Source organism: Lygodium microphyllum, chromosome 17 (genome assembly GCF_053477565.2).
Source record: "Lygodium microphyllum isolate KBCC chromosome 17, Lygodium_microphyllum_v1.1.10, whole genome shotgun sequence".
Taxonomy (NCBI): Eukaryota; Viridiplantae; Streptophyta; class Polypodiopsida; order Schizaeales; family Lygodiaceae; genus Lygodium; species Lygodium microphyllum.
The window spans coordinates 25,424,420-25,568,598 of record NC_141151.1 but is presented as its reverse complement, the minus strand read 5'-3'; the positions used below and the strand labels follow the sequence as shown (position 1 = coordinate 25,568,598).

Sequence of the window (144,179 nt, the reverse complement as noted above, 5' to 3'; positions counted from 1 at the left end):
TACCTCCACCACCACTACCACTATCTTCACACACACACACACACACACACACTCTCTCTCTCTCTCTCTCTCTCTCTCTCTCAGTTTCTCTCTCTATGTGTATATTCCCTTTTCTCTTTTTAACACGCTCACTCAAATAGCACTTTATCTTATGTAAATGATTCTCTCTCTCTAGCGCATAACATGGGTACATTTATGTGATCACCCCAGAATGGTACACCATGGTCCACCCCTCCCCCCCTCTCTCTCTCTCTCAAATTGCTCCACCTCTTACTCTCTCTCGCTTTCTCTTTGTACATGCAATTTTTCCCTCGCTCTATATTCTCTCTCTCTTTGTGTTGCATAAACACACACACACACACACACACACGTGTGTGTGTGTGTGTGTGTGTGTGTGTGTGTGTGTGTGTGTGTGTGTGTGTGTGTGTGTGACTCACCCACTCTTCGTGTTTGTCTCCATCTCTGTCCCTCTCTCTCTCTAACTTTCTCTCTCTCATGCATGCAATCAGTCCACAGTGTATAATAATGTCTCACCTCAAATTACCGCATGTGTTGCAACAAACACTTTTCTTAAATCATACATACATACATACGTGTGTGTGTGTGTGTGTGTGTGTGTGTGTGTGTGATAATGTGAATGCTTGTGCAGCCACTCTATGTTTTTAGAACTTTAATTGCAATGGATTGATAGCTCCCTCGCCCTCCCCCCACTCCCCCCAATGAATTTGATATAAGATAATTTATAAAAGCAATCCAAATGTACATTTATATTAATTAACTTTGGCAATAGTTCTTTTACTTGACAAATTAAGGGAGACAAGGTCACCAAAGGCTTGTCAAAATTTTAACATAAGCTATCCAACTAAATTGTATAGCAGTACTTTCTTGACAAAATAAAATGTAGTTGTGCTAAGAGGTAGTGTTGGCATTGCATTGTTGGTCATAGTGTAGGTGGTGTTGGAAAAGTTCTTCTGCTTCCAAATACAATGTGCAAGTTTTCTTCAGTGAGTATGGGTTGGTGTATAAACATGTTGGCATTTGTATCCATTCCAAACACTCAGAAGTACACATAGTATAGGCTCTTGCATGCCAAATATGTTTTTCCTTGTGTGATATGGTCCATGAAATCCCGACAATTACATGTTAGATTCTTTGCAATGTGCAAATCATAATACTCTTGCAAGACGCTTGAGTTAGGTGTCTCTAGTTTGAAAAGCTCGTGCTTCAAGGACTTCACCATTGTGTGGCCCTTCACAATTGCATCTAAAGCCAATGCTAAGTCTATCATTTTCCCTATGCCACTGGCCATCCTTGTGGAACCTTGGGCTGTGTGTGATGAATGGAAGAATAAATATTCCATGTATGGTCCACACTATCATTACAAAACCACATGAACTGGCACCACATTCCATGTTAATTGCTAGCTTCTCCTCTTGAGTTGGAACACTCCATGATGCCCCAAAATGAAGGTGAAGGCACCCCATTGGTTTTTTGCATTTTCCCTCTCTAGCTCCCAACCATCCGTGACATTGCACACAACTACGAGTTGGAATCCTTCTTATAGCCCAAACGATATCATGAAGGACTATCTCCACCACCATTTCCTTCGAAGAATTTGGTGATACTTCCCTTGATTGGTCAGAAGGCAAAGGGTCCTCAAAGTTTAGTTTTTGTGTGCCCTTTCTTCTAGGTATGTTTTCGGTCATATACTCGGGCATCTGAGAGGCGTTGGCTTACTCTAAACCCACTTTCCCATCAACTTTACATTTTCTCACTACAGTCACATTGTCTCCCTTGAAAATTAGGATGGTGATGCAATTTAGTTCCTCCTACCACCTCCTCAAAAATCCTTGTTGTTGCTTGAGGTGTGGGACTAATTCCTTATTGTAGTCAACTCAAAAGCTTCTCTACACTGGGTCCTGCACCACATGGAGCTTTCCCCCGATGAATGCATGTTTTTTTGTGCTTTGTACTAGAGCATTGGCCAAATCACTGAAACATGCATTGTACAAGTTAATAGATCCCTTGAATCCCTCCTCTACCAAAACCAACTTGTATGCATTGGTTCTATTAGGTTCATGGTTGGCATATGAACAATATCCTCCACCATGTGTACAAAAATACAGCACAAGAGGGTATGGAGCATGAGAAAAAAAATGCACCACACATCACATCCTATTATTATGAATTAGTATTACCCTAGCAAGTGTCACCTCCAAAGTGGATATCTGATATGTCACCAACTAAGCCAACAATCCATTGCTAATATATTGTTATCCACAACTTTTCCTGAGGCCCACCAAGCCCGAATGAATCAATATTGCAGTGTTGAATAATCTTCCATGGCTGCACACCTCCACATGTGGCACAAGCACTTATGCTCATCTTGGAAACTCTTCTGTACATACAATGATGTGTGTATTTGGAAACTTTGTTCCCAATGAAATAAGCAAGATCTCTCCCTTCCTTACATTATGTTGTCTGGACCACCATTGAACACTATGTGGATGGCCCTCAAATTGGCAGTTACCTCATCTACGAATTGAATCCTCGAAAAGTAGTGCTAGGGTGGCCAAACTTCTCCATTACTTCATTCATCTTTGTCTAGAAAGAGCTCGTACATTTGTATCCTCTTCTTTCATCTTACATATTTCCAAAGTCATCAACTCTTGTACACTACAGAAACACAAGACAAGAATGGAAGAGTAAGAAGACCTATGTTCGTTAAGTTTGTGTTGTGATGGTAGAATCGTGTAAGAGCAACTACCTTGGGTCATACACATGTGCTACCATTGTGGTCCAATCATTTATGGGATACATGTGGTTGAAGCATATCTAGCTATTGCATAGGTCCCCAATGCTATTGCTTCACATACAATTCACTAAGTCAAACCATAAGGCTAGCCCAATCATTGGCATTTTAAATATAAAGCACTTGTTAACATTGTCAATGACTTCCCTAAGAAATAGGCTGCCATGGGAAAATCTATATACACAACATTCCTTTAACTTTAGAAGATAAGATTCCATTTCCTAATCGCTCTCAGCACGTGCTACATGGACCATGTGTTTAAACCTACATGCACGAAATATTGACCTTCATATGCACGCCTTTTTAATTATATTTTGGGATGTGTTGTGAATGGAATAATATGTTACCTATTCCTTTGAATGAGTGGTTGGAGTTCCTCAATCATCATCAAGAGTTCAATGTTAGACATGGAGACACCTTGCTCATGAGCTAGGGCACTCGTACACTCGCCTTCTAGCCACAATCATTTGTGGGTGCCAAGGTCCAACTGTACTAAAGTCTCTTACCATTTCCTCTATAGTCTTTCACACCTCTTTGACATTACCTCTACATGTGCCTCTTTGCATCTCATTGTTATGTGTGCCTTGAATGATGGATGAACAGTCTTGGCAGTGGGTTCGCCGACATCACATAATATTCTACAAACTCGGACTTGGAGAGCAGGATGGAGGGTTCTTACAATAGAAGCATTCGAGGCTTCCGAGACCATCAGTAACAACTGGCATTCCGACAGCTAGCACAATTTCTATTTTGACACCCTAGTTCTCCAACGCATTTGCTTCAGCAAAAGTACCATGGAATGCCATTGCTATTGACATGGGCTTTGTCCAACAATGGGCCATCGTACTTTTGTTCCATACCCTCCATTGGACATATATTGTCTACTACTGGTGGAAGCTCATATACAACATTACCATCATACAAAACTGGGATCTCCTCCACTCTCTTTATAGTACTCATATTCTGAAGTAAACGACATAACACGTGTTGACCCCCTGGAGACATTATGTACTCAACCACGCTTGTAGTATAAGAGGATTGCCATATCCCCTCCTCTTCCACATCAAGTGTGATAGGGATGGTTTTGTTTTTTGCAATGTCCAGGGGGTGGTGAGGCTTCCACAGTGATTGTTGTTTTCTCAATGCTACAAGGGCTTTGGGTGAGGCCTACGATGGGGGAAGGTTGTAACATAGGCCCATTTCCTTGTTCAACAAGATAGTCTTACGAGACCAAGGTGTCTAGAACATATACCTAACGAGCCACATGGTCATTGTTACAATAGATCAACATGCTTTGTATTCGGCCATTTACATGGGTGATAGCAAGAACACGATAGCCATTTCCATTGCAAATGTCTTTCTTCTGCACCATCTTTCCATTAGACATGCCATTTTGCTAAGTCTTGCCTTAGAAGATTGGCAAGGAGGGAGACTTTGAGGCTCCTACAAACCCTAAATATGAGATTATGGAAGTAAGAACTATTGACACAAAGACACTAAGGAGACCACCCCAAGCAAAAGTGTTGCTATCAACTTACCCAGCAATGAATTCAAAAATTTGCCTTGAATGACATCTTTAACAGCAAGAAGTGCCCAATCCAAGCAATATAACGTTGAGCGTTGAGTGTGGCATTCTTCTCCTTGTTTGAATCAAACTAGTGTTATATGGCAAAATAGACAAAGCACCTTTCAAGGAGAATCAAACTAGTGTTAAGTCATAAGAAGGGAAATCCAAAAATCTTAACACCAAGATCTCTATTAAGAAACTGCAAAGAGTGACACTAGATTCATTTCGAAAGCTATCTACACATGTACGAATATGCATGTTAAGATATGAGTGATATTGAAAGACTTAGTGTGGGGGCTTATGTCATATATGAGAGAGAGAGAGAGAGAGAGAGAGAGAGAGAGAGAGAGAGAGAGAGAGAGAGAGAGAGAGAGAGAGAGAGAGAGAGAGAGAGAGAGAGAGCATATATAAAGCGTGTGCATGAGAGAGAGAGATAGATAGAGAGCGTGCATGTGTGTGTGCAAGTGCCAAATATATAAAGTGTGTGTGCATGAGAGAGATAGAGAGATAGAAAGCATGTGTGTGTGTAGATGCGGGTGCCAAATATGAGAGAGAGAGAGAGAGAGAGAGAGAGAGAGAGAGAGAGAGAGAGAGAGAATATATAGATTTGTGTGGGAGGGAGAGAGAAAATAGGGAGAGATAGAGAGGGTGTGTGTGTGTGTGTGTGGATGTGGGTGCTAGAGAGAGAGAGAGAGAGGGGGGAATAGGACAAGAGAGTGGGAGAGAGGTGTACATACTTGCGAGATTAAGTAAATATTCCACAACTTGGGGGAGGGGAGGTGATGTGTCATATGAGGTGTGTGGCCTTATATAACCAGTTTGAGATAGTGGGGCATTAAATGCATATCAAATGGAGAGAGAGAGAGAGAGAGAGAGAGAGAGAGAGAGAGAGAGAGAGAGAGAGAGAGAGAGAGAGAGAGAGAGAGAGAGAAGGGGAGACTGAGAGACATGTGTCGTACAAAGAGAGAGCCACGAGAGGGGAGGAGAAAGAGTTGTTTGACATAATTTCTTCACCAAATATGGGGGCATTGGTGACCCCTTCTTTGTCGATAGAATGATCCCAGTCCACATGCACTCTCTTTCTTCAACCGTCCTGGCCCACATGCCCTCTCTCTTAACCCAAATAACTAACATAGATGCAAGCACCAATGACCCCTTTCTCGACAACAAAATAATCCTAATCCATATACACTAGCATTCTCTCTTCATCCCCTCCAAAAAAAATCCCATACAACTAACATATTAATGTATTATCATATTAACTAATTAATTAATATTACTATACTAATACATTGATTTATATGAAATGGTTAATACTAACATATCAATTAGTATTCAAATTAATTAATATTAATATACCAAGGAGTCATTTGTTAGAGAGAGAACTAGAGAGAGAGAAAGAGAAGAGAGAATACTATAGAAGAGAGAGAAAGATTGTAGGAAGAGAGAGAAGAAGAGTGACAAGGAGAGAGAAATACTAGATTTGGAGAGAGAAAGACAGGAAAGAGGGAGAAGCCATAGAAGTTGTGAGCAAGATGGGAGAGAAGGACTGTAATTGTATTAATGTGTCAAAAAGATATGAAAAATTACATATCCTCTCCTTTTATACCAATGTCAGTGTGACATGGCAATAACAATAAATTCCTATACTTGCCAACTTCTTACAATCCATCCCATCCCAAAGGTTTTTGCCCTCAAAAACAAATTATAAAGACTGTAAAAGGATGGATGAAACAGAGTACTACTCTGATACAAGGGGTACAAAAATAGAAAAAGCACTAATATGTACTAAGTAATGGATAGGATCAAAAGTGGAAAAGTGAATAGGCCATATGAACATCCATTTTGAAATGGTAAAACTGAAAACTAAACCATCATAACTCCAAGACAGGACACCTGCAAGCAATAGACAGCTTGTTGTCTACTACAGAACCTGCTGTAGTAAAGTGGAGATATCTTGTGATGGGCATATCCAAATCAAGTGTGCTATGAGTCAAAAGAAAACTCATTGGACATACTTACAACCCATATAGATATCCTTCTTTTGTAATCAGATCAGAATTGAAGCTGAGCTAAAATAGTAAGCTGTCCAAAAACTATCTGCAGTAGAATAAAAGATAAATGGACTAATTTTCAGCCAAATAAACCTCTCAAAGATGAAGATTTTGGAACCCCAATATGGACGTTGGCCTAATGAAGGTGCAAAATCGTGCTCAAAACCTCTTGGATCAAAATGTATACCATCATAATAATGATCAATAGGAGAAGATTTGTCATCAAACTCATAATCTTGACCACCCGGGTCAAATGGGTAGGAAGAAAGATCCCCATAATCATCACCATAAGCATATCCATCATCCGTCATGTTATAACCATCATGAATCTCATGTACATCCTCATTATCAGCATACCAATCATCAAAATCATTATCCAAGTTGTCATAACCATGGTCATATGCATCTAACTCTTCTTCTAGTTGAGGTAGTTCCTAATTGAGTGGAACTGATGCATATCCTCAACTAATCCATCATAAGCATGATCAAGAACTGTAAAGTCTTCATTTTCAGCAGGTGCATATTCCTCCTTAGATGCTCCAAAAGGCCGATTACTTACCAAGTGATCTTCAAATACATTGGCTTCAACTACAGCATCAACTTGCTCATCAGCTTGGTCTTCTTCATATGGTTGACCTTGAGGAGACAAAGAGTTCAACACTGCAATTAGTTGATTCCCATTGATTTGCTGTCCAAGATCTATGGAATAATGCTCTTCATGCTGGATTTGTACAAAGTGTACTTGTTGTCCATGATTTACTTTTGCATATATTGACATAAAAGCAACATCAAAGTATTCAAAAGAAAGAATTACATGTTGTAGAGTAGGCATAACCTGATCCTTGAGGTTAATGCACCAAGTAGCAATTGCTATAAGCATTTTCTTTTTCCATGAAGTATTTTTCAGCAAAAGGTTAATAGCCATCTTTACACAATCACAAATTCCTTCATGGTAAATAGAGATACGAATTAGGATGAAAGTAGCATATTCCGTTAACTTGGTAGAACATTTGCCAAGAAGTTGGACCAATGAATTTGTACCAGCATCTAATATTTCCCATGCTAGCTGTCCTTCTAATGAATTCCATGATCGCTTACTAACCAATGGAGGTATATGAACTGTCGTAGCCCACTCATTGTCATCAATCTCAGCAAAGAGAGTAGAAAGCAATACCAATGCATATTCTAACTGTTGGTGAGACGATTAATTAAGCAATGATATCAACCAATGTAATACATCCTTGCCTTGAAAAGACTGCAAAAGAGTAGTACCGCTGCTACAAAAGTATTTCATTGATGCCCACAAATCAGCTTGAGGCTTCACTTTCTCCATGGTTAGTAATCCCAACAATATGCATTTAGCTTCAGCATTGCATATACATTCTTGTAAGATACTGTTATCATGAGATTGATAAGAGTCTGCATTACACCTTGCTGAACCAATTGAGAGGTATGTGTTTGCAACTGATTGATATATAATAAAATATTAATTAATAAACTAATTGATATTCATGAGCTATCAAATTTGATATATAATAAAATATTAATTAATAAACTAATTGATACGCATTAACTAATAAACAAGCTAACTAGCATGAATTAACAAATCAATTAAGAGTCTTATTGATATAATTTGATTGATACACTAATTAGCTAATTAACAAACCAATTGATACCATCCAACTAAATATTAATTGACTTATACATGTGTTAATTAATTTTAATATTAATTAAAGTGTTCATTAATAATTTGATTAATGCATTAATATTAATCAATTGAGTAATTAATAAAACTAATTACTAATAAACCATTTAATATAGCAAATTACTAGCTAACTAATTAATTAATTACTAAAGATTTGATTAATTAACTAAATATGTAATTAACTAATTACTTGGTTGATTTGATAATCTAATTAACTAGCAATTGATTAACCAATTAAAATAACTAGTTAAATAATTATATTAATATTTGATACATTAATTAAATATGTAATTAATTAAGTAATTAACTAATTACTTGATTAATTTAATAAAGTAATTCGATAATCTAGTTAATTAGTAAATTGATTATTTTCCTAAATCAATTAACTAACTAATTAATTGCTAAACTTATTTACTAATTACTAATGGTTAACTTAATATTTATTTATTTTTAAATAAATTTATTAATTTTAATATTAGTTGGTGAACTAATTAAAATAATTAATTTTAATATTAATTAATAATTTAATTTAATTAACTAAGTTTATGTTTTGCTAAAATTCAATATTAATTAATATATTTAACTTTTATATATTGCTAATTAATTAATTAACTAATTGAAATAACCAAATACTAATGAATTAATATTGATTACTAATTGATTGCTTAAAATGATTAACTTTACTTAATCTCAATATTAAATAGTAAGGTTAATTTTAATTAATTAATTTAACATATTATTTAATATTGCTTAATGTATCTAATTAATTAATTTGATATTTTATTTAATATTACTTAATGTAGCTAATTAATTAATTAGGAAAAAAAGTAAATGCATACACACACACATATGTATGTATACATAGAGAGAGAGAGACAAACAGAGAGCTCTACAGGAAGTGTCGGCAGTGGTAATGGCGAGACGGTGGCAACGTCGACGTCGGTGGTGGCAGCGTCAATGACGACGGAGTTACATTACTGGTGGGCAAAGTGACCTACAAGGGCGTGGGCAACACGAGTGCGGGCACAGGCCGCACGACGACTAGATAAGGACGAGAGAGAGAGAGAGGGGGGAGGGGGGGGGGGGGGGCGCAAAGAGGAGGGGAAGGGTGGGGCTAGTTCAAAAAATTTTCCCCCCATAAGGGAATGCCGAGGCCCCCTTACGGGGGGAAATTTCCCCCCCCCCCCCCCCCCCCCCCCCCCCTCCCCCCCTTAATAATTAGTTACTAAAAAATTGATCGATATTTAATAATTAGTTAATAACTAATAATTAGTTTATTAGTTAAGTACTAGTTTATTTGTTATAATTAATAATTAAAAAGTTAATTAGTTAGTAATTAATAGTTACTAAATAATTAATAATTATTTAAGTAGCTAATTATTTAACTAATTACTAATTATTAGTTAATAATTAAAAGTTGCTCCTCGTAAAGTTAATTAAGTAATTATTAGTTAATTAGTTATTAACAAGTAGTCAATTAATCAATAATTAGTTTATTAGTTAATTAAATATTAATTAGACTAATGGATTAATTGATTAATTATTTATTTATTGATTAATATTGGAAAATAAATAGTATAAATAATTAAAATTAAAGAATTAATTAACTCTAGATAATTATTTACTATTGATTATTAATTATACAAGTGATCAATTGGTTAATTAGTCACTTATTTAGTTGTTAGTCAATTAGTTAGTTATCAATTAATTAATTATTTAGTCATTATTACTTAGTTATTTGACAATTAGATAATTATTAATTAATTTATTATTTAATTATTTAGTTATTAATTAATAAGTAATTAGTCAATTATTAATCTATAATTACTTAATAATTAGTTAGTTAATTAGTTGATTAATTTGATATTTATTATGAACACTATCAATTAATTAATTATTCATATATTAATAAGTAATACATAACACTAATATAAGTAAATTAGAGTAATAATGTTAATTATTACTAATTAATTTATTACTACTAATAAATCATTACTAATAATTAATATGAAAATATTAATATTAAATAATTAATTAATACCAATAATTATTAAGGTTAATTAATACAAATGTAATATAATTAATACTAATGTATATAAATTGCTCAAAAGGGGGTGAAGGGGATTTGTGGTTTTTTTTTGGCTCAAGAAGGGGCTACCACAACAACCCCTTTCTCGACGAAAAAAAAACCACAAGTGCAAGAATAGAAAACATGGGGGGAAGAGAGAGTAAAAGAGTGCTAAGAGAGATGAGGAGAGAGAGAAACGTGCAATATATACTATTTAATTCTCACTAAAAAGTTGTCACCGACAACCTCTTCTTGGGTGGAAAGAAGGTACAAATTTACCATGTACTATTTTTTCATCCAAGAAGGGACTACCGGTGTGACACCTTCTTGGCAAGAAAAAATAGTACATATTGCATACTCTCTCTCTCTCTCCTCCCCTCTCTCATCACTTTGTTACTCTCTCTTCCCCTCATATTCTCTATTCTCAACCCTATGGTTTTTTTTTCTCCAAGGGATCGCTGCCACCAGTAGCCCCTTCTTCTTAGGTGAAAAAAATCCACAAATCCACTTGTGACTTTTTTTTCGCTCGAGAAGAGGTTGTCAATGACCCCTTTTTGGGCAAAACACTATATTAGGGAATTTGGGAATTGCCATGAACTTTGGGAACCTATGATACCTTTATTATTTGATCACATGGTCAAATATTGTTGTCTTACTTAAAGGTGGAGTCTACCCTAATGATGCTATATAAGCTACCTTCCCAAATCTCACTTTCAAATATGGATCAAGATTTAGTCATGTGATCAAATATTTATCACTTATTTGAAACTAAAACTTGGAAAATTTCCAAATTCTCTAATATGGCATTAAAAGAAAAAAAACCCACAAGTGGACTTGTGACTTTTTTCTCTGCTTGACAACGGCAACCACTATCGAGCAAAAAATTTCCTCTCACGGCTAGGAAGGGGTCATCAAGAGCCCCTTATCGAGAGCGTAGGACTTGTGATGTTCATTTTTGTATAATAAGGAGCTACCAGCGACCTCTTCCTGGTGAGAAAAAATTACACATATTGCATGCTCTCTCTCTTTCCCCCCTCTCTCTTATTACTCTTTCTCTCTCTCCTTCCCATTTTATCTCTCCTTCATCTATAAAAGGAACCCATCCCCCCCATCTTTTCACATTGTGAATCGTTCCCACGACTATCAATATGTGGCTCTCTCTCTCTCTCTCTATCCCTCCCTCACTCTCTCCCCTTTCTCTCTCCTTTGTCTATAAAAGGACCTCCTCCCTCCTTTCTATGTAGTGGCCAAAGAAAGTGAAGATGCTAGGGAGTTTAAGAAATGTCCAAGGCGAGCATAGAGAAAATTGCAAACCAAACAGTCAAATGTTATGGGGGATTTTATAGATGTTGACATGCTATCATATGTTACAGAACTTTACATGCATAAAGGGTTACAGCCTATCAAATGTGATGTACATACGCAGCCATTTAGTGCTCTGTTCACTTTAGAAACATTGGAGGCATCCCTCAACAAGATGGCTAATGGAAAAGCATGTGATACTTTGCAGTTGAATGTGGAGACGTTGAAATGGACAACAAAGGAGACAAGACTATTTATGTTGCATGTGATACATCATGCTTTTGCATATGGTTTTTCCCAAGAATGGCAAGAGAATTGGATGCAACCGTTGTATAAGGGATGAGATCACAATTTGCTCACAAACTACCACACGATTAGTTCAGCCATGGCAAAGCTATTTAGCACTATCCTGGAAATGCAATTGAGTAAATGTGCACAAAGTAATAACAAACGAGCTTATGGACAAGCAGGTTTTCACCCTGGTCATAACACCATAGACCATTTGGTTACTTTACGTGTGCTTATGGAGGAGAGGCCGCTTGAGGGAGCAACCTTGTATTGTTGTTTTGTGGATATTAAGAAGGCTTTTGACACCGTACCAAGAGTTGGCTTATGGCAACGAAGGCAAGAACTAGGGATCCCAAATGATCTATGCACGGGAATTTACAGGATATATCAACAAGTGGTGTGCCACCTTCGAGGTCGCAACAAGCTGTCACAAGTATTTGAGAGTAATATGGGAGTCAAACAAGGTTGCCCGCTCTCCCCTGCATTATTTGGTTTATGCATTGATAAGCTAGAGGAAACACTTCTAACGCCTATGAATGAAGAGGAAGCCAAAAGGCCACATATTGATATGTTTACCATCTTGCTCCTACTTTATGCAGATGATGTGGTCTTCTTTACATATACTGGGGAATGTATGCACCAGTTCAAAGTATTATCAAGATAGCGGTTTGACTATGAATGTATAAAAACAAAGTTAATGGCTATGTGCACCAAGCAATCAAAGACCCCACCAAAAGTACATTATGCGGGATAGTCTATAGAGGTAGCATCTACTTTTAAATACTTGGGGATTGAGATACCTGTAGACCACAGATGGCATACATGTGTGGAGCGGCGATTAGCAGTAGGAGAAAGCAAGTATTGTCACTTTGAAAATGACTGCAACCGTACAGATACTAAATGCTAGAAAATACGATGTATGATTTTTGATACATATGTTCTACAAACGGTATTATATGGAGTGGAAGTGTGGGGAGGGAGCATCTCCTTATCTGCATGGAATGACATTGAGAAGTTGCAAAAAGCTTTTATTTGTAGACATTTGGGCACCAAAAGCACCACACTATATGTACTTATGCTTTTAGAAACTGGCTGTCAACCAATTGAGGTACATGCTATGATCCGAGTACTGAGATATGCCACCCGAGTACGTCAAATGGATGATAGTAGGCTCCCCAAACGGGCATGGGATGCTAGCAAATGCCTATAGAAAACGTGGAAAAGTAAAGTTCTTTCAACAGGAAGGGTGCTGGATATGCGAAAATGGTTTAAAGGGTGGGAAGTGGATAGATATCTAGATATGACATCCAAAGATATATGCATGGGCACATTTCAATTAGCAGACCTCTTACGAGCATATCAAGCAAAACATCAAAGCAAGGGAGCAAATGGCAGACTTGCTTATTATAGTATGCATATCTATCCTTCATGTTGGGAATCCTACATACAGGCAGAGGCGCACACACAGCCATGCATAGCCAACCTACTCTTTGTGGTATTTAAACTATGTATTGCACGACTTCGAGCTCGATCACACACTTTATTGATTGAGACATGTGCATGGAGTGGGCATGCAAGAGAGACAAGGTTATGCAAGCTGTGTGGACTATAGAGTGTAGAATCAGAGGAGCACATGATTATGACATGCCCGGCATATGCACACATATAGATTAACTTTGATATCTCTTTACAAGGGCCACTTCACCAATTTTTGACCACTACTTCTATATCGAAGTTAGGGGCTCTCATCACCCGTATGTTACGCTTTTAGGAGAACCACTCTGCATAGATTGTTCTTTCACCGTAGCTACCCCTTTCCTACTATGGGGGAGGAGAATCATTGTATAACTAGAAAGGTCCCATGGGTAGCTACCCCTTTCCTACCATGGGGGAGGAGAATCATTGTATAACTAGAAAGATCCCATGGGTCATAATTTGGCCTTCTGTGGATGATAATACCCTACCCTACTCTCTCTCTCTCTCTCTCTCTCTCTCTCTTTGTGTAGGAGAGTCTATACTTGGATTTGTTCCTACCTAGCTATTGTGTTTACGTATATCACAATTGGTATTTAATGGCCAAAAATCAAGTAAGCAATATATCTGCAAGAAGTAACACTAAAACCCTCCATCATGGCTAGATCGGATTTAAAAAGACAAGATCATGTCGCCCTTTTTTAGGGTGATGAAAGCATAGGAGAAGGTGTGAAGGCCCGTGGATAGGCAATACTAAGATCAACATCAAGAAAAATGCAATTATGCAATGGCCAATGGAACAGACGGTAAGCAACCCCTCTCTTGATTTTTGTTATGACCGCTTCATCTCCCTCTCTTACAATATTTTGGATCATTGTTTGCAAGAAAGAGAGCGACGACTAGACAAGTGTCCCAAGGACTCTAACTTGCCTCCACAACCTAGAGCAAGACATGCTGTTGTCACTAGCAGCATGCAATTGGAAGGGGGGAGGGAGTTGCCCTCTCCAAGAGAGAGGGGGAGAGCAACACAAACGTGATCACTGACATCCACTTAGCTGCATCCATTGCACTTGCATGTGGGGAAGAAGTGACATTAGGAGAAGGTGGGAATGCTTCAATAACACAGATGAGGAAGGCCAAGAGAAAGCTCGTAATATCAGAGAGTGATACTGACGAGGAAAGCAATGACCATCAAAGCATCGAGTCCTTTAATGCATAGCAAGGGCATGGCTATGCGTAAAGCAAGAAGAAGTAAATGCAAAGAATTGAAAAGGATCACATGACAAAGGCTAGGGATATGATTGGTGAGATTTCTCTCACAGTCACTTGCGATAAACATATTGTGCAAGATTGCATTGAAGACCAATTATGGAAATGTTGATGGTGAATCCTTATAAGAGATTGTGACATAATCTTGGTTATGGTTTTTATTTCTTTACATTGATATGGATATTACTTCATTATTTCATACAAATGCATACATCCATCCCTTTGCCACCCATCTCATTATGTCGTTTGGTTTCCATGCCTCCAATAAGACAATTCACATTAAGGTACAAGCAGCTCTAAGAGGCCTTTTTCAGCACAATGGGTATGTTAGAGGGATGGGTATATTCATAGTATCATTAAAGACTTCAAGGAACTAGTGCAAGGAGGTTGATGATACAATTAAAAATGAGTGGGACTCCCATTGGCTAAAGAAGTACAAGGACTTTGAGGCAAAAATCAGCAGCATTGATTAGGCTTTTTTGTCAAATTGCATGTTTTATGTTTGGGATAGTAACCATTAGCTCTCAGCATGGATGAATGAGATATGCACATGTGAGTGGACCTAAACCATAAAACCTTAACATTTTGTAATGTGTTTGTTGCTTACATCACCATTAACATGATTGATTGTTTGCAACAACCTTTCCAGTTAACACGAGACAACATATGCACATTGATTGTCACCTTGTGAAAGTGACAAGTTTGGCAAAGAAAGAGGCAACATATGCACGTTGATTGTCACCTTGTGAAAGTGACAAGTTTGGCAAAGAAATAGATTTTGTCAACTATATCTCGTATATACAAGTATGCAATGGACCATTTCCTCATTTGCTTGGACTACCTTTGTGCACTAAAGGTCTCATGGATGATGAAATATGCATGAGTCCCTTATATAGAATGTATACACACTATTTGTCCATGCCTCGTATCTAGACCTTATTTGCGAAGTAAGGATACTAGGGCAAGCTGACCATGCAACTATTTTTCACAAGTTAACTAATGAGGCAAAGGCATGGGTGCGAGTGCATAGAGAGCCAGCAGCCATCCTCGCATGATACACGGCACCATTGATTGCACTTTTCCAAGTCATGTGGAAGGTAGGTAGTTCTTCAAGCTAACTTAACCTGATGCATTTTTTCCCAATGCAATAACAATATCCTTAATTACCATGAGTATGATATAGCGGGCAACCATCAAATTGAAATGAGCACAAATCTTCGATTCTAAGTTTAGAACTAAGTGGGGTGAGGCATACTATAGTGTTGATGAAAATCTTATTAAAAAAACTCGATATTTGCTAAGAGTTGCATACCCCAACCTCGAAGAGAAGTGGTACCAGTAACAATGTTTTTGTCAATGTAGAATGGGGCTCCAAGATGAGGGTGTATTGAATGAGGAGAGAGTAAACACATTGGCAACCTCAAAGCTAAATGAGGCAGATCACATAAGGATATTGAAGGCCATGGAGAGTTGTGACAAGAACATTCAAACATTGATGGGCATGCCTAAGCGTAGGCTATTCTTGTTCGTCTATATTATGCACATCATAAGTCTAACAAATGGTATTAAATGGCATAACTTTGATTCAATTAGATGGAAATGCATTGTTTCGAAGTTAAGTAAGACAAGAGACCTTTTGGGCCACGTTGCAAGATGGCGGAAGGAGATTGTTCAAGTTGGGAGGACTATTGTAACATTCAAGTGGAACACAATTTGTTCTTCCAATACACACAAGAGATAAAGACAAAACATAGAGAGTAAATGTTTTGCATCATCTTCTATGATTTCAAGCCGGATGAAGATATAGAGTCATAGAAGTCATTGAAGTTAGTAGCATGGAGGCTTTTGTTACAGGTAGTTCACAATATCCTTCTTTTATAGCATATTTGCAGTGCTATCTTGCCAATCCATTCCAAAAATGTAATGGTGACTTTGCATGTCAGGCTCATGTATAGGGAGATGGAGAGGGGGGCTATATAAACTCTACAAGGAGAATGCGAGGACTGTGCGGACCTGCAGGATGGTCAATGCATGTAATAGGAGGATTACAAGATAGAGCAAGTGGGATGAGGAGGTATATTGAAGATGCTTTATTTTCCTCGACTACCCAAAAAGTGAATATCCCTCCAATGAGAAAGGTTTGTACAAAAAATACTCAAGGAAAAAACAAACGTAAGAGACACAAGGTTCTAGAGGCATGGTAAGTAAAATGAATTGCATTCTTAGGAGTATATTGCACTTTATTGTCTCCTAATAAAGCGACAATGATGGGTTTATTGAAAATTGATACTAGTAGCGTGGTTATCGAAAAAAGAAAGCAGAAGAGCAAGTGCACACCTAATATCATCTAAGGAAGGCCAAGTGGAGATTGGTCCTCATCACCAATTAATTTGGTTTCTCAATACCCAAAAGGTTTGATGTTTTGATGTACTATAGCCAAGATATCTCTTATATCCCTGTAGTGAAAATATTTCACTGAATATGAATCGTAACCACCAAACCATGAAGGCCCCTTGATTGATACCACAATGAAGAGCACATCACAATCCTACAATGATGCAATAAACAATACACTCAAGTAATAGATGTAAGACAATTTTAAGTTGCAAGTTTGCCATTTATAACATGTTCATCCATATTGTTCCAAAGGATCTATATTGTTCCATCCCTTGACATATTTCCAATGGACTTGATTTGTAGTGGAAGGCACCACCGAGGAGGTCCATGTCATTGGCATAGATAGAAGGATAGAGCAAGTTCTTCCAAACCTTCCAGTGGAGAGTCTTGCCTTACATATCACTATAGAGAGATGCAGGACAACGATGAGAAGCAATGAGACAATAATCGAGGACATGGCATCACATCAAATTGACACATGTATTATAGAGCACCGAGATTATAAGCTTGTTTATGCACAAAACTCATAATGTGAAGGCACATAAATCTTATTTATCACCAAAATAACAACAAGAATATTTTTTACTATTCAAAGGGTGGAAGAACTGAAGGTCTTGGATTTGAGGTGACAGGGGACATGGTCTATGCATAGAGAGGTAAAGAAAAGATCCTCATGAATTTCACACATGCCATGATTAGATGATGTTAGAGCTTAAAAATGTTCTATCATTATATGATGTTAATAGTGATGTGTCTTCCTGTGTAGGGAAGGAAAGAATGCAAGAACACGGACTAGTCATGCCAGGGGACATGGCGGCTATATTGATAAACAAGCGTGACTCATGGTTTTTTTTTATAATACAATGTCGATAAGAATGGTTTTTCTTTTTATAGGGGAGATACAATATTTGATTATGAACCTATAATGATGGAGGATGTGCTAAACATTGGTAAACTAACGTGCCTTAAGAATGCTACCTATAGTAACATTTTGAAGGAATAATATGTTGCTAATTGTGAGGTCATCGTACAGAGGGCCATACTGAAAGTCATGTGGAAGCCCCCTTTCAAGACATTGTCTCCCACAAACTAAAATGCACTACACACACAAGTAAACAAATGTGTATCAAGAATATTATCCATCATAACATTCAGTAAGAAGAATATGTTACTAATCAAGGAGTCAATGTGGAGAGGTCCACACTAAAATCCACATTGAAGACTCCTTGCAATTTGTTGTCTCCCATGCCACTACGATGGCAAAGGTGGACTGGCATACTATTTTGTGCAATCCATTTGAGATAAGAAATGCATCATGAAATGATTAGCCAAGTGAGGCATTCTCCCGATTGGTAGAGGCATTAGAGAAGGTCAACCAACACAAGATGGTCGAGGTTGATGAAGAAACCACAAATACAGCATGCGATATCATGGTGGTTCATCTCCCTGAAGATAGTGCCATGCATGTATTGGGGGATGGAATTCCGTCATGGAACTCCCATACTAAGATAGAGTTAGTTGATGCCATGCATTTAGTTAATCATATGCTCAACATGGATGTTACTTTTCATTGACACAACACACTCACACTCCATGGTAGAGCTTGTCGTGCAGGCTGTGGAGGAGAGACAACGATGGATGGAGTCAAGGTAGAAGTGTTGGGCCTTATTCATGGCACTGGTTGTTCATTACGAGATGCATGTCTATATCATTAGAGGTAGAGAGATGAGGGTTTTAAAGTCATGATATGGTGATGCTAGATATTGTTTACGTATCACACCACTTGCTCGATCCTTTCAGTGAGTGCAATTTCTAAAATTAGTATTTCATACTTTAAATACATGTAATGTGATATATATTCTAGCATACATGCATTTAAATGTCGCTTACAATGGAATCATCCCTTAGAAGTTCACAAAAGACGACATTACTGCGAATGAGGATGTGAGATACATCAAGATCCCCAACACTGAGAGGTCAGTATGAGATCCACTATTGTTAAACTACTACAGAGATGTTTTGTAGACATTTAGTAGATTCCTACTCCCTTATATGAATACCATATATTGTAGGTGGCATGAAACGTGGTAGGGATTTTTGGAGCTCTTTCTTACAAATGTACACAAAAGAAGGGGACATCATTTTAGATTGCAATGCAAGATGTTGTAACCTTGCATCAATAGCGATAAATTCCAATAGACAAATTGCATTTATGTATCACTTTATTGAAGATGGAAGATATCTAACAGCAAAGGTAACATGTTTACATAAACTTTTACAATATTTGACTTTAATGTAGTGCTCTTTTTTGTTATACCAATACATGGGTACTCACCCTTCCACGTGCGCATGTACAGCTACTTCCCACAACCTAAAAATTGATTGTGTTCAATATGAATAGGGTGCTTCTACATAGGCAGCCAAAGCAGAAGGGATTGTTACTAGTGAAGCCCCTGGAAGTGGACAAGTATTGGGTGATTAGGGCTCGTAAGGTTTTTGAAGAAAATATCTACATTGTTTGACATTGCCATTTGGAGCTCCATGAAGGAAGACAACTTAAGTGAGCTACTCCAATTGGTTAGAAGTGAATGTGTGAAGTCGTCAAAGCAAGCACTAAGCATTGGATTTTAATATGGACAAGGTAAGTGTAGAGCAACTCCCATAATCACTTCTTTGGGAAGGAGTCACACAAAGCCCCTTTTCCTGAAAATTTTTTATGACATTGGTTGGCCGCACTTCAACCCAACAATGACACTATGTGTGGATGATAGCATGGAGGAGATATAGAGGAACCCACCCAACACCTTTATATAACCACCCCTATTTGAAGAAAAACCCATGGACATAGTTCTCTTGGAGCAGATGCTTCCCTACTTAACTAAGTTAGCATACTTTCATGGTTCAATCCTACACTTTGTTAGGGATCACCAATTCCACCCTCCAATATTTGAGTGTGTTTATTTACAATGCAATGAAATGAGGATGAGAGAGAAGAGGAGAAAGAGAGGAATGTGCAAGTGAAGGAGATTGTGTATAGATATTTGCTTGATTGCAGTACTATAAGATGTGTAAATAAAGCATGTGTGAAATATCTAAGGAAGGACGGAGTGTAGATACATGCATGCATGTGAATATGTATGTACACAGTGAATTGAGTAACAATGAGGTACAATAGATATCGCACATGATTGCAGTAAGTGTAACAAACTGTTTGATATCATATCCTCTTGTAGTAAGTCCACACAATAATGCTCAATTGAAAGTAGCAAAAACATGTGCAATGTTTCACTTATGTGTGCATAATGAAAGTGATATATCAAGATGTAATAGCAAATCATGCACATAAAAATGAGAGGTATGTGAATGTATATATGCATGTGGGAGTAACAATGTGATATTCTTTTCATCCTGATATTAACAACTAAAAGTGTCTTAGACAGTGGACCTTATGCAAACCCTTGACCCTTGCAAAATTAAGAGTGGGAAAGAGAGAAAAGTTGCTAATTAAGAGAGAGAGAGAGAGAGAGAGAGAGAGAGAGAGAGAGAGAGAGAGAGAGAGAGAGAGAGAGAGAGAGAGAGAGAGAGAGAGAGAGAGAGTGTGTGTGTGTGTGTGTGTAAGAGGGGGAGAAAGCGAGAAGTTGCTATTTGAGAGAGAGAGAGAGAGAGAGAGAGAGAGAGAGTGTGTGTGTGTGTGTGTGTGTGTGTGTGTGTGTGTCTGTGTGTGTCTTTGTGAGCGACACAAGGAGAGAGAGAGAGAATGAGAGAGAGAGAGTGTGAGTGAGTGTAAGAGAGGGAGAAAGCTAGAAGTTGCTAATTGAGAGAGTGTGTGTAAGAGAGAGTGTGTATGTATGTAAGAGAGAGAGAAAGAGAGGAATTGCTATTTGAGAGAGAGAGAAAGAGAGAGAAGGAGAGGAGAGGAGAGGAGAGGAGAGAGAGAGAGAGAGAGAGAGAGAGAGAGTATGTGTGTGTGTGTGTCTTTGTGAGGGGCACAAGGACACAAAGAGAGAGAGAGAGAGACAGAGAGAGAGAAAGAGAGAGAGAGAGAATAAGAGAGAAGGTGAGTGTAAGATAGGGAGAAAGCAAGAATTTGTTAATTGAGAGAGTTTGTGTAAGAGAGAGAGAGAGAGAGAGAGAGAGAGAGAGAGAGAGAGAGTGTGTGTGTGTGTGTGTGTGTAAGAGAGGGAGAAAGAGAGGAGTTATTTGAGAGAGAGAGGGGGGGAATGAGAGAGGGAGAGAGAGTGTGTGTGTATGTATGTAAGAGAGAGAGAAAGAGAGGAGTTACTATTTGAGAGAAAGAGAGAGAAGGAAAGGAGAGAGAGTGTGTGTGTGTGTGTGTCTTTGTGAGGGGCACAAGGACACACACAGAGAGAGAGAGAGAGAGAGAGAGAGAATGAGAGAGAGGGTGAGTGTAAGATAGGGAGAAAGCAAGAAGTTGTTAATTGAGAGAGTTTGTGTATGTGTGTGTGTGTGTGTGTGTGTGTGTAGAGAGGGAGAAAGAGAGGAGTTGTTATTTTAGAGAGAGAGAGAGAGAGTGTGTGTGTGTGTGTGTATTGTGTCTTTGTGAACAACACAAGGAGAGAGAGAGAGAGAGAGAGAGAGAGAGAGAGAGAGAGAGAGAGAGAGAGAGAGAGAGAGAGAGAGAGAGAGAGAGAGAGAAAGAGCAAGTGAGAGAGAGAGGGTGAGTGCAAGAGAGGGAGAAAGTGAGAAGTTGCTAATTGAGAGAGAGAGGGGGGGTATTAAATGACAGTTTTGGAGCAACAGAGAGTGAGCAATCAACTCATCCCATTTCTTTCATTATTCCTTCAAGTAACTAGTAGAGCAAAATAGTTACAACTAGGTCATCTAGCCAATGTACTAAATGTGGTTAAGTCACAGAACACCAACTTATTAAATGTTCCACACTTGCTATGTACAGTTGGACATATAGTTAGACTATCGGTCACACACATAGATAGATAGATAGAGCTTGAAGTCTTAACACTCCCCCTCAAGCTCAAGATAACACCTGTATACCAAGTAGCTGTCGGAATTGACTGAACTTATCTTTACCTAAAGACTTGGTAAAGATATCTACTACCTTCTCATCCATCTTCACATGCATAAGATCCACTATGCCTATGCAAGAACCATCTCACGGATGAAATGGTAGTGTACCTCAATATACTTCATTGTTCTAGCATTCTAGCATGGCAAACTGGGTTTGTTGTTAGAAGTACACTACTAAGATTGTTACAAAATAAAGTCACTGGAGCATCCACCTACATATCCAAATCAGCAATTAGCTTAAGCAACTTTGCAATTTCATAGGCTGCCAAAGCAGCACCTCTGTACTTTGCCTAAGTATTAGACAATGCAAGAGTCGGTTGCTTCTTGCTACTCTAGATGATCATCCCACTTACAAAGCTGAAGGCTACTAATATAGTGGTGTCAGTGGATGATGAGCCAGAACTCTGTAATCTCCCTGTCCATGGAGATACAGGGGATGATACATTTGTAACATTGGGACCTATCAATGCAGTACTTTGCTACAAACCAACTGTAGAAGCATGTGTAGAAGGCATATCAAACGGTACAACTATAAGTAGCCATCTCATCAAATATAACATCCCTGCTCACAAGTGTCTCCTGAGTAGAGGGTTCAAAGCATTTATATGCTTTCTTTTCTTGTGCATAACCAATAAAGACACACTTATGTGCTTTTAGATCCAACTTCCTTCTCTTTTCATTAGGAATATGCACATAAGCAATACAATCAAATACTTTCATGTGACTAACATCAGGTTTGTAGCCATACAACTTCTAAAAGGGTGTCACATCATGAATGCCTACAGTGGGAGTCCTGTTCAAAATGTACATGGCTATCATAACAGCCTCATCCCAATAGTAAAGCAACATATTCTTCTCATTCATTATAGCACGGGCAGCTTCCATCAATACCCTATTCTTCCATTCAGCTACTCCATTCTGCTATGGAGTGTAGTTGCATGTAAACTGCCTACAAATACCATTTTTAGCCAAAAACTATCAAACTCATGTGATACATACTCCCCACCATTGTCAGATCTCAGATAAGAGATGTATAATCAAATTCTTTCTCATCATGCTTCTTGAACTGCTTAAAAATAGCAAACACCTCATCCTTTGCTTTCAGTATATAAATCCAAGTATAGCGACTAAAGTCATCTATGAAGGTCACATAGTATTTAGAGCCTCCCATAGATGCATTATGGGCTAGCCCCCACACATCAAAATGGACCAACTATAAAGATCTCGTGTTGTTTTGTACATGCCTGACAAAAGGCAATTGTGATTGTTTACCAAATTGATAGGCATCACATACATGACCAAGATCAATGTAGGTAAACTTTGGTAAGCCGGTAACAAGCTATCTCTTTTGCATCAATCGTAGCCATTGAATATTTACATGCCCCACTCTCTTATGCCATATTCCTAGGTCTTTGACTGTGCCACCTGAACCATGAGCAAACATTGCTAATTTTAGTTGTGGTAAACAGGCATCTAATGTGAACATCCTGCCATGTCTATGACCACAAGCAATCAATTTGTGGCCATTACCAAACTCTTCAATGAAGCAACCATGCTTATTAAGATAGACCTACAAATTCTGCTCAGTCATCTAACCCATAGACAACAAATTATTCGTAATGGATGGGACATGCAACACATCATGTAGGTTCTTTTTCTTGTCATCATGAATCACCAGAGATACTATGCCTTTGTTCTCAATGCTATGCTGTTGCGTATCGTTGCATGTGCATACATAGCCATTTTTATCAAACACCATATCTATAAACCAATCACCATGAGGTGTCATATGATTCGATGCTCCCAAATCAATATACCAAACATCATCTACATTCGACTTCTTAGCAGACCTATTTTACATGTAAGTCATGGCAAACAACCAATCTGTGGAATCATCCTCTTTTTGGCTGGATGATGCATAATGTCCCTATTGCTTGCCCTTTTGATTGCCTTGCTTCTTCTAGTAGTCCTTGGCAATGTCCCCATTGAGTTGCTTCCTCTCTCAAGCACTCCGATAGCTCCATGATTCATGATGCAAGATCAAGCATCCTCAAGCCTCTTCCTCTAAGCTCCATCCTCTATAGCCATGCACGAGAGAAGAGAAGAGAAGAGAAGAGAAGAAGAAGAAGAGAGGAGATGGTGGAGCACTTCACCTCCAAGATCCCTCACCCTCACACACTCACTCCCTCACTCACTCACACTCCCTCCCTCAAGCACTCACAAGCAAGCAAGCAAGAGAACAGAAGGAGAGAACAAGAAGAGTCTCCACTTTGCCACACACCAAAGAATGAGCTCTTCATTCACTTTTCAACTTTATATACAAAACCCTAAATTTCCTTTTGGGTAGTCATCCCCTTATCCCCCTTTTACATGATCGGGCCATTGTGGCAAGGTCATTTTTTCCTTTTCCTCCATGTGCCTTCTATTTGCCTTCTTTCTTACTAATGCCCGCCTACCTTTTACAATGTGCACATGAGGGAGCCTGGTGCTCTTTTATAATAGTTTTAGGGGCACCTTGCATTTAAAAATGTGATTTTATCTTTGACTTTATTTTTAGAGGCCGCCCTTTTTTTAGGTGATCCACTTGCGCTTTTCTACTTTTTCTGCTTTCTTCTTGTGTTGAGGTAATTATTACCCCCCTCCTAGTTTAGTGTCAGTCCCATGGCACTGATGTGGAGGGGTTGGAAGGAGGAATGGGTGTAGCCCGATGGCTTTTTTGAGTTTCCATGCAAGCCCTTGTGAGGGTTGGACTATCCCTTGAAATTGAAGATGTAGTTGGGGTGGGTCCCTCTTTGCTGATGCTGTTCTTAAGGGAACTTGTCCTTTGAAATTAAATATCGTGTTGGACGGATCCCTGCTTGGAGAGAGACCGATGGGCAGATCCATCTTCTTGCTCTTCGTGGCTGCTACGATGTGATGTGAACATGGCTTTCCTTACTCCCTTGAAGTTGCCATATCCCTTTACATTTGTCCGTGTAGAGTTCACCACTTGCACCGAAGGGAACATGCATGCCTTATAAAATGAATTACATTACGCCTTGCATTTTCCTTGCAAGAGCGTACAGAGGGTGTTTCTCATCCTTGAGAGAGCCTTGCTAGAATATTCCGCGCTTATCTCCCTCCTTGAGGGAGAATCCTTCATCGTTGATAGGGCCTTTCTCATCCTTGAGAGGACTTTGCCAACGTAGTTGGAGCTCCCTCTTTTTGAGCTTGCTTTCTCCTCCACTGTTCCAAATGAGCTTCTTCATTGAATTTTTTATTAGGGCTATCTCAATCTGTTGCCTTTTCCTTGTTTCGCATGTATTTGGTGGCATTGTCACATAAGATGACCCCCATCTTAAGCGGGTGCTAGTGCCATGACACTTGAGGTTTTGAGCTGATGAAGGTGCGATCAGAAAGGGTAGATGTATAAGTTGACGATGACGGGGTATTAGGGGAATTGGTCTTGGAAAGAAATGGATCATCCGATTAAGGTGGTGGAAGTCGGGTGAGCATAGTGCATGGAGGATGGGGCCTTCAAAGTTGGAGGTTTGGAGCCTTGTTTGTACCTGAAAAGAAAGGGAGGTGCACTACCTGGGGTTGTGCCCACTTTACCATGTGTGGTGCACTATGCTTGTGCTAGTGGGACTGGGAGTTGGGTTGGCCTAGGTGTTATCCCACACTTGAGGACCCAATTTGTGCATAAGGGAGGTGCGATGTGTGATGCTTAGGGTGACAGGTCTAACCACAGGGAGTGGGTGTTACCTTTCTAGGTATCTCCTGCCCTTGATGTGAACTAATCGTAAAGTGGGGGATCAAAGTGAGGCTAGGGGGTTAGCTGGCCGACCAAAGCCACCGAATGCACCCAACTTGAGAACCCCCAACTGCAGTGATTGTGGCTTATGTGGGGTAAACTACTATTCATTGTGATTTTTTTGCTTTTCATTTTTGCTTTCTTTTTCTTTCTTTCTCCTTCTTTTCCTTGGGTTTTTTTTAAATAAAATAAGTTACATAGGTAGGATGAGAGCTAAGCTTCGTCGTCCGAGTGGGGTGGAGAAGGGGGCCTAAGAGACTTATTTAGGAATTGTCGACTCTGCAAGTACCCTTTGAGGTTCGGGCAGACTTGCAGAGTGGTGGTAGAGAGGAATGGATGATTGCAACGCATAAAGTGGCTATCATTCATATCCTCTAGAAGGGATAAACAAAATGAGGAAAGAAAGGTAGCGGCATCATTAGTCGAGCCATGGAGCAGCTGTCTATGGCATTAGGATCAAAGAAAAGGGGTGGAAAGTTGCATTCTTGTGGGGTGGGATTTCGCCTAAGTAGTATCCTAAGTAGCCTAAGGTAATTATAGGTAGTAATAAATGTAGGGTCGGGGCACAAGGAGAATTCATCCACAAAACAAACGATAGAGTCGCCTAGATTTTCTGGGGTAAATATAAGGGCTTCCTTCAGTGTGGTACAATTTGCATTGTAGATCACGAGGAAGTCGTACTGGCCGTGGACATTGGGGTCAAAGTCTAGTCCTATTCTTCGGGGGTATGACATGAATATCGGGTTGTTGTGTTCGAATGGGAGGGTGTTGTAGAACACCACCCAATTGTCCATGTGTATAACATAGAGGCGCCTTCTCCATGTAGGCTGGCACTTGTAGCCTAGCACTGATCTTGGGACCTCAAAAACCTTATCCTGCCAAAATTATGCACCCTTTGTGCCCTAGAGGGTGCGGTTATGTTCTCTCTCCTTCAGCCATCTATCTCCTAGCCTGCTTCCAATGGCAATCACCTCTTCTATTATCGTAATGGGGAGGACCCAGCGCAAGTTGGTGGGGAAGTGGAAGTTAAGATCAAAAGGTTGCCCTGCACTTTCCTATTGCTCCCAGACGATGAGATTTGTGTAGAAACTGGCTGGGTGTTCATCTGAGGTTGGTGGAATGGGTGCAGTCAGCCTTAGTGATCTTCTCCATTTCAGCTTGCAAATCTTCATAAAGCCCCACAATCTCCTCGTTGTGTCTTCACAGGCGTTGTATGGCCTCGATCTCTTCATCCAGTCTTGCATGTCATTCAACTTCTATCTCCTCTTTAGCTTGTAACTACTCCTTCAGCTCATTAATTTTCCTTTGGACCATGGCTATTTGGCATGTTTTCTCCAACTGGGATGCAGCCATGGCCTCCTTTTCGACTTCGAGCTCTACTGCTGCTACTTTCTTTTCTTCCCTGGCTTTTTCCAAGTGTGACAGTAGTTGTTTTACATATTCATCATATACCTTAGCTGGCAGCTTTGTCGTGGGTATGGAGGTGGTAGAGGCTTCCATCCTCTGCCTCTTTGGATCTTGCCTAGACTTGGGATCAGCCGCAACGTCTCTTGGTCCCTATCACGGGGGTACCCTCTTCAGTCCCTTGGGTCATCTCCTTATTTACAAGGTACTGTACCCAAGCTAAGACATTGATGGGGTCTACTTTTGGCATGGAGCCGTGGGTGGTTATGACTGTGGGTGTGGTCGACACTAGGAGGGTAGGAAGGGGCATGATTGGTTCCTTGCCCTTTCCTTCTTTTGGAGGAGCGGGCATGATTTCTGGCACATGGGTGCTCGAGCTTTGCCCATTCTCTCTAGGTGACAAGCTCATGGCAATCAGCTCATCTCTCCTGCTCTATTGCTCTATTGATCGGTGTGTAGCTAGAGCCATATCCTCATCCTCCTTTCTTTTCAGTTCTGCCTCTTCTTTAGTTGCCTTCCTTTTTCTCTCCTCCTCGGACCTTCTAGATTCTTCTCTCAACTTTTTTGCCTCTTGTTTTGCTTTCTTTTTCCTCTCTTCTTCAATATTTTTGGACCCATGCGAGCCCTTTACAAATCTACTTTTTTTTTTCCTCTTTTCTTCTTCCGTCATTCCCTGTGAAGCCTTCCTCCTTTGCTCCCTGTGCCTCTATCGACTAGTCTGCAACCCTCCTTCCCCTTCATCATCAATCTCTCTCTCTTCGCTTGTTTGCGTATGCTACTCTTGTTGAGGGGGTGATCTCAATGGTGTCTCTCCAACTCCTTCTCCTTCTCCATGCCCTTGCCCCAAGGCTTCTCTGATGATGGTTGTAAGGACCCCATCCAATCTGATGGTTGAGGCCTTAGAAGATGAGCTTTTCTTTTGGCCTTGGTAGCTGGGGACTCTCCTCCTAACTGGCCCTCCTCTTGTTGCCAGGGCCTTAGTTGAGGTCTCGATGGTCTTTCTCCGAAACCATTGAGATTCACCTTGTCTAGTGATCATGCTGCGATGCTCTCTAGTAGAGGGACATTAATGCAGCTCATGATGGTGTTGTACCTTTGGCTAGAGAACAATGCGTGCACCATTTTTGCTTGGAGTTGAATTTCAGGATTGGTGATGTTTGCCAAGCTGATGCCATCATTGGTATGGACCTTCACCTTGTCCACTCCTAGCATGGCTTACACATCCCTCTTTCCGTTCCACCTTATTGGCCAATCCCAGAGCCCTTTCTACCAATCTGGGGTTAGCAAATGTGTTCTTGGCGAGTCTCTTCTCCCTCTCGCACGGTAATGGTGCTGCATTCCCTATAAAAATTTTGTGAGAACTCTGCACAATGGATGTAGTCTACCCCTTGGCCCACTGCGTCCATGTATTTCTGCAGACTACACTGCTCGATGATCTGCTTCACCGCCCCGGCCACGTCTTCTCGGTTAAAGACATGTCGGAACTTAAACTGGTTAAAGGCCCTTGTTTCCACTGAAAGGTCATATTTTGCCTACTCTTCTTTTGAAAAAGGCAAATTTTCCACTTTTTCTTGGCCTACCATGATGAGTGCATGTCATGAAGCCACATTTACCATTAGTGTTTTCAGAATAATTACAAGCAGAAGGAGACAACTGAATACTTGCTAAACTGAAATGTGAAAGTAGATTTTTCCTTCAAGTAGTCTATTGATTTCTCATTGTATTGACATTTTCCTTAATCACAAGTTGTTTCATTCTTCCATTTCTATTTTTAGGCACTGATTGAGGTTTCTAATCTGTGCTTTTCCTTTACTTTCTTCCTTATGCATTTGGTTTGATTTCCCTCTCCCCCCCCCCCCCCCCCCCCCCCCCTGAAATGAGAAGAATCCTTCCTAGGATTAAAGGGTTAGAGGATGAAGGGCTTTAGCACATAATCTTAGTGTTTTACTTTTGCATGAGCCAAGCATAGAAATTTAGATTATATTCTAATTTCGCATAGCTATCCATGTCTAGAGGACATATGCCTGCATGCGTAATGTAAGTGAGGACATCAAGCAAGAAGTCACTAGAGTCTATGCGGCTAGCGATATGCAGTTCCTCCTCGTTGAGGATGCAATCTAAGTAGGGGTATCCTTGAATGTGTTCTTCCATGGGTCGGCCACGAATGGTCATCAATACCTTATAAGAGGTTGGAGCGACATAATTTGGGTCATACTTCGGGGTTATTTGTAGGAGTATGAAATCCTCACCATTTCTTAGAAGAATTTGGTAAGATTGTTTGAGATAAACATGAAGGCTAGAAAGTTGTAGCTCAAGTCAAAGCCAAATCAAGTTAAAAGAGGAAATACGTCCATCAATGACTATGTATTAAATATTAAGATTATTCTGGAAGCTCGTGAATCTATTAGTGAAGTAGCTGATGATGATGACATTGTGCGTGTATGTTTTGGAGATATACAAGAGCTTCAAATCATTTATGAATACTAGGGATGATATCCTTGACTTTACAAATCCGAATTCTATGCAGACACTTGAGGAGAAGAAGCTTAGCTTGGATTCCTCTTCTTCTCAAAGTAAGAGTAAGTTTGAACATGTATTTTACTCTACTAGTAGAGGTAGAGGTCCCGACCAAGTGATCGTGGTCAAAGTTATAGTGGACAATGAAATAGGGGAGGACAGTCTCTTTGAAAAATTTCATTTCATGAAAAGAATCCGAACATGAACAAAATATTATAGTCCCATTTGTCATATTAGAATATTGGTTTCTATAGAGGTTGGGAATCCATGTTGATTTGGTTAAGATAGCTAGGGAGGAGGGCAAGATGGCCTTCTATGGAGAAGGAAGAGTGGTGATCATGGAGAGAGACACCAAATGACAACACAAAACCTATGGGACATCCCTCATAGTAATAGCTTGGAACTACAATGGAGCCTTACAATTGGATGTGTGAGCATTTGAGGAGACATTGAGAGAGAGAGAGAGAGAGAGAGAGAGAGAGAGAGAGAGAGAGAGAGAGAGAGAGAGAGAGAGAGAGAGAGAGAGAGAGAGAGAGAGAGAGAGAGAGAGAGAGAGAATTCTACTTGAAGACACATCAGAAGCCACATACTACACTCCCACAAGTGATAGACTACGCATGGGCGTCAACATACAAGAAAGAGACATGCACAGATCATAATAGTTGATGTTTGGGAGGAGTTGCAATACTATTTAGAGAGAAGCTATAGTAGATGATTCGTGCAGTTCATGGAGATTAGTAGGCCATATATATATGGGGAGAGTGTGGGGTGACAAGCGCACTCTTTACATCACCATATGCTATTTCCCTCTTATGACATCCCGACACACCCCACCCAAGGGGCAATCACCATACATAGCTTTGCATGAGAATGTTTGGGAGTTCTAGAGAGAGGAAGATGTCATCCTACTAAGGGACTTTAATGCCAAGGCAACCTCCTACCAAGTCTCTTTCTTTGACACATCTGAAGAGATATTACAAGAGCTACAATGGAGAGGACCTCTATTAATCGTAAAAGGGAAAGGTGAAAGAATGGCATAACCAATTGGCAAAAGCAAACAAAGATAGCAAAACAAAAGAGAAGTGAAAATCAAGAAAATAGTGCAAGCCATGTAATAGTTTTCAATCAATATATGCAATCATACAATTAATTGTAATTTTATCTTGAGAACTGGGCATAGTGCATGTGCAAGTTCTAATATTTTTTGTCAAGAAGAAAGACTTGCAACTCGGAAATGGTACAAGCACCAGCTTTCATTGACTTTCATGATAGTTGGTATAACCTAAATGCATACCATAAACTAGGAAAGATAGACCAAGTGCCAAATAGGAGAGTGCCCAACATGATGGAAGCTCAAGCTCAAAACCCCATGTATACAAGCTAAAAAGTGAATTGATAAACTCATTCTTGATGTCTATAAACTTGAGAAACCAAGAAAGATCACTCAAGAGCCAAATAGGAGAGATGGGTGCCCAACTTAAGAGGAAGCCCAAGCTTGAAGCCCCATGTATACAAGCTAGAAATTGAATGGATAACCTCATCCTTGCGGTGTATAATCTTGAGAATATGGTTCGCCTTCATGCTTCTACTCTATATTCTTGTGTACATGGACATCCCACTTCACATCATTACATGCACAATTGATGCATTCACTTGGACCACCATTTATACCCTAGGCACGTGTTCACATACACTAGATTGGGTATCATTAGCACTCCTTGAGACTTAACCACTCACTCTCCATAGCTTTAGTGTGATTACATATCATCAGCATAGGTGATTGTTTCATAACCAACAACTTATACACCCCTATCATGAGGCCACACATGATGCTTAATGCACAAGGATTGAATGAACTTGAGTGAAAATTCTAGGCATAAGACATTAGCCATCCTTGACCACTTGATAAACCAAACCAACCTTGGTTTTGTTTAGAGGTAATATAAATTTTTGACTTCAAGTGCTAAAAGGCTTTGCAAAGATGTCGCAAAAGGTTAAGATCATAATATGTTTTCTATCATCCCAACCAACTCCCTAGTTACAAAGTAGCATAATGGATGGATAGGATTAAAACCATCGGAGCCTAAGATCGAGGAAGTTCATGCAACAAAAAAGAGACTATAGAGTGAAACACTTATAATGGCACCATCACAAGGCACCAGGATTAAGGGCCAAGTAGAAAACAAAGTCCTTGGGAGTATAGTGATGACCTAATGGGAGTTATGTTGTAATGAGAGTATTTCCTTCATATGACCAACTCGTGAAATCCACAAGGAAGATTGGATTGGTGAGCTAGAAAGACTAGGAGATCCTATATAGGATTGAGCTATCAAGCATTCACTCAACCTCTAGGCACCTTGACTGAGCATGTATTACTCATACCTTGTAGGAAAACTTTCTCTCATCAAGATTGGCACTCATTGGAGAACTTGTGATTAGAGTGTGAGATTACAAGCTATCAATCTAGTAGGTATGGGAATTTCATAAATTTTTGAGCTTGAATAGACAAGGCAACGAGAACAAAATTGGCACTCTTAGTAACATTCCTAGTCATGGCAATCACTTGAGCTTGGTTCTTAGAGACTTCACAATTTGGCATCATAGTCACCAGATCAGAGATCAAAAGAGACTGATTGATTTCTCTAGGATCATTAAGAATAATAATGTAACTTGTTAAGGGATCCCTGTGAGAGTTGATACAAACAATGCCTTGAGAATGAGCATGCTTTGCATCGCCATATGATAGGGTGTGTGTTGCTTGGCCATGATTTGATTGTGAGGACTAGTAATATGGAAGCTATATAAGAGACAACAACCTCTCAACACCATCGAAACACTCAACACGGCATCACCACATTAATGATCTACATCCCATAATCACAATTCTTTTGGACCCAGTTGCTAGTGGAACTTCTTGTTGAATAGATTAAATAGAGCTAGGAAAACTTTTGAGTCTTGCAAAGATAAGGGATCCCAACACTCTAAGTAAAGTTGCTCAAAATCTTGCTAAGGGTACTTCAATGCTTATTAAACCTTATACTACATCCCCTATCCACTTGATCTTGCATAGGGGGACTTGTACAAGTAGTACTCTGTGGGACTAGAACCATTGCTTTAAGAGAGGCTAAATGTTGTAGAATTCATACACTTGAGGTATTGTAAGACTAGGACCTCTCACTATAGGAAAATGTTGTGTTGAACTCCTCTAAGCGCTTCAAGAGATTTCTTGAATTAAAGGCATTTACACTAGCTTGCGTTGTTGTCACGTTTGATCTAGTCTACAAACAAAAACTCTAGGATGCCTAAGTGATTGAGCCATTGATGCACGATTTTGGTTTTGACAAGTCACCAATATCTAATGTCAAGCAAGAATCCTTGGTGTAGAAATTGTGGTCATGTCAACATAACATCTCATTCACCTAGGGCACAAACTCTATGAATATTGTAAACCAAGCCACACTTGAAGCTAGACTTCTTGAAAAAACTCAATTGGGATTGCATGCCAACAAAAACATCATGGATCCTAGGTTATAATCACATTTTTTACAATACCCATGACTATGCCTCATTATCTTAGCTAACTATAGTTAAGCCTAGGGATGTTACACAACTATAAAGACTACGCAGTTGCAACCAAGGAACCAAACTGCACTCAAGGAATGATAATAAGGAGGTTAAATTAAGAATGATGATGACTAGAACATATAGTGTTGAAAATTTGTCTGTTCACACGATAGTGATTGGAGAAGTGGAAAGCCTAATAAATTGAGGCACAAGTTGCACTTAGGGCACTTGAACTATAACTCAATGTATTGGTTAAGAAAATGGAAAACCTAGTTATACACACATTTTCATTCTATCACAAGGAACGAAGAATATTGCATATCTTGCAAGAGAAGTCATTACAATGAGCACACAACAAACAATTTGTGATTGCATCAAAGGTAAAAATAAGAGCCCTGATCGCAAAATGATAACATGTGAATAATGAATGAACCAGATTGAAAATAACATAGATACAAGAGGGACTAGGAGACCACCAGGAACATCCAAGAAACACAAGTTGAATAGGAGTTCTAATGACCAGATTGAAAAGCAAACAGACCTAGAAATATGATTAATAGCTTAGACAAAAAGAAAGAAGACCAAATAATATTGTAACACAAAGGAAACCCACACATAATGACTAGAAACATAGAACATAGAACTTAAAAGGGCAATGCTAGCCATTGAAGCAAACTAGGCCACTCAGGAACACTTGCACACAGTGTTTAGACTACACTCAATCTAAACAAAATATAACACCATTAGAAAACAAACATGAAGATGGATAGACTCAACAACCCTAATCTTGATGTGCAAAGAGTAACATTGCACAAGTTAGCCGCGATTCCAATACACTAATAGTATTTGATAATGCAACTAAAAGTCCAAACATGTGCACTTGAAAGGTTGGGTCTGTGGATCTAGACCAAGAAAATGATGAGCTAGCACATCTTGTCTATCTCAGGGTTAAAATTATTTCAAAAAGAGATCATATTGTTGAAACTCTTATCGATAAAGGAGTGGAATTTAATCTTCTAACCTACAAAGCATGGATTGAAATAGGCCAACTAGAGCTTACAATGACTAATGCAATCTTTAATCCTTACAGGGGAAAACCATATTCTCTCCTAGGAAAATGTAGAATCCTCACAACTATCCACATCGAAAGTCTAGCCATCTTATTCCATGTACTCCCAAACCATGAGGATGTGGGAAATGATATACTACTTGGCAAAGGCTTCAAGCGAGCACCAAATGCAAGGTTGATTACATAGTACAATGGATACATCCACTAGTCTCAAATGTGGAGATGATCACAGTTTTTAGCAAGCTTAATCTCATCGACCCCCAAGTGAAAGGCAAGGAACAAATCACAGACTCAAATAAGATACTAGCTAGTGAGAGAAGCAAGGAGACGCTTGAGGAATTGCTTCAAGTGCACAACAAAGAAAGAGAACCTATCAGCACAACCATTCTTCAAACAAGAAACCTAGGGAGTGAGGCCAAGGTTATAAGATGGACTTAGAAAACTCAAAGAAAACTATGAAAAAGGCCCAAATCTCATAGGCAAAGACATCAAGAGAGAGCTAGTACATAGTGATGTTGTAGGTGGTTTGGACTTGTGGTGTGATGAAGGTGGTCTTATAGGTAGTCTGGACTATCCATACTTACTATGACTAATGAAGGAGAAACGGTTGAAAAGCTAAACCCTTCAAAGAAAAAAGCAATTGACTCATTGCTACCTCACAAAATTACTTAACGGGAACCTAGGAAGGCCCCATGAGGAGAAGAAAGAAAAGAAGATCACTAATGAGTAGCCCAATGACACAATTCCTAGACCAATTGAAGATACACAATCTCCTAATTCCACACCCTCGTTATCTTAGAGAGAGAAAGGGAACCAATAGTAATAGAATGCAATTGCTATAGCAAAAGTCGCAAAAATAGAGCCTAAATAGAAAAGTGAGAAGTTGGTAGTTTTGTCGTACAACCAATTTATAGATAATTCCATGCCCACTTCTCCCAAAAGTTAAAACTATGAAAGCTTCCAAAACTTCCAAGGATTCCAAGCAACTATTACCTCTAACTACTACGAACAAAATTGGGTCCATCAATAATGAAGTGCACGATGCCCAATCAAATGTGGTAACAAAATAATCACAACCATCGGTTGTGATTGTACTTGTCACATTCGAGACAGAACAAGGCATGGTAGCCATAGAGCCCCAAGATAAAGATAAAAACCTCAAAAGCACAAGTAATCTTATGCTCATTCAATCTTTCCCATCTCACCCCAAAGCTAGTAGTCGGAACCCTAGAGGAAATGGCAACAGAGCAAGCTTGCTTAAAAAATAGGAATGCCACAAAGTATCTCACGGAATCAAATGCTAGATTGAAGTTACTCGCATGCATCTATATCCACGCTGACTGGGCATGTTGCCTAAATAATATGGAAAATTCTTAGTATATCTACTAATATGGGAGGAGCAAGAATATCTTGGTGAGCAGTGTGATCAACTTTTAGACAATTGTCTATGGTACATCTCAAACAATAAATCCAAAGAGCACACTTAGTAGTTTTACATTTAATTAAGTGCTTTATTAGCATGGCTTATTCAAGATAGAGGAGTTGAAACAACAAGTTGAGAGATGAAACCAATTCAACGAATGTTGGTTTAACAATTAAACTTCAATGGCGGAAATTGAAAGCAATTAACAACTATCTTAATAGAGTGATAGCAATATGGCGATCTCAAAGAGACCCAATATACATAGCCTCCACTTCCTTTCACATACTAGCTATTTTTTGAGGTATGAATTTAACATGACCCATTCTAGAATATCCCTTTCTTGACAAAATTCTCATAGAAGAGGAGTTGCATGTCACTAATAGACTAGGATAAGGAACAATACTACTAGATGTTGCATAATATTTATCATTGTTTTACTGAAGTTCCCACAGCTCCTCAATACTCGTGCTACAATTGGATTTTATAATCTCAGAGTGACCCACAATCATGGATTGAAATTGTGCACATAAATCAAATATTTTTTCAATAATTACATATAGATTAAACTAAACAAGATAAAACCCCACACATCCTACAACCCATAATGGTTAAGCAAAGATAACCAAAACCAAATTCAACTAAACGCAAGTAAGTGGTACTTCTAACAAATCCCTATTAATGGAGTTTGAAGTAGGTCAATTGCATGTAATCTCACATTTTAATCAAGTGAATGCAAAACAACATGTGTGATTTAAGTTGGCAGATCAAATGTTCAAAACAGCACATGTGATTTAAGTTGGCAGATCAAATGTTCAAAACAACACATGTGATTAAGTTGGCAGATCAAATTTTCGAAGCCACCAAGAACTCCCTTGAAGAATTACCAAAAGCAACACCAAGCAATGAATGCCTACGTGAAAAACCTCACTAAAAGAGACTTTAAAGACCACATTTGCAAAGTTCTTACTCCACTTACAAGGGCATCAATGAGAAGACAAGATTCTATCAAAGGCAAAAGATCCTTCATCAACCAAGCTTATACTAATATTGGCGAAAGTTCCTTCATCAACTAAGTTTGAATCTTTGAGACACCTTGTCTCAAGCCCCATGAACCACTCTATTATGACTTATTTGATATCTATCAGGTTATCCCTCTACTAAAGAGCCTTCTCAAGCCTCTTAATGTTAACATTGCATCCCCCTCACTGAAGTTGGAAAGTCATTTTGTATGCCATTGTATTCCAAAAGAAAGAAAAGAATAGTTAAAAAAGGAAACTATGCACACACAAACACGGCATTGCACCTAGGGATCCTTCAGCTATGTATGCTAGTGGCCTCAATCAGCTGGCTTTGTCCCTAAATGGTTAGCATGCTTTCTACTCCTCTACATGACTCAAGGTACATCAAGGCCATGACACACCTAGGGAGTCTTGGCTTGCCTATGGTCAAACGTGTCTCCTTGAGTCACTTACACAATTCTTCCAATCATATACTATACCTCAATATTTCAGTAACAATACAAGAAGTACAAGAATCAATAAGTTAATTGGGCATCATTCAACGTTGTAGTCCTATTCATCATTGTAGTCTTTATTCATTATTAAATTGTGTAATACATGGACCTCGTTCAAGGTTCTCCTCACGATTTCCAATTGATTCAACTATCCCTCAACTTCGACAATGTTTCCCATCATCTATCCATCAAATGGTGTTTTATCTCATTGATGATCGACAAATGCAAGCCATCACGTTGTCTTCTAGCTATCTAATAGTTTATGTAAACATGTACACTCACATACTAATTGCACCATAATCTATATACGAATTGAGTCCTCAAGTATGGGACAATAGTCTAGCTTTTGCCTAGAGTTTGACCCATATTCCAATCCATCCATACATCCTATGCACACAAACAAACTAGCACTCTCCGAGGGAGAGAGTACAAGAGGTTTTCCCTTGCAAGTACAAGTGTTTCTAGTAGCTTGAAATTGCTACCTCTCGAGCCAACACCCTCAATGGTGACCAGATTCAACAAAACTTTTTGATTCCAAATGGCCTCCCACCAAAAGATTCTAAGCTCATGAACCCCATCTAATTCCCATTATCACTTTTAGCTTGGCATCTCAAGCACAAAACAACTCCAATTCCCACATTGAGCTCCCAACAACATCAACATCCAAATTGAGCTCCAACGAAAGCCACTACTCTTCATAATGTCTCCACAATTCTCCCTAACATTCCTCGCATTCAGTGTAAGCTACGCATGCTAGGATAGTGTTAATCATACAAAGGAAAGGTGTAGAATAGTAGAGCCAATTAGCAAAGGTGAACATGTAGAAAAAGCAAAGAGAAGTAATTTTCAAAAGGTGCAAGGCATGCAATAATTTTTTATCAATATCCTCAATCACGCAATTAATTGTAGTATTATTTTGATAGTCGAGAATCGCACCCATGTAATTTGTAATAATTTATACTAGGAAGAAAGATCTACAACTTGGCAAGGGCATGTGCACCAGCTTTCAGTGACTTTTGTGACGGTTGATGTAGCCTAAATGCATAGGCACAAATGAGGAAAGACCAACCACAATAGCCAAATAGAACAGATGGGCGCCGAATTTGAGTGGAAGCCCAAACTCAAAATCCCATGTATAAAAGCTAAAAAGTGAATGGATAAGTTCATTCTTATGGTGTGCAAACTTGAGAGCATGCTTCTCCTTATTTCTACTATATCTTCTTGTGCTTCACCTTGAGAGTGGGGGGAGACTGTGAGTGTGAGTGAGAGACTTGAGAGGTGAAGATTATTCCTTGCACATCCTCTTCTCTTCTTCCCCTTCTTGGGTGAAAATGGGATTAAGTACTTGCACATCAGATTGGGAGCTATGGAGTAGAGGAGGTGGATCAAGTATTACTACATGGATTGCGGAGCTACCTTCGAGCGTTTGCTTCACATCATCAAGGGAAAAGTAAGATAGTGGGTTCACTACATGCTCTTCAAATCATTTGTTCTTGCATTTGTGTGTTTTGGGAGAAGAATAGATAGATCAATGAGTGTATGAGATGTATTGGCTATATGAGAGATAGGCGTAGTCGAATTAGATGAAGTTCTTCAAAACAATAAGCATTTTGTCAAGCCTGGAAGTCAAGCTTGTAAATTCTCTAAAAACCTTCCAAGACACGAGGGAAGTTAGCATGGCCTAGTTAGATACCCCCTATCAGGTGTCTTCACATGTTACCTCCATGGCATGGTGCCAGCATGGTGGATTATGTGCTTGCTTCATTAATGGTTACACCTCATATCTAGGATCTCACTATGACTCCTCAAAGTTGCAATGGATCATGCTTATTTATTATTCACTATATGCCTCCAATTTACTAATGCATAGACTCATCATGTGGCCCACTTATATCCAAGATACTTCTTCTTTTTAGAGAAAGTGAATATCTACAAGGGGGACATCTTCAAGATGTTATATGATGTAAAGAGACTCTAAATTTCACTTCACGAGCTCACCTAGTAATTACGAAGGCTATATACACAACACCAATATAGCTTTTCCATACTCGGCTTACATAGAGAGCATCCACTAGGGTGATACCTCCAAATCATTGGTATGATTATGAGTGTCGCAAGACCAAAGCTCACCTAGAGAGACGTAGCATTGGGATCCACTACGCACAAATAGGGACAACACCTCATAAGATGCCTCAAACAACGAAAAAAGAGAGCATTCTACAATCTAGAGTAGTATGTAGCTAGTCTCTATGGTGGTCAGACTCCTCTCCCCATCCACCAAAGCCTCGCCTAGAGGGATACTAGCGACAAACTCGATAGAGGCAATTCATTTTATCATGATGGATTAGTAGTTGAGCGCTTGATTCATGCTAGGGACATTGTGGCAGGACTACTAGTTCACTTGTTTAACAGAGCATTGTGTGAAGGCCTCCTAGAGAGTTGAAGCATGAGCACTATTGTTCCTATCCTCAAGTTTCTTACTTATTACTCTCCCAAACTCTTGGGATACCTTCCACACTACCATAAGTACTAATGCTCTTGACGATGGGTTTAGGCTCAAGGATGTAGAGGGTGCCTTGTTTATTGAGGAAGTAAACATGAAGAATATTACTAAAACCCATGCCTCTCATGCACTCACTATTAGAGGCCGTAATGATGGCAAGTATGGTAATGACCTCCATGGCAGCGATGCACAGTAGGGCAGGTCAATTGTAGCTATTATATCCCCAATCCAAATTAGTATGTGGCTAGCCTTTATAGTTAGCCTCTTCTCGCCATCCACTAAACCCTTGCCTAGAGTCTTTAGAGATGCTAGTGATAAACTCGGTAGAGGCAAGGCACAAGGTCATGATGGATTAGTAGCCGAGCACTTGATTCATGTAGTGGACTTCATGGCTGGACTACTAGTTAACATGTTTAACATAGCAATGTGCAAAGGCCTCCCAAAGCGTTGAAGCACGAGCACTATTGTTCCTATCCTCGAGTGTCTTGCTTATTACTCTCCCTGAGTCTTGGGATACATGTCACACTACCATAAGTACTAATGCTTTTTAAGATGGGTTTAAGCTCAAGGATGTAGTGTGCCTTGTTTACTAAGGAAGTAAACATAAAGAATATTATTGCAACCCATGACTCTCATGCACTCACTGTTAGATTCTGTAATGATGGGGAGTATGGTAATGATCACCATGGCAGAGATGCACAACACGGCAAGTCAAAGTCTAGACCTCATAGGTAGAGTCACAATTATTGTGGGCATTAGGGTCACATAAGACCAGAGGGCCATTAAATGTACAATGATTAGCATGAAAAAGGCAAAGGGAAAGTGCATGATAATGCCAAGTCTTCTAGTGATTGCATTGTTCCTAAGTTTAGTGTTAAGATTGAGGAGATAAATGCCATAGAGTATAGTTCATACAATAACATACTTGTTGAACCTTCACTTGAGATGCTACTATGATTGACTAAGTTTTATTCCTCTTACACTCAATGTTGGTTTCTTGATTTGGGGGACTTCCTTTCATGTGACCTTGCATTGTCATTGATTTTATACCTATGATGCTATTACATGTTCAGTTAGACTGGGTGATGATCATGCATATGATATTGTTGGCATAGGTAATGTGAGACTGCAGTTTGTTATTGGTACTTCATTTGTTATGTATGATGTATGCTATGTTCTGGCTTTGACGAAACACCTTATCTCGACAAGACAGTTGGCTGATGATAGGTACTATGTAACTTTTGGTAGTTCTGTATAGAAGATTACACATAGTCGTTTTAACTAGAGGTGCCAAGGTTGGCAATATATACATCCCATATGTATATCTGGATCTATTGATTATGTTTGGCCATGATCAATCTTCCACATGTATCTCTTTGGCATTAGTGTATTGGGCATATGTCCCAAAAATGAATGAAAGCCTTGACTCATTTGCACTTGCCCTTGGATTTTTCATGTTTTGATTCATGTGATTATTATTTATATGGGAGGCAGACTCGTCACATGCACAAAAAGTCTTAGCACTATACACACAAGTGAGCCTTTGGCTCTAGTTCATTTTGGTCCCATGCCCTATCAATCCTTGGAGGGTGCAAACTATTTTGTTACCTTCATTGATGATTATTTGCATAAGGTTTGGGCCTATCCTATATAACACAAAAGTTAGAATTTCTGTCTACATTTCAACATTTTCTTCCTACAGTTGAGAATCAGTCTGAGTATAGGTTGAAATGCCTAAGGTTTGATCATGGGGATAAATGTCTCTAAGCCTAATGTGGACGTTTAGAGTCTTTATGGACTTAAATAAGCCTAATGTGGACGTTTTTTATGGACTTAAACAAGTACCTAGAGAATGGTATCATAAATTTAATACCTTTATGTAATCATAACGTTATTCCCCACAACAATATAGATTTGTGTCTTTATAGAAAGAAGGCTCGTGATGATAGTCCTATCATTCTGGTACCATATGTTGATGATATGTTGATTGTTGGGAATGCTCATGTTGAGCTAGATGCTTTGAAGACGCAACTCAAGAAGAGCTTTGAGATGAGGGACATGGAGCATACCTCTCACATACTTGGTATGCATATTACACAAAATCGCTCTAAGGGACTCTTCTATTTGTCACAGGAGTACATTCACAAAGTACTTGAGCAATTCCATATGCAAGGTGGTAAGCCAATTGGCACCCCTTTATTTTCTCATGTGAAGGCTAGTCAAGTTAGTCGTACCCAATCAAATGATGAGAGGACCAAGATGAGTAAGATCCCATATGCATCCGCAATGGATAGCTTGATGTATGCCATGATAGCCACTAGACTTAACACAACATTTGCAACGAGTGTTGTGGCTCCTTATATGGCAATACTTGATAGTCGACATTAGGACGTCGTAAAGGATATCATGAGATACATTAAGGACACTATAGACTTGTGTCTTTGCTATGGTGGTGGCCAAGACATTAGTCATGGATTACACATACTCAGATTATGTAGGACATGCAAATAATAGAAAGTCCACCTCTGGCTATGACTTCACTTTGCTAGAGGCGTTGTTTCTTAGATGTCTAGGGTGTAGAAATGCATTGCCTTGTCTAATACCATTGAGTAGACTGCAACCACTGAGGATTCTAAGGCCTTATGGTTAGGCAACTTGGTTGCAAACCTTGGTATCACAAATATGGTCTTTCATACAAAAACGAAGCATATTGAGGTCTGTAACCACTTTATTAGAGAGTTGGTTAAGAAAAAACAAGCAGAGCTTATCAAGATCTCTACATATGACAACCCTTTAAATTTTCTCACTAAGTCTCTCCTAGTGGAACCCTATGCCTTCCATAGGGAGATGATGGATGTAAGATGAGATAATGCCTATTCATCATCCCATTGTACTTATATGTACACTTTATATGGTCACTTTTTTTCTTATTTTCTCCACACTCGAAACACATTAAGGTTGTTGGGGCTTAAAGGCCACCTATGCCTAGCCACCCACATTTACTACACACTTTATCATGTAGGTGGTGGCCACCCATCACTGCCACTATATACTTTATACTTTCCATGACAATAGAATAAGGGAAAGCATAACACACATTGTGACTATTGGAGTTCTCTCTCTCTCTCTCTCTCTCTCTCTCTCTCTCCAACCCCCATAGCTGTTGATTGCTTCCACTTGTGCTCTTCCTCTTGCTCAACCCTTCGACTTTTCGCCTAGGCCCATCATTTAAATTTCATGTAAGGATCATAATTTTCATTCACGTTAATATTTTCCTAAATCAAAGACCATCAAACAATCATCCACTTAGACACTTTAAAAAACAAAAGCAAAGATCCTCATCATGGTCTTGCTTGGAGCGTGTTATAGATGCATTAGTTAGCTCCCTTGATTAAGTTGCCTCAACTTTCTTCCAAATTGTTGCATTGTGTTCTCGACTTGGAGAGGTGGAATTTAATAAATCTATTTGCACTCATCTTCAATAGCTATAATTTGTACCATTGGCACCTTGTGTTGGTTAATCTCCTCTCTTTAAATGATAATAAGTTATTTATGAGCCTACAAGCATATTGAGCATAACACCACCAAGAACTATCTTCTGGAACTTAAATTTCTTTATACTTTTTTTCTTGCTACTATGGAAGAGATTGAAAAGCAATAGCATTCATAAATATAAAAATTTTCTTTTGAGTTATAAGAGGAGAATCGTACCTTATTGATTTTATTTTTATTGCCACATGAACATTTATTCACCATCTTCCCAACTCAAATGGAATATTAGTATTATTAACCTCAAGTGTAACATATTGTTGATATGTCTTGTAGGAAACTATACTAGATTGGCTAAATCTTAAACTAGCCTTCAAGTTTTAATTGGAATTGGTAAAGGTCTAATAGTCAAACATGTTTGTGAATTTATTGAGCTTAAACCATCAAGTAAAGACCATGACCTAAAGTTTCTTATTCCTCTTCATTTATCGTTTCTTCAAGGAATATAAATAACCTCATAAGGAAATATTTTTCATCAACCGTACCACAACCTAACCGTCTCTCCCTTGGTAGCCATTGCCTAACCTCTTCTTGTCCCCTTGTAGCCTCATCTATAGCCTTATTTATTCAATGTCTTCCCTTCCTCTTCAGTTCTTTTCTTGCCTAAACTTTGCACATTTAAAAGACACAATCAAGGCCATCCAACCATACGCATTACTCTTAAGAGCCTCCAAGGCAACATTCTTTAAGTAGCTTGATAAAATATGTTCTAGCAACTTGCCATCAGATGTGACTCGAGACCAAATTAGACATAATGGATGGGGTACCTTGAAAGTAAAGGCCACATACAAACATGGCTTACCCCTAGATTGGTCTCTCCAAAAGGAGACATCTAGTTTACAATGATTAGGAATATTAAAGAGTCTCTACTTTCACAATGAGATGCTAAAAACTCACGAGAGGATTTGGATCACTCAACCTTCATAGATTGCTCTATTGTTCTTCAAAGGATAACAATGACCCAAAACAAAAGATAACACATAAACCCTACCTTGGTTACCAACATCATGAATGGACAAGAATACTTTTGTAAACAAATATGATTATATAATTTCTTTTGGACATACCACTAAACTAGGAAGAAAGATTCCCTTAAGCAAAATAAACAAGGCATCATTCCACAATTCTTAATCAACTTCTAAAGACAACTAGATCACAATTCAAAGGCTAGAAACCCCCCCCCCCCCCCCCACTTCCTATGGTTAGTACTAATGAGCTTAGTGATTTACACATTGCTTAACAAGATAAATGTGAAAAGCTACAAGGAACAAAAGGGCATTGCTTTGGATTATCCTAAAACTCAAGATGGTTTTCCATGATACAACTAAAGTTGGGAAACTTGAGTCATGATTAGATTCCAACGCCAAGCTTCCACCAATAGAGTGGACATAATATTTTGATAATACAAGCTAATTACTAGTATTATAATGTGATTTGTCCAAATAGTGACATCTTGTCGTATGCCAACCCACAACACAAACACACGCATCTATCATTGTTCCAAAACTTAAATGGCCATACAATATAATGTTGATAAGGCACTTCATTTAATTAAGCCAAACCTACACATGTTTACATGGTTGATCAATACCTACATTCAACAATCTAGTTGAGCATCTTTTACACGGCCAAAATAATTCAAGGTGAATAGTTATTTATCTAAAGTCATGCACGTTTCATTTCACTATGCTATTGATAAGGCATCACACTTTATTAACACCTACACATTGTTCCAAAATTCAAATATGTTGTAACCTATCCAAGCATCTTTTACAAGGCCAAACTTATTTAAAACTAGTAACTCTTTATTGAAAATCGTGCACTTTTCATCCCAACATGATGTCGATAAGGCATGTCATTTTATTGAGCAAAACCTTCACGAGTGTATATTGTTGTTCCAAAACTTACATATGTTGAACAATCTACCTAGGCATCTTTAGCAAGGCCAAAGTTAGAGAGTAGTTCTTTATCGAAAATCATGCACTTTTAATTCCAATATGATATTGATAAGCCTCATTTTATTGAACAAAACCTCCGTCTCAAGGCAGCAATCAATCTCATTTAAGATTTGAATAATAGAATATTTGGGGATTGTAAAATTGAAAAAAAAAAACACTTAAATAACCATGCTCCACACAATCAATCCTTCAATGAGAATCATAAAACATGGAATAAAAGACAACATCCAAAAGCATATGAAACACTACTTTAACATTTGTCCAATGCCCTTACCTAAGATATAGTTTTTATTTGAGATTTCCCATATGCATATGCATATTTTTCAAAATCCTAAAATCACATCACGTATATATGAAAACTCCCGTTAACTTTCCACATGTCTATTTCCAAAGATAAAGCCTCTCCCTCTCTCTCCCTCTCTCTCTCTCTCTCTCTCTCTCTCTCTCTATACATACCATTATGTATTACCAGCAGTTCCTGAAAAGAGATTCCGGACACTGATTGCTGAATGGGAAAAATGAGAATATAAAGTTATACAGATCAGAGAACATAGTTCAGATTCAGATTCACAGTGACAAAGCTATAGTTTATTAAGCTTTGTGACAATGACAACCCGAACACATTGGTCAAAAGATCCCATCACTGCAAGCCCTTCCTTATCCGGGCTCCTGACACAACAAAATACAAACTTGAATGAGTTCAAACCCAGCAAACTTAGTGTCACGAGTGAGAATCAGTGTCTCCAAAAAACATTACAATTAACTTTAGTCTATTGCCAATGCAATGGTTTTGTAGCTTTAATTCAGTCACCCTGGAAGTACAAACTTAATTGATAAGCAGCATTAGACGTCTGGAATCATATGAGAGACATGATTACCAGTCAAAACAGTTTATGGGCTGTGTTGACATCATGGATGATGATACAAGACTGACTTTGCCCACAATCTGAAGATACCAGAGAGAGAATTGGTCATCATAGCATTGCTATTATTCAATTGAATTATAAGCCCTTCATCCAGTTAAACAATAAATTAGACTACATGAAAACGTACCCCATAAGATTTCCCCTCCATGTCTTTTAAAGAGCGTTGCTCAGGATAGTGATATTTGTGAAGTGATAGAGAACCATCCCCGCCAAGCACTGCAAAGACTTCCCGATTCTGAGGAAGATGCCGTACACCCCATATGGTTGAACCATGTGACATCTAAAACATGAACCCATCCATACTAACACAACACTTAGCATTCCATAAATCACAAGCTGAGAGAACTTTTCAAAGACAAGGATAGACTTTTAAAAAGCCGTAACAATACTCGCCTTCTCTGTCAGGCAAGCAAACCCTTTTTCTGGATGTTGCGTTCGGAGGTCAAACACCTGTTCACCACCCAAAAACATAAAAAGGCTTGTCTCAGGAAATGTGATTCATGGGTTGCCGTTCAAGTTTTCGTAGTCTTCGTGCAAACTGACTTACATGAAATTTTGATTCCAACGTGGTTGCAACACATTTGTTCATTTTTATGTCTTTACGATCAAACTGGACACTGCATACCTGCAAAATGAAGTTTCTTCTATCTCTATGTGAACTGATCCATAGCAATGCCTTTATCTAGATCTACTTACTGATAGTGTTCGGGCATGGAAAATCAGACTTCCAGAAACTAAAGAAAAGAGTATGGTTCCTTCTAAGGTGGTCTAGCTAATTTCACAAAGCTTGAAAGGCCTATAAGGACCCCAAGCATAAGAAAGATGCCAGTAAAATCCACTCGTGATGAACTCATAGATTGTATGACAATGTACCAAAGATGTGCAATACTTTAAAGATAAAACAATGCAATGGCTTTTCTTTGCTGAATCAGAACAGGAAATGCAGATGACAAAAGAACAGGAAAGTAATAAACAGACTTATAAAGTGATCACACTGTACAAATCAGCCAATCAGAACCCAATGAAAGGATAAATCATGCAGAACTTTGAAAATGTCTCACCTCTCCTCTCTTTTCTTCATTGTTTTAGAGAAAGCTAAGGACGTTCCCAGAAACAAAAATAAGTCATAGGCCATTCAAATGATTTACCCCATTATCTGTGCTGGTTTCCCATCTAACTTTGCACATCTTCAAATCAAACAGTTTTATATCACCATTATCATAACCTGTCAGAAAAGACACATGCTTATCATCCTAGGTGGGTCTGAAACCTTCGGAATAGACAATATAATTTCAGCTCAAAAATCCAAAGGACTAACCTGCCAAAATACACCGCTCTTCATCATTGTAAGAGTTCCCTGAAAGTTCAGAGTCATTAGATTAATGATGCGGTACCAGAAGAGCACATGATCAGCCCTAAGGTCATCATACTTCATAAAGAACAGAAAGGCAGCTACTGAAAGATTCAAAATTATGATTGATTGGACTTACAAAGGTCCATTGCATTAGTCACTTCCATACTGTTGCAAGGTTAAGAATCAACATTGCACGAAGTCTTCTGCTTGCTATATATTTAAAAATTGGCAAACTGGAGATCTCATCTTAGGACAGATTATAAAACATGCAGGCCCAAAGTTAACAAAATAGATCATGAGAAAGGAGCCTGACAGAGATACAAGTGTTTAAAATTTACAGAAACAACCTACAAGCTGAATCCAAACCCAAAGAGCGCCAAGATGTAAAATAAATTAAAAGAGAAGGATAGTTGGAGTTGACGAAACATGAACAATATAACAGCATCAGCAAATAGCAGCATGTAGTCCAGTCCCAATCATGCAGGCCCACTTCATGATACATGCAGTATATTGCAACATCAACCCCTTTTCCACCATCTATGCTTACTCCATGCCTACTTCATTAGACAGCCCTTGCATTATAGAAGCCCTGCATGTGGCCTTACACTTGTAGGATATTGTGAATGCTCCAGCTCACAATCCAAGATCTGCTCATGAACATGTTGATATTGGACCTCTACATGCTTGTTGAAAGCAAGAACATGGGGTTTGCACCCATGATCAAACAACTCTGATCTTTGAAAGGAGCAACACTCACCTTCACTATGAATTGGCAACCATGCAACTTGTTGGGAAGCCACATGTGCAGCCATATACTCTACAGCTACAGACGACACAGCTGATGGATTATTAGGCTAGATATATGATATTACCTTAGCCATATAACCAAATGCTTTGACCTTGATTAAGCCTACAGGATCTTGAACACACATCATGGAAGTCATTGAAATAATCGGAGAAAGTGACAAAGCCTGCATCAACATGCATAAAATTATGACAGCTTTAATTCTTGTAAATAAGATGGCATTTGAGCTGATTTCCAACTGATCACAAGCTTTTGCATTGGATGGTGGTGTTACCAGTTGCCTGTATATGTATAATAAGGTGCAACAAAAGGTGACCGCTTAGATGATACAAGCCTGGTATAGAAAACGAGCAAATGCTTGCCTGTAATTTCTATAAGAGCAAAACTTAAAGTCAAAGCAAGAGAAATGATAGAATAAGCATCATAAAATCTTTAAGAAGTCAAGGAATGATGTACGGCTCCCAACTAAAAAGGATATACAATTGATATCAAATTATGAGTGTTGGTTTGATAGCAATTGTAAGACTACTTGGTCTCCTAAATGCATAACTCAAACATGATAAGACAATCCAAAGGCAAAAATGATCCTCAGATCAATATACTAGAGCAGTAATATGAATGTGTGACGAAATGCTAAGGCATAGAATGAGAAACAAAAAAAGCATGACAACAATGGAACACGATCTATAGAATCCTCGGATGAACGATGAATGAATATGAGAATATGACACAATAGGCACCTCAAACCTCCACGTCTCTAGGACCCAGTATGAGGTGAGCTGAGAGTGGCATCAGAGATGCGAGAGCAGCTTTGAGAGAGTCGTAATCGTGACAAATCCCCATGGATGCACTTGTGGCATGGATGGATTCATGAAACTAGCCTGCCTTCTCAGACAGGATGGTAGATAGCCTGATTTAACACTAATTATAGCAAGCAAATCAATTCACAAATCTGAAATAAACTTTTATCACAAAAATCTTGGACAGGCCACATTCGATTGGCCCAAAAACTGGCACCCCTTGCAGTGTTTCTTTAACTTGTATTGCCTTGAGTTTGTGGTACACTAAGATGTAGAGTGATATCTCTACAAATTCCAATACATTGGGCTTTCACCAATGACCAACAGAATCACAATCCAACCTGCCCCTTGATTCTGACACAATACGGGCACAAATTATATCTAGAATACTTTCATGCGGATCAATACAAAATCTTCCCTCAGTGCAGAGCCCCCAGATTGCACCTCCAGAGGCTTAGCCAGTCCCCCAAACAGAGTCTCCAAGTCTTGCATGGCAGGTGCTCTCTCCATCTAACAAGTGGCACAGCTTCTGATGCAAGACTTGGTGTCTAGACTTGATTTCTAGTAATTAATTAATAGATGGAAATTAATCATTCTTGTCCCTGCCCATTAACTGGCCTCTAACCACCCACATTTAATGTGCTGAGCCCTTTGAGCTTTTAAGTTATTCTAACTTTAATTCACCTTAGTCTAGCATTAAATGTTTTAATTTTGGCTAGCCCAAATAACACCACAAGTCATTTTCCAAGGCCCATTTAATGCACTCTAGAACCAAACTATTACCAAGCACCCACAAGTACATGTCTAGCATAGCTTTTCACAAGTTTTGTCACTATTGCCCATTACCCATGGACTGTCACCATAGAAAAATTAACTGGCACTTCACATATGCACAACTTAATTATGCCAAAGCAAAGCAATAAAAATTTAGGTCCCCATGACAAATCTCCCCCTTAAAACCTTGCAATCGTCCCTGATTACACTACGTGTGACAAAAGCAAAATATTCAGCTGGAAATGCATAAGGTATCACAGTCAAACAATATCAGCTGCTCATAGTTAAGCAAGGCATCATAATCAAACAATATCGGCAGTAAAACTAAGTCATGCTTCACTTAAATGGGTCATAACCACTATCAAAATCACATGGGATGCATCCATTAACCATAAAGCAACACTATTTTCATCATTAAGCATAGAAAAGCATAAGTTGAGCATAAACCATGCATGTAAAGCCAATAAAATAAATGCTCCATTGTCTTGATTGTAGCATCAATGCATATATGTCTTGCATATGGAGGAGCATGACTTTCAATCATCACTTTAGGCCTCAATTGCTTTGTGACACATAACTGCCCATGCATCAGAAAAAATCCCTCTCGAAGCACATAATGCTCATGCCTCTGGCCACCCTTTATATGGATTCTTGAGGTAATTTTAATACCCCTAATTTTGAAAATCCACTTATTATTGTAGGGCCTCTGTCTGTCTATATGGTTTTCTAGCACGGAATTTAACCACCCCCAAGGAGAGGAATGTTTATATATACATCACTTTTATATCTAAAGGTAACGCATTGCTAGTTAACCTACATGATAGGATACAATGAAAACCATTGAAAAGTAGCCACCCTTCGCCTTAGTTTGCATTGAAAATTCAAGGTTTGATGTCACAAGAATTGCAAGTCTTTTCAATGTTATAGTACCTATTCTTGGGTGATCACCAAGATAATATCTATCAACACACACACACACACTCTCTCTCTCTTTTTTTCGTAAAAGGTAATTATATTAATTACGAAAAAAATACACGATTACTGGATTACAAGATACATGATGACACAAAGCCATCATGTGAAGAGGTTTTCTCTTTCTCTCTCTCTCTCTTTTTTCTGATTACAAGATACACGAGGGCCCTCGGCCAACATGTGGGGAAGCCCCGGAGTAATGCACTGAAAAAGTTACACCAATCATGGCAACGACCCAGAGGCAATTGCCATATGCCACGGATGCAAATCCTCTCGAGGGAGCAAGTCGGAGTGTCGGATGATATCCAACTGCCAATGCAAGAGCCCTTTAAGCCTGGCAATATGTCGGGGTACATTAGAGGCCGAATCAAAGAGAAAAGCATTGCGCGTGGTCCAAATGTGCCAGCATCCCCAATATCTGAAAAAGTGAAATAAGATCTTCTCATGCAACTGTGGCGGTGCGGAATACTTCGGGCGCACAAAAACCCAATCGAAAGGAGTTAGCGAGGATCCCACCACCGCGCACCAAATGAGCGACAAGAGTGACCAGATATTCTTGGCGAGCGGGCAAGAGAGAAAACGATGTCGGGCCGATTCCGCCGGTGTGGTACAGAAGAAACAATTGCCATTCGAGATGCGACGCTTGGCAAGGGCCGAGGCCAGAGGAAGACCACCAATCATTACCCGCCAAAGAAAAACCTTGCATTTGAAAGGTGTTTTATTTTGCCAGCCCTCCATCAGCGTTTTGTGCCACCATGACAGCGATTTCCGCAGTCCCCAAACAGTGTTAGCTTTCTCTCCCAGCCATTGGTGATCTTGAACAAGAAGATGATACACCTGATTAGTGGAGGCCTTTTCCAGACTCAGGCGGCCTGCAAGATCCCAGTCCTGCCAAGGGCGATCCACCGTCAAGGCAGAAAAGGGTTGCCGACCCTGAAGCTTCGACGAAAGCTGCTCCCACAAATCACGGTATCCACGCGGGATCTTAAAGAGTCGCCGAGCAGTCCGAAATGAGACGAGGACATTGCGAGTAGCAAGGGTAGCATCCGCAACCGACATCACACCTAAACGGGCCATGCGATTAAATCTTGGTCTGAGTTGATGTTTATCTTCCCATGAAAGGAGTCTCGATACTGCCAACAATTCCAGCTGAAAGGAGTTAGTCTGCAAGCGGTCCCCCACTGGGTGCCAGCGGGCCTTTTGGAGCACCACTTTCCAAGAGCCGACCAAGTGCAGTAACAAAGAGGACGAGGGACTGGAAACACGAGAGTCAGCATTAAGGACATGCCACCAGGAGGCCCGAAGCCGTGTGTTGCCATGGCGGAGCCCGCTGTCCTCAAGAAAATAACGGGCTATGATGGACCAAGGGTGGTGATCCACACACATGGCACGAAAAAGGGACCAACGGAGAGCTAACATATGAGAGTGTGCATCCAAAATCGCTCCGCCACCCATGCGCTTAGGGATACATGCGTGTGACCAAGAAATCCAGGAAATGCCGGCCTGCAGTGAGTCCTTCTTCCATAGCATGAAACGGATGGGATGAGTGAGGGCCTTCAAAGTAGTAGGAGTCCATGGCAACAATGGCAGGAAATACGTTAGCATTGGAAGCATGATTGTCTGGGCCACTTTGAGGCGGACATGGAATGGCCACGCTTGCGACTTCCAATACATAAACTTTGCTGCCAATTTTTGTGAAATCCACTCCAGCAGGGCTTTTGGCCGTACATCCACCCCCAATGGGTATCCAAGATGCCTGACAATGGAGCCACGGGAAACCACCTGGCCTTGCCAGCCTAAGGACTGCAAATCAGGCTCCGTACAACTGAGAAGGGCTGACTTAAGGGCATTGATGCGAAGCCCAGAGGCCTGACCAAAGAGTATCCAAACATCTAATGCCCTTCGAATGTTGTCCCTGTCCGCCTGCAAAATCATAAAGGTGTCATCCGCCAAGGATTGGCTAACAAAGTGCTGACCCAACGGAAGAGACAGACCGGCCAGCTGGGCAGAGGCTGCCATGGAGGATAACATTGAAAGGACCGGGTGAGTCGCCAGGGCAAAGAAGAGGGGGCTCAAAGGACAACCCTGTCGGACCGAGCGTGCAAGGACAAATGGCTCTGTAACTCCACCATTAAGCATAACTCTGGAGGAAGCCTCAGCACTGATGGTGTAGATCAATCGGGACATTCGGGTACCAAAGCCCATGGCCGACATGAGGTCTGCAATGAAAGACCAGTCCACATAATCAAATGCCTTTTCCAAGTCCAATTGGATCAATACCACTTCCTGACCGGAGTGCCGCGCATAGTCAATGGCCATTTGCACATTTAAGATATTATGCAGAATGTTGCGGCCCTTAATGAAACCATATTGGAGAGGATGCACAATAGCTGGAAGGTGCTTGTGGAGCCGATTCGCCAGCACTTTGGAGTAGATTTTATACATGGAGCCCATCAAAGAGATTGGTCGCCAGTGTTGCAACTTTGACGGCGAAGGGACCTTTGGAATTAGTTTGATAAGGCCTTCTTTCCATGAGGAGGGCATGACCCCCGTTTCCCACACCTGCTGAAACATGGCCACCAATGGCTTCGCCAACTGCATGGCCGAGGTCTGAAAGAATTCATTAGTGAGACCATCCCAACCAGGGCTTTTATCATTCGGCAGGTGCAACAAAACGTCCATAACCTCGTCCTCGCAAATATCCGTCTCCAAAGCGGCTTGCATATCAACTGGAACCTGCTGGCGGACCAGATGATAGAAGACCGCACGGGCATGCGTAACCTGGCTAGAAGGCGAGGAAGAGGAACCAAGAAGATCCATAAAATAGTTTCTGCACATAGTGACAATGGTCTGCGGATCCGTGACCATGCGACCTTCCGAATCCTGGAGTCTGGTCATATTTTCGCGGGGCGGAGATGCATGCAAGGCGCGAAAGAACTTATGAGACTGGCAGGTGCTATCTTGCATTGTGTCCATCAAGTTGTGCAGCTTGGCCTGTTGATAAGATTTCAACTGAAACACTTGAATAAGATGGGCCAACCGCCTCTCCAGAGACAGCAGAAAATCATCATCAGGGGAATCCAGGAGCAAGGAACGGACCAAGGCCAGTAAGTCTTCTGCTGCATGTCGACGCCGGCGGCAAAGCGAGGCATGATGGATCCCATACTGGCGAGCAACCCGCTGCACATTAGAGAGCAGCCTTGCAAAAGAAGGCCAGCCCTCAGAGGCGAAGTCCAATAAGAACCTCTCAATCAACTGCTGCATATAGCCCTGGAAAACTGAATGCTTCAGATAAGAGGAGTTGAAGCGTAAAGGGAGCCTATCCAGGAATTGCACAAAAGGTGCAATAGAGTGTGCCCGCATCTCAAGCTGGAGGGGGAAATGGTCCGACAACGCATATTGCCGCAAGACCTTCATTTCCAGCATGTCGGGAAGAAAGTCATCGCCCTGCATGATATACATTCTGTCCAGCCGCGACCAGGTAGTTGCATATTGTGCGGAATGAAAAGTAAATCCTGAAAAAGAAGGGTGAAGCCACGACCAAAGATCTTGCTTGAGCACGTGCAAAGCAAAAGAACTCCACACCCGGCTTTCCGGCGTATCCATTACCGAATGCCCTGAAGTGGACTGAGAAGAGTCGACACACATATTGAAATCTCCCATCAAGAATCCCCTTCGGCCGAGTGACATGGAGCCCTGCAAAGTGGACCAAAGATCCCGCCGGGATGCGGGATCATTCGGAGCATAGAGGCCCAACAGCCATAAAATCTCGCCTTCAAATAAGACTTCGATCACCAGAAAGCGGCCCTGCACATCATTTTTAACAAGGACAGGCTGATATTTCTCATGGACAATCATCAGTACGCCCGAATAGTGCGTAGCATGGGTCCCTGCATAAAACAAGCGGAATCCATGACAATCCATCACTTTTCCTGCTTCACCGTGACTTTTGTGCTCAACTGCACACAATACATCCCACTGGTTCTCGTGCAAGACGGTCCACATGGCATGTTGCTTATGGCGAGAGCAAATGCCTCGCACATTCCACGTGGCTATCTTCATGTATCCTCAAAGACGGAAATCAGGAACGAGGCACCTGCTGCCTCGATTTCACCTTTTCCGCGAGAGCATCCAGGACACCCTCATCCAGAAAATCAGCCAATACTGCAAAAGAATTCTGGCGACCTGCGTTGGAGGTAGAAGGGCAATCCACTGCCTTGGGAGAGGGGCGGGGATAACGCCGATCCCAGGGTGTAATAACATTTCCTTTGGCGTCGAACGCCAGCTTGGCAGGTGGGCCTCTGGGGCCGTCGGTATAGGCTCTCCTTGGAGACTGATTGCGGGGGCCCGACGGGGCCCTAGGACGCGGAGCCTGCTGTGAAGTGGCCATTTCTTTCCGGCGCGTATACGTGCGCACGGAATCCTGGGAAGCGGGAGGCCCAGGATCCGCCAAGCCTGTATCCAACTTTTTACCTTTTTGAGGACGTGCCTCAATCCAGTCAGTACGACGGGAATCCACACTTCGGACCTGTTGTTTGCCTTTGTCCATGACATGAGGAGACTGCAGGGCTTCCTGGGGCGTGGCATCAAGCACCATGTCGTCCTTGGGCAGCACAACCTGCGCATCATCCGAAGACGAGTGCTTTTCAGGGCATTCAGCCATGAAATGCCCCAATTTTCCACATGAAAAGCAGTGGCCCGCAAAGTTGCCCCATTTTAAGCGAAAATACAAAGGATGCATGCCCGAACAATTGAGGCGAAGCCACGCGGGCCTTTTCCTGGTCGTGTCCCATAGCATGCATAAACGGTTGCGGTTCATCGCCCTGAGGCTTGGGGGAACCAGCACTGTTCCCACAACTGCCATCGCATCCTTCAACGTAGGCCAATAGACCGCCGGGCAGTTTTCCACCTCTACCCACACCGGGCATTCGCGTTGAAGCAGACGCTGGAAGTCGGCCATGGGGCACCATGGCACAACATGAACCAGGCGGCGATCAAAGAATAGCGGCAACTTGGACAGGAGCTCAGCGCGATGCGTTTCCGATTTCAGCAGGACCTCATAAAACCCGCGAGGTCCAAGGAAAATCTCCTCAACCGACTCCCCTTGCAATAGATGGTGCAGCCACTGGCGAATATGCACACACACACTCTCTCTCTCTCTCTCTCTCTCTCTCTCTCTCTCTCTCTCTCTCTCTCTCTCTCTCTCTCTCTCTCTCTCTCTCTCTCTCTCTCTCTCTCTCTCTCTCTCTCTCTCTCTCTCTCTCTCTCTCTCTCTCTCTCTCTCTCTCTCTCTCTCTCTCTCTCTCTCTCTCTCTCTCTCTCTCTCTCTCTCTCTCTCTCTCTCTCTCTCTCTCTCTCTCTCTCGTAATAGGTATTTGTATTAATTACAAAAATATACAAGATTACAAGATGCAAGATGGCTCTAGGCCATCATGCAGAAAAAGATACAAAGTCACCGCAACAATTGAATAGGGAAGATTGTTGTATGCCAAGGTACTAAATCCTCCCGAGGGAGAAGATCAGCATACTGGATAATGTCTAACTGCCAATGCAGGAACCCTTGATTCCATCAATATGTCCTTGAACATAGTGAGATAACAGCAGGCACGCAGGGACAACATGGAGTCAGTTAGCGCACAAGACAGAAGGTGAAGGGTTAGCAGCAGGTGCACAGAAAAAGGGCTAGGTCAAGCAGCATGCAGGGCAGGAGCCATTGCTCTCTCTCTCTCTCTCTCTCTCTCTCTCTCTCTCTCTCTCTCTCTCTCTCTCTCAAACCCCCCCCCCCCCCAAATACACACACACACAAAGAAAGTAGAATGGCAAGCACTAGGTGAAGAGAAAGCCTGACCATTGAAAAACTCCTTGTAGTCTAGTCCTTCCATTGGATTTAACAATAGCTGATCTTACAATATAATAGCATACAGCTACCCTTTTAGAAATAGTCCTCACCCTCTTACTTAGGATTACCAAATAGTCTACACCCTATTACCTAAAAAGATGACCATACACATTTCCAAAGGCTAAAATAACGTAATTGTTCTTTCATGACATTCAACTCATTGTGATAAGCCATGGTAACTAATGAAATCTAAGGCTTTCTAGATAATGCATCAACCACTGCATTTTTCTTACCATCTATATGCACAATTTGAAAATGAAAAACAGAGGGGACATTTGCCCATTCCATATGTTTCTCATATAACATAACTTAGTTTGCATAAGAAAATAGCGTTAAGGCCCAATGATCAATCTACACTGTGAAATCCACCCCAAGAAGATAGTGTTTCCATGTTGACAATACATGAAGTATAGCAAGTCTACACCTGTCACAAGACTATGACAACTATTACCTTTTTGTTGATTTCTTTATTATATATTTTATTTGGTTTTTTCTTTTTGGAAGGATCCCTCTTGAAATCTAAACGTCTAAGTTGCATGGCCAGTATGTGAAACAGACAGGAATGTCTAGTGAGTCAAAACTAGACAGTTAAGGTCCAGTATAAGTCTGGAAGAGACTGATGGCATTGTAGATTGACAAGTCTGGAAGAGACTTGTGAAAGTGTATATGGACAAGCATGTTGAAGAACTAGCCTGGAAGAGACTAGTTCAAAGTGAAGATGGGCAAATCTCCAAAAGATTAGTCCATGTGGGGTCATCAGTGGAAATTCACTTTCAGTTGAGCTACATTGTAAATTTGGATGTAGCCATAGTCTGCAAAGATGGTCAGAAGACTAGTGGGATGCAATGGAAGCACCTCCTAAAATTTAGGGAGTTACTATTTTTGGACCCCAGAATCTGTTCGCGTCATTATCTTCGTTTTTGCACGAGGATTAATTCTCTGGTCTGTGCCAAGGTCAAATTTTACACCGATTATGGAGAATTTTAGACCGAAAGATTTAAACAAGAAAATTGTTACATGTATGCCATGTGTCACAAATCGGGCATAAATTCCCAAAAGAGAGAGAGAGAGAGAGAGGGCAGCACAAAAAACGAGTTTCAATGCATGAGGGGCTGAAAGGGGCTCATTTGAGAGGGATTGCTACAGATGGAGAGCTCTTGAGAGCTGGTCTACCTGGTCTATGATGCACAGAGGGCTGAGCCTCCTCCCTACTTTCTCTTTCTCTCCCTGACAGTATGGTTATGCTGCAGAATCAAGGACCTTTCTTCTGATTCGGTACAACTGTGTGGAATATGTTGTTTTTGCATGAGGCAAGAGCCTCTTTTCTCCAGGAACAGGAGCAGTTGTTTGTTGCCCACAAGCAGGAACAGGTAGGGGTGGTAACCTCACCAAGCAAGTGTCTGAAACAGCATTAAATCAGTTCTGATTCTGGACTGTTCAGAGGTCATTTCAGAGCCTAATTGATGTCAGAATCAAGGGGCACTTGGCCCAGATGATGCAGGACAGTGCAGGGAACAATATGAGCTGTAAACAGGTCTCAAAACAGGTCTGAACCAGTAATTGCAGCAGACTGAAATGGTCAATTCTGCACTCCAACCAGAAGATTCAGACTTGGGCAGAGTTTCCCCTCTTGGTTGACTTGCTTTGGGTCAGTAATTGTACTGATATGCTGCCAAATTTCACTCTGAACACGAGAAAGACAGCTCATTGTAATTTTCCTCTTTTTAAAAATAAAGAAATACCGCAAGGGGGGCCTAACTTAGGGGCCAACAGGGTGTCTTTTGGTTGTACACTACCGCCCTTCCCAGTGAAGGGGCCGGTTTCAACACCCTATTACCTAAAAAGATGACCATACACATTTCCAAAGTCTAAAATAACATAATTGTTATTTCATTAAATTCCACTCATTGTGATAAGCCATGGTAACTACTGAAATCTAAGGCTTTCTAGATAATGCATCAACCACTGCATGTTTCTTACCATCTATATGCACAATTTGAAAATGAAAAACAGAGGGGAAATTTCCCCATCACATATGTTTCTCATATAACATAACTTAGTTTGTGTAAGAAAATAGCGTTAAGGCCCAATGATCAATCTACACTGTGAAATCCACCCCAAGAAGATAGTGTTTCCATGTTGACAATACATGAAGTATAGCAAGTCTACACCCTATTACCTAAAAAGATGACCATACACATTCCCAAAGTCTAAAATAACATAATTGTTATTTCATGACATTCAACTTGTTGTGATAAGCCATGGTAACTACTGAAATCTAAGGCTTTCTAGATTATGCATCAACCACTGCATTTTTCTTACCATCTATATGCACAATTTGAAAATGAAAAACAGAGGGGAAATTTCCCCATCACATATGTTTCTCATATAACATAACTTAGTTTGTGTAAGAAAATAGCGTTAAGGCCCAATGATCAATCTACACTGTGAAATCCACCCCAAAAAGATAGTGTTTCCATGTTGACAATACATGAAGTATAGCAAGTCTACACCCTATTACCTTAAAAAATGACCATACACATTTCCAAAGTCTAAAATAACATAATTGTTATTTCATGGCATTCAACTCATTGTGATAAGCCATGGTAACTACTGAAATCTAAGGCTTTCTAGATGATGCATCAACCACTGCATTTTTCTTACCATCTATATGCACAATTTGAAAATGAAAAACAGAGGGGAAATTTTCCCATCGCATATGTTTCTCATATAACATAACTTAGTTTGCGTAAGAAAATAGCGTTAAGGCCCAATGATCAATCTACACTGTGAAATCAACCCCAAGAAGATAGTGTTTCCATGTTGACAATACATGAAGTATAGCAAGCAATTCTTTCTCGCAAACATACAATTTCTTCTTTGAGCCATGGAGAACATGAGTTCCATGGGCAGTTACACACCCATCTTGCATTAAAAAAGCCCCTACCACATGCATCACACAGCACAATGAATGAAGACCCATGACTTTGTATGCCTTGGGTGCCATCATGTACATGCAATAATTATCACCCATGACAAAGTAGTTGCTCTCCAACAGAGGGGCAAAGTACATACTTTAATGTAGAGCTTAAAGGGAAATATGTTCCCATTGTATTCACTTCTGCTATTTCCAAAGTAATGAAAAATCACCTTTCAACTAGCTTAGTGTTTGAGAAAGTCAAAGAAGATAATGAAAATGGGGATAATCTATTAGACAAAGATTGCATCGCATTTCTAAAAGAGTATGTTGATTGCTTCTGACAATCATTACCAGAGCAATTACCTGCTTGACACTCCCAAGGATCATGCAATAGATTTTTTTCCTAGTAGCAACCCTCCAAATAAGCCACCATATAGTGTGAGTGTGACCCAGCCAAAGGAGATTATAAAGCAAGTTAATGAGCTGTTAGAAAAGGGATTGATGCAGCCCAGCTCAACTCCATACTATTCTCCACTATTGGTAGTGCAAAGAAACGATGACTCATGGCGTTCAACCAAATAATGTTGTCTATGCAACCAAAGCTTTCCTATGATGGGTGTCATACATTATTCCACACCTGGAATAGTGGTATTAGAGTGACTTACCTTCATCGCCATTGCCATCGCTCACAACCATTTGCCACCAGCCAATGCCATTGAGCTCCTCCCCCTTGACTGGCTGCCTACAAGCCATTGCTTGCGTGCCAGCTCTATTTTCATCATTGGTGATTGTGCGCCTAGACCTGCTACCTCCGCCCACCCACTGCTAGAGCTGCCACCAATATCTTCACCCTGTGCACCTATATTCTGCAACCTGCCTTGACTAGTGCACCAAGTTCCTCAACTAGCATGCCACTTGCAATTCGTTTTCCACCACTCTCCTATTTTAGTGTTTCAAATCACAGCCTTCTCTCTACTAAGTCACAAACCAACATTGCATGCCCCCTCTTGGAGGTCGCTGACCTGCACCTATCTGGGACTTGGTGATTGCTTCACGTAGCATGTGTAGACCTTTGGCCAGCCCTGGAGCTGCCCTCGTCACGTCTACTAATCTAATCATTGGGCTTTCGAGCAACGGACACGTTGCCATGCATGAATGTCTTCAAGCCAGTCCACATAACCAACAAATGCACCAATTGCTGCCTTAAGCACTGCTCACCTGCTAGTCGCCAAGTTGTTCAACTTCCTCTCGCCACAAACCTACTGGCTGACATGCTTGATGTGCCCACAGCCTATCATACTGATCGCCTATACCTGCTGTTGCCTTAGGCCCGACACACAAAAGGTTCAAATTTCATTTGAACAATCATTTTTATTCTATTATCCCTCAAACACTAGCAATCCCCATGTTCACATCCAACCCTTCTCTCAAGCACAATTTTGGGGCCTTTCTCGAATCTCAACCAATTTGTGTGCAAATTTCAAAGAAACTTTGATGTTTCCATCAAATTCACAAATGTTGATACTAAAATTGAAGGAATTTGATGCTCGATCTTCATCAAATTTGGGGCTTTTCATTGAATTGGCCAAATTTCACTCCAATTTCTCTGCCTATTTGGGACTTTTCTAAAATTTGGTGTTCTTCATAGAAATCAAGACTCAATTCATCAATAACTGTGACATTCAGTATAATTTACATAAAAATTTCACAAAAGCTCTTGGAATTCCTCTTCAATTTCTCAATGAAATCGAGGCTTTCCACCATTCAAGCTCAATTTCACCCAGATTTGTTTTGAAACTTTGGGAATTTTCTGAAATTCACAAAATTTCATCAAAACTGAAGCTTATTTCAGCCAAGGCACGGCATTTGACACTAATTAGGTAATAGTTTTATCCAATTTATTCACTCTCTTCAATTTTCATGTAAAATTTATGACTTTTTCCCAATTTCACCTCCAAGAGCTCCAAACTTAGAGCTTTTGTCTTAATTCACTTTCTTTGGCCTTGACATGCTCAAAAATCATATCTCAAATTCTGTTGCTGTCTACATTATTGGAGCATCTCAGCCATTAATCTCTGATTCCAGCATATTGCTGATTGCCACCTTGTTCAGGTGATATTTTATTTCTGAAAATTATTGTTTTCAGCATGTTTTCTCTCTCGGCAACAGGAAGACAACAATAGAAAATTGCCCCACACCCGATTGCCCAAAACCAATGCCTCTTGTGATATTTTTAAAAACTTGTATTGCCTTGAATCCATAGTACATTAAGACGTAGACTGATCTCAATATAAATTCCAATTCATTGGGCTTTCCCCAATGACCAAAAGCATCATCCAATTTAACCCCTTGATTCTAACACAATTCATGCACAATTGAAACTAGTATACTTCCATGCGGGTCAATGCAAATGTGGATGTGCAATCCTCTTCAGATCAGCTGTATTTTCTTCAATTTCAGCTACTGCTCTCATCACTAGCCTCCACATAATGGACACATTTCCCAAGTTGACTAATAAACCCAAATTTCTGCAGAAATTAGGGCTTTAACAGCAAATGCATTGCTGTCCACCTTCAATCTGCTGAGAATGGCTGAGAATTTATCAAATAGAGAGCCATTATGCTGAGGGGAGAGAAATTGAACTGCTTTATTACTGGAAAAATCCCCAATCTACTGCTGCCCATTGCCAAACAGCCCAAAAAGCTGTCACCTATAGCTCCAAAACTCATAAATGTCGTCTGTCGCCTAAACCGAGAAAACAACAAAATGCTGTTGCCTGAGGCCCTAGGCCCTCTTCCTGGCTGTCGCCTGGTTTTACAAGCTTTTCCTTGGCTGGAATCTGCTCCTCCCTCAGTCCAGAGCCCCCAGAATGAACCTCCACGAGCTCAGCCAGTCCCCCAAACAGATTCTCCAAGTCTTGCGTGGCACATTCTCTCTCCATCCAACAAGTGGCACAGCTTCTAATGCAAGACTCAGCCTCTAGACTTGATTTTTAGCAATTAAATAATGGATGGGAATTAATGGTTCCCGCCCTACCCATAGCCAGCCTCTACCTGTCCACATTTAATGTGTTGAGCCCTTCGAACTTGAAAGTTATTCGAGCTTTAATTATAAAAATGTCCTCAAGTGGTGTGATCATTGATATTGTATCTAGCTCCACTGTCCACTATCCATATAGCTTGATGGCACATGGACCCATGGGGTAGGGCTGTACAAAACTCACATCAGGAGGCAACGCACAGATGTGGCTGGTCAAATCTAATGCCAAATTCAATTGGGATGGACCAATCTCTAGAAATCTCTACAAAGTCCCATCCGCAGGCAACTTGTAGATGTAGCTAGTCAAATCTGACCCCAAATTCAATTGGGATACACTGGCCTCTTGAAATCTCTAAAAATCTCCAAATTTCGGCTGCTGATTTCAAATGCCAGCCTTTCAATTTTTTGGCACAAGACACAAGGTGCCTGGTAAACGCTAATTTCTGATGCTTCTATTGCCCTCTTCCAATGGCTGCATTCGGCTGTCAATGAGACCTCTTGAGACAAGTTGAAATTTAACCAAAGTAAAGAAGAGAATGTTGAGGAGAGAATTCTGATATCTGATGCCAAAATCAGATCAAATCAGTTCTATGGATCAGTAACAGCCATGAATGTTGTCGCTTGCTGCGTTGGACACAAGATGCCGTTGCTTGCTCAAAATGCTATTGCTGAGCTGTTGGCAGCCTCTCTAGGCTGTCGCATGCAACAACTAGGGCTCTTGATCAAGTCACCTGCTGTCCAATGGTGTTCAGCTAGCTGCAAATGCTCCAGATTGGCTGGGTACAGCAGCTGACCTACTCTCCCACACAGCCCACAATGGTCTCTCCAGCCTCCCATCAACGTTTTCTCATTTGCGTAGCAAGGTTTTGCCAAGTGGCAACCTTCCAATTGGATTTTTCATTCATCTAAATTAATTTTCAGAATTTTAATAGTTCTGAAAATTAATTCAGCCCTTTGTCCTGCTCAAAAAGTTCTGAGTGGCCATCCACAATTAAATTGGCTGGGCCATTTTGACTCCCAAGTCATCCTATGCATTAATCGGTTCCTAAACTAGTATCATGTTAAGCAAGTCAGGCAGCAGTTTATGCAATCACCAGGAGATTGGGCATGATTCCATGCAGGACATGCAGGCTGGACTGGGCGAACAGGCTGTGCCAAGTGGCAGGCAGCTGATCGCTGCATTCTTTATTATTTTATTTTTTAGTGTGCAATGGGTCAATACAGCAGCTGTCGACCAGTTTTTGATTGGTCAACTTGACTTATTTTATTTATTTCTTCAGCCTATTTATGGCTGACCTTCCTAGGGGTCACATTCACTTCAGTCTTTCTGCAGATGAGGGAGCTCTGGCTGGTGATTTTCTGACAGCCTGTTGTGCATATCTCCCTTCAGTATTCAGCATTCATACTTTGCGGTCTTCAGCATTCCTCTCTCTCTCTCTCTCTCTCTCTCTCTCTCTCTCTCTCTCTCTCTCTCTCTCTCGTTCGTAATGGGTTATTTTATACAAATTACGAAAAAAAGTACAGTATTTCAAGATCACAAAGGGCAAGCTGGCTGTAGGCCATCATATATGAACCAAATACAATGGATTCAGTAAGCACAACAAGATGAGAGTGCAAAAGGCTTCTCGAGACTAGACAGACAAAGGATCACAAATTTTAGTGGGATTAAGCCACACGGCCTTGGGCCGTAGCTGCCAATATCTCTAGTTCACCATCTTCAAAGAAGTCCCCCAACACCGCAAAGGGATTGGGTGATTGATATTCAACGTGTGAGGAAGAAGGCACATCGGCTGGGTGGGAGGAAGAACCTGGATACCTTCAATCCCATGGAGTGATGACTCTACCAGCAGCATCAAAAGCCAATTGAAGCAAAGGGGTGCAAGGGTGCAGTGATGATCGGGATCGTTGTTGATGTGACTGTTGCTCTTTAGAGGGTGGCAGTTACTTGGTAACATAAGGTTCCTTGGTAATAGTAGGGACTCGAGTGGTAGGCGCATCCAAAGATTTCTCTCTGGAACAGGAATAAGTGCGGAGGAGGGTCATATGAAGAAGGGGCAACAAGGATGGGTAAGACAAAAGTCTCATTAGCTTTTCCTTTATTGCGTCTGGCCACCCCCGAGTTTCCAAGTCTGAAGGAGTGGATTCCTTGCCTTTAGACTGACTAGGCTGAGCAATATGTTGCCCAACATATTGAGGAGGCATGTTTTGGTCCTTCTCCATGGGCTGATCCAAAGATTTCTCTCTGGAACAGGAATAAGTGCAGAGGGGGGTCATATGAAGAAGGGGCAACAAGTATGGGTAAGACAAAAGTCTCATTAGCTTTTCTTTTATTGAGTCTGGCCACCCCCGAGTTTCCAAGTTTGAAGGAGGAGTGGGTTCCTTGCCTTTAGACTGATTAGGCTGAGCAATATGTTGCCAAACATATTAAGGAGGTATATTTTGGTCCTTCTCCATGGGCTGATCCACCAAAGCACTCTTGCGATCCAAACATTCACCAACGAAATGACCCAGTTGACCACAAAAGAAACAGTGGCCAGCAAAAGTACCCCACTTGAGCTAGAACCAAAGAGGCCACATGCCCGTACAATTAAGGCACAACTGGCAGTATCCTACAGCATGCATATTTTGTTTCTATTGGCTGCCTTCAGGCTGGGAGGTACCAACACATGGCCTTTGGCAACCATTGCATCCTTGAGAAGGACCCAGTAAACAGTCGGGAAATTCTCCACTTCCACCCACACTGAACACTATTGCTTCAATAAAGATTGGAATTCTAGCAGTGGACGTCACAAGACGATATGCACCAACTGCTCTTCAAAGAAGAGGGGCTGCTTTGTGAGGAGAAGATTGCAAGCCGAAGCTGAAAGAAGGATGACCTCGTAAAATCCACGCAGACCAATGAAGATTTCCTCCACATTGTCAATCTGAAGGATAGAGGTCAGTGAATGGCGGATCCTAGCAAGCATAGGAATCCGACCCATGAGTCAGCACTTCTATATCCAAAACCTCGTTCTCCACACAAGCAGGGATAGCTTGATGACTATGCTCAACATATTCTTCCAAGAGGGAGTTCGCAAACTCGAGCAATTGATCCAAGTTCAGTTCCGGCAAATCCTATAAAGTAGAGGCCACCTAAGCATAGGAGAAAGGCAGAGAATCACCGATGCCAGGGGCTTCAGAAGTAGTAGTCAGCTCATTATGAAGAAGCTTGCTGCGTTTCATAGATGGCTAAACATCAAGAGGGGGCAATGCCATCTCATCTGTGTAGGTGACCATGTCTTCTTCTTCCCATGCCTCTTCTTCCACTTCCATTTTTTAGGCCCAAGGCTTCAAGCAACAGGTCCATAGCAACCTGATCTAGGCCCTTCATGAAAGGACAAGCCCAATTTGCCTTGCCCCAACACAGAGTAGGCAAAGCAAGGTCAAAGTCCAAGATAACAAACAATGGAGAGGCTTCGCAAGAATGTCAACACCCACCCATAGGCAAGGCGGCCTGCACAGAGGGTAGGATAGCAGGGCGACCAGCAATGAGGCAAGATTGCTCCCTGCACAAGCGGGTTGACAAAGTAGCAAATAGAAGAGCAGGGTCTCCCTAGACAGGCATGGCAGTCAACAATAGCACCTAGCGGATAACCCAAACAGCTCCCAACACACGAACTAGGATAGTTGCAAACGCAGAATGGGAGAGGAGTAAGGATGAAGGCATAGGACGAAAGATGAGTAGGGCAGTAGCATCAGCTGACGCTAGACAGCTCCACAAAGGCGAAACTCTAAACAACGCACAAGTTGAAACCCTAAACGACAAGGTCACAAACTTGGCCCCATGAATCAATCACCATAACACCTTGCTCATCCAACAAACGCACAATATTTTCCCGAGCATATTTCAAGCGTAAACAAGCAAAAAACAAATGAGATTGACAATTATTGTCATGCAAAGCTTCCGCTCGGGCCAACAACTTGTATTTAGCATATTCCTCCTCCTGAAGAGATTGAACTCTACATTTCAACCATTCAATGCATGTGAGCAAGTCATTAGTAGTATCCCCTAACTAATACAAAGACAACGAGTGAGCCAACAAAGATTGTGAATATTGCAATTCAGCTCGAAAAGAAAAAGCATGCTGAATACCAAACTGTCGGGACAACGCATGTGCATCATCCCTAAAAACAGCCCATACTTCCATCCCTCCAAATAGGACCCTCGAGCTAAAAGAAGCAATCAATTGCTAGATGCATTCCAAAAATTGATTTTGCAACACAAAAGATTGGTTGAAACATAGAGGCAAACGAGCAAGCAGAGCCTTAAAGGCATGAACAAGCTTGTGGGTCTAAATCCAAAACCAAACAATAGTGATCTAACAAGACATGTTGTCGCTCCACCCACATATCAATGACTACAGGAAGAAAAGAATCGCTCTGACAAATGTAGATTCTCTCAAGTCTACCCAGGTGTTTGGATGCTGAAGAGAACAATAAGTATATCCACACTGTGAAGGATGCATCCGGGACCACATGTCCTATTTCAAAGACACAGTTGCCAGTGCATCCCAACCCTGCCGCTCAATACCATCCATGACCGAGTGCGGTGAAGTCGCCTGATCTGTAGATACACATGCATTAAAATCACCCATGACAAAACCTTGACGAGCCATGGAAAGGCAGTGCAGGTCATCCCAAAGCTGATGGTATTCCCGAGCGGTAGAAGCGGCATACACGTCCACCAACCACAAGATCTAACGGCAAATATAACTCCAAATTTATGTGGAACCCAACCACTAAAAAACACTATATAATCCTTGTATACATAAGATCCTGCCAAAACATGCTGTTTGTGCTCCACAGCACAAAAAGCATCCCAATTACCAGCTAACACAATTTTCGACAACCGATATTGCTTACAACGCCCTCTACAAACTACCAATCGAAGCACCAGAAGAGAACTGCTATTACTGAGAATGGAAAATATCTCGAGGAGGCACAAGCCTCCCTCTCTCTCTCTCTCTCTCTCTCTCTCTCTCTCTCTCTCTCTCTCTCTCCATGTCCACTTCTTTCCCTTAGTCCGGTCATACACTTTCACATTCACTGTACTCTCATAATCACATGTGCACCTCACATGTGCATGTCACATGCACAAATTTGATTAATGCCTAAGCCAAATGCTAAGCAAAGCATTAAAAATAAGCATCCCATAACGATCCATACCTGTGTTCACTTTCCTCTCGAAAAGGTTGGTACGGGACACTACTAGCGAGAGAGGTGGACATAAAGAACACATGGGTAGATAGTGGGTCTTGTGAGAGACGTTATTGCGTGATACTCATGTTCAAAATGGTGGCCATGGCAAACCTTTGCACAAACATACAAGTAAAGTTTGTGAAGATATACTAGGGTTTGCACAAAGAAAATACAAAATGTACAAACATGGCTAAAACACAATAACTCAAACAATAACAATGGAGCACAAACATACATGTAAATTATGTGAAGATATGCTAGGGCTTGCACAGAGAAAATATAGAATGTACGAACATAGCTAAAACACAATAACTCAGACAATAATAGAATAAACGCCAAACACAAAGATGCAAAAACAAACAGAGAAGCAAGAGAACTTTAAAGTGAATCAATCAATGTTGTAAATGAATGAGAGAATGTAAATAATGCTCAAGGGCAAAGCTGTCCAAAACTTGATGGCTCTCATGGCAGCAGGCTGAGGGAGGTGTCAATGTGTGTCCTCCACCGAAGACCAATCCCGAGTGCAAAAACCATCAAGTGGTGCCAAAGCTGATGAAGAAAGTGGTGAAAACATGAAAATGACCCGCTATAGGATGGGCGACAGCTGTAGACCATGTACCAACAATCACTTGAGGATAGACAGCTAGTGTAAGAGGGCTGATGGCTGAAACTCTCTAGAATTGCACATCGTTTAGTAAAACTTTTTGTAATTTACATGTTTTAGGAATGTTTTTAAGAGCCAATCTACTTGTAATGCATTTCTAGCTCAACAAATAAAAGATCATCTTTACAAATCACATGTTACATTGTTTCTTTCTCACTCTCAAAAAGTGAAATCTCTAATAGCATGATTTCATGTGTGTTCAATGAGATGTAATCACTAGCTTGTCGCTACTACCTGTGGCCACAGAGACACTCAAACAGTACCATTTATGACCATCAATTGAACTCCATATCTAGATTTGAACATATCACAAATCTTGGACAAGAGTATGATGGTTGGATTGTGGTTTAAGACCAAAATCCAAAGCATAATTTAGGTAACATTATGTGCTTGTGGCATCAAAATTCTTGCCTTGGGAAATCTTTGAGGATGCAAAAAACACCTTGGATTGAGATCCAACTATCCTCTTGTTGGGGGTAAAGGCGCCTCCGCCTAGCCGCCCGTATATTACTACACTGACAGTACCCGCCATTGCAGACTGCAGGTGGCGGGCGCCCATCACAATCACTTATTCTTTACTCTTTTAGTGACAGTTAGAATAAAGAAAGGCCCGGCCACACATTGTGGTTGTTGGAGTCTCTCTCTCTCTCTTGGCCCTTGCTCTCCATCCGCCATAGCTCTCACCGCCAAGCTTCTTCCTCCCTCCACTTCCCTTTCAACTAGTATCACAGCAAAGGCATTGGAGCTTGCCCGGCATTCACTTCAGCCTGGTTTTGAAGAGCTTCAACACGAGCTTCAATGGCAGCCATGGCACCTTCATTTGCAGGTATGTTTTGATCTCCCGCCTCCTCCCCGAGCTTTCGGACCTTCATTGGCTTCTTCCCAGGCTACATTCGAGCCCCCCTCGACATTGCCAAGTGCCCCTGAGGCCTATTGAAGACCCCCCAGCCCCCAAGAACAGCCATCACGAATTTTGGCGCATTTTTAAGGGGCTAGGCTCACCTGCTCTTGGCATTTCCTTGCTCTTCCTCGGCTTGCCAGCACTCTTGGCAACCTTCCCGAGTATTGTTGGACTCCCTGGCATTAGTGTTTGGCTTCTGGTGATCGATTCGAGTGCTTCCCCCTCGAGCCCTTTGCTATATACAGAGTCCCAGGACTGTCAAAACAGGGCAGCACTTGACATTTACTGTTTGATGCTTCTTGGCATTGCCCATTTGATGCCTATTGATGTCCGGTGATGCTCGGATGTTATGGGATTCTATGTCTATGCTTTGAGACTGATTTGGAGCAGATTTGAGCACCGTTTGAGCTTCATTTAACAATAAATTGCTTGCTGTAATACAATGGGCTGAAGCTCATTTACTTGGTGTATGCATTGGTTCTTGGATACGGGATGCTTACTGGAGGTTTGAATGATCATACCGATGTATTTGGAAGTTGTCAAATGCTTCTTCTTGGTTCCGGAATGCTTTTGAGCTTGAAATAGGCTCCGCCTTGGTCATCATCACTCGCATTTGGCTTCAGTTGACATGCTTAGGACCGGTTTATGCCTATTGTCACTCCTTGACATTTAGGCTTCTTGTATTCATGCTTTGGTCAGATATGGATGCCACTTGGTTTCACCATGCTTGACAGTTACTTGAAGCTTCGTCTTCAAATGTATTTGAGCATTTTGGATCTACTGGGCATTACATTTGGTTGTCAATCACATGCTCTTTGAATGCTTTCAGGCCTATGCTTTACGGGTCTGAGATAGCTTGGGATTTATGCTCCGGATGTACCCTATTGGAATTTAGCATGTCTGATGCTATGTATTTGATATATTAGAGCGTTGCTTGCTCTCTTTGCATCTGACCTTACTTCCAGTGGGAGCCTTTTGGCATATTCGGATGTACACACAGTTTTACTTATACTTGAGCTTGAGCTTGTGGGACAGTTACATGCATTTTCCCTCTTCAGAGCTTTATGTCTGTAGTTCGTCTGTAGTGGGCTGATTTGATATGCCTATTGGGACAGGCACCTATCTCTGTCACAGGTTTGTCAGTTTTGTATGTATCTTGGATGGTTATATATTGAGCTTCTTGCTCTATCAGTTGTGCTTGTGCTTGGTCTCTTCTCTTACCGTGAGACCCATTACATGCATGGCTTCTACACCTATGAGATGTCTCTTGCCTGACAGGTGATTGGTTTGACAGTTCTTGGTACCTTCTTGCCCCTAGACACTCACTGTTGGATGTATCTTGCTACCTGGCAGTTGCAGTGACGTATGTATCAGTGATTGCTTCACTTTGGGACAGTTTTACATACTGCTATCATTTATTACAGCAAGCTGAAATCTGCAGATTTTGAGCACTTCTATGAGGGTAATGCTTACTATTTGATGTTATCTTGGTCATATTTGGTGGACAGGTGCTTCTCTTGGTGAAATCCACTCTTTCAGCTAGTTTTAGCAGTGGTTTTAGTGCATTTTCTGCTAATTACAGCAACCTGCAATTTTTCCTTTTTGCTTTGATTTGGGACAGTATCACTGGTCATCTAAAAGATACAGCTCTCTTTAACATTGCCAAGTTGGATGGTACCAACTATGGGTATTGGAAGTCCCAAATATGACAGGTTTTGGTGCAGAAGTTGCAGATTAAACCCTTACGTTTCAAGGGTGTTAAACCTGAGGATATGGATGATGATGTTTGGATGAAAGTTGATGAGCTATGCAAGTCTACCAATATTTTGTCACTCTCAGAAGAGGTCCATCATAATGTTGTTGAAGATGTTTATGGGAAAAGATTCAGGAGCTCTGTACGCAACAGAGTCCTGCGTCACAGATGTATTGGCTGAAACAACTAATGGACCTTCGCATGAAGGAGGAGACCTCCCTTTCATCTCATTTCAGTCAGTTTCATGCTATTATGAAGAGTCTGTTGTCACAGGGTATTGAGTTCAAAGACAACTTGCACCCGTTGTTTCTACTTAGCACCTTGCCTGAATCATGGGATGTCTTCCGTACTGCCATATGCTCGAACAAGTTTGATGGGCTGAAAATCAAAGATGTTGAGAGTGCTTTATTGATTGAGGAAATCAACAGGAGAAACAATGATGCTTCTCGCTCTTTACATGCATTGACCATTAGAGGTGGCAGACATGGCAGGCATGATAATGATCATAAGAGTACGGACTCTCAGAAGTCCAGGTCCAAGTCATGTGGTCGCAATAAGTCTCGTGGACTGAAGTCTGATCTTACCTGTCATTATTGTTGGAAAGCAAGACATATTAGGCCGCAGTACCATAAAATGCGTGATGATAAGCACAAGGAAAAGGGAAAAGAAAAAGTGCAGGAAAAGTCTTCTGAGCGCAGCATTATACCTGCAAAGTCCAGTGTGAAGATAGAAGAGGTTAATGTCATGCAGGCCACTGATTCAGATGATGATTACATACTTGCAGCTTCTTCATGAGATGCCTTATAGGCTTCTCAAATACACTCTATATATGCACAATGTTGGCTCTTGGATTCGGGTGCGTTCTTTTATGTGACACCCTGTCGAGATTGGTTTCATACCTATTGTACCATGTCTGGTTCTGTGCGTCTTGGTAATGACAGGTCTCTTGATATTGTGGGCATTGGAGATGTTAGACTGCAGTTTCCTTCTGGCAGTTCTTTTGTTTTGCATAATGTACGCCATGTACCTGCATTGATTCACGGCCTTATGTCAGCTGGATAGCTTGATGATGCAAGGTATTTTGTGTCTTTTGGAGACTCTGCATGGAAGATTACTCGTGGCAGGCTTGTGCTTGCAAGAGGTGCCAAGTCTGGCAGCCTCTATCCCTTACTTATATCTGGAGCTACATTGGATCATGTTTTGTCTGTGGATTCTATTCCCCATGTATCCCTTTGGCATGCTCATTTGGGGTATATGTCTCTTAACGGAATGAAAATGCTCTGTGCTTTGCAGTATCTTCCACCTTTTGACTCTTCACATTTTGATTCTTGTAATCATTGTTTTGGTAGGCACACTAGAAATACGCATAAAAAGTTTGGTAAGAAACACATGGGTGAGCCCTTGGCTCTTGTGCACTTAGATATATGTGGGCCCATGCCCTGTCAGTCACTTGGTGGGGCAATGTACTTTGTTACTTTCATAGATGATGATTACTCACGTAAGGTTTGCGCTTATCCCATAAAGAGAAAATCCGATGTCTTAGACACATTTCAACGTTGGCTTACATTGGTAGAGAACCAGTCTGAAAAAAGGCTAAAATGCCTAAGGTCAGATAACGGGGGTGAGTATGTATCACATGCTTTTGAGCAGTTTTGTGACGAGTGGGGTATTAAGCGTCAGTTGACCGCCCCTTCCACCCCTCCCCAGAATGGTATGGCTGAACGCATGAATAGAACCGTTCAGGAAAGGATCCATACAATACTTGGCCATGCTAGCTTACCGCAGCACTTTTGGACTGAGGCAGTTACTACTGCAGTGCATCTTATTAAGAAAGTCGCCTAGCAGTGACATTGACTTTCAGGTTACAGAGGAGGTATGGGCAGGCAAGCCCTCCTCCTATAATCATTTGTGTGTCTTTGGATGTGAGGCATTCTGCCATGTGCCCAAGGACAAACGCAATAAGCAGGATCCTAAAAGTGTCAAATGCATTTTCATTGGCTATGGAGATGCAGGAGAGATGGGTTACCGTCTATGGGATCCGCAGGCACGGAAAGTGATCCGCAGCCATGATGTCATCTTTCATGAGGACAAAATGCATATACAACTTGAGAAAGTGGTTGAGGTACGCAGAGTTATCTTTCAGGAGAAGCCACCTGCTCCCGTTCAGCCCGCTCCACGGCCAGCTAGATAACATGCAACATCACCTGATGCTCATGGCCCAGATGTTAGACATACTGATGTTAGAGAGAATGCCGATCAAGCAACAAAGCCTGGGTCGAGGCGTTCTACTAGAGATAGACAACCTCCTGACCGTTTTGCGCCCTCTATGGATTATGTACTGGTTACTGATGCAGGAGAGCCTCTTACTTATGATGAGACTATGCACAAGGGTGATTGTCACTCTTGGGAGAGGACTATGCGGTCTGAGCTTGACTCATTGCATAAGAATCACACTTGGGATTTGGTTTTCTTGCCTCAGGGTAAGAAGACTTTGCCATGCAAGTGGGTGTACAAGCTGAAAAGTACCCCTGGACACCCCAAGCCGACATACAAGGCTCGATTGGTTGCTAAGGGTTTTAAGCAGGAGCATGGTGTTGACTTCGATGAAGTTTTTTCCCTTGTGGTCAAGATGACCACCCTACGCTTAGTCTTGGCCTTGGTTGCACAACTTGACCTGGACTTGTATCAGATGGATGTCAAGACGGCTTTTTTACATGGGGACTCGCATGATGAGATTTACATGGAGCAGCCTAAGGGCTTTGCAAACCCTGGCAGGGAACACCTAGTGTGCAAGCTAAAGAAGAGTCTATATGACTTGAAGCAAGCACCTAGGGAATGGTACCATAAGTTTTATGCATTCATGTAGTCACAAGGCTACAGCCGCAGTGCTATGGATCCGTGCTTGTACACGAAGAAAGCCTATGACGGTTCTTCACTGATTTTGGTACTCTATGTGGATAACATGCTTTTAGCAGGGACAATTCATGAGGAGCTAGATGCTCTTAAGGCTCAGCTCAAAAAGAGCTTTGAGATGAAAGATCTCGGACAGACCTCTCATATACTTAGTATACACATTACGCGCGATAGATCTCAGGGACTCCTCTATCTATCACAGAGGAAATACATTCATAAAGTCCTTGAGCACTTCCACATGCAGGATGCTAAGCCTATTGGCTGTCCATTACCTTCTCAAGTGAAGGTTTCACAGGCCGATTGTCTGCAGACAGATGAGCAGAGGACCAAGATGGCCAAGATTCCCTATGCATCAACCGTGGATAGTCTTATGTATGCCATGATAGCCACCCGTCCAGATATAGCTTTTGTAGTTGGGGTCGTGGCACATTATAAAGCTACACCTGGCAAGAAACATTGGGATGCAGTGAAGGGTATCATGAGGTACCTGAAGAGCACAACAGATATGTGTCTTTGTTATGGCAACCAGGATACAGGAGTTGTGGGGTACACTGACTCTGATTATGTAAGACATGCAGATAGTGGAAAGTCCACTTCTGCTTATATGTTCACTCATGCTGGAGAGATTATCTCTTAGATGTCCAGGGCGCAGAAGTGTACGGCCCTTTCTACTACAAAGACCGAGTATATTGCAGCCATAGAGGCTTGCAAGGAGGCTCTCTGGTTAGGCCGTTTAATTGCAGACCTTGGTACGATAGATACTATGCCTACACTGCATTCGGATTCTATGAGTGCCGTTCAGTTGGCCAAGAATCCGGTCTTCCATGCGAAGACGAAATATATTGAGGTGAGGTATCACTTCATTCGCGAAGTCGTTGAGGACAGGTTTGTTGACCTTGTCAAGATTCCGACTAAGCAGAATCCTGCAGACTTGCTCATGGAGAGCCTCACTACTGAGTGCTTTGCCTTCCTCAAGAGATTGATGGGCATTGGATGAGATGATGTCTTTTTCATCATCCTGTTGTACATGTGTACATGTTGTACTGTCTTTTCTTTTTTTCTCTCTCACTCGGGCAGATTCACTTTTAAGTGGGAGGTTGTTGGGAGTAAAGGCACCCCCGCCTAGCCACCCGTGTATTACTACACTGACAGTACCCACCACTGCACACTACAGGTGGCGGGCGTCCGCCACAGTCACTTATTATTTATTCTTTGAGTGAAAGTTTGAATAAAGGAAGGCCCCGCCACACATTGTGGTTGTTGGAGTCCCTCTCTCTCTTGGCTCTTGCTCTCCATCCACCATAGCTCTCACCGCCAAGCTTCTTCCTCCTAGGTTCCACTTCCCTTTCACCTCTATAACCATCAGCGACCATACGCAATGTATGTCTAGTTGCATGTCTTGGACTTATCCTTGATCCCATCACCTTCTGACAAATGATGAATCATTTATCTCATCCATATCTATGGGAGGAGGATTGTTGTCATTCCGCAATACATACTTGTTTCTAGTATATCATCAAAAGTACACTTTCTACCATTTCTTTTGATCTTACGAGCAAAGCGCAACATGATATCAATTGATTACACTAGATTCAACCCGAAAAAGTGAGCTCCATGCCTAAAAGGCTTCCTTGTTTTGTAAGATCCTAAAGTCACTTTCGATTTAACAAGCCTTCTAGAAGGCTGGTTATCCACATCCGATGGACTCATCTGATCCGTCCTGTCCAATATGACACATCTGATGGTATGCAATCCAAATTGCCTAATTGTTTTAAAGCACATGTCTGTAACCGTTTGCGGTTACTTTTGGGGTAGTTCTAGGTATTGTTTAGGCTTCCTCTCCCACATATATGTGCACATATCCCCAACCTCTCTCCCTCCCTCCCCCCCCCCCCCTCTCTCTCTCTCTCTCTCTCTCTCTCTCTCCAATAGGGTTAGATGTACTCATTTCTTTGTCTCATAGGCCGTTTTGGCCTTTTGGAGACATAAATACATCTCCCTCTCTTTTTTCATTCTTGCAATAGGTATTTGTATTAAACATGAAAATTTTACAAGATTACATGACTGGAAGATGCAAGATGTTGACTCTAGGCCATCATGCATAAAGTCAGCTCTTATTTACAAGCAATATGTGAAAGGAACACCAAGGAGTACAAAAGTCAGGGCAGGTTCACTGAAGAGACCACCCGATGCCAAGGTGCCATTGAAGAAGTCCTTTAAGCTTGGCCACATTATTATGTATGCCCGAGCAGCATAAAAAAGAAACGCACTGCACATGACCCAAATATGCCAAAAGCCCAAGAATCTGAGAAACTAAAATAGAATCTTCATGTGATATTGTAAGGGACCATGATGCTTAGGCTTACCAAAAACCCAATCGAAAGGACGCATCTTGGTGCCCACCGTAGCATGTCAAATGTCAAAAAGGAGAAGCCAAATTTTACAACCAAACAAACAAGAGAGAAATTGGTGATGGGAAGACTCCATTGTAATAGTACAAAAGAATCTCTCTCTCTTTTTTTTTCCTAAAAGGTAATTGTATTAATTATGAAAAAAAGGTACAAGTGTACATGATTACAAGATACACAATGGCTCTAAGCCATCATGTGTAAAAACTCTCTCTCTTTCTAAAGTAGTAAACGACAAAAGGGTTACAATAAGTCATGGCAAAGACACAGAGGAAATTGCCATATGCCAAGGAAGTAACTCCTCCCGAGGGAGTAAGTCAGACTGCCGAATGAGATCTATCTACCAATGCAAAAGGCCTTTAAGCCTAGCAATATGTCCCTGAACATTATAGACTGAATCAAAAAGAAAAGCATTCTGAATGGTCCAATTGTGCCAACAGCCCCAGTATCTACGAAAGTGAAACAATATCTTCATATGCAACTGAGCCGGTGTGGGGTATTTGGGTCGCGTAAAAACCCAATTAAAAGGGCTTAACGAGAAGTCAACCACTGCTCACCAAACTGCCGACAAGAGTGACCAGATTTTCTTAGCAAGAGGGCAAAAAATAAATCGATGACGGACCGATTCCACACTGGTGGTGCAAAAGAAACAATTGTTGTTGGAGATTCGACGCTTGGAAAGGGCTGAAGCAAGAGGAAGACCACCAATCATCACCCTCCAAAGAAAGACCTTGCATTTGAAAGGTGTCTTGTTCAACCAGCCCTCCATCACAGTTACCTTCCACCATGACTGATGTTTACGCAAACCCCATACAGTATTAGCTTTAGTAACCAGCCATTGATGATCTTTAATCAAGAGATGATACACCTGGTTAGCTAAGGCATTTTCCAAATTCAGCCGGCCTACAAGGTCCCAGTCCTGCCAAGGACGATCCAAAGCAAGGGTAGGAAAGGGTTGTCTGCTTTGGAGCACCATTAAAAGCTGACCCCATAAATCACGGTATCCACGATGAAAAGCCTCCTGGCTGTACGAAACGATATCAACACATTGCGGCTGGCAAGGGTGGCATCTGCAACTGAAGTCAAGCCCAAACATGCCATGCAATTAAATTTTGGTCTTACCTTCCTAAGAAAGTAATCGCGAGGCTGCCAACAATTCCAATTGGAAAGAGTTAGTAGCCGAGCGGTCCTCCGCTGGATGCCACTGAGCCTTCTGGAGAACCAATTTCCAGAAATATACCAAATGAGCTAGCAGGGATGATAAAGAACTAGAAAACCGCAAGTCTGCATTAAGAACATGCCACCAGGAGCCCCGAATTTGGGTATTACCATGCAGAAGTCCGTGATCCTCAAGAAAATAACGAGCTATAAAGATCCACGGGTGATGATCCAAGCACATAGCACGAAAAAGAGACCAACGGAGTGCCAGCATATGGGTTTCGGCATTCAAAATAGCCCCACCACTCATGCGTTTGGGGGTACATGCATGCAACCAAGAAATCCATGAAATGCCTGCATGCAAGGAGTCCTTCCATAACATGAAACGAATGTACTGAGTCAGAGCATTTAATGTAGTAGTAGTCCAAGGCAACAGTGGCAAGAAATATGTGAGTATTGGCAACATAATTATCTGAGCCACTTTGAGGCGAACATGGAAGGGCCAAGCCTGCGACTTCCAATACAGAAACTTAGCTGCGAGTTTCTGTGAAATCCACTGAAGTAGTTGCTTCGGCCGAACATCAACACACAACGGGTACCCAAGGTGCCTGACAATGAAACCATGGAGAACAACCATTCCCTACCAGTCCAATGACTGTAAATCAGACTCCGTGCAATTGAGAATGGCTGATTTCAAAGCATTGATACAAAGGCCAGAAGCATGACCAAAAAGAGTCCAAACATCCAATGCTTTGCGAAGATTATCTTTGTCCGCACGTAAAATCATAAAGCTATCATCAGCCAAGGATTGACTAATGAAGAAACCATATTGAAGAGGATGCACAATGGCAGGAAGATGCTTATGAAGCCGATTCGCCATTACTTTGGAAAATATTTTATACATAGAACCCATCAAAGAAATCGGTCACCAATGTTTCAGCATAGACGGCGACAGAACTTCTGGAAGCAGTTTGATAAGTCCTTTCCATGAGGAAGGCATGAACCCCGTTTCCCAAACATGCTGAAACGTAGCCGTCAATGGTTTCACCAGTTGGGTAGCAAAAGTCTCAAAGAATTCATTAGTGAGACCATCCCAACCAGGACTTTTATCCTTGGGCATGCGTAACAAAACATCCGTAAACTCCACCTCACGAATATCTGTCTCCAATGTAGTTTGCATGTCATGTGGAACCTGATTGCAGACCAAATCATAGAAAACTGAGCGGGCATGAGTAATTTGGTCCGAAGCTGAAGGAGCAGAACCAAGAAGGTCTAGAAAATAATTCATGCACATATTCACAATAGTCTGAGGATCAATGACCATTTGACCTTCTGCATCCTGGAGTCTAGTTATATTCTCTCAAGCAGGAGATGCATGGAGAGCTCGAAAGAACTTATGAGTCTGACAGGCATTGTCTTTCAAATTCTCAGTCAAATTTTGTAATTTGGCCTGCTGATAAGATTTCAACTGAAACTCTTTAATAAGATCAGCCAAACACATAGCCAATGGCAGCAAAAATACATCATCTGGAGTCTCCACCAATAGAGAGAGAACCAAAGCCAGTAATTCCTCCGCTGCTTGTCGACGCCGCCGACAAAGGAAGGCATGATGGATCCCATACTGCCGAGCAACCCGCTGCACATTAGAGAGCAATCATTCAAAAGAAGCATTGTACTCAGAGGAAAAGTCCAATAAAAATCTATCAATCAATTACCGCATGTAGCCCCGAAAGATTGAATGCTTTAAATAAGACGAGTTGAAACGCAAAGGGAGTCTATCTAGAAATTGCTTAAAAGGTGCAATGGGTTGTGCAAGCATCTCAAGCTGTAGAGGAAAATGGTCCGACAAGGCATATTGCTACAACACTTTCATTTCTAGCATCTCAGGAAGAAAAGCATCATCCTGCATGATGTACATGCGGTCCAACTACGACCATGTAGTTGTATACTACGCAGAATGGAAAGTAAAACCTGTAGAAGAAGGGTATAACCATGACCAGAGATCTTGCTTAAGTACGGCAAGAGCAAATGCCTTCCACACACGGCTTTTCGGAGCGTCCATCACAGAATGCTCTAATGTGGACTGTGAAGAATCAGCACACATATTAAAATCCCCCATCAAAAAACCCCATGTGCCAAGTGACAAAGAGGTCTGCAAGGTATTCCAAAGATCCCGGCGGGATAAAGGGTCGTTTGGAGCATAGAGGCCAAGTAACCATAAGATCTCTCCTTCAAATAAAACTTCAATCACCACAAAACGACCATGCACATCATTTTTTATAAGAATAGGCTGATATTTCTCATGTACAATCATAAGCACACCAGAATAGGTGCCTGGCATGTGTCCCTACATAAAACAAGTGAAATCCATGGCAATCCACAACTTTTCCTGCTTCACCGTGACTCTTGTGCTCAACAGCACACAAAACATCCCACTGATTCTCATGCAATACAATCCACATGGCATGTTGCTTATTGTGAGAACAAATGCCTCGCACATTCCATGTGCCTATCTTCATGTGTATTCCAAAAGAAAATCAAGAACGAGGCAAAGCTTGCCTCGATTTAACCTTTTCTGCTAGAATGTCAAGGACTCCCTCATCCAAAAAATCAGCTAACACAGCAAAAGAGTTCTCACGGCCACATTTAGAGGTAGACGGTATATCCACAAACTTGGGGATGGAACAAGGATAACAACGATCCCATGCGGTAATCACGTTACCTCTAGCATCAAAAGCCAACTTAGCAAGTGGGCCCTTTGGACCGTCCGTATGTACTTTCCTAGTAGGCTGATTCCGAGGAGCAGAAGAAACCATAGCATGAGTAGTGTGCTCCGAAGACAACATTTCTTTCCTGCGCATATAAATACGCAAGGAATCTTGTGAAGCAGTAGGCACAGTATCCGCCATGCCTGCATCAAACCTTTTAAATTTTTTTGCACGTACATCTACCCAATCATTGCTACGGGAATCCAAACCCGAAACATGTTGTTTACCTCTGTGTGTGTGTGTGTGTGTGTGTGTGTGTGTGTGTGTGTGTGCGCGCGCGCACGCGCAATATGTTATCTCCCCCTCTAATTTTAATTTCAAATTTTAAGCTCAACTTTCAAGCTCTCTACTCTAAAACCCTCTCATCGAGCTCTCTAGCCCCTACTCCCACAAGCTTTCCTTCACCCTATCTCTACCCTACCTCTACTCTCAACCTCTCCATTGTTTCTATCCTCAAGCTCTCAATATGTGAACTCCTAGTATAAAGACTCAAAATTACACAATTTCCTGCATGTTCCAAGTGGTAGGCCTTCGATCTTCAAGGACAAGACCCCAGGTGGCTAGTAAACCCTAATTAGTGCTATAAATTAGGGTTTATAGCAGTAAACGTTCTACTGCCCACCTCCTTTGACTGATTTCTAGTGCAAATGGTTGAGATATGCTGAGATACTTTGAAAAGACCGAAGAATGTGAGGGAATCCTCACAAAGAAATAAAGTTTCATCATCAAAAATTGATCTATTCAGTTACTGCCCTGATCCCAGGATGGCATCAATGCTGTTGCCTGCTGCCTTGGGATCCAAAAAATGGCTGTCGGTTGCTCAAACTATGGCCTAGCAGCCCCTACAAGCTGTCACATGCTGCCAAACACCCTCCTGGACAGAGTGCTCGCAGTCCCAAGGTCCTATGTTGGCTGCAATGGCTTCTAATTTGCTGTGTACAACAGTAGATCCTTGAGGTGACCTAAGTTTGTGAAGTGGAAAAGGGCTAGGGGTTACAGCCCCCCTAAGTGCCATGATTGTGTGTGGCCCTCGGCCTTTTTTTCTTTTTCTTTTTCTCTCTCTCTTTTTTTTTACCCTTTTATTTTGGGAAAGCAAGGTGTACAAGTAAATGAGGGAGACTTCGTTGGGGCTCTCTCTGATTCCTATGTGGTGGTGGTTAAGATAGTGGCCACAATGATCTTTGTAAGCATGTTTTGCTCATCATATAGGTCTTCAATGCAGACCTTGCTGCCAGAGGTGTTGTTGGAAGAAAAGAGTGGCTACAATTGGTGAATTGGCTGATGTTCATGTCTTCTAGCAGCTCAAACCAATATGCTAGTAGCAATGTACCACGAATGATCAATCTCACCATGGCATACTTGTCTATTCCTGCATTCACATTGAAGAACAATGGGTGGAGACCCTCCCCTTCCGCCACCTTCTTCTAGTTGAGAAGTTGGAGCAATCTTAAATATTTGTACATTGTAATGAAAACACGGTCTAGATAGGAAGAGAAATCCTCCACGAATCATTTGAAAGAAGGAATCAAGTCCTCTCGCAACTTGAGGCCGTCTTTTGGCCTTTCTACATTGACATTGTATATCAAAGGGAAATCATGCCTACCATGCCTTGTAGGGTCGAAGTCAACTCCATGTCGCCAAGGATAAGGCATGTAAGTGGGGTTCCCTCGTTTAGACAATAGTGAGCTGTAGAAAACCACCCATGTTTCCATATTGTCATCCAAGATATTCTTTCATAGGCATGCTGAAGAAGATTCATGAAGAGGAGAGGATTGATAAAGCCCTTGATCCTATTCGGGTCACATGCACAAAATACAGTTGCTCCATTCTCACCGACGGATGGAGAGACCGTCGGAAACGAGGCATCATCAACATACTCATTTCATGTCCACTCGGCACATGTTTTTTACAGGTTGTAGACACTGGCAAGAGGGAACGCAAAATGACCGGCACATTCATCTACGGCCACATTTGGCAAAGCTATCATTGAGGTATTGTCTTTTTAAATTTTAAAGTTGTTGCTTTCATTATTATAATTTTTAATTCATGTCCCCCCAAAGCTTTCCATATCATAATTTTGAATTTGTGCCACGTATGATGTGGTTGTAGGTAGACCCATCAAATGTGGTGCAAGTTGTTACTGGCAAAGCATCCAATTGTCGGCGCACAGGCCGTTTGCTTGAGGCTGAGTTTCCTTCAATAGTGTGGACTCCCATGTGCAAGTCATTGTTTGGACTTGCTCATGGAGGGTGGTGCATAAGGCTACATCAATTGTCACCTTCTTCACGATGAAGGTGAAGGTACTTGCGATGTATCGTGAGCATAGTATGCTTAAGTTAAAGAAGCCTTCTTCAATTCGCTTTGCTTATATGTGGTTGCTATTGGAGAGCTTTTATAAGGTGTGGTTGGTCCTACACCAAACGGTGGTGCCCACTCTATGGAACAAGTGAGATGAGCATGAGACAAAGGAGGTGAAAGCCATGCAGCGCTTGTGCCTCAATGAGCAATTCTGACGGAGAGTCTATGGAATCATGTTTGCTGTGACTCCCTTTTATAGGGTGTTACGTATAAGTGATTGCGACGGGAATGAAAATGTCATTTCCTTGCAATTAGCTAAAGAGCTTGGATTAAAAAATGAAGAGATGGACACTCCGACAGAAGTTCACCAAGCTTTAAATGCCGATGAAGGTGACACAATGAAGACTGTGACACCCTACATTGGCAAGCTCAAGTTTCAAATTCAAGGCTACAGTGACGAAGATACCTTCTGTATCGGAGACCTTGATGGTTGCGATGCGATTCTTGGCATGCCCTGGAGTCATAGAGTAGATTCAACCATCTTCTCTCAGAAAAAGAAGGTAGAACTCACCAACAAAGCTCATGGAGGGTGGTGCATAAGGCTACATCAATTGTCACCTTCTTCACGATGAAGGTGAAGGTACTTGCGATGTATCGTGAGCATAGTATGCTTAAGTTAAAGAAGCCTTCTTCAATTCGCTTTGCTTATATGTGGTTGCTATTGGAGAGCTTTTATAAGGTGTGGTTGGTCCTACACCAAACGGTGGTGCCCACTCTATGGAACAAGTGAGATGAGCATGAGACAAAGGAGGTGAAAGCCATGCAGCGCTTGTGCCTCAATGAGCAATTCTGACGGAGAGTCTATGGAATCGTGTTTGCTGTGACTCCCTTTTATAGGGTGTTACGTATAAGTGATTGCGACGGGAATGAAAATGTCATTTCCTTGCAATTAGCTAAAGAGCTTGGATTAAAAAATGAAGAGATGGACACTCCGACAGAAGTTCGCCAAGCTTTAAATGCCGATGAAGGTGACACAATGAAGACTGTGACACCCTACATTGGCAAGCTCAAGTTTCAAATTCAAGGCTACAGTGACGAAGATACCTTCTGTATCGGAGACCTTGATGGTTGCGATGCGATTCTTGGCATGCCCTGGAGTCATAGAGTAGATTCAACCATCTTCTCTCAGAAAAAGAAGGTAGAACTCACCAACAAAGGCAAGAAGTACGAGATCCAAGCTGGAGTTTCTGGAGACACCATACCTATGGTAAGCCATATGCAAGTCTCTAGAGCAATTAAGGATTATGTTCAATGTTGTTTGCTTTATGTCACTGATGTAAAAGATAATATGAATGCTGAAAACCAAGAGCGACTTCAGCTCTTGGAAAAGTATAAAAATTGTTTTTCGGAAGATCTTCATTATCAGCTTCCCCCAAAAAGGCCAGAAGACCATCATATTGATATTATTTCGGCCAGTTCTCCTCTTAATATAGCACCATACCGTGTGAGCCGGCCTCAACAAGAAGAAATCAAAAAGCAAGTCGAAGACCTACTCAACCGTGGGCTAATTAGGTCAAGTAGCTCACAATTTTGTTCACCGCTTCTTCTTGTTCAAAAGAAAGATGGCACATTCAGGATGTACATTGATTATCGAGCCCTCAACAAAATCACTGTGAAGAATCGGCTTCCTATTCCCAGAATTGACAACATTTTGGATCGTCTAGAAGGCTCAAAGGTTTTCAGCCGCATTGATCTAAAGAGTGGTTATCATCAAATTAGGATAATACCACAAGATGTACACAAAACAACTTTCCGCACTTCATATGGTCTTTATGAATTCTTGGTGGTTCCTTTCAGATTGACCAATGCACCATCCACCTTTAATCGAATGATGGAGCGCATCTTTAGAGAGCATCGACAATATGTCGATACTTTCTTTGATGATATTCTTGTCTTTAGCAAGAATGAAGAGAAGCATCATCAGCACTTGGAGATTGTTCTATAATTGCTTCAACAAAATCAACTCTTTGTAAATGGTAAACAGAGTGAATTTTTCATGCATAAAATAAATTACCTTGGGCATATCATCTCTTCTGAAGGGATTCAGATGGATCCTGAAAAGATCAAGATAATCCAAGAATGGCCTCATCTTCATGATGTACATGAGGTGCGATCATTTCTTGGCTTATGCTCTTATTACCTTACAAAGAAGAAGACCTCTTTCCAATGGAAGAAAAAAGAGAAGGCAGCCTTCACAAGGCTGAAAACAGCTCTTACTTCTGGACCTGTTCTTATCATTCCAGATTTGGTAAAACCATTTGTGGTGGAAACAAATGCTTGCGGTGATTGTATTGGGGCAGTGCTAAACCAAGAAGGCCATGCCGTAGCCTTTGAAAGCCGCCGTCTAAATGATGTGGAGAAAAGGTATGACATTTATGAAAAGGAGCTCTTAGCAGTGGTTCATGCTTTGAAGATATGGAAACATTATCTTTTAGGCAATGAATTCCTTATTAAAACTGATCATCAGAGCTTGAAGTATTTCAAGACTCAAAAGCATTTGCAAGAGAAACATGCAAGATGGAAAATTTTCTTGTCTATGTTTCATTTTCAAATTATGTACACTCCAAGGAAACAAAATATAGTTGCCGATGCACTTTCTAGAGTGTCTCGCATTGCAACTATCACAGTGGCTCATCATGAAGATTTTCAAACGATGAAGAATACTTATGACGAAGATACTCATTTTGCAGCAATTTGGTCAAATTTACAGCAAGGAGGTTCTCATCCAGATTATTCCATCAAAGACGGTTACCTTCTCATGAACAATCGCCTTTGTGTCACTCTTCCTGTTCGACAAAAGGTGCTTAAAGAAAGTCATGAACCCCCTTATGCAGGGCATAGAGGGAGGACAGCCACTCTAAGTGCAATTGAGCGCTACTTTTATTGGCTAACATTACGAAGAGATACACATAACTTCATTGAGGCTTGTCTAGTATGCCAAAAATCCAAGTATGATAAACAGAAGACTCCAGGATTGTTGCAACCTCTTCTAGTGCCCAAAGATCCATGGAAATCTATCACAATGGATTTCATCTCAAGTATTCCAAGAACACCTCAAGGTCATGATATGATTTGAGTCATAATTGATCGATTCAGCAAGCAATCACATTTTATTCCATGTCATAAAACATTGAAATCCGCACAAGCTGCAAGACTTATCATTCAACATATCTTCAGATTACATGGTATGCCTTCTGAGATCATTTCAGAAAGAGACTCCAAATTCACATGTAACTTTTGGCGTGCTTTATTTGAGAATTTGGGAACCACTTTAAAGTTCTCCTCAGCTTTTCATCCTCAAACTGACGGCCAAACAGAGGTGATGAATCTCACTCTTTTGGATATATTGAAAGCTTATGTTAGTGAACATAAGTCACAATGGGAGAAATATCTTCCATTATTGGAGTTTGCTTACAACAATACAGTGCACTCATCCACAGAGAAAGCTCCAAATGAAATAGTACAGGGTAAAGTGATTCCTCCTCCAATTATTCGCACTAAAGATAAGATTTTTGCTGCTGATGAGTTTGCTTCAGATTTAAAAACAGCAAGGGATCAAGTTCGAGCCACTATCAAAGTTGCCCAAGAGCGACAAAAGAAGCAAGCAGATAAACGAAGAAGACCTTTGGCTTTTGAAAAATGTCAATATATCTTGCTAAAGTTTGATAAAAGCAGGCTCAAACAAGGTTCCGATCAAAATTCATCTTTTCCAAAGCTCTCCAGTAGATACTTTTGACCCTTGAAAGTGATTGAGAAAATAAATAAAGTTTCTTATCGACTTGAGTTTCCTGCTTATTGGAAAATACACAATGCTTTTCATATAAGTTTGCTAAAACCTTACATAGGACCAGAACCAAAGGAACCCATTACTAAAGATCCCCCAAAAGTTGAAGAAACAGAGCAACTCTTGGAACCTGAACAGATTTTATATCACAAGGATCGAAACACAAGAAGTGGCCTTGTGACACCAAAATTCTTACTAAAATTCAAGAATCTACCCAAAACAGATGCACAGTGGGTAGATGAAAATTTCATGAAGGATTACCCAAACATTCTTCAACCATATCAAGAAGCTTTTCAGCTGAGGACAGCTGAATAAAAGTCAGAGGGCTGTCACAACTCTATAGAAACAGAATTTGTATCCTTTTTCATTAATTTGTCTATATAATGATTTATTAAACTTGTTTCCTTTGCACTAATTAGATATAAAGAAAAGTACATTGGAGCTGGCCACTGATGAGTGGTCACAGGTTATGGTGGACCCATGCGGTGGGTTAGAGAAAAGATAGTTCACACTTCCACCTATATGGCTCGATTGGACGCCTGTGACTAGAACTCACGCATATCAGGATTATTCTCGCACATAGAAAGGATTGATGCCTTGAAGTGTGGGCTAGATCTGCCAGAACAAACAGTTACAATCAACAAGATGGCATGATCATGAAATGCTTGTACAATGTGCATGTGTGGGCTGAAAGCTTGAAATGCACATTTCTTTGCATAGGAAAGTCACATGAAGATTCTGATACCGTTTTTGCGATGTACATGGAAAAAGCTTTCATATGACACCCATATTTGGGGGGCCCCTAAATTTTAGAAGCCTCGAATTAGCCTAAAAATGCTAGTTCTAAAAAATAGGGATGTCATTCTAAAAATAGTAAATTCTGTACTCTGACTGTGCTCACTAAATTTGGTTGTTTCTATTCTTGACAGTATTCAGCCCAAAAAGGAAGGCCATAGAGAAGAGACAAGTGTCAAGACACTTGTCACACAAGTTTCCAAGTGTCCCACCACTTAACACATCTCATGACATGTGACTGGACACTTGTCTTGTGCTACTCCACTTTCTCCTTTTGTACTAGCTCTTTCCTCTCCTATAAATAAGAGCTCGTTTTTCTTCATTCAGAATCATTTTTCTTTGCTGTAAACTCATGTACAGCACCCACAGATAGCCAGAAACTGGCCCCATCCATCCCCATCATCATCCTTCACTTCTCCATTATCAAATTCCTCCATATTTCCTCTCCTATCACTGCTGTTTTACAGGACAGCAAGCCTATAAATTCATTACAGCACCTCCTTCTCGAGCTCTTTCTTCCATTTTAGCAACAAGAAGCAAGCCCTATCCATGTACTGCTGATCAACGATGAAGAAAGGCTGATTTCCCCTCTTTCTTCTCTCATACTATAAAGAAATCAGTTCTTATCATTGCATAATAGATAATGCATGTGTGTTTGTACATCTTTGCATGATCTTGTGAGAGTGAGAATTACTTCTTCTCACTCTCAGGTTGATTGTAACTGAGCTCTTCCCTAAGGGACTTCGGTTGGGTTTCCCATCTTCAACCCTCAATCTTGTCTCCATTACTTTTACATTTTCATGGCTATAATTTCATAATTGTTAAGCATACTACGTTGTTCGGGGCGTTTACACATTGTATGAAGGCATTCCTATTATAATGCTAAGCTGATATGCTTCTAACTTCCAATCAAGAGCATGGGCCCACCAATTAAAGGCACTTTATGGTATCCGAGGAATGGAACCATGAAACCAAGCTTCCTTTTGGGAAAATGATAGTAATGACCTGCATAAGGACTGGTTACAGCAAGCCTAAAATTCACATAAACTAAAATATAAATGTTACCACTTGATTCTTGTACACTAGACACCCAATTTGCCCCAAAACCAGTGCCCTTTGAGGTATTTCTTTAGCTTCTACTGCAACTGGATATACACTAAGATTGCTCCAATCTCCTTCACTTTCCAATGCCCCTTGCTGTCATAAATGACCAGTAAGCCTTCTTATCAGTTTGTCCCTTGATTCCCCTAGGGATTGGCCTTTAGTTGACCCTTGCTTGGTCAAACTTAGCCCCAAATCAAATTGGAATGGGCTGACATCTTAGAAACACTAAATCACACAATTTCCAGTAACTTTCCAGGTGGTAGGTCTTCAATCTTGAGGCACAAGACCCAAGGTGGCTGGTAAACCCTAGTTACTACTGTAAATTAGGGAGTAACTATGGTTTACAGCAGTAAAGGCTCTGCTGCCCACCTTATTTGACTGCTTTATGCTGCAAATGGCTGAGATTTCCTGAGATACTTTGGGGAAACACTAGAGAATGAGAGAGAATGCTAAGGAGAGAGAAAATTCAGAGTTTCATTGCTGAAAACTGACCAAGTCAGCCACTTCCCTAATTAGAGAATGCCATCAAAGCTATCATCTGCTTCCTGGGGACCAAAAAATGGCTGTCATTTGCTCAAACTACTATTGCCTGCTGTCTAGGGACGCAAAAATGGCTGTCATCTGCTCAAACTACTATTGCCTGCTGCCTAGCAGCCCCTACATGCTGTCGCTTGCTGCCAAACACCGTCCTGGACACGTCGCCTATAGTGTCAAGGTCCTCTGCTGGCTGCAATGGCTTCTAATTGGTTGTGTCCAGTAGTGGACCAGCTCTCCCCTCTACCTCAACCTCCACTAAGCTGGAATAAGCTTCCCCCAGCCTCCAATAGCCTTCCCTTCACTTGCATAGGAACATTTTTCCCAGCAGCCCCCTTCCTTATGCATTTTTCCTCCATTTAATTAATTTTCAGAATTAATAGCTCTCCCTCTTTCTCAGCCTTCACGAAGCTCGAATGAGCTTGCCCCAACCTCTATCAACCTTCCCTTCACTTGCATGGAAATGTTTTGCCAAGTGGTAGCCTTCCTAATACATTTTTCTACGATTTAATTAAGTTTCAAAGTTAATAATTCTAAAAATGAATTTATGTCCTTGTCCTTGCCTAAAAAATTAAATGTACCCATCCACAATTAAAATGGCTATGCCATTTTGACTCCCAAGTAATCTTGTGCATTAATTGACTCTTGAACTGGCTTATCTGTTTCAAAAAATGACTGACTCAAAGGAAGTATGATGTGTAGATATACAAGATAGAGATTACAAATAAAATGCATGACTAATTCCACACTCATATAAGAAACAATAAGCAGTCATTGTGTAACCTTAAATTGATCTTGAAATTTTGGCTTCAGAGAAAGCCTCAAAGTCCACCAAACATTAGCCCATGAACCAAGCAAATATATTCTCTTCAGAGTTAGATTCAATCATCCATGACATAGGTAGGCCTCATGGCGCTTTTAATGAGAAGAGGAAATGTGAATTACAGTTATGAAGATGTTGGGAGCCGGGGCAGGATTCTTATGATATCGCTTGGTTTTTTTAAAGTAAGGTTCAATCATGGCTGTTTTGCTTTTAATAACCAACTAAACAGAAAGGAAATTGATTATTGAACATTTGCTTAAGTTGGTCTGTCTCTTGTAAACAACGAGATCTGTATAAAATTCGATGTATTTGATGTATTTTAGTTTCCTTCAGCCTCACATGTGCCATGTGGCAAGTAGCAAGGGTAAATTTACAAGGCTGTTACAAACCCACCGGAATCCCTGTTCTAGTGATTAACTACCCAAAGATGAAGCTTAAAGAGTTGTGCACAAAATTACCTTGTGAAGTAGCAACTCATATTGCTATGTAGTATCTAAGTCGGTCATACTATAGAGAATTCTAGCTACTCAATACAATAATGCAAGGATTGGGCATAATAAATCGTCAAATCATTTAAAGGAAAGCTTGTGATTATTAAGGTCAATTTAGAGACAAAGGTCAATCCTAGAAGTTGTGCATTTTGAACCCTAATGCTTAGAAAGAACCAACCTAGTCCTTAGCTTAACTAATATTGGAACTTGGATTACGAGTAGCTTCTACCCATGCACTCTTCTTTCTACGATGGGGTGTTGCCACTTAGATCCTCATTTTGGCTGGACTTGCAACTAGCCCAAGGTGGAGCTCATAGCCCATAGAGCTCAAGCCATCCAAACGGCCATAAGCCAGCTAGTGATAGAGTGATAATACAACAGCTCTCCACCTAGTGGGGGACTTTTAATCGAGGCAAAGTGTGTGCACCCACTTATAGGGATACTCTCAAGTAACTTTTATACGCATGTTCCAGTGCTCTCTAGTGCTAAACAACTATGCATACACCAAAATTCAGGCCTCAACAGCTCATACTTTCCTTTAAGGACGAATATGTTCACAAGTGCCATAGAGTCAGCTTAACAAAGCCAAACAATAGAAATATGCTAGCCTTTTCAACCTTTACAAACTCCTGCTCAGTAATGGACTAGTAGATCCACGGATTTTGTAGTGGGTGTACCCTGTACCACCATGCCACTGATGCAATCTAGGTCCTGATAGGCCAATTACCATAAATGGCCCACTTCATTGTTGCAAAGACAAATTATGCAACGCTTTAAGCCACAGATTGTCATATATATTCGTGATTCTTTCCACTAATACTTTGCCCCACTCAAATCAACTGTACCTATCAATCTATTGTTTCTAGCAACCATTCTTCCAAACAATTGGAGAGCCACTTGTTACATAATTTGCAAAATGAAATAGTAAGTGAAAATCAACAGTCACCACCAATCTGTTGTTTCTAGCAACCATTCTCCCAACAGTTGGAGACCCGCTTGTTACATAACTTGCCACATGAAACAGTCAATAAACATCATCCTAGATCAAATTGCCAATGAGAGTGGTTAAGTATCTTCTTGTTTGGACTTACCTCCAGATATCCACACTCATCGAGTGTCCCATGTGAGCTTTTTGACAAGACACTTAGAATAATGTGAACTAATTGCCCTGAATGCGATAGTCATGTACTTGAGGAATACAACTTGAATTGGTTCTTGAGCACAGGATTATGCCATCCCGTCGAATCCATTATCCCAAATATTTAGTCAAGTAGGAGAATTGTCAAAAGGCAAAAGTTAGGTTAAAGAGTCACTTTCTTTACTATCTCCCTAAGGATACTACTAAGGGTCGCAATCATTTGATGATATATTAACTCTAGACACACACATGCACACGCACTAATCCAGAAATACTGCTCTGAATATTGTTACGGTGTGCTAAGTGCCTCTTGCAAATATGAATCTTTCCAAAACATCACTTTAGGTCACAAACTATTAATCAAGAAATGGTGCATAATCCCAGAGGGAAAGTCCACATTGCTGCATGGCAAGTCACTGAGATGAATAAAGTTTAAAAATTACAACCTTACCAAAAGCGACCGTCCAACAATCTCTTGCACTTTCTTGTCTTTCAGGCTCAAATGCAACAACCTGTAATTTTCCAACTACCAAAATGAAAATCTATGAGACCACCAACCATTTCAAAGTAAAGAAAAGAGACAAATATTCCAAATTACACCAGTGGCTGATGTATCATGTTTAAAAACTGTTTTTTCACCTTAATTCTGCATAGAAATTTATGAATAGTAGCCGTGTAGACTTTTAGTGGCATATTTCTCATGTGTCACAGACATGTGCTGACAACTTCATAGACTATGAAGAAGAAGTTAGAGATTTCAGATTATTTACCAAAACCAGTGGTGCACATAACAATCTATCAAATTTCACTAACAAATGTCCATGTAGACACCCCACACATACAACCAAAGAGGAAATTGTTTAACACCACAACCATTCACCTCCTCTTTCCTAATTCTAAGAGAGTTTATAGAATATGGTTTGCTTTGTTAGTTATTACTCATCCCTGTGTGTGAACACACATTTGCGTGTAGTGCGCATGTAGTTGTAAACACCTTTACAATCAATCATCTCACATATCAATCAATCTATCTATTCAGTTTGTGTACCTGCAAGTTGTGTGTGTGTGTGTGTGTGGAGACAGAGAGAAAAAAAAGGCCTTCCTCTCCAAAAGGAGAGCCCTCAAGGGTGAGAAGATTTATTTGGATGATGACCTTACCCCAACACAAATAGCGCATTGCAAAGAACACATGCCCAAGGTATTGGAAGATTTCATGACGGTACGAGGCCTATGAGACACTTCGGATGTCAATATGGAATTGTAATGGAGCCCTACGCTTAGATCCTGGTTACTTTGAAGATAGCTTCCGAAACATAGATATAGCAATGTACACAGAAACACACCGATGTAAAGGTAGCCGACTACTAGACGTGCAGGGATTCAAGTGGGAAAGTGCATTTTGTCTAGCAGCTAGAAAACCAGGAAGCACTAGGGGTTCTGGAGGTGTGGCCATACTATACCAGGAAGACCTCAAAGGGATAGTGTAAGTAATGAAAAGAGATGATGATGCACGATATTTCTGGATTAGGATACATGCAGGAAGACCACAGGATATATTCATCACAATATGCTACTTTCCTCCTGCAAATTCTACCTATGCCACACGAGATGGATCTCCCTTTGATGTACTTTATGAGGATATCATGAGATATGCTAGCATTCGGGACATATTATAAGTAGGAGATTTCAATGCACGTACTAGAGATAGACAGAGTGACTTTTATATGCATAATAATGCCATGTTCAAAGAGATCGACATAGATGAGATAGGCATACGCAGGAGAGCCCAGGATAAAGAAGTGAGTACCTATGGGACACACCTATTGACTTTGGGAAGTGCACATAGACTAACCATCTTTAATGGTCTACCACAATGGCGAGGATCTGACAATTTGACATGTTAGAATCACAAAGGAGGGGCAAGTACTATGGACGACTTGATAGGCTCACCAACATTGATACTAGACATCCAAAACTTCAAGATATCTAAGAGGCCAATTGGCATAGCAGCAGATCATGCTATTTTGACACTCATGCTCTCTTATGTACATATGAAACATGAAACACCATGCCTCCCTAAACATCCCAAATACTACTTTACAGAAGACACCTCACACATCTACAGTGGTTCTCTACAGACCAGTTTACATACATTGGACTTGAGTAGATCGTTGGAAGAATGTACAAGGGATTTAATAGAGGCCATACATGGATCAGCCATGTATGCATTCCCACACACCTTGCCCCGATGTAGACCCACAGATGTAGACCCACACAATCTACTGCTCCCCAAAAAAGCTGGTATGATGATGAGTGCAGAGTCACCCAAGCTCGCTTACAGAAAGAAGTGGAGCTAGGCACTCAAACACATCACCAAGCAAAGGCATTCTTCAAACGCCGTGTGCGGAAGAAGAAACAAGACTACTTAGCGAAAGCACAAGCAAAGATATATCAACTATTTTTGGGGCGGGATAGCAAGAGTGCATGGAAGATGTTTCATGAAAGACAGCCCCCTATACAGATTACATCACCAGATGCTTGGCTAGACTATGGGAGACAATTGTATGGCCTGCCAGGACAGCCACCTATGCAACCCCAACAAAAGCATAGGCCAACACAATGGTCTTTCTTCACATGGAAAATGTTTAGGGATGCAATTTATAGATTACAAAATGGGAGGGCATAGGATGAAGATGGACTAGTAGCAGAACATTTCTCAAATGCTTGTGACATATTAGCACCCATAATAGCACATATATTCAATAGAGCAGTATGTGAAGGTTTCCTTATGAGTTGATCAGACAATACTATAATTCCACTATTTAAAAGTGGTGATCCCTTGATTCCTAGCAACTACAGGAATATCATGATCGGTCATAGAGGATCTATTGTTGCTTTGTAGACTTTCGCAAAGCTTTTGATAGTGCCTCGTACACGCATCATGCAGAGATTGCAGGAAATTGGAGTACCAAAGGGTATACGATGGGATGTCTATGCATTATATGAGGAGTGAAAGGTCATGTACGAGCACATGGGAGGGCTATCAGAGAGGATTGACAGTATCATAGGAGTGAAATGAGGATGTCCACTTTCACCCACACTGTTTGGTCTATACATAGATGAAGTGTCTAATTACATAAACTAAGGAGGGGAGTTGGAGCCAACCTGGCAAGGGTGCTGATACCAATATTACTGTATGCACATGATATTGTTCTCATTTCAGATTCAGCGGAGTTATTGCAGTGCCATCTAGATGCTTTGCACATCTTCTGTAGAGATAAAGACCTCACACTAAACCTTGGGGAGACCAAAACCATGGTTTTCAATACTTCAACAGAATGGGTGACTAGATGTATGTACCAATATACATTTGGGGGAGACATACTGGAGCATGTGAGGAAATATGTCTATTTGGGAGTCACCTTCTCTGGCCCACGTTTTTCGTTGAGAGGGGCATCAGAGGCACGTCTGGCATATGAATACGTAGCACTAGGGGCACTCAAGAGTCAATGTGCTCACATACAATTCCAAGAGCCCCACACCAAACTCTAGTTGTTTGACACCCTAGTCACATCTACATTACTATATGGAGCAGAGGTATGGGTTTGCAGCTTGTACCACACGCATCTTAGCCCACTCACTAATCAGATTGGAGTAGAGAGGGATTATTATGATCGTTGGGATAGCATGGAAAGGCCATTGATCATGATGATAGCACGCATGATTAAGAGTAAGCCCTCCACCCCACATCCCATTGTCAAAATAGAGCTAGGGGCAACACCTATAGTTACAGAGGCGCTCTTCAGGGCAATGACCTTTTGGCACAGACTATGGGAACTTCCCACGCCATAGATACTCTAGATTGACACTAACCTCATCTAGACAACTCGCAATAGGAGGCGAGAAGAACTGTTGGTTTTCACATATGGCTATTTGGATGAGCCTACATGGTTTGGATATTAACCGTATTCCACCTTTGGATTATAGCCTTGACTGCCCTACACTTTCTCTCAGCCGATGAAAATTGAACCAGGTGATCAAAGCTGATATTTTGAGGATTGAGACAACAAGAACATGGATCCATCCACCACTCCCTCTACGATCGAGGATGGAGTTCTACAAAAGTCATTTCTTGTGTCTCTCTGATGATGGTTTCGCTATTCGGCCAACATATATGGACACCCATCTCTCCCATAGCGTACGGACAGATTTGCACCTCCTCGCATAGGCTTCAAATGGAGACAAGCAAATGGACAAATACCCTAGTAGAGGATAGGATTTGCCAGCTTTGTGGTCAAGAGCCTGAGACAGAGGTGCGCTACATATGCAGATGCACAGTATACTATGACATACAAGGACGGTACCACTGCCTCATCCGTGATGGATTTGGACCCCTTCATCACGTCATGGAGTACAAGGATCAGAGATGCCTAGGTCTTTTCCTCCTAGAGCTCGAGAGGTGCCGAACTACACTACTGCGAGACAGGAGGCCAGCTCACCCAGAGGGACACACACAGAGAGCAGTGACAGACTTCTTCTAGAGCCGACCCTACTGACACTACCAGCATAGCAGAGACACAGCCACCCCGCCAGACAACTTGCAGGCCACGCCGTGGAGTCACATTGGATAGAGCCATTTCCCTTCGTCGAGCACGATGACCCCATCTACTAAGACCACGTCCAAGGAGGCCACACCACAGTCGGATTAGAGCCATATCACGAGACACCGCAGACTCACTACCAAGAATATCAATGAAGCAACTAGGAACCGCATCATAGATGAGATCGTGTGAAAATCTTGAGATCAGCTAGATCCCATAGTCTTCACCGCACTTTTGTACATGGTTCTATCAGATCTGGTTCTCCTTTCCTTTCCTTTTCTTTTCTATCGATGGAACAACACTACACATGGTTCCACCCTAGTATAGTCCCATCGTATAGTTATTTTCAGTATTGTTTCATAGACCACCCGCTTATTTGTAATGTTATCTTTACCTTACTAATGAGGTGACATTAGACATGGATGTACTCTGGATTTGTCTCATAGGCCACATTGTCCTTATGTAGACGTTAATATATCTTTCTTTCTTTCTTTCTTTCTTTCTAGCGGAGCCAATCCCCGTCCAAGGAAGTGGTCTTCTCTAGACATTCAACCATCAACTGCCCCAATTCTCCACAAGGAAAACAATGCCCTGAAATGCATCCCATTTCAAGTGGAAGTGCAATAAAGACATTCCAAGACAATTTAAGCACAACCACTTGAGCCTTTTGCACAAGGTATCCCATAGCATGCACATACAGTTGCGCTCGATAGTCTACAAGCTGGGGAGGAACCAAAATAGTGCCAATCTCCCCCATAAAATCTTTAAGTAAAGACGTATACAAGACTCCTGCCGGAGCAAATGTTTGAAATCCGCCAATGGTCTCCAAGCCACAACATGGACCAAGTGTCTATCAAAAAAAAGGAACTCTGGCCAAAAGATCATCCCGATAGCTTGTCAATTTGAACATTACCACCTTGTGGACCAACAAAGATTTCTTCGACACAATCATCCTCCAAGATAGATTGCAAACATTGACAGATTCAAGAAAGCATCGGAATCCTGGTAGTGAAGAAGAGGATGACCCTCTTTCATAAAAGGCTGAAGAAAAACACAACAGAATATTGGTACTGCAGTGGCATCCAAAACATTTTCCTTGTCCTGATTCGAAAAGGATTCCCAATTGTAACAAGGTATTAGCAAACTCCAACAAATGTTCCCAATCCAACTCCTAGGAATCATAAATGGCCGAGGTAACCTACACATAAGAACCTTCTCGATGCTCAAACTATATAGGATCTTTGGAATCCGCCATCATGTTATCAAGGGTGCACTTGCTGGGTTCGATAGATGGCTGAGAAACAGCTAGCTATGGAGGAGAGAGAAACAAGAAACAATGGATAGGAGACAGTGTGAGCTCCAAAGAGTGTATTAGCTCTCGAGTGAATGAAGAATGAAAGTACAAAGTACAGCTAAGGTCTAAGGTTGACCTAACCAAGCTTCCACACCCTAACTAGAGTTGGATTAACTTAACTCTAGAGCCTAGTGTCACCACATTTAAAGTCCTAGACACACCACACTTTGACAATTTAATGTGTGTCCACACCACACAAATAATGTTGGGCATTACCCAAAATTAGAAAATTCTAACATGGGAAACATATGCTATCCAATGTCAACCATTTCACCAAATATGGTGCGACATATATATAAAACTTTGACAAGAAGTTATTTCATTCAGCCTTTTGAAACATAGGCAATGCATGAAAGTTATTGTGAGATCCAAACCCATAAGCACAAGAACAGGTGACCATAAAAGCCAAAATTTCATGTAATACCTTTGTGTCACAAGAAGTTCTTTCATTCAGCCTTAGCAATGCATGAAAATTGGTCCCCATATGAGGCAATCTGCTCTTGGAAAAGCAAAATTGCGATAGCCATCGTCAAGTTCATGCAAGATCTCACACCTCAATTTCACTCACAACTTCAACATTTCAATCTTTACATCCGAATACTGGGCACATAATATCAACCACTATGTGGCTCACAATTGTGCTAGATGTATCAATCTCAATCACAAACTCCAAGAATTCAAAATCACTAAACATTTCAATCTTTACATCCGAATACTGGGCACATAATATCAACCACTATGTGGCTCACAATTGTGCTAGATGTATCAATCTCAATCACAAACTCCAAGAATTCAAAATCACTAAAGAGGAATGACTTGACTATCAAGTTTACATCTACTCACTGAATCCACCACAAATAATCCACCAAAGTCAGATGATGATCAAGCCACTTTGTTTATGAACAAGTTGCCACTTAAATAGGTTAATTTTGTGCAGCAAATTATCCAACAGCCCTAGTTTCCACCTTCTATGAATTTGAATGTCAGCTTTTGCATTTCACAAGGTTGTTCGATCAAGTTCACCAGAAACTCCAACTTCCATATTTAGAGGCGGCCTTGACTTCTACCTCTCAAAAGGAGAAGCAAGTGGATGAAAACGACAACAGCAAGACCTGGTAGTAGGGAGGAGAAAATGAACGCCCCCTCCAACATTGAAACTAGGTTGGCAAAATGTCCCTAAGAAAAATAGGTATTGTCAGCTTTGCCAAAAGTTCTTGCCAAAAGTCTAGCCATTTTGCCAATGAGTGTCACTTAAAGGCCAAGGGCAATCTGCCAAAACATTCACCCTCTTTCCCACCTAAGAACTTAAGCACATTAGGAGAGGACAATTCTGTCCCTCCTTCCCAACCGAGAAGGGGTCATCCTCCAACACCTATGGCTTATCCACGCCAACAAGGTGCCAACACTGATCAGTGGTGACACATTGCTCACATGGCTTCAAGACTACCCCCTCAACCAAACCCCACTATACCCAAGGGCTTGTCTAATTGATCTACCAATCCTACAATGGACTTTGTTCCTCAAGTGCCCCTTGTCCCCCTTACGGATAGACTTGATGTGACCTTGTCTTCTATTTTTGAGTTGCCATCTACATCTAGTGTGCTCTAGAAGTAGCTGAAACCACTTTCCCAAGAGACCCTCCAGCAAAGAGGATCATGGGGCATCACATCTCACTCAATCCAATTGCCTATGACATTGATCAAGAAGCACCCTCTAGCTTGCATTCACTCCTCTATAGCACATTCCCATTCTTTCTATAATACACCTTTAGCAATCCCTACCTTTTGGTAGTGCAAATCCTTAAATAAACAAACAACTAAAAGCCCCTAAAGCACCTTTATTAAAGTAGAGATATGTGTGTTCTTTGGCCTTATGTGGTACTTAATCTTATTGCTTGTGTTTCAGTGTGAAACTAACCCTTACAAGACCTACCTTAGTGTTTCTTTCCTTCAATAAGTAATCAATATGTATTATTTCTTCAAAAACCTTGACCAATGTGTCCCTTTACCATTCTAATCAAAGTGGAGAGTGGAAGAGTTTGGTACTCCTACATCTCTTGCTCCTCTTTAGTTGGGCTTCATGCTTCCCGCTCAACATGGAGGCTTCTCTCAAGGAGGAGTTATAGCCTTCCTTGAGGCTACCATGGAGGCCAATCATTTCACAAGTTTCAACTAGATACGTGCTTCATTTCTCTTTTAAGTTTTTTGGATAATCCCTCCCCCTCCCCCCCCCCCCCAAAAAAACATTAGCATCTTGGGGTAAGAGGGGTTGCTTATTTCTTTCACCGTTTAATGGTGAAGGGGATGGTATCATTGTCTTGGCGCTTACAAGATCTTGGTCTTTGTACAAATCTATTCATACATTTGTATCATCATTCATTTGCATCTTTGTGATCATGCTTGTAAAAAGGTGCTTGGGCAAGTCAATAGTTTCCCTATGAGGGCACTACTCAAGTGGTACCACTGTATAGGGCATAACATTTTGTTTGAGCCTAACACTTTGCACTCCCCTTACATCACTCATGCATTAGCATTGTGTTAATGTGAAATGAAGCGCTTTGGATGGGGAAAAACCTATGTATGCAAGTGCACATCCAAGGATGAGAACTCCTTGCACTTTGTAAGCATGTCTACCTTTTACCTCATCAAAAGAGTGGATAATTTGGATCCACCATATTCATATTGAGAAATCACTTATTCAGTACAATCGCTTCATTCAAGGTTTCACACTAACATCCCCAAAATGGGCTAGGAGCCCATATTATGGGCGCTTCTTTAGTGGACTACCCACACAGTGGGGAGCCACCCTACATTAGCTAAGGCCTATTTATAGGCCACCTCTCCACACATTCTTACATCTCCATTGTTGCTTACACCCCTTTTGCAGGACATTGTGGTTCGCGGTTCGTGGCTAGATCTCCATCTTCACCCTCTGCTTCAAGCACCATGTTCCTCTGCATTAAGCCTTGCATTTGGAGCTCTCATCCTACTAGCATCAATCACCACACTTTGATATCTACCGTCAGCTTTCAGCCTTCAGGCATTAGTCAGCACATTGTGTTTGGCAATCTGGAGATCTTCCTCAATTTGGCATCACCTTCCCTAGCTTGGTGTCAACTTACTACACCTCAATGTCAACCTCCACACACCTAGCATCATTCTATGCAAACCCAAGCATTTGCATTTAACAAGCAAGTGGCCTCATCATTGGTGTTTGCTCATCCAGCAACTACTTCCACATCTGACAACCTCTTTCTATCTCAAGCATCAACTTGCCACACTCTTGCTACTTGTGTTTGCACCTTGGCATCACTCCTACTGCCTAACCTCATCATTCACCTCTAGGTGTCAATATCTGGGCTATCTTCATTCGCGTTTGGCAGCTCACACACCCCAAGCATCTATGTTTTGTAGTGTGGCCCACTTCCTGGCATCTGAGGACTTCGACAAGACAATGTAGTCACCTTCTACACTTCAGCTCCACTGTATTAGCTTTTCTTCACATAGCATGATTCAATGCTTCACCATCTTCCTCTTTTGTGTTTTCTGAGTTTCTATTCTCTCTAAGTGTTTACCCTAGATAAGAGATGGGTAGAAGTACCAAAGAGAGAACATATTCTCTAATGCTTTCTTTTTCACCTCCTAGGAGGAGGTTAAAGGACCCTCTACAAATGGCCTTTTGGGAGGTCTAAAGTAACATGACTAGATAAATCATTTTCTCATCCTAGGGTTTAATACTCTTACTATCATTTCAACTATGCTACAAATCATTAAACCTTAAGAAGACCCATGACTCTATGATATTGCATGTTTTTTTATCGTATCTAATATAACTAAGGTAAAGTTGGAACTTGAGTAAACTTAGAATATCGCTTGAATAACAAGCTAAAATAAAATACTTCTTCAACACTTACGACTTCCCTACTTGATGGGTTACAGTTTGGTCGAGATCCTAAGTGACTTTGCTTGGACCATGTTATCTATGAGAGGCATTTTTTTAATTTAATAGAGAGCTTGAGGAGAGAGAGTTTGAGAATAGAGAGCTTAAAAGTTGAGCTTGAAATTTGAATTTGAAATTAGAGAGGGAAAGAGTATATTACTAGAAGGGGCTTGAAATTTGAAATTGAAATTAGAGAGGGAAAGAGAGGAGGAGAGTATATTGCTAGAAGCGGGGGGGGGGGGGAGAGATTTGGGGTATGTACAAGTGTGTTGTGGAGAGGAAACCTAAACAACATCTACAATTTACCCCAAAAGTGACCCCAAATGATCACAAACAAGCACTTGAAACAGTCGGACAGTTTTTGTCGGACGTGTCGTACTAGACAAGATGGATCGGACAAGTTGACCCATCCATCGGATGTAGACAACTAGGCCGTCTATAGAGCCGCTCCAAGTACCCAACTTGACATCCATTGTGAACAAGAATATCCAAAATTTCTGTTTCTTACGCATTCAAAGATATTCCCCTCAACCATGATAACACATGCATTAAAATGCTTGTCTAATCTTGTAAAAACAACCTTTAGATTTCTCTGATATTGAAAAAGTAACTTCTGACATTGAAAAAAACCTGAATCACCTACAGGGTCATCCTTCTGGCGCTGGTCCCAAACACAAACCCTTCCTGCAGGATGCCCAAAAGGAATATAGATTAGAACTTGGCTAACATCACATAGTTGGAAGTTGCCTACATGCAAAAAAAATCTGCAGTAGCCAGGTCAAATCTCAAATGCTAGAAGTAACTCATGCAATTGATTCTGTAGAATTGTAAGCTATTGCATAGAAATTTATCCACTACATTTGAATCATTTGGTTAAGCTATCTTTCCAACATTCAGTTTTCTAAAAATTATGATGGATCTGAAGGATCGCAAAGCCAAAATAGAATATCTGCAAGATTTAATTTGTTTCAGAACAATTGTGCAACTTTACATTAGGGACAGTGAAATGACTGACAGAGTATAAAAAGGAAGGAGTATATACACATATTTTTTCCTCTTGATGCACTTCAAACCATTATTTTTGTTTCATTCAGCTAACACCTATAAAACTCAGCATGGTAAGGCCAGATCCTGCAACAAGAACACATACTGAAGTTAGAACCTACCATCACGCCCAGCTGTTACAATTTCTGGAGCACCATAACCAATTCCCAATCCACCACATCCATCAATGGCATTTATGATACTTTCATGACCTGCGCAAAACATTTTAATGTGTGTTCATTCTCTTCAATCAACATTAATCATTAGCACTAGCACAACAAAATATTGAACAAGAACAACAACCTTTAACATGGAACACAGGCATGTTCAGCTTCTCTAAATCCCTGCAACAGAAGTTTTGATCAACCACATCTGTAGTGAATCAAGAGAGCGCAGATTTCATTTCATGCATATCAGCATGCACCTTTAATGTAACTGAAGTGAAATCTACCAGATGTGAAGATTGCCTTTGAAGTCCCCAGTGGCAAGTTGCCTGTCAATCTGAAGAGTAGATCCAATCAATCAAAGCCCCATCAAAATGATTGCAACTTAAGTAAGCGCTTTGCCTTCCTACATAAGTTGCTGCCTGAATTAAACCTTATGTTAAGCTGCCTTCTACAATGCCTGCTAGTTCAATAACTCAGCACTCTTCAGTAACAAACAAAACCTAAAACCTTAGAAGGGTTTGCAAGTTTACCAGACTTGAAGCACCGAAAGTACCACACTTGATGCTTGCTGACTTTTCAGACTGTCGAGACACAAATTAGAACAACAAACACACTGAGATTCTTAGCCTCGTAGTAGACCAATCAGTGGCATAAAATATTGAAACTTTAAGCTAAACGCTAAAAACAACTGACACTAGGAGACAAATTTAAGCACATACCTCAGCCACCTTGTTCAAATCAGCACCATTGAGCTCATATACCTGTCAATTATCAGAATCTTTGTTTTAGACGCACAGCATGATTCAATTTAAGGCCTCTCTAGGCAAACAATTAAGCATAACTTTACTTATTGAAGATCACCTTTTAAAAACAACAGAAAGGATAATGATGGGTTTGACATCATAACTTAAACCTCTTACACACATACAAAAACACATTTTGATTATAGAATATCATGACACACAAGATTCATGGATATAGATGGGTTTCATGTGATAGTTAAATCACGCAGTTTCAAGTTCGTCCTCAAGGAGCAGAAAGGATAGCCAATCAAAGTATGTATTAACAACCAACTGTAAACTGCACAGTTACCTGGGACAGGGATTGGGACCCTCCAAAATAGGGTGGACGTCCAGGGTCAAGGAACAGGAATGGGGGAATGGCATCTGTCCTTTTTTTCAGAGAAGAGAAATTTATATTAAAACTCATCGGGCTAAAGTATCCCAAGGAAAAGTGCAAAATACAAAGCAGTCCTGTGAGGGACTTCTGTATCAAAAAATGTATAACAAGAGGGAAGTCTACTACAAAGCTTAAATGAATAACCAATCAGGTCTATAATACCAAACCATGTGTGTCTGGAAAAGAAAGAAAGTGCCAGAATCCCATGTCCTAAGGAAAGCATCTCTCCTCCTCCTTGTAGTCTCCGAACTGCCATGTATTCTCTCCCATATGTTGGAGATTTGTTCACCTCCAGGACAAGCACAAGCATGGTCAGTGCAGATTAGGGCAATTTGTTCAGTATCACCTTGTACAAGAGCATTTCGGGCAGCAGTTTTGGGTAGTCACCAGCAGTTTCGGCACTGGCCAACCTGATCATTTGTTTTATTTCCTCCTGCCTATGTAGGGCAGGCCTGACCCTGGTCACAATCACTGTGTTTTGTGCAGATTTACAGAGAGATCTCTGGCTGGATATTCCTCACAGCCAAGCTTTATGGATTGATACTAGAGCATGATCTAAGCAAATGGGCAGAGAAGCACCAACATCGGGCACGTGGACAGGCAGGGTTCAGGAGAGGATACTTCACTATTGATCATATCCTCACACTCCAAGCCATCATGGAGGAGAGCATCGCACAAGGGAGGCGGATATACTGCTGCTTTGTGGATTTCCATAAGGCCTTTGACATAGTACCATGTGCCAAGCTCATGCAAAGACTACAGGATCTGGAGGTCCCAACAAGATGAGATGGGGGGTACTAGCACTGTATAAGTATGTCACAAGAAGGGTCAGAGTACCAAGAGAGCTGCCGAAGGAGATCACCAGCAACATTGGAGTGAAACAAAGATGCCCACTCTCACCTACTCTATTCAGCCTTTATATTGATGAGATATCAAATTACATTGATAGACTTCGGGGGGAGGGAGCTGGCTTGGGGGGCACATTGATACCCATTTTTTTCTGTCAAGACAAAGATCTCACAATGAACCTTGGGAACCCACTGGATTCGGCGACCAATACCCCCTTTCATTTATGGAGAGGAGACACAAAAAGTGGTCCAGAGATACGTTTATTTGGGGATTCGATTTTAAGGGCCAAGATTCACTCGCCTATATTTGGCCTTTATATTGATGGGATATCAAATTACATTGACAGACTTTGGAGGGAGAACGTCAGGACAAAGATTTCACAATGAACCTAGGGAAAACCAAGGTTATGGTGTTTAATACTTCCAATGGACAAGAGGTGGTCCAAAGATATGTTTATTTGGGGATTCGATTTTCAGGGCCAAGATTCACTTTGAGGAGGGCAGTAAAGGGTAGATTGACATGAGACTATGCAGCTCTAGGGTTGATGGAGAGCCAGTGTGCACACATATCATTTCAAGAGCCTCGAATGAAGCTTTGGCTCTTCGACACTTTGGCCACACTAGCACTTCTACATGGGGTCCCCATATGGGATCGAGCCTCTACCACATGAGGAGAGCCACACAGAATCAGCCATTACCCAAGGGAGAGGAGATATATGAGGGATGGGAGCATTGAGCAAATGGAGAGACCCCTAATGCTGATGATTTCATGGATGATCTGAAGTAAGCCCTCTGTACCACATGGGATTATCAAAGAAGAGAGAGCAGCACCAACCATGGTGGGAAAGGCCCTTTTCCAAACTATGACCTTCTTGCATCGGCTCTAGGACTTGCCAAGATAGAGATACTCCCAATTCACATGAGAGTTGTCTAGACAACTAGCATTACAAGGGGATATTAAGTGCTAGTATGTTCAAGCACATGCATGGTTACAACTAGATGGATATTGAGTGCTAGTATATTCAAACACATGCATACTAGCCTGGATTACACAAGCCGATATGATGAGTACAAAGTTACTCAGGCTAGCTTACAGAGAGAAGTGGACCTAGGCACTCGGACACATCGTCAAGCAAGGACATTCTTCAAACACCTTGTGCAGAAGAAGCGAGACTCCTTGGCGAAAACAAAAGCAGAGATATGTTAGTTAATTTTGGGAAGAAATAGCAAGAGTCCATGGAAGATGTTTCATAAAAGATAGCCCTCCATACAAATTACATTTACTAGATGCTTGGCTCGACTATGGTGTAAAGAAATACTCTAACACAGAAACACAAATAACAATCCTACGACAAAGCATAGACTGATAAAAGAACTTAGTTAGGGTTAGGGCAACTCAAAGACAACGAACACAGAAAATAACTGAAGTGATATAATTGCTGAATATACAATGCTTATGTAGCAAACACACTATGCAGTGAATGAATAGTGAACCTCGAACTCCTATATCTCAAGGATCAAGACAGGGCTAATGAGCTGGAGAGTGTGTCGTCCTCTGAACGAATCCCGAATTGCAGCAAGGCAGCCTCCAAATGTCGAACACCAGCAAACGCAACAGTGAGAAGCTGGATCTGATGCAGACAGCAATGAGGAGAGAGAAAGCCTAAAAACCAAGACTACAGGAAAGAGAAATACTAAAAACGCAAGCAGGACAGCCTGCAAGAGAGACTAAAAATGCAGACAGGACAACCTGCAAGAGAGAGAAAACTGCCAAACACAAGCTGCAGATGACGTGACAGGCAGTATGGCAGCAGGTCTATGCAAGAACAACAGTCGCCTGGCTGGGATCAGCTCCAAACTGCGAGAAGAGGGCTAGAAATCAGGCACCAACTAATGTAGACAGCAATGGATAGCTTCGGTTGAGATGTCCTCCATGAACGAGGTGTGGGTAGCAAGCTAAAACGCTTGAAATCTGCAAAAACGAGATTTTGATGCAACGGAAGAAGAAGAGAAGTGGATGCCGAACCTACCACCGGTCTTTGCCATCACTGGAGTGGAGGATCTTTGCCACTATTTGAGCAGATCCACCTCTGATACCATGTCAAAAGATGATGTACCAACAAGACAGTAGGGCTTGCGGGGAGGAACACGAAGTGAACTCGGCAAACATGGAGAAGAAAAGAGAAGAGAGAAGAAACTCTGATGAATGGAATGATGAAGTTCTGAAGCATGGAGTGAATGTGATACAAGGGACAAGGGTGCCATAGCACAAAGAAGATGATGAAGACAACCACGAACCACGAATCACAATGTCCTCCTGAAGGGGTGTGAGCGTAGTGGAGAGGCTGGAGAGAAGAGGTGACGAACTGAATGAATCAACCGTAAGGAATGAATGAGAGAGTGGCCTATAAATAGGCACAGTCAGTCTAGGATGGCCCCCCTTTTTGGGGCTGAAAACCTTAAACGCAAAAACGCAAACAATGGGTGAAGGGTGAAGGATTTCTCAACAATTTCATCGTGAGACCAAGACTATGTTTTCAATATTCAAGTGTGAACTGGGGAGCTGCACATCAACACAAGGCTAGAGCAAGCGGAGACACATGGGAAAGCAGATTAATTTGTTATTTTTGTGCAAGAATTGTTGTCAAGGAAGGAGGAGAGGCTGCATTTTCAATCTTTTACAGCAAATTTCCAATTTTAACCACCTCCGAAATTAAGACACATTCAAGATGAGTGAAGAAAGCCTTAGCAAGTTGCCTTTTCAAACTCAAAGGGGCTACCCTTTTTTTTTTCCGGCAGGCTATTCAAGTGACCATGCCTTCCAAAGCTCATACGGAGTTTCAAGCTATCATGGACCATAAGGTCCCTATGCTATCAGCTCTTCCATAGGATCAAAAGCTAGATGGAGAGAACTACCGCATTTCGCAGGTGATGATGCTTGCTATCTTGGGAGTCTTATAATTTGGCGAAGCTTGTGGTCGAGTCTATTGATCGTTTGATGATCAAAAATTCTTCCATACTTTCTCATACGGAGAAAATAGAGTTAGCAAAGATACAAGCACATTGGGATAAGTTGAATGCCCACATTTACTCATGTCTCTTTCTCTCTTGCACACCAACCATGATTTCTCGTATCAAGCATCTAACCAATGCTCGTGAGATTTGGTATGAGTTAGACCACCTATACAATAGGATGACTTAAGACTATCATGAAGAGGGTATCTTTGCACGTGCAAATGCAGATGTTGAACCCAAAAAATCTGCTTCCATATGTATAAGCATGTAAACAAGCTTTGGCAATTACAAATGCATGTTCAAAATGCAAGCAAGGCCATTACCTCTAAGGACATGGTGATTACTTTGTTATCACAATTGCCCCCTAGATTCAGTGCATTCTATTCTACCTTGATTGCTGCAAGGCAGACAAAGACCCTTAAGTGGGAGGACGTGGGGCCTATGGTCTTGGACCAAGAGGAGTAACTGAAGCGTGCCAATCCTCAAAATTCTAAGGCTCTTACAGGTTAGGCTTCCCAAAAGAAGGGAAAGGAGAAGAAGAAGAATGATGATAACGACAAGAAGGACAAGGAGTCCACTTGCTATGTGTGTGGTAAGACAGCTCATTGGAAGAAGGATTATCTTGAAGAAGGACACCAAGAAGGAGAATAAGAAGACTACAAAGGGCTCACAAGCGGTGGTTGCTCCTTCAACAACCACCTTTCTACATCCAGAAGTGATTGAGCCTTCTACACAAGATCCATCTAATGCAATGTTAATGGCCCCATAGTCTCAAGAGTGGATTGTGAACCGTGGCGCTTTCCACTACATAACCCCTTCTACAAATTTTATTACCAGTATACATCCAATGAATGGGCACATTCTCATCGGTGCCAGTTCTTTAGTTCTAATACAAGGGCCAAGGAAAAGGTGATATGAAACTTATTTCAAATGGACATGGTGGTGCCCTCACTTTGGAGGTTCTTTACTTTTCTTCACAGTCTCAAACCAAGTTGTGGCATGCTTGCCCTAGCCACCTCAACTACAAGTACCTTCGAAAAGGCATGTAACGGGCCATAGGAACCCTCCCCTGAAATTTTAAAAGAAAAAAAAATTTATCATTAGTTCAAATTTTTTTACTCCCCCCTCTCTCCCCGCCGACAGCACGTCGGGGAGAGAGAGAGAGAGGGAGTGATGGTGCTGGGGGGCATGCAACCCCCCAAGTGGGAGGGGTGGCCATGCCACCTACCTCCTCCCCTCCCCTATATAAGGGGAGACTTCTCCCATCCCCAGCTCTGGACGACATGCTAGCCCTACTCCGCCACCCAAGCTGCTAGCCAACTGCGCCGCCACCAGGCTGACGACTCAGCCCATTTTTCCCCCTCGTGACAACTAGTGGTGACACCCTCCTCTGCCGTGATCTAGGTGCCCAACGTGTGAGGGAGAAGGAGTGAGCAGAGGGAAGGAGGAGGAGTGGGAAGAGTAATAAGACAATAGATGTAGAATTTCTGGTTTATTCCGTTTTAGGGGAAAGGAATGGGACTATGCCATATGGCAAAGAGGTTGACCTTCGCATCCCTCTCATTTCCCATTCTCCATGAACCAAGTGCAACATGAATCCGCTTCAACTCTGTTGTTCCTACGCAAAGTGATACATCTGGAGCTCAACGCTAGCTCCTTCCTAGAGACTTTGCTGATAGGAAAGGAACCCTGACCTCAGGTCGATCCCAAGTGGAAACGGCTGGACACTTCCGCTCGGGGCAGACTCGGGAAGACCTAGATCGCAAACCCTGTGTCATTCCCTGCGAGTGCCAGGCGAAGCCTTCTAGACACTCCCCCCGATGGGTTGCTAAGGCATGTCCCACAAAAGGACAAACGGACACGTTACAAGGCAACTCATGACCAGCTAGTGCATGGATTGCCGTAGGTTGGGGTGGCAATTTACTATATGTATCTTGCATCCAAGGTAAACAACATAGAGATGCAATTCTCAGCAAGGCTTCAATATAGGCAAAGTAGCCCTTGGAGCTTGTTTCTACAAATTTGTGAGTACTTATGCAAACGGAGTTCCTTAAGGCAATTATTTACTTTATGTTGACTATGGATGATTACAACAGCATGACATGGGCTTATTTTTTGGCACTAAAATTAAAAGCTTTGTCTCACCTTAAGGATTGGCTTATCTTCGAGAAGAACCATTTAGGGCGGAATCTTAAGACAGTGAAATCTAACAAGGACGCAATCCTCTACTACATGATGCCACTACTTAACAACACAAATGCAACCTCTTGCTTCTATCTCTAAGGCTCCCATAGCAAATGCCCAATTCACAAAACTCTATCCAAGCAATAGCTTCCCACTGCACTAGGAAGTCCTCGAAAGAGAAAGTTGATGCTCCTATAGTATAAGGAAGTCCAAAAAACCTCAAACCAATGCTCTATTGAAGATCGTGTTTGATGAGGGTCTGTTCTTGGTGGAACAATCTTACACAAAAGCCTCCAATGTTCCATGACAGGATCCTCATGGAGATCATCTAAGTCTCTTAGACCGGGGTGGCTCCATAGTTCATGCCTATCTCTTCTGTTACTTGGTGTATACTATATCTTTTCTTATTGCTCCAGTCTCTATAGCCTCATGAAGAAAAGCGAACTCAATGGAGTCTCACGAATCATTTGAATTTGTGCCAAACTCCTCGCTCTCTCCCTCCCTCTGATGAGTAGCTAGATCCAACTCTCTCAACTACTAAGTATTAGGGACTTGAGGAGATACAAATTGCTTGATGGAGACCTCAGCTACAAGATCCATCTCTAGTGGCCCAGACACCTCCATCACTACATCTAGAAGCTCTAGGCATATCAATGTGTGTGATAAATTTGTGATAAACTCCTCGCTCCCTTCCTCCCTGCAATGAGTAGCTAGATCCAACTCTCTCAACAAGAGGAAACTCTCTCAGCTACTAAGTATTAGGGACTTGAGGAGATACAAATTGCTTGATGGAGACCTTAGCTACAAGATCCATCTCTAGTGGCCCAGACACCTCCATGATCCATCACTACATCTAGAAGCTCTAGGTGTGTCAATGTGTGTGTGCTTTTTTCTTTTTTCTTTTTTGGGGTGTGTGTGTTTTGTGGGGGCGGGGGGGGGGGGGGGGTAAGAGAGAGTTGTTTTGGTGTGGATGGATGATGGTGGTGGTGTGTGAGCTAGCCCCACATGGAGGTCACTCATTGGTGACACTACATGTGATTGAGCAAGCCTCTCTTGTCACTTGTGGCTTGAGAGAGAGAAGCTTAAGTGCAATTTCCTCTATTGCCTCGGGTGGTGTAGGGACCCATAGCAAGCCTAGGATCACTAACAACTATCCATCATCTCTCAGCCTATTGCTCCTGCCCCTATCTCTATCTCTACCTCCTTCTTTGTCTAGTAGCTCATCTCCTTTGCCACTTCCTCTTGCTCCTACAAGGCATGGGCCCTCATCCTTCAAGTAATTCAAGTGAGGCCTAATAGTCTCTCTCTCCTCTACTACATCCTTGGGGAATCTACTACAAGGTGGCCTACCATCCTACAAGTGAAGTGCTATCCTAGGAGGCTAGTGTAGCATAGTGTCTCCATCACACACCCTCCATGCACCACTCGCAACACCTCCTTCTCATTAAACATTAATCTCCCTTGCTCTTTTGTGTTGGTTGTCTTGGATATCATGCATTGTTGCATTCAATTTTTCACTAAGAGTACTTTGCCAAACATTATAAACACATTCTTCATATTGCATGCATTAACTTTCCTTGATAACAACATTCTTTGGTGCCTCTTCTAACATGACCATAGAACCAACATCATCCTCCACATTCCCTGACATATACTCCATCTTTACAGTAAGAGCCAACTTTGTGAAGTCCTAGCTTTTCACTCCAAGGACATCGTTGCAAACTACTCTATGTGTTGAGGCTAACCCTAAAGCACCCTTTCCCTAACAAAGTTATGTTTGTAACTCTTGTAGGGGTGCCTATGAGAGTTGCGCGTATCATGTCTTTCACTACATGCATCGAAGGTCAATCACCTACAAATTGGCATGCCAAAGATGACACCTCCAATGCTACCACTCTATCCCTAATGTCAAGTTCTACATCAAGATTGAACTTGATCTATGGAATAGTATTGGCCATGGAAGCTATAAGGGCTACACCGGAGTCCAACAAAAGGAACTAGCTACTGTCTCATGGATCAAGTTTTCTCCTTTTGGCTGTTGTGCAGGTTTTGTGTTGCTGAATTTTCGGCGCTCTCTAGGTCCTGTGGCACTCTTGTGATGAGGGAATGAGTGACGAGGAAGCCATCGCTTGGAACAATATTGCTAGAGTGAGGGGAGTAGAGACCATTGATGGTAGTTTGGGAGAACGATGAGATATCAACAAGTGGCTAAGGAGGGCAAAAGCAAGTGGACAAGGAGAGCAGAAGTGAGTAGGTAAGAAACTAGGTAGACTGACCTAAGGAGAGTAGAAGTGAACGCGTGGAAGACTCACAAGCAGGGAGGGAGTGACATCTGCCTTAGATACCCCAAATTGACCCAAATGCCCCAAAAATCCCTCCAATGCCCCAAATTGCTCTGAATTGCCCTAAATTTTCCAAATTTTCTAAAACGTCTCAAAATTACCTTAATTGCATCAAATGGCTCCCAATGACCCAAAAAGCCCCCAAATTGCCTCAATAGCCCCCAATGCCCCAAATACAACAAAATTCCCCCAATAGCCCCAATTGCTCCAAATTGCCCCAAATGCCCCCTTTCCCTAAAATTGCTTCAATTTCCCTTGAAATTAAAAGATATATATATGTGATTGCCTTGAAATTGAGGACCAAGGGATAAATTCAATTGTGATTCACAAGAGTTGATGATGCATCTACTATGCACCCTACTCAGACTTTCAATCAACTTTGTGACTTGACTAGACTCTTGGAGTATTCCGTGTGTGTGTGTGTGTGTGTGTGTGTGTGTGTGTGTGTGTGTGTGTGAGAGAGAGAGAGAGAGATTAATGTCTACTAAAGAGCAAATCAGCTTATGAGATATATCCATTTACAAGAGAATATTTGCATGCTATCAAGAAAGTGAAAAGTTAAAAATCCTACCTAATGTGCAATGAGTGTGTGCCTCATCATCTAGGTGAGCCATCAATGTATACAAGTATGTCCATCTAGGGACATGAGACTATATGTATATGAGGTACAACAATGCCATGCACATTTAACTCCATCCAATATGGATAGGGTGGCACAAGCAAAAGACCTGCTAGTGCACAACAAGCAATGGGGAGAAGTGAACAAGCAGCAGAAGAAATGTGAAATAGGCACAAGAGATAAGACAAAACATCAATTTTGACCAACAGGTCTGGAATGGCTGTCCCTTGCATGGTTTGGAAAGTAAGAGTTGCCATCTTCATCTAATCCTTCCCATTCGGACTGCATTCAAGCAAGGACAGCCATTTTAGGCTCGATCTAGGCACTAAGAGACCATTTTGAAGCTGAGGAGGTTATTCTTCTATATGGTGGACTCAAAAATAGCATCAAGATATACAAAGTGTGTTCATCGGTGTCATTGGAGTGTGCAAAATGTGAATTTATTGAAAATGTTTAAGATTTGGAATCCCTAGTGCAAGGTACGATGAACTGCATGGAAAGTGGTGGAGGATTTATTGGCCCCTGAACTAGCATCAATTAATTAATGACTAGTTCCAAATGTCGCCACTGACATTAATGGCCAATAAAATAAAATAATCAATGCCAAAATCTGTCATCAGGTACCACCTAATACATGTCAAGTACAACTTATTACAGCTTTTGGCTTTGGCACCGACTCATATCTCGTGTCCCCTAGCCCATCATTGTGACTTAATTGACTTTCACATCACATGTGCACATTTCATTAATGCCTAAGCCAAAATCCCAAGCGCAGCATTATAAGCACAGCATTATAAGTCAGAAATGAGCAAAAGGTCTACTCTGGCACTCACAAATGACCTAACAAGTAGGTCAGCCTACAAACACCGAAAAGCACAGCAGTAAGCCAGCACCAAATTTGCACCAGAAACCAAGGGAAAAATCATCAAGAACCTGTCTACTGATGTCCTCTTGACTTTGCTTTGAGATCCACTCAAAATCTGAGACTTTTATGCCACTAAAGTGACCAAAAATCACTTTCTTCTCAACAAAACTGTTGACAAAGCTTCCAAATGAAGACTCTGTTGGGAAAATAGAACAAAACCCAGCATAGGACTAATGCAATCAATTGAAAAGCATCAGGGAAGAATGAACACAGCAAAACACATGCTGTTACACACAGCCTTCAAGTTGTTCTGTTTCTCCCAGATGCATCCCAAAGTGGTCATGTTATCCATCCTTGACATAGCTGCTGCACATGCATTCTCCATGGCCGAATCCACTTCCATGCTGTCCAGAAACCTGCAAATCTGCTTTGAATTGTAGTAAATCAGCTCTTGGTAGCTGCAAGGGAGAAAGAGGGAAAGAATAGGAAGATAAGGCTTTCCTATTAGCAGATTAGTTAGTTCATGTGTGAGTCTGTACAGCATTTCCAAAATCTCAACTTGCATCATGATCAACAGGGCAAGCTTGTGACACAATGTACAGCATTGTGTTGCAAATTTAGATCAGCATTTGGTTGTGTTTCACCTCCTCTAGCATTGATATACTACTTTGGATCAAATCAGGGTTGCTTTATGCAAAACACAGGCAGAACAGGGTTGTTCATTGTTGCATGCCACAATAAATACTCCTGTTTGTGGGTAGACATCCACCAAGGAAGGGACTACATCAGTTGACTGCTTTGGATTCCCTCAGAGTTGGGACACTGGACATGCATGATGAGTTTTCAGGCCATGCAATCATGGAAATGCATGTTGGTGCCAGATAGATTGCAGAAGTAAGTACCCCTGTTTGTGGGTAGACATCCGTCAAGGAAGGGACTACATCAGTTGACTGCTGTGGCGCGATTCCCTCAGAATTGGGACACTGGACATGCATGATCAGTTGTCAGGCCATGCAATCATGGAAATGCATGTTGGTACCAGATAGATTGCAGTATGTATGGCTTTAGCCTTTTTCATATGAAACTCAACTATCTGTGAGAGCAACAATTGGCAAGAGTCAAGGAACAACGCTGGGCTGATTATAAAGGGCATGAATAAAGGACTTAGGGTGACTGTTTTGCTGCTGTGAGTTAGGGTTTGCAAGAATATTTGATTGATGAACTAGTTTGGATTGCTAGAAATAGTATTTCAGACAATAGTCATCGGTAGATACTAGTTTGGAACCTTTCCCAGCTGGGCATCAGCATTTTGTACTCCAATTTGGAAAGCTCTTCAGTAAATTACAGAAATACTACACAGGGTGCCTCAATTTGCAGCCAACAGGTGTTGTCTCTTAACATGGGAGAATTCTAGCTCCATAGGACTGAGCTTATTGGGTGCTGAAATTTAGTTGGAGTTCATTGTGTTTGTTAGTTTATTTATGTTTTCACTGCCCTTCAGTTTCACTAAAGCCTGGTTCAATATTCCAAATGCATTTGTTCATTGGGGCTAGTAAAACAAGGTTTCTTTTTCCAGTTACCCTATATCTACAAGTCCTCTTCAATAGTTTGTTCTTCTAGAGAATGCTATGTCTAGAACTCTTAAGTGAGGTGAAAGAAAAGGATAAGTGTGAAGCCGCTGGCACCTAACTGCCACCTTCTCTTTCCCCCCCCAAAAAAAAAAATCAAAAAACCAAAAAGCCCAACTTTTCTCATTCTTTTCCTCTTTCCTCCTTCCCCAAAAAAAGCTTATAACTTTGTGTACCCCTCCATCCGTCAACCTCATTAGAATTTTTGGCATACTTTAAACCCTGCTGGAAGCATCCTCGGCTCCTTAACAGGGTGTTAGATAAGTAATGTGCAGACTGCATTGGTCATTAAAGACTAGCGCCAGCCCAAATGGTTAGGCCCAAAGCATGCTCCAGACCCTTTTGGAAACACCATCAGTCTTAAGATGCTTGACTGATTTAACATTAGGTCCTTTTAGAAACTGCATTACTGTTAGGATGTAATCCTGTTCAATTTGCTAGGCTAGGCTTTTCTTCTACTTACATCACTCAAGTGTTCTATGAATATAGGCACTAGCACTGGTGCCTGCACACAAGTTTTGTAAAGTAATTTGCATAGACGAGAATAACCTCTATAAAGCTGTTTATCACAGATTTTACTCCAGCTTAAAACTCATCTTTATATAAAAGCACACATATAGGTCTGCAATTTGCACGAAAAATGTCCAAACTCAATTATCATAACTATATGAAATTCTCATTCAAATTGCTTGAGTAAACTCATTTATATGTTAAAAAAGCAGGCTAAAAGCTTGCCTGGATAGTTCCTGTTGTTCTTGGAGTTGATCCAAGAAGCACAAACCTTGCACTGTAAATACAACAACCCATCTTTATTAGGAATCGGTCAGCATCTGGATTTCAAGGTGGGCTTTTATTTTTAATTTCAGATTACTGAATGAGCCTATACTGCAAGATGATGCCATTATAGAAATTGCAGCACCACACACTCCTGCTCTCCATGAGCACAATGAACAAGAAAAGGAGTAAAAGATGTGGGGATAAAATGAGTATACAATGATGTCATATAGCTAGGCCAAACATGAACGCTACACTAGGTGTGTCAATATGCCAAAAATAGACCCTAATAATTAAAACAGGTGGCAAAGCAACACTCTCTCACTATCACTCAATAAGCACAACGAGCAAGCAAAGGAATGATCAATAAATTCACCAAAAGGTAACATCACTCGTGGTGCATCAATGTGCCAAAACTGGGGCACCCAAAGACTAAAATGGGTGGGACCAAAATGGAGCTGAGCATGATATCTCACAGGTCTCAAGGTGGCTACTAAACCCTAATTTATGCAAGAATTTAGGGTTTTCAGCAGAAATTCCTCAACTGCCCACCAAAAATGGCTAAGATCTACTCCAAATGGCTGAGAAATGCTGAGATCTCTTGAGAATCGGCTAGAATAGGTGAGACAATGCCACAGAGAGAAAATTCCTGAATTCTTCGTGGAGAAACCCTTCTGTATGGCTGGTGCTTGTTAAAACTACCGGAGCAGCTATCACCTACTACGAGAGATGTCCAAAATTGCTGCCGCTAACCATCTACTACGATCGCCAGCTTCGGTAGCCTTCAAGACTGGTGTCGCCTTCCCCAAGCTAACTAGTTGTTGTTGACTACAGGAAAATTAGACCAATAGCTTCCTCTCTCTCCACTACAAGCTGAAAACTCTTGAATGGCTAAGGCCCAACCCCAAGAAACGTTTTCTCAATTTCCATGGGTGGTTTTGCCAAGTGGTAGCCCTCGAATCCCAATTTCCAGCATTATCCAGCCATTAAATTAATTTTCAAAATTGAATCATTCTGAACATTCAACCTTTCTAATCCTGCCCAAAATTAAATGTGCCCATCCATAATTAAATTGGCTAGGCCATTTACAACCTAGAGTGGTCCCTAATCTCTGCTGGCATACTTAATTAATTAATGCTAGTCCCTAGTGTCACCACTAACACTTATTGGTCCAACACTTGTCCTAGGGTTAAAACTCACACCAACTGATCCCCAAAACCCAAATGGCATAACTTATCAGAACTTTACCTTTGACACTTGCTGCATCCTTGGGATCCTTAGCCTGTTATCATGAAATAACTACCATGTGCATCACATGTGCTAAACAACCTTGCATGCATTATTAGTAACTTAATCAAATGTTATCAACAAGATTAAAGCATCTTAAAATTTCACATCCCCATGATAGACCTCCCCCTTGAAATCCCTTGCAATCGTTCTCGATTGCACTGCACAGTGCCAAAGCAAGAGCATATTACACTAGAATTTCCATAAGGTATCGCAGTCACAATATTGGCCACTATTGTCTAACTATGCCATATGTCACAAACCTACTGAAAATTTCCAACCAGCATAAACATCATATAAAACCATTCAAAAATGCGGAATTATTGCTAGAAACCCATTGGATGCGTCCATAGCTAATATTTCTCAATTGTTCTAACTTCACAACCATAGTAAAGCATATTCTCAGCATAAACCATGGCTGAAACTGTCAATGGCATTCACTAACATGCTATTGTCCATGGAACCAGCTGTAAACCATTGAAAACTGATCATAAATTGACCACTTGTTGATCTGAGAATTGATCACAAAAAACTGATGCAAATGTGACCCTAAACTAATCACAAACCAATTGCAAAAACAAATCAGACTGATGCAAAACTGATCCGAAAAATTATCATAAACGGTTCTCAAACTGATTAGAAACTCAACTAAAACTCATCAAAATTTTATCCCAAAACTGAGGCGAAAGCTCATACCAAACTCATCATAAACTGATCCCAAACTGATGCAAAAGTATACTCTCAAATCCGCAGTAACAACCATACTCATCTATATACATCTCATGGTGGCTAGCACACCAAAATAGTGACCTCATGGCAGACGTATTGTCTACATAGTACCTTGGATGCATACGATGAATATATCCGAGATTCACTATATACGAGAACTGTCCAAAACTAGTAGAGTGGAAGTGCTACCTTCCCCTTGAGCATCAAGCGGTGCTCCAAACCCTTGCTCTACTGAATCTAAACAACCCCGAACTAAAGTTGGCTCTAATTGAAAGGCATCTAGGTAAAGCTGCAACAACTAAGGATGGTCTACCAAGTCATCCACTTTGCATCCATTGGTGAATAATTCTGAAACTTCACAAAATATCTTCTAGAAACTTTACCTCTGACCTTTTTTTCCTTATGTGCCAAAATCTTTTCGGGTATCAAAATCTTATTCAACTTCTTAATCTTTAACTAAATTTCAATAGACATATCTTTTGGTACATCATCACGAAAAAGTCTCAATAAACTAACATGAAAGGCATTGTGTATCATAATCACCCTCTGCAAACTAGTATGAAACGCAACAATATATAATCGCTCTCTACAAATTGCAAACCATATCTATGGCGATCAACTGCTTTCTTTTGCTTTTCCTATGATCTCTAAAATACATACTTTACCTTTGCATAGGCTGTATCCAAATTTTTCACATATTGATGAGTCTCAAAGATCTTATCGTTAGTCTGTAAGATAGGTGGTATCTTCTTGCCACTCTCAACTACCTAAAATGCAGTTTGCCAATAGAGCTATGCACTGTATTATTGTAAGCAAACTCAAACAATGGTAAATATTGCTTTCACAGTGTCTTGTGGTTTGAAACAAAGTACCTCAAAAGATCCAACACTATGGAATTTGCTTCCTCAGATTGACCATTTGTTTGCAGATGGAAAGAAAATGAGAATTTCAATGTGGTACCCATATTCTCAAACAACCCATTCCAAAATAAAATAGTCATCTGAGGGTCTCAATCATTGACGGTTGACTCTGGCATACCATGATACTTAAAGATGCACTGCAAAAACAGTCATGCCATATGATTAGCCTTTATTTTCTTCCTTGCCAGAATGAAATGGGCTTGTTTGCTGAAACTACAAATGATAGTCCATATGTTGAGCTAAAAATACATTGGCTTGACTTAGATAGCCCCAAAGCATGCTTAATTAACGAATACACCTTATTTTTTTTAAAAACGCAATCCTAGAGAGTTATTGTGTCCCACATACACAACCCTAATTTGGGTACCCCAAACTTTCTCTAGATAGGCATGCAACCTACCAATCTCCCTCAATCTCCATTTTGCAGGTTTCAAGAGCCGTATCTCTATTGCCAACACCCCGTTTGCAGAGAACAACACGATCAAAGCCCTATCATCTAGCGCTTGATTCCAACCTTTGTACCTATCATCTACCTCCTACTGCCAGGGCCAGCCGCCATTATATGCATCTAGTCACCATCAATAGAAGCTATCACCATCATCATCTTGCTAGCATTTGCAATCAATCTCTCTACTCCATCTGTCACCATCAACATCTGCACTATCACCATTAGTTTCCATGTGTCACCCACCACAGTTAGCTTGCGTTTATCTGTTCTGCACAGTCACCAATTTTCTCTCTCCTCAAGTACTTGCATGTTAGTCTCTCTTTCTCTCATGCACTATGTGCCTACATCAAATTCAGCCTCTCGAGCTATGTTTGCTAGTGTTCAACACACAGAGGCTGCCTTGCTGCGTTTTGGGATCCGTTCGAAGTACAACACACTCTCCAGCTCATAACCTCAACCTTGATCCTGGAGATACAAGAGTTCGAGATTCAATATCCACTACATAGTGTGTTTGTTGCATGAGCATTGTATATTCAGTAGTCATTCACTTCATTATTCATTGTGTTCACTATCTCTGAGTTACCCTGATCCTAATTGTGTTTGGTATTATCAGTTTTGTGCTTTGTCATACGATTGGTTTTGTGTTTTCTACGTTAAAAGCATTTCTTCACGTGGTATCAAAGCTAGGTACTCTCTAAGAAACCTAGGTCTTTGCTCATAAAGCTCATCTGCAAAAGCAAGAACAGCACAAGGCTCAAATGACTTCAAACACATTCACACCATTGATCCAATCTCCACAGTCAAACATGGACAAAAATGATCAAAAGTGAGCTTCCCAACTTGCTTCTGCCCGATCTAACATGAGCGGAGAACCATCAGACTATCATGGAGTCCACAGACTATATTGGATTTCTACCATTGAGTATAATCTCATCCTTATGCATATGGCTCAACAGAAGGTTGAAGATTAGCCTAAGTTTTCTCCTTTAGATTCGGTACATAGAGCTAATGATCTTGCAGGACCTTCAAAATCTCCACTACGGACTAGCCATCCGCAAGTGAATCTTGGCTTGGATTACACATCAATTCCACAATACATCTTTTCTCCAATGCCAAGTATGAATCCTATTATATCCTATTCTATGCCAACTGACTTTGTATTTTCTATTCGATCAAGGGATGCTCATCAAGGAGAAACTCTTCAAATCAACCCTTGGTTTCTGAGTAATGAGGAAGATGGGTATTTCTTTATGAACTCAGATCTAGGTAAGAAGTTGAAAGAAGAAAGTATTCCGTCCCTTTTTTTTCCTTCAAATAATTTTATTTCTCATGGTCAATTTGAAGTAGATGTATCTTCATCTAATGCACTTAATGGACAAAAGAAATCAATCATGTTTCCACAACATCCATCACAAATCCATTTGGGCTCCCACCCATCCCTCCCTCATCTTCCACTGCACCTTCCATTCTGCTTCCATTAAGTGCGCTATATTATCCACCACACACCACACCCGGGGGTTTCGAACATTTAGGCACAATCTTTAGGACCTCGACACACCCGTTTTCGAGTGGTATACTTGTGATAGAGGCTCAACCTCCCACACACACACTTTCGAGTTATCCCTTTGGGAGTGCATCCCAAACATACTCAAGTGTGGATCGTTTGGTACTGCAGTTTGCCTCTACGACATTACATAGTGGACCATCGGGTTCTTATATTATGCCCCAACCGACATTTGGACAAGGCTCTCTTGTCCCAATGCCTTCATCTCCACCTACCGTATCATATGGACCTATGTTTGTTTCAGTATCTCCTCAACAATCGGCACTCATTGGACATCAGCGGCCTATCAATACCTATCCACTATTACCCCTTCCTCCTTATCTACTACCATCTTATCCTCCATCTTACCCCACTTATCCCTCTTCCTAGACATCTCATGGTTCTAGCTCCTCATCCGCCAAGCATGCATTTAATGACAAGACTTGTTTCAACAGGTCAAACTACACCATTTGGTCAAATTTGATGAGGCATATCTTAGACTCTCAAAACCTATGGAATTTACTGCAGGGATTTGAACCCAAACCTAATCCCGACCTTGTTCTTCCATAAGAGGTCGTTCACTCATGGCAAGCTCGTAAGACCTCGACTATTGTTGAGTTTATGCAAAGCTTATTGATTGAGTTTCACTCTAAGCTTCAACACTTCGACTTAGCATCCGAGCATTGGGTACACTTGATTGACTACTATGCGGCTCGGGATAGGACTGGTTGCATCAATTTGGATCATGAGCTCCTAAATTTTAAAATCACAAACAAGAAAAACTTGAAAGTCAAGTTGTCTGAGTATAAGCATCTCCCCGCTAAGATCTCAACTAATGGGGGGCTCTTAAGTCCTCTAATGATCAGGTTGCCCAGTTCCTTAACAAGCTCCCAAGAAAATATTTTCATTCTTGTAGAATTATAAGCATAGTGTCTCGTAAAAATGGCACTGAAGAGCTTATTTAAAGTGATCTCCTATAATGATTGACAAGAACAATCTCACAATTCTGGAACTTCTAATGGCTCTAGAACTTTTGATTGACCTTTTGTGTAGCTATTGAGAAATTACAATCAATCTCCCATGAGGATGCCTTGCTCATGAATAGAAGCTTCACCAATCTTTTCAATGCTTAGAGGCAGTGGAATGTGGAGATGATTGATAGGCTTGGCACGTGATTTCACAACCTCCGATATCCACATTTTATGAGTTTGAGTACCAATTATTGCATTACGCACAGTTGTTCGATCAACATCATAACACTATTGACGGGACTCTAGTTGCATCTTCTCAGAGAGAAAAACAGGGCAAGGGCAAACCAAGCTCAATTCAAAACCAAAGTCAAAACAAGGAGAGTGAATCCGAAGGAACCACTCAATCTACTCTCAAAAATAGATGGCAGAATGTACCTAAAAAGAATCAATATTGTCAACATTGGCCATTATGACAACAAGTGTTGATCTAAAGCAAGAGGCATATAGCCCAAATCCAAGAATCAGACCCCCGCTCTTGAGTCTGGTAACCCCCAGCAAGGAAAGCAGGGTGGTGGCAACCCCTGACAGGGGCAATGGATCGGCCAGACCCACACTACTATCGGTCAACCATCATAGTTAGCGAACTACTCAACTCCAAAGGGTTTGTCTAACTGATCAGCACAGGCCCATATTGTCTCCTTAGAGACATCGTATGCGAGTCTTGTTCACATCTGTGAGTTGCCTCCTGATGAGATGCCTGCAAAGGCCCACTCATCACAGTTGAGTACCTCAGCACCTGTTTAGCTTATGGACAATGGAGCTACCCATCACATGACTCCTATACCAAACACTTTCATTTCCTGAGCCACTATACAACCGAGAATATCCATGTCCGAAAGAACCCTATCAAGATTCAGGCCCATAGTCGCATCAACTTTCCTACTAACCAAGGTCGGAATATTACTTCACTGGATGATGTCTATTATGTCCCCCAACTTGGGGTTAACTTCTTGTCCGTTCAACAGCTTTGCCAGTTGGGGCAAGCAGTTTTCTTTACTATGACCATAGTCAATGACAATAGTCAAGGCCTTAGACTCTGACTGGTTTAGTGATTGCTCGTGGCAAGGCAAAGCCTAATGGCCTTTACCACGACACATTTTCTTACCAAGCTGATTGCCGATGATTTGGAGTTCCATCACTTCCAAGCCTTGGTCACTACCCAGAAGCCTAGGGACTCTAAGCATCTTTCGCATTTTCACTTGGGGCATCTTGGCTACGACTCTCTTTATGAGCTATCATGTCAAGGGATGGTTGAGGGCATTCCACACCTAAAACTCTCTCAAGAGGTCTGTAAAGCATGTCAACTAGGTAAGCTAGCATCATACACCCTTTCCTAAAGCATCATACATGTGGGTGTACTTCCTAAAGCACAAGTCAAATGCCTTCACTTATTTTAGTGCTTGGGTGCTGCTAAACTGATCATCGTGTGAGTACTATGAGAAGTGATTCTAGTAGCGAGTTTACCTCCCACAATTTTTCTAAGTTTCTACAGGAGTAGAGCATTACACGCCAGCTCACCTCTACCAATTTCCCTGCACAGAATGGAATCGTAGAGCATAGGAACCAGAGAGTCATGAATATGGTACGCTCTATGCTATTCACAGCACAGCTCCCTAAGCGCCTTTGGGTTGAGGCTATTAACTTCATACATCTTTAACCGATGTCCAACTGTCGTGGTCCCTAAAAAGACCCCATATGAGGCATTCTTTGGCTCTCAACCTATTATTTCTCACTTCATTGTCTTCAATAGTTATGCTTATACTCATTCTACATAAGCATGAAAACTTGCATCTTCCTTTGCATTATCCCATGCATTGGCATATTGTTCATGTAAAGATACATATGTGTGCATTTACCCCTTTTCGGTCAACCTTGGAGTGGTCGACTCCAGATCCACCATACTTGTGGCATTGCACATGGCAATCTCCAAAGGCAATTCCCTATGCTTGCATATTGATTTTGCTTGGCTTGCTTGATCCCACATCATATTGTTTGTCTCTCTCTCTATTCTCCATATGATTGGCATACACACACCATTAGGTAATCCCTATGAACTTATCCTAGTAGTGTGTTGGATTGTTTTGCTTGTTTTATGAAGGTAGTGGAGCCATCCATCCTTATTTGCCATACTTCAAGGCATAGTGACTCAATGGGACAAACACTGCTTTGAAACTCTCACTTAATGCTAATTCTTTTGCACACATTAAAACACAACCCTTTTTTTCAAAATTAATCCAAAAGGCTTATTTTTTAAGGATCTATTTTGGGCCTAAGAGAGAGTGTTGAGCTAAAAATACATTAGTTTGACTTAAACGGCCCCAAAACACACTTATTAATAAAGAAACCTTCTTATTTTAAAAAGAAACATGATCCTAGAGAGTTACTATGTCCCACATGCACAACCCTACTTTGGGTACCCAAAACTTTCTATAAATAGACATGTAGCCCACCACTCTCTCTCAATCTCATTTTTGCAAGTTTCAAAAGCCATATCTCTGTTGCCTACACCCCGTTTGCAGAGGAGATCGCAATCAGAGCCTTCCATCACAATCTACTATCATATGGCACCTAATTCCACCTCTTTACATGTTGCCTACCTCCTAGAGTTGTCGCCATCATCAAGGAACTTGTGTTTTTTGCTGCCAAGGTCAGTCGCTATCATCTACATCCAATCGCCATCAATAGAAGTTGTCACCATCATCATCCTGCTTGTATATGCAATCAATCTCTCTTCTCCAACTGTCACCATCACCATCGCACTGTCACTATCAGTTTCCATCTATCGCCCAGTACAGTCAGCTTGCATTTACTTGTTCTATGCACTCCCCAGTTTTCTTTCTCCTTAGATACCTACATTTTTAGTCTTTCTCTCTCTTGCACTACTTGTTTACATCAGATCCAACCTCTTTGGTTGTTTTAGCCTCTTTACGTTGTGCCCATGTTTTCGAGCCCTTTTTTTGTTGTTTTAGCCTCTTTACAAGCTAATTTTCAGACCTATCCCTTTAGTCAGCCATTTTGAGCAGATCTCAACCAAATTTAGTGGACAGCAGAGAGATCTTTGATATAAACCCTAAATTTCCGCAGAAAATAGGGTTTTACAGCCACCTCAAGACCCATGCCAATTGGTGAGGCATTGTATATTGAATTCAGCACCTGAAATTTGTGTAATTATCAAGGAATTCAGATGCCAGCCCATTCATTGTAATTTGCGACAGCATTTGGTCAGTTGGAGGTTCCATTCGTGCAAGTCTCGGGTGAAAAATCAAGGGGCAATTAACCCAAATTGTTACTAAGCAAAGAGGCTTTCGAAACAGCAAAGGAGATTGTAAATCTCAGCTTGTACTCATTCCATTGTCAATCAAGTTAAAGAAATACCAAAAGGGGCGCCGCCCCTTTGGATGTCAAGTTGTCATACACTCGTCGCAAAAAGGGTACACTCGCTGAATTTACATCAAAACCAACACCAAACGAAGCATTTGCATGACCAGCATTCATTCATTGAGCCCCATAAGCATTCATGGGTGCAGATGCATTACCAAACGTGCTACTTTGTGACCCAAGCATCAAGCCGATGCTGACATACATGAGTTTTGCATGTTTCCAACCATACCCGAATACATTGAGCCTTGCACACCATGCATTGGTTGTTGCATACCATAGGGATTTGTGCCACACATTTCCGTATGTGGTCCCTACTCAACCATTGCATGAAAAATCATGCTTCCACCAAAATATCTTGAATGCCCCATCATAACATGCATGCCCAGCTGTCCAAAATCCATTGGATTTGCACCTCCATGGTGGCCTTGAATTTGCATTCCTTACCTCGTAGGTACCAACTATTTTGTTTCATTAGCATCTTTGGGAGGTTCAAATAAAGGGTTTGGCATTACCTTGAGTTTTGCATGTTTCTAGCTATACCTGAATACATTGGGCCTTGCACACCATGCATTGGTTGCAGCATACCATAAGGATTTTTGCCACACATTCCCATATGTGGTCCTTGTCCAACCATAGCATGAAAAATTGTACTTCCACCAAAATATCTTGGCCGCCCCATCATAGCATGCATACCTAGCTATCCAAAATCCATTGAATTGGCACCTCCATGATGGCCTTGTATTTGCATTCCTTGCCCCGTAGGTACCAAATGTTTTGTTTCATTAGTATCTTTAGGAGGTTCAAATAAAAGGTTTGGCATTACCTTGAGTTTTGCATGTTTCTAGCTATATCCGAATACATTGGGCTTTGCACACCATGCATTGGTTGCTCCATACCATAAGAATTTTCGCCACACATTCCCGTATGCGGTCCTTGTCCAACCATAGTATGAAAAATTGTGCTTCCACCAAAATATATTGGCTGCCCTATCATAGCATGCAAACCTAGCTGTTCAAAATCCATTGGATTGGCACTTCCATGATGGCCTCGCATTTGCATTCCTTGCCCCGTAGGTACCAAATGTTTTGTTTCATTAACATCTTTGGGAGGTTCAAATAAAGAGTTTGGCATTACCTTCAACACACCTTGATGTCCAGAATGTGTAGAAAATATCTTCTTCTTCTTACCTTTGCTACCATTCTTCGGAGCATTCAAAAATACGGTAAATTGAGGATCCTTTGTTAATTCAACAAAGAGATTTGTTGTTGTCCTCATCCATTTCTTGAACAAGTCATCAAATTCCTCTTCACTTTGCTAATCATCAACCTCATTATGCCTTGAAGACCCTGTATCTTGCCTAATAGCAACATTTTCAACTTGTTGTCCATAGTTTGAGCCTTGTCCAAGGTCATGCATTGCATTTCCTTCATTCCCATATGAATGTTCATACTGAGAGTCATCATCACTGCTTGATTGCATCTCACTGTATGAAGACATATTGTTGTAAGTTCTCAAATGAGAGCAAAAATCAACAATAGCACAAAGCTTTGGATTGAGTGATATCCCGGCAATGGAATCAAATAACTAGCCTTCCTTCTTGGAAAGGGTGATAATTCCTTGATTAAGCACTTAATTACAGCAACTAGCAAATGAATATAACTTAAAATGCACAAATTACCCTGATAATCTCAAACATTGGACACCCTATTGGCCCCAAAACCGACACCCCTTTTGGTATTTCTTTAACTTGATTGTTAATGTAAGGGATACAAGCTAAGATTCACAATCTTCTTTGCTATTCCAAAAGCTCTTTGGCTATAGCTACAATCAGCAAATAATCCGGGCAAATTGCCCCTTGATTTTTCACCCACGAATTACACAAATGGAACCACTAACTGATCAAATGTTGCCTCAAAATTACAATGAGTGGACTGGCATCTAAATTCCTTGATAATTACACAAATTTCAAGTGCTGAATTCAATGTGCAATGCCTTCATCAATTGGCACGGGTCCCGAGATAACTAACAAATCCTAATTTCAACAAAAATCTAGGATTTATAATAGAGATCTCTATGCTATCCACCAAATTTGACTAATATCTGATCCAAAAGACTAAGAAATGATAAGACCCCTTGAGAATGGCTTGGAGAAGGTGAGAGAAAGCCTATATTTAATGCAATCACCTACTGCCAGACACCTCCAAAACGCTGTGACCTAATTAGCAATGTTGTTGTCAACCCCTGGAAAATGACTCCTTGGTATCCTATGCTTGCTAAGGCCTCCGGATGGCTATCTTCTATAGTAAATTATTGTTCTCTGATCAAAAAATGGACCAACAACTCTCCCTCTTCCAAGCTATAAACTCGTTGAATGGCTGAGACCCAACCCCAAAATATTTACTAGATTTGCATATTTATTTTTGCCAAGTGGCAACCTTCTAAACCCGTTTTTTAGCATTATATGCCCATCCATTATTAAATTGACTAGGCCATTTGTGAATTAGAGTGGTCCCCAACCTCTATTAACCCTTAGATTAGCATTAATTAATTAATTAATTAATGCTAGTCCCTAGTGTCACCACCAACACTTATTGGACAAAGGGTCAAAACTGACACCAAGTGAACCTCAAATCCTAGCTGATATAACTTATCACAGCTTTTGTCTTTGACACCCACTGCATCCTCAGGATCCTTGGCTTGTCACCATGAAATAACTACCATGTGCATCACATATACTTTAACCTTGCACATTTGATTAATAACTTAATCAAATGTTGTCAGCAACCTTGCACATTTGCCATTGTGCAACCAACAAGCATCCTTTGTCCAATGCCTTAGCCACTCTAGGGTGGCTTTTTGAAAATTGAACTCCCAAGAGAGGATGATCATTATCTCTATAGTCTTGGTAGATTCTTGGACAGTAAACATACATCCATTGGTCGATGCCATGCTTGTTCTAGGTTGGGACCTCTAAGGTTACACACAAGGTAAGCTACACTTGCAATCCCAACCGGTTCCAATTTTGGCCCTGAGAGGGAGTGTTAACTTAGATGACGAAAGTCTAGACAAGTTTAGTTCAATGTACCAAGGAGTGTTAACTTAGATGACGAGAGTCTAGACAAGTTTAGTTCAATGTACCAACTACGCTATTCAAATTTGGCAACTATATGTGTCTAGGGACTCTCTCTCTCTCTCTCTCTCTCTCTCTCTCTCTCTCTCTCTCTCTCCGCATGTAATTGTGGGATAAGCCTTAAAGGCATATTGGGATTGTTCTTGCTCAACAAAATCTCTCTTATTCTTCTTCTTCTTTTTCTTCTTCTATCCTTACTGCTACCTCTGCCCCTACTCCTACCTAATGATTCAATAACTAGAAAATTTCTGAAAAATGTTTTGGAGAAGCCTCTTTCGTTTGTTACATCGGTGGAGTTTATGGCAACTATGATTGACAAGGAATACCGTCATTATTTGTTCGGCTGGTGGAGTCATTTTTTGTTCTGCACGGGGCATTTGATCATGGGTGGCAAGGCTTCGAAGGTTGATCGCTTGGGCAGCTAGGGCCTTATAGTAATCAAGGTTGGTAGCCTGACTTTGAGGTTCTTGGATGCTACTCACACAGGCCTTTCGTGCTGGACAGAAGGGCTACTGTAAATTTGATTCTCTTTAGACCATGAAACAATGGCTATTCCTTTTTTGTTTCCGAGAGAGAGAGAGAGAGAGAGAGTTGAGGTTATATATGCCAACAAGATATGGTATGTCAAGGATGAAACGAGCGAAAAGAATGCAAACATTTGACGGATGGACGATGGTCATGAATTTGTTGAGGGGGCGATGGTTTTGTGTGTGTGGGTTTTCACCAACCTGCTGGGCACCCAGAGAGTGTCGTAGATGGTGGTGGTGAGCGACTTGCTGATGTGCGCCAGCATCTGCGGCCTGTTCCTTGAATCCATTGTCGCTGAGAGTGAGAGCTCCGCCTTCGATCAAGAACTTCCCCTTCTCCTTTGCATGTGCAGCGTTTGAATGAGAGCTTCCCGGAGGACTCTTGCAACGTAAGCCTTCTTGAACCTTCCACTTTTAAAAATATTAGCAAATCAACTTTACTTATTTCGTATTTTTAAAACAAGTTCATCATACAACGTTCAATAAAATTTACTTATTTGGCATTTTTCAAACAAGTTCATCGTAAAAGATTTAATGAATATATGGTGTAGCTTTAGTATGAATTACATTATATGAGCTATCATTACGTTAAATTCATGTTGACTGGCCACGAATGCTATCATCAGTTAAAATTCGGAAGGTGAGACATGTCTCACACGTCTATACTACATGTCCCATCCTCTCCTCTTGTCTACATGTAAGGGAAGAGATTGTTGAACCCTTGGGGTGAAGCCCAAGACATTGAAAAAGTCCAAAAGTCAAAGAATTATGTGGTCATTGAAGTGGTCTCATATGCAAAGCATGGGAAGCGTCTTCATATGATGCCAACCCAGACTTCAACATGATGGCTACATATTTGCATGAAGTCACCAAAGCACTAAGGCAAACCCTTGTTTACCAACGGCAAGAGAGTTCAGAAAGCCCATTTTTGTTATGCATGGAATCTATTTGTAAACCCAACTATGAGTATGCTATCGTTGGCTTGTTTATATTTTTCATGGGTTACATACTTGTCAATATGAATTTTTGAGATGATTATCCAATGCCTTTCAATGTAATTGCTCATTGGTGTAGTATCACTTTATTGGAAGGGGAGTTTTCCAAGTTTTGGTTGGATCTACTAAGGAAAAAGAATGGATTCTTTCATGCTCAGTTGGGTGTCATGGAGAGTTGGTGCATAAGAGGATGTCAAGTCTATCAATGCATCAATGGGGAAAGGGATCTATGTACCACAACCTTTGATTAACCCCAAGGGACATGAAAAAGCATACATTCTTTAGGATTGACGATTAGAACCTCTTGATGTGCTTGAGCTAATTGATTCTACAAGAATGGAGATTATTTGTTCTATTAAGTCTTCTCATTTTCCTGATTCATATTATATTAGTAAGGAGAGTGGGCTTTGCAATAAATTTCCCCAAGAAGGTTACTGTACCAGAATAGAGAAATTTGAAACTTCATTGTCAACTCATTGACACTTTGGCCATGGCTACTAGGGACAATCTTATTGTTGTTGTTTTTGAGTAGCATAGTGATCTAGTAGCTTGGGCTACTCTTGTCTCAACTTAGGCTTTCATGCAAGCTCAAGAGGAGGAGAAACTAGAAGCCACTAGAACTCAATGTTGAATTAGATGGCTCAAGGTCAAAGATTGTCCATCGTCTACTTCTTCAATTTAGTAAAGCAAAAAAGGCTTCAAGATTTAATCATGGAGGTCACTAACATCAATGGAGTTAAACATGCATTTGATAAAGGTATTGTTGGAGCCTTCACAAGCTATTTCTCTAGTATTGTTGGTGAGTTTCCAAAAGTTGATGAAGGGTACTATGATCATGTGGCACATTTCCTCAATCTAGTTGTCAAATTGGTCTTGTAAACGCCCCGAACAACGTAGTATGCTTAACAATTATGATATTCGCTTGTTTTCGAGATTTAATATAAAAGAGAATGAACACTTAAAGCTGAAAATGAAAATTACTCACAAAATTACAGCCATGAAAATGTAAAAGTAATGGAGACAAGATTGAGGGTTGAAGATGGGCAACCCCCCCCCCCCCCCCCCCGAAGGAATGCATTTCTGCTCAACCCAAGTCCCTTAGGGAAGAGCTCAGTTACAATCAACCTGAGAGAGAAGAAGTAATTCTCACTCTCACAAGATCATGCAAAGATATACAAACACACATGCATTATCTATTATGCAATGATAAGAACTGATTTCTTTACAGTATGAGAGAAGAAAAAGGGAAATTCAGCCTTTCTCCATCGTTGATCAGCAGTACATGGATAGGGCTTGCTTCTTGTAGCTAAAATGAAAGAAAAAGCTCGAGAAGGAGGTGTTGTGATGAATTTACAAGCTTGATGTCCTGTAAACAGCAGTGATAGAAGAGGGAATATGGAGGAATTTGATAATGAAGAAGTGGGGGATGATGATGGGGATGGATGGGGCCAGTTTCTGGCTATCTGTGGGTGCTGTACATGAGTTTACAGCAAAGAAAAATGATGATCAATGAAGAAAAACGAGCTCTTATTTATAGGAGAGGGGAGAGCTAGTACAAAAGGGGAAAGTGGAGTAGCACAAGACAAGTGTCCAGCCACATGTCATGAGATGTGACAAGTGGTGGGACACTTGGAAACTTGTGTGACAAGTGTCTTGACACTTGTCTCTTCTCTATGGCCTTCCTTTTTGGGTTGAATACTGTCAATAATAGAAACAACCAAATTTAGTAAGCACAGTCAGAGTACAGAACTTACTATTTTTAGAATGACATCCCTATTTTTTAGGACTAGCATTTTTAGGCTAATTCGAGGCTCCTAAAATTTAGGGACCTCCTAAAATTTAGGGATCTCCTAGAATTTAGGGACCCCCCCAATATGGGTATCATATGAAAGCTTTTTCCGTGTACATTGCAAAAATGGTATCCGAATCTTCATGTGACTTTCCTATGCAAAGAAATGTGCATTTCAAGCTTTCAGCCCACACATGCACATTATACAAGCATTTCATGATCATGCCATCTTGTTGATTGTAACTGTCTGTTCTGGTGGATCTAGCCCACACTTCAAGGCATCAATCCTTTCTGTGTGCGAGTCTAACCCTGATATGCGTGAGTTCTAGTCACAGGCGCCCAATCGGGTCATATAGGTGGAAGTGTGAACTATCTTTTCTCTAACCCACCGTGTGGGTCCACCATAACCTGTGACCACTCATCAGTGGCCAGCTCCAATGCACTTTTCTTTATATCTAATTAGTGCAAAGGAAATAAATTTAATAAATCATTATATAGATAAATTAATGAAAAATGATACAAATTCTGTTTCTATAGAGTTGTGACAGCCCTCTGGCTTTTATTCAGCTGTCCTCAGCTGAAAATCTTCTTGATATTGTTGTAGAATATTTGGGTAATCCTTCATGAATTTTTCATCTACCCACTATGCATCTGTGGTGGGTAGATTCTTGAATTTTAGCAAGAATTTTCGTGTCACAAGGCCACTTCTCGTGGTTCGATCCTTGAGAAACAAAATCTTTTCAGGTTCCAAGAGTTGCTCTGTTTCTTCAACTTCTGGGGGATCTTCAGTAATGGGTTCCTTTGGTTCTGGTCCTATGTAAGGTTTTAGCAAACTTACATGAAAAGCATTGTGTATTTTCCAATGAGTAGGAAGCTCAAGTCGATAAGAAACTTCATTTATTTTCTCAATCACTTTGAAGGGTCCAAAGTATCTACTGGAGAGCTTTGGAAAAGATGAATTTTGACCAGAACCTTGTTTGAGCCTGCTTTTATCAAACTTTAGCAAGACATATTGACATTTTTCAAAAGCCAAAGGTCTTCTTCGTTTATCTGCTTGCTTCTTTTGTCGCTCTTGCGCAACTTTGATAGTGGCTCGAACTTGATCCATTGTTGTTTTTAAATCTGAAGCAAACTCATCAGCAGCAAAAATCTTATCTTTAGTGCGAATAATTGGAGGAGGAATCACTTTACCCTGTACTATTTCATTTGGAGCTTTCCCTGTGGATGAGTGCACTGTATTGTTGTAAGCAAACTCCAATAATGGAAGATATTTCTCCCATTGTGACTTATGTTCACTAACATAAGCTTTCAACATATCCAAAAGAGTGAGATTCATCACCTCTGTTTGGCCGTCAGTTTGAGGATGAAAAGCTAAGGAGAACTTTAAAGTGGTTCCCAAATTCTCAAATAAAGCACGCCAAAAGTTACTTGTGAATTTGGAGTCTCTATCTGAAATGATCTCAGAAGGCATACCATGTAATCTGAAGATATGTTGAATGAAAAGTCTTGCAGCTTGTGCGGATTTCAATGTTTTATGACATGGAATAAAATGTGATTGTTTGTTGAATCTATCAATTATGACCCAAATCATATCATGACCTTGAGGTGTTCTTGGAATACCTGAGATGAAATCCATTCTGATAGATTCCCATGGATCTTTGGGCACTGGAAGAGGTTGTAACAATCCTGGAATCTTCTGCCTATCATATTTGGATTTTTGGCATACCAGACAAGCCTCAATGAAGTTATGTGTATCTTTTTGTAATGTTGGCCAATAAAAGTAGCGCTCAATTGCACTTAGAGTGGCTGCCCTTCCTCTATGCCCTACATAAGGGGGTTCATGACTTTCTTTAAGCACCTTTTGTCGAACAGGAAGAGTGACACAAAGGCGATTGTTCATGAGAAGGTAACCGTCCTTGATGGAATAAATTGGATGAGAACCTCCTTGCTGTAAATTTGACCAAATTGCTGCAAAATCAGTATCTTCATCATAAGTATTCTTCATCGTTTGAAAATCTTCATGATGAGCCACTGTAATAGTTGCAATGCGAGGCACTCTAGAAAGTGCATCAGCAACTACATTTTGTTTCCCTGGAGTGTACATAATTTGAAAATGAAACATAGACAAGAAATTTTTCCATCTTGCATGTTTCTCCTGCAAATGCTTTTGAGTCTTGAAATACTTCAAGCTTTGATGATCGGTTTTAATAAGGAATTCATTGCCTAAAAGATAATGTTTCCATATCTTTAAAGCATGAACCACTGCTAAGAGCTCCTTTTCATAAATGTCATACCTTTTCTCCACATCATTTAGACGGCGGCTTTCAAAGGCTACGGCATGGCCTTCTTGATTTAGCACTGCACCAATACAATCACCGCAAGCATCTGCTTCCACCACAAATGGTTTTACCAGATCTGGAATGATAAGAACAGGTCCAGAAGTAAGAGCTGTTTTCAGCCTTGTGAAGGCTGCCTTCTCTTTTTCCTTCCATTGGAAAGAGATCTTCTTCTTTGTAAGGTCATGAAGTGGAGAAGCCATATGTGCAAAATGCTTGATGAAGTGGCGGTAATAAGAACATAAGCCAAGAAACGATCGCACCTCATGTACATCACGAAGATGAGGCCATTCTTGGATTATCCTGATCTTTTCAGGATCCATCTGAATCCCTTCGGAAGAGATGACATGCCCAAGGTAATTTATTTTATGCATGAAAAATTCACTCTTTTTACCATTTACCAAGAGTTGATTTTGTTGTAGTAATTGTAGAACAATTTCCAAGTGTTGATGATGCTCCTCTTCATTCTTGCTAAAGACAAGAATATCATCAAAGAAAGTACCGACATATTGTCGATGCTCTCTAAAGATGCGCTCCATCATTCGATTAAAGGTGGCTGGTGCATTGGTTAATCCGAAAGGAACCACCAAGAATTCATAAAGACCGTATGAAGTGCGGAAAGCAGTTTTGTGTACATCTTGTGGTATTACCCTAATTTGATGATAACCACTCTTTAAATCAATGCGGCTGAAAACCTTTGAGCCTCCTAGACGATCCAAAATGTCGTCAATTCTGGGAATAGGAAACCGATTCTTCACGGTGATTTTGTTGAGGGCTCGATAATCAATGCACATCCTGAATGTGCCATCTTTCTTTTGAACAAGAAGAATCGGTGAACAAAATGGTGAGCTACTTGGCCTAATTAGCCCACGGTTGAGTAGGTCTTCAACTTGCTTTCTGATTTCTTCTTGTTGAGGACGGCTCACACGGTATGGTGCTATATTAGGAGGAGAACTGCCCGGGATAATATCAATATGATGGTCTTCTGACCTTTCTGGGGGAAGCTGATAAGGAAGATCTTCCGAAAAACAATCTTTATACTTTTCCAAGAGCTGAAGTCGCTCTTGGTTTTCAGCATTCATATTATCTTTTTTATCAGTGACATAAAGCAGACAACATTGAACACAATCCTTAATTGCTCTAGAGACTTGCATATGGCTTACCATAGGTATGGTGTCTCCAGAAACTCCAGCTTGGATCTCGTACTTCTTGCCTTTGTTGGTGAGTTCTACCTTCTTTTTCTGAGAGAAGATGGTTGAATCTATTCTATGATTCCAGGGCATGCCAAGAATCACATCGCAACCATCAAGGTCTCCGATACAGAAGGTATCTTCGTCACTGTAGCCTTGAATTTGAAACTTGAGCTTGCCAATGTAGGGTATCACAGTCTTCACTGTGTCACCTTCATCAGCATTTAAAGCTTGGCGAACTTCTACCGGAGTGTCCATCTCTTCATTCTTTAATCCAAGCTCTTTAGCTAATTGCAAGGAAATAATATTTTCATTCGCCCCAAGATCTATCAAGAATAGTGCTTGCTTACCTTGCAACTGTCCCCAAGCTTTTAATAATTTGCGCGTCTCTGGAGTGTGAGTTGTGTTTGCAACTACATCACTGATAGCATTGATTTTCACTGGCGACTTAGGCTTGTTGTCAGAAACCTTGCTTTGTCCCTTGTTTGGACATTGCTTCGCTATGTGGCCTGTTTGTCCACATTTAAAGCACTTCCCTTCTTTCATGAAGCGTTGCTTTTCTTCTTCGGAAAATTGCTTTGCTTGTAGGTATAGATTGGAGCGAAATTGAGGAGCATTAGGAGGTGCATAGGGCTTCATCTTCTTTTGATTTGATGGCTGCTTTTGCCACTGTTTTTGTCCTTCATTTGGGGCTGAATACTTCTCATCATCAGCTACTCTCTTCTTATCATTCTTTTAGAATGATTTGTTGCCATTATGCTCCATTTCCCATGTCTCAGCATGGTCAATGAGTTCCCTGAGACTAGAACAATGATAATGATTAAGAGCAGTACGAAGTTTAAAATGCAAACCTCCTTGAAACTTCCTAAGCTTTTCCGAACTGTTGATCTTCTTGAAATGTTGGACCTTCAAAAGTAGCTCCCAAAATCTCTTGGTATAGTCACCAAGTGACTCATTTTTCCTTTGCCAAAGCCGATCCCATTCCATTTTTACATCTCTTTTGAAATGAACAGGAAGAAATTGGCTTTGTATCAGGCGAACAAAGGACCGCCATGATTTTGGGGCAGCATGATCATATTCCAACCCCGTCCACCAAGTATGGGCTAAGTCGGTTAAATGTAAAGCTGCAAACTTAATCTTTTCTTTTTCTTTATACTTGTCACGACCATACAAAATTTGAAATTGATGAATAAACTTCAGAAGAAGATCAGGATTTCGGGAACCATCATACATACTGAACTTGATCTTCTTTTCAAGTTGAGATAGTGACTTAGTCTTCTTCTTTTTCTTATGCCTTCGTCCATGCTCGGATCTTGAGGTTGAAGATGATGAAGTGCTTGATGGGGATAAAGATGGAGACGAGGGTGAAGAATGTCGACGCCTTTGACGATGATGAGGTCTTCCACGAGAAGGGTGAGACTGTTCATTACTAGAAGAGGATCCATCAGAATAAGCGCCATATGACTTTGAAGAAGAGGATGAGCTTCGACGCAATCTCTTTCTTTGTCTTGAAGTAGAATGGGACTGCCTCTTAGAAGTAGTTGGACTTCTTGATCGGCTCCTTTCATTGGTATGGCTTTGTCTCCTTGAAGTAGATGGGCTTCTTTCCTTGAATTCTTTGGGATTCTCAACTTTTTCTAGTTTGAGAAGTTGCTCACGAATTTGTTGATTCTCCTCTCTAAGACTTTGAATGGCTTGAAGGATAGCACTCGATTGATCCATTGAGACTAAAGAAAAAAAATATGCTCAAGCACTCAATGCAAGGGCTGAAAACAAACAAACTTATAGTTGTAAGCACTAGCAGTGTTGGGGGTGAGGACCGAGCCAAAGCTCTGATACCACTGTAAACGCCCCGAATAACGTAGTATGCTTAACAATTATGATATTCGCTTGTTTTCGAGATTTAATATAAAAGAGAATGAACACTTAAAGCTGAAAATGAAAATTACTCACAAAATTACAGCCATGAAAATGTAAAAGTAATGGAGACAAGATTGAGGGTTGAAGATGGGCAACCCCCCCCCCCCCGAAGGAATGCATTTCTGCTCAACCCAAGTCCCTTAGGGAAGAGCTCAGTTACAATCAACCTGAGAGAGAAGAAGTAATTCTCACTCTCACAAGATCATGCAAAGATGTACAAACACACATGCATTATCTATTATGCAATGATAAGAACTGATTTCTTTACAGTATGAGAGAAGAAAAAGGGAAATTCAGCCTTTCTCCATCGTTGATCAGCAGTACATGGATAGGGCTTGCTTCTTGTAGCTAAAATGAAAGAAAAAGCTCGAGAAGGAGGTGTTGTGATGAATTTACAAGCTTGATGTCCTGTAAACAGCAGTGATAGAAGAGGGAATATGGAGGAATTTGATAATGAAGAAGTGGGGGATGATGATGGGGATGGATGGGGCCAGTTTCTGGCTATCTGTGGGTGCTGTACATGAGTTTACAGCAAAGAAAAATGATGATCAATGAAGAAAAACGAGCTCTTATTTATAGGAGAGGGGAGAGCTAGTACAAAAGGGGAAAGTGGAGTAGCACAAGACAAGTGTCCAGCCACATGTCATGAGATGTGACAAGTGGTGGGACACTTGGAAACTTGTGTGACAAGTGTCTTGACACTTGTCTCTTCTCTATGGCCTTCCTTTTTGGGTTGAATACTGTCAATAATAGAAACAACCAAATTTAGTAAGCACAGTCAGAGTACAGAACTTACTATTTTTAGAATGACATCCCTATTTTTTAGGACTAGCATTTTTAGGCTAATTCGAGGCTCCTAAAATTTAGGGACCTCCTAAAATTTAGGGATCTCCTAGAATTTAGGGACCCCCCCAATATGGGTATCATATGAAAGCTTTTTCCGTGTACATTGCAAAAATGGTATCCGAATCTTCATGTGACTTTCCTATGCAAAGAAATGTGCATTTCAAGCTTTCAGCCCACACATGCACATTATACAAGCATTTCATGATCATGCCATCTTGTTGATTGTAACTGTCTGTTCTGGTGGATCTAGCCCACACTTCAAGGCATCAATCCTTTCTGTGTGCGAGTCTAACCCTGATATGCGTGAGTTCTAGTCACAGGCGCCCAATCGGGTCATATAGGTGGAAGTGTGAACTATCTTTTCTCTAACCCACCGTGTGGGTCCACCATAACCTGTGACCACTCATCAGTGGCCAGCTCCAATGCACTTTTCTTTATATCTAATTAGTGCAAAGGAAATAAATTTAATAAATCATTATATAGATAAATTAATGAAAAAGGATACAAATTCTATTTCTATAGAGTTGTGACAGGTCTCTTTAGACAAAGCAATCAATTTGGACCATCCTTTCTATGAAGAAGAATTAAAGGTTTTTGTCTTTAGGATGAAGAAGTGCAAATCTCCTATGAGTGATGGTCTCCTAATAGAATTTTCAAAGACCCTCTATGATTGCTATAAAAATGATCTATATTATATGCAAAAATGCATGTGATTTTTTGGACTTAATGAATGGAGAAATAATTAAATCTTTGAAGATGTTAGTGTGGTGCTATCCTTAGGCCATTGTGGATAACAAAGAACTTTTCTTCTGATGGTCCCAAAAAAGCATTTAACATTTATAATAGAGGTATCTCAACTTGGGCAGACTTGTGGAATGCAACAAAGTTAGATTAGATCTCTATTAATGAGGTCGCAACAAGGAGGTTCTCCCTCTCTAACAAAGAGAAGAAACATTTAGTTATTCTCTTCTCTAACATTAAGACTAACTAGCCATCCCCAATTATAGCCAACATTCTCGTGAAATTTTTTGTCTTTGAATGATATTCCAATGGCTAGGGTTATAAAATTTCTACTTTCTCTTAAGAAGGATTTCATGCTTAAAGCCCATGGGTTTTGGAAAATATTCAATCACTCCTCTCCATTAAGAAATTCAGGTGCTAGTTGCATTTGTAAGTTAACACAACAAGCCCGTCTATCTAAGTAATGACTCTTTGAAGTCATGGGTGTCCTAAGCCTACATTGTATAGACATCTTGGATTGGGAGGGGTGCTTACTATGGAATGGGCTCTTCTCCCTATTGTATGCACTACCTTGTAAGCCATTGTGTTGATGGTTGGAAGAGCAAGCATGTGATTAGGAGTGGGGGAGTAGGAGGTGGATCCAATGTGGTAGGATTTAAACCTTGGAGATTACTAAGTAGGACTACAAAAATTTGTGAAGCCATCGTCAAATGGGTCTAGTACATGCCCCTTAGTAAATGTGGCAAAGGGACCTCTAATGGTCCAACAAATTGAGGAATGGGCTAAGGGGTTGATGTAGAAGCGCTCCATGTGATGAGAGGGGAAGGATACTTCATTGAGCTGAGAGTTGTTGCCTCTCACAAGATAGCATCATCATCACCACTCTAAGGTTCCAACCACTAGAATTGCTACAACCCAAGCAACGACAACAAGCTTGCTGGCTTTGTCTAGTATGAGACAAGTTCTTAGATTTTGCTTCCAATGTTGAGAGTGACAACAATTGTTGCACAAACACAATGATAAGCTTTCTACAATCAATGTCAATGCTATATACGAACAATAATATCTCATCATATGTCAATCGGATGGCCTTGGCTCAAAGTATCAACTCTCTCGACTTGCAAGATAAATTCATGAATATATTTAGTGCACTTTCTCTCTGCCTCTCTACTGCTCCCTCTCCTTCTCTTCCTTAAGCTCTTAACCATACCTCAATGGTGTTGATATCTCAATATGCACATGCCAAGAGATGATCCTCTCACAAGATAAGAAACTTATGACACTTAGTGTCAACCATACCTTGATAGTCTTGAGCGCAAGCAAATCTTCACTTGTCATACCATATCAACTTTGAGCAGACTTCACGGTATCAAGCTTAGACTTGAGTATATCAAGGCAGGGTTGACACTTGGTATCACAAGTTATATTCTCGAACAAGAGAATCTCCTCTTAGTGTACACATTATATTTTTTTTCTCTTGATGTACCAAAACCTTTATTCGTACTCTATCGACCATACTATTGTGCTATGGGCTAGGTGGGGTACCATGCTATATCCACGTATGGCCAAATCAAGGCCAACACATGACCCTACTATAAAACACAAACTAGCCCATACTACACATAGGAATTCATCATGGCAAACAATTACTTTCATGAATTGATGTGCTCTTTCATCCCAAAGGATATGTGTACAGTATAGAATTAGCAACTACATGTGTAGTATGGGGCTAGTTTTGCATATTGCAGCAAGGTTGTCCATTGCATAGAAATTGCCACCAACAAACATCTTTCATGAACTTCTCTCTCCACACTCTAGCAAGGATAATGGCCATTGTAACTAGCTTGGTCAAGTATGTAACACATTTGTGTTTTGCACATTGGCTATACTAAAAGAAGATAAACAATGATAGTGTATATATGTGTAGTGATAATTACCTGTCTCGAACTCCCCAAGTAGGACTCTACCCCCAAAAAAGCGGTAAACACGTCATCCCCTCACACACATAGACAACACATCTTAGTAGATAGCTATCATAGCTCTTAAATACGAGCATTTTTGCATGATTGAGAGATTAAATATTGCCATCCTTGTCTCACACAAGTGATGCCATAAACATAGACTCCACTCTCTTTTACCAAAGCCCAAGGGCTTAGATCCTTTACATAATCAAAAAGCAATCAGGTGCTATACATTGATATATGATATATGAAACATATAAGACAAGAACACAACCAGGCTTTCATCAATCAAAGTGTAAGTGCACAATGAGCTTTAGAGCTTAGATATAATAATTTTCTAGCCACACTCTTTGGCCTTAACCATAAGCACACTAAGTGTCCATAAATTTTTTTTACCAAAATTATCAAATAGGGTCAAAAGTGACCCAGGGTTTTCTTGTGAAAATATACAAGTTCCTCCCTTCTCAGGTCCTAGATAGGGTAGCACCCTTGGTAAATTGTCAAGCATTGAATGTCATCAAATATATTCTTCCTTTTTTGCCAATAAGATCCATTTTCAAAGCAATCAAGTTATGGAGTTGAGCATGAGATAACTAATCCTAAAATTTCTTCCACAATTTCTTGACTTACATACAAGCCCAAAAAAGATGAAATGCACTTTATTCAAACTCCTTGAATAGTGAATAGTGTTTAAATTTTTCCAACCCCCTGTTTTATCTTCAGTAGGCAATCTAGCCATGATAGTTCTCCAAAGGAGCACGTTATGCCTAGCAAATGAAGCAACCTTTCAAGAAACTAGTAATCTTGTCCTAGCTAGCTTGAAAAGGACGTCTAGTGGAAATTTTTAAAAAGGTAATAAAAAAACATCTTGACAAGTGGAAGTGGCAAGAGATACGTTGCATGTGTGAGTTGAGTCTAGCTCAACATTGCACCTTAGGAGTGGCAATTATCCCACCTTTGACATAGACTTTGTAAGCATATTATTATTTGATTTATTTTAAATTTGGCTTGCTTGATAGTTTGTTAAATTAATATTTATTTTGAGTGTTTTTTTAAAAGTTCTCATTTGTTTGTCATTAGTTGCAATGAGTGAGGTGAAGAGGGAGTATTGGCCACAGCACAACCTACACCATCTTGTGAGTAAGCTATTCCAATGGGGAGGACATGTAATGTTTAATTCCACTATCCTTGCACACAATGCTTGATTCAACTAACCTTGATTTTGTGGTTCTTTCTTCTTGCATGATTCTTATGATGAGCTTTGGTAGGTTGAGATCTCTTAGTGGAGATCTCATCATGTTGTACTTTATTTTTTAACATAGTCTTCCATATGTATGCATGTATAGACTCTATGATCTTTTGCAAAATACATCGAGTTGGGGTTATCTTGTCTGTCATTTTGTACAAAGCTTACCTACATTAGTCCATATCTTATAGGATAGCAAATATCAAAAGCAAGTATTTGGCCTTGTAAAGGGCTAAATCCCTACTACTTTTTTTTCCCTTGTGCATTTATCGGTATATGCATCAACATGGATTTTTGCACACATCCCAATATACACTAATATTGTTATGTCTATACACCATTGCATTTACTGACAATATTTTTTTTGCTTATTCTGATGCTTCTATAGGTGCAAATTGACAGAGCTTTTATCAATGTTTATTCCGATTATGGGTCCTAACATTTCAAAACAAATTTTCATGCATTTTCATATAAAAAATTATTGATATACCCTTCATATGTAAGGTTATTATCGAGTTTTTATTTGTACGATCTATATACAAGTTTATATTTTATGGTCTAATTATTATCTTAACTTTAATATCATGAAATTGCATCAAAATAATATGTATTTTTTAATAATATGACGGTTTCTAAATCCATCTATTCCATTACAATTTGTAGAGTATCTTCCAACCATCATGTTATTTTTAATTAAAATTTCTCCCATAAACCTCTATTTTTTTATATTATCACTTAGAGAAACTTTGGATGTGCTAGAAGATAAACTATCTTTAGCTTTGGAAATACAATTTTAAATTTTAATGATTCATATACTATGTTTTTGCATGTTTTTGTTTTAAGGTTTGCAAAGAAAAATATTGGTGATTGTGCATGAAAAATAAAATTATCATATAAGGTTTTTATGTCTAATTCTATTTGTCTTCCTTTCCATATTTGATTTAGAATATTAATCAATTGAAAATAACTTTTTCACATAACATATCTTGTTCACATGTAATTTCGTTTAAGTCATAGTATTTTATTTTACCAAACCAAAATATAGCTTTAAATATGTCATAATCTTTTTAATCAAAGATCCGTTTATCTTTTGCTAGACAAGTTCAATAGAAATCATCACATGTTAATGGTTAGCACCTCTATGTTTAATAGATCTCATTCCATTATTAGCACAATCAAAGGTTATCTTTTTGAATTAATAACATTTCATGAAATATAAGTAGATTGATTTATTTATATTTTTCAAAAAAGTATTTTCAAGTTTATTAATTTATAAAAAATATTTTTAAATGATTTATCAAAGCCTATAACATAAAATGTATTGTTATTCCATGAATATTTTAAGTACTTTTTCTTATATAAACCATGAGTTTTTATAACCATGAGTGTTGTTTAAATGTGTATACATAAAAGTGTTTAAAGCCAAAATTGATGGTCATATTCCACTTACCCTTGTTGGACCACTAAAAAATATATCCCTTGACGTATTAGGTTTGTGTTGTTTTTTATAAATAACAAATCTGATAAATTTCATTGTTCATTGCTTCATAATTTGAGATTATTAACATAAATATCATTAACAGGAAAATGGGAAATTTTTATTTTTGTTAATATATTAATTTTATTTTTAGTTGATAAAATTGATGAAAAATCCATTTAAATATCATAACTTTCAATATTTTTCAATTTTATTTTTTCACTTTCTATGCCCTTTAGGGCATATGATTATACAATGGTACACAATGGTGCACGTCCCAAAAATATTACCCTCTTATCAACTTTAGTTAACTGGTTCACTTAGCCTTGGAATGAGTGGGTATATTGCTTTTTGAGAAATAAGAGCTTATTTTAGAAAATTAAAGAAAATGGATTCTCTGTGTGTGTGTGTGTGTGTGTGTGTGTGTGTGTGTGTGTGTGTGTGTGTGTGTGTGTGTGTGTGTGTGTGTGTGTGTGTGTGTGTGTGTGTGTGTGTAAAAAGGGCAATTCTCTTGTGTGTAATAGTGCACT

At 40.8% G+C, this 144,179-nt stretch overlaps 1 protein-coding gene across 4 annotated transcripts; it reads right to left on the bottom strand.

Moving 5' to 3' along the window:
- Window positions 1-45,554: 45,554 nt before the first annotated feature.
- LOC148021703 (dynein axonemal assembly factor 10-like) lies at window positions 45,555-129,547 on the bottom strand. 4 transcript variants are annotated; one of them, XM_087697203.1, is made up of 16 exons: window positions 129,350-129,547; window positions 116,114-116,165; window positions 103,418-103,459; window positions 103,229-103,279; window positions 102,983-103,032; window positions 102,835-102,875; window positions 102,654-102,743; window positions 102,118-102,171; window positions 92,045-92,119; window positions 47,519-47,557; window positions 47,349-47,425; window positions 46,748-46,825; window positions 46,594-46,650; window positions 46,328-46,480; window positions 46,153-46,220; window positions 45,555-45,943 (listed from the first exon to the last, which is right to left on the bottom strand). In XM_087697203.1, exons 1-16 carry the CDS (start codon window positions 129,436-129,438, stop codon window positions 45,856-45,858), a joined length of 1,104 nt encoding a protein of 367 aa, XP_087553329.1. In that variant the 5' UTR covers window positions 129,439-129,547; the 3' UTR covers window positions 45,555-45,855. The 4 variants fall into 4 exon arrangements, with proteins under 4 accessions (XP_087553329.1, XP_087553331.1, XP_087553330.1 ...); XM_087697204.1 differs by having other exon boundaries at window positions 45,558-45,943; window positions 92,045-92,105; window positions 102,131-102,171; XM_087697205.1 differs by lacking the exon at window positions 47,519-47,557 and having other exon boundaries at window positions 45,556-45,943.
- Window positions 129,548-144,179: the final 14,632 nt, after the last annotated feature.

Bases quoted from the DNA above. Each gene is read 5' to 3' on its own strand.
- LOC148021703 (XM_087697203.1), bottom strand. From the start codon at position 129,438: ATGGATTCAAGGAACAGGCCGCAGATGCTGGCGCACATCAGCAAGTCG. The intron at 103,033-103,228 runs GTAAACTTGCAA...TCTACTCTTCAG, and splicing joins CTTTCGGTGCTTCAAGTCTG to ATTGACAGGCAACTTGCCAC. The intron at 102,744-102,834 runs GTTGTTGTTCTT...TGTTTTGCGCAG, and splicing joins GCCTGTGTTCCATGTTAAAG to GTCATGAAAGTATCATAAAT.